This window comes from Taudactylus pleione, unplaced genomic scaffold (assembly GCF_031769625.1).
Source record: "Taudactylus pleione unplaced genomic scaffold, aTauple2 ptg000471l, whole genome shotgun sequence".
In the NCBI taxonomy this organism is placed as follows: Eukaryota; Metazoa; Chordata; class Amphibia; order Anura; family Myobatrachidae; genus Taudactylus; species Taudactylus pleione.
The window spans coordinates 4058383-4202561 of NW_028284873.1; the positions used below are offsets into that span (position 1 = coordinate 4058383).

General features: G+C 41.9%; 1 protein-coding gene and 1 long non-coding RNA gene across 4 annotated transcripts; both read right to left on the bottom strand.

The window, feature by feature from the left end:
* Positions 1-28477: 28477 nt before the first annotated feature.
* Positions 28478-72561, bottom strand: MLLT1 (MLLT1 super elongation complex subunit). 3 transcript variants are annotated; one of them, XM_088448911.1, is made up of 12 exons: positions 72328-72561; positions 59365-59545; positions 56168-56250; positions 55929-56072; positions 55306-55434; positions 54639-55196; positions 54251-54338; positions 53917-54025; positions 46402-46501; positions 41870-41941; positions 41719-41790; positions 28478-30979 (listed from the first exon to the last, which is right to left on the bottom strand). In XM_088448911.1, the coding sequence occupies exons 1-12, from the start codon at positions 72337-72339 to the stop codon at positions 30851-30853; spliced, it is 1677 nt and encodes a 558-aa protein (XP_088305037.1). In that variant the 5' UTR covers positions 72340-72561; the 3' UTR covers positions 28478-30850. The 3 variants fall into 3 exon arrangements, 2 of the variants coding, with proteins under 2 accessions (XP_088305037.1, XP_088305038.1); XR_015869929.1 differs by lacking the exon at positions 28478-30979 and having other exon boundaries at positions 41764-41790; positions 41870-42398; XM_088448912.1 differs by lacking the exons at positions 28478-30979; positions 41719-41790; positions 41870-41941 and adding an exon at positions 43131-43203.
* Positions 72562-136117: 63556 nt separating this feature from the next.
* LOC148504028 (uncharacterized) lies at positions 136118-138393 on the bottom strand. The gene is made up of 3 exons (XR_015869927.1): positions 138315-138393; positions 137759-137840; positions 136118-136211 (listed from the first exon to the last, which is right to left on the bottom strand). It is a non-coding gene; the product is annotated as an uncharacterized LOC148504028 (long non-coding RNA).
* Between the last annotated feature and the right edge of the window lie 5786 nt (positions 138394-144179).

The window sequence follows — 144179 nt, forward strand, 5'->3', positions numbered from 1 at the left end:
GACTTAACACCAACCGTCTGAATTTGCGAACTACAGCAGAAACGAAGCACGGCCTAAACTACGTTTTTGTGGCTGATGAGGCATTTGCTCTTCATGAACACTTGCTAAAGACATATGTGCAAAGAGGCCTGACTAAAGAAAAGCGCATCTTCAACTATTGTCTATCCAGGGCACGGAGGATAGTTGAAAATGCCTTTGGCATTCTCTGCAACCGTTTCCGAATTTTCCATATGGCTATAAATCTCCATGTGAACAAAATAAATTCAGTTATCTTGGCCTGCTGTGTCCTCCACAATTTCCTCTGCAAAACTTCTACTATACAACAGAGGACATTAGACACAGCTATGGCAGATGACCCATCCACAGGAGACATTGCAAATGCCCTCTGTGGCCCCATCTGTAGTTTTGGATTCAACAGGGACTGTGCGGGCTAAACAGGTCAGGGAGCAATACCTGAATATTATGAGCTATTCAATGGCAGCAGCTCTCTTGTATTTATTGGTGTAGTCGGGCCCCTTTATGCACCACAGACATTCGTGGGCGCAATAGCGCTCTGAAAAAAAACCGGTGACAAATTGGCGCTCTCTTGCACTGGTCATTTCTGTGGGAAAACAGAACAAAAATGTAGTTTGAAAATTTGAATGTTTTACCAGTTGAATTATTTTAATTAGTTTATATGTAATTTAATGTGTTCTAAATACATTTTCAAACCTGTGTCAGTGTATTTTCATAGTACATTTAATTTTTTAAACAATTGGGGGACAACTTGCAATGTACTACACTGTCATAACATTGGCTGGGACAGTGTGTACATTGCTGGTGCGGTGGATATTAACCATTGATGGGCTGGTACGTTGGTGACATTGGTGGTGCAGGGGTTAATATACATTGGTGGTGCAGGATGTATATAGTGGAATACAGGCAATACTCACTTTTTTTTACTGCAAACTCCACAAGATACACAATGCTGCTGCTTGCCTTCACTTCTCCCTTCGTCTGTCACAAAATGGAGGAGGGGAGTGGCCAGGGACATCGCAAATCGTACATCAAGCAAAACACAGAACGCGATACACGATAGGTCGAAATCTTACTGCAGGTTCAGTTGATCTGCGATGCCGATACACAATGCCGGGGATGCGCATCGTAATCGTACTGGAAACCACTTTTTACACGATTGGCCGTTCTGAACGATCGAAAACCAAATCATGTAAAAAAATCGCACTGTGTATGGGCACCTTAACATGACATTCTATTCAAAGGGTGGTTTTCTGTCAGTTTGTGATTTGGTAAATCAGTGTATTGAAAAACTGCCGGAAGACCCAAAACCAACACTGCATTACTAGTAAATGGACGCCTGAGACTCTCGTAGATCTATTAGCGCTGCAGAACCCACAGGCTACTGCAAGTACACTACATCACCACCACTATATTAGAGGAGAATAATTGCGAATGTATGCCAGTGTTTTTACAACGCTTATCGTCTGGTGCACTACAATGCCCAGCAGGGGCGTAAGCTCATGCCAGGTGTCCTGGGGCAAAATAGACGGTGGTCCCTATGCCCACTTACTCCAGCACCCCAGTATTTATCTAGCTTCAGTCAGCAGTCAGCCCCCTTCTGTCTCTCCAGCCCAAGTGTCTCTCCAGCCCCCCGAGGTCACTCCAGCCAGCCCTCTTCTGTCTCTCCAGCTCCTGGCCCCACATCCCTCTGGCTTCAGCCCACTGACACTTACCTTCCTGAGTCTTCTGGCTGCATGTGCTCCTCTAACTCTCAGTGGCATGGCGTGCCATGTTGCAAATGTTCAGGCACCACCGGCAGTTGATGCAATAAAGTTTTTTTGTTTAGTGCGACTTGCAATAAACAAAAAAACTTCTTTATTGCACCAGCCAGAAGTCAAGAGACGGTGGCTTCCCTAACACCACTGAAATATACATCTACAACCACCAACTGCACCGCTGCAGTGATCAGTAGGGCGCAGGCAGCAGTTATAGATGGATTAATATGTGTGTGCCCCTTGTACCCTTCCTATCGGTGGGCCGCCCTGACAGCTGGCCAATGACTCCACTGCCACTGAGAGTTCCGCCACTGACGCCCAATAATACCCTAATGCTCCTGGCAGCATGAATACTACTATCTGTACACGTTATATCCCTGTGTCTTAGGTTTATTGAACCAGCTAGAACAACTAACATAAGACCAGCACCAAACAACTGTACAACACATGAATGAATGTGTGAATGTAAGCAGCGCACATACCCATTGAGTGCAGGAAGGAGGGTGGGTGCAGCCCAGCAGCTGCTGGAATGCTGGGTTCACCCCCCCTGCGTGACATGAAAACAGGGTAATGACAAGGAACCATGCCCCTAAATGTCACAAGAGGGGGTGTGGCCTTTTGGGAATGAGACCGCACAGCCTTTTCAGACACATGTGTTTATGACATGCGTAGGGGTCCCATATTTGACAACCTGAAGGTTGGGAGCTATGGGTTCTGGTTCCCTTGCACTGACACTACCAACATCCCCAGAGGCCACCCCCAATGTGGAATGGAGCCATTGGGAGTCTACAGTACTCTGGGGGGCAGTCAGAGCACTTGCATTGCTGTTCAGAATCCAAGGGGGGAGTAAAATGTAGCAACAGGTCAGGGTCACAAGCACAGGTTCAGAATTGAGGAAACATGGTCAGAATGCACAGGCAATCAGTATACTATAAATGTAAGTGCTTGAGCAAGGAAAAAGGACCTAATAATCTGTCAGCTTGCTGCAGTCAGAGTGGGGTTTAAATAGGCAGACCAATCTCTTTTATCCAGCCCAGAGAAGGGGCCTCATTCATTATTGTTGGGGAGTTAATGGCCTTTATTAAATGCATGGATCAGCCTCTGGGTCAGGCAAAGAGTGACTCTGGGACAGAAATAAAACTGCTTCTTCACTTAGTGTGTGAGAGGAAACAGGTCTTGTGTAGTGGTGATGGTCTGTGACAGGGCAGGAATAATACATGCACTACAATACCATGAATAATACCTACTTGTCCCGTGTTCTCGGTGGAACGAGATGAGATTATTTGGATACAAAACAAGCTAATCAAGCTACACAACAAATATCAGTTAAAATTACATTTATTACAAAGTAAAAGAATGAGAATAAAATATAATAAACACTTAACTTGCTTGTCAGATCATCTGCTCAAAACATAAAATGGTTTCATTTACCAGGAGCCTCTTCAACAGTTTGAAGCTGGAATCTCGTACATTGAGCAGTAGGCATAGGCTATAGGCTGCTTGTATACAGTTTATATAGGAGGAAAACTCCTACATCAGCATTTAAACAAGTATAAAGGTCATGTTACGAAATAAACATAAGATTAGTAGACAGTAGGGGGCACTGTTGCCTCAATTATTAATGTTGGAAATCTCAGACTATTTATGGTGTATGTGCTCAGATAAGATGAAGGTAAGACCATGTTGACTCAGGATTAGTATGTCTGGCCACAGAGACCTTTACACCTTATGCAATGTCTGACCATTATCTAATGCCTAATACATTTATAAAATCACACAACAATATGGCTTTCAGCAACCATTTTCTGTACTCCCATTACATCCCGTCTGTTTTGTTGTCTCATAGACACTGTCTAGAGCTCTACTTGCTGCCCATTAATGCAGAACTGCACTTTTGTAACACTTCTGATTTCAAGTTATTAAGAATTGTCTCTACAAAAATACAAATATGACACTACATTATTAGTGCAACCAAAATACCAGCCACTACAGTACGAAACAGTACTACTTTCCTGGAAACGAGAGTATGAAAATATTTACCTAGATGCCAACATATATACTGCTATATTAAGTACAGTATCCTCTTCACAAAGTACAAATTTAAGAACAGTCCTTTGTGATTTTTCATCCATTTGTGGTCATTTCATCTGCAATTTTACTTTATTGGAGACGAAATTGGAAATTTGATGTTGGTGCTTTTCTTGAAGAAATGTTCTACTTAAGGAACATGTTTTTCTAACCAGTTAGAATAAAAGAAAAAAGAACAAACACAGGCAAATATATTGTACTAATCATAATTCCAATATATAGGTATGAACACCCTAGTAGTCCCAATCAGAAAAGGAAAATGCATAGGACATTGATGAAGGAAAGGTCAGCCCCCAAGACTCCTTTGTGCTTATTCTTAAATCTTAATAGAGCTGAATGAATTATAGCTGGTCATGGATGGTTAGCAGTGAAATTGTTCTTTCCCCGTCTGGTGTGAACTGGTGATCTCTTTCCTGAAGCTCCCAAAATAGTTTTCTTGGTTAATATAGGAAAGAGAAAACCTAGTCCAAATTTGGGCCTGATTCATTACTGATCGCAACTGTGATTACGCACGCAATCGGCCGATTGTGTTCTGTGCATGCATCGTAGTCAGTGTGCGTGAATACTGCACTGCGATTGGGACTGTGATCGCAGTAACTACACAGACCCATCGCAGAGTGGAAGTGCCGTTTGTTGGTGGTGACAGGGGGTGGTCGGCAAAACGCAGGAGTGCCAGTTCATTTCAACGCTGTTGCAGGGGCATGCATAACTTAGCCACTGCGATGCCATACACATCCTGAGGTCTCATAGCGTGCAATGAAATTAGCAATTTCTGAGTAAGGTCTGACCTTGTGCAAGTGTGCGTGAGGCTGCGATGGTACTCAATTGTACCGATGGTTTTGCAGTCTTGCTAAGCATTACGGATGTGTGTAAGGTAAGGTGGGCATCCTCATGTAATGTTGCGGTGGCATAGTGATCGCAATGGCTTAGCATACTATCGCAGTTGAACTGCGTGCGTAATCGCAGCTGCGATTGCAGTAGCAATCCATAGTGAATCAGGCCCTTTGTGTGATATGAACAAGTCGATTTATTCTATAACATATACGCCGAACATGAAAATACACAATAACAGGATAAAAACCACCAAAGTACGACAGTCCTTCCCCTCTGTCAGACTGCCTACCTGATAGCAGTGGAAAATAATGCTCATCTTATTAACAAGTTCCAGGACGGGATGTACTAATTTAAAAAATGCGTGCAAACCTGAAAAAACTGCCATTTTCAGAGGTTTGCGGCAATCCTCACATGCATTAGACTGGTCCGCAGTGGATATTGGAGATATCCAATGCAACATCGTAGCCCCATGGAATTCTATGGGGCTGCGATGTGCTGGTATGCACAAAGCTCAGAGAAGGAAAACTTTCTGGAGATTGTGCCTTGTAGACAATGCCATCTATAGATGTATTGTTATTCTGAAGAAGTACAGATAAGTCTTATTTTTAGATTGTTTACATGTACGTGCATTACTTGTTTTAGTTATGGTGAATTAAAAGTACTTTTTATATAGTACACTAACCAGGGACATATCTATAAAGGGTACAGGGTGTGCAGTGCACACAGGCCTTGAGGGGCCCACACCGCACACCCTGTACCCATTTATTAAACAATTCTCCGGAGATCCATGTCAGCGATAGCAATGCTGTACAAATCGCCTGAAAAATGGCCGCCGCAGGTGATATCCCTAATGCGTACAAAAAGAAGAGAGAGGATATGTCTGCACTCTGCATAAATTGTTGTAAGATATTATATAAATGGCCCCAAAATCATATATATCGACAAATATGAGAATAAACAAAAGAGAGAGAACCAAGGGTTGTTATCTCATTGGCGCACAAGAGTAGATATATTAAAATATAACTTTTATTATATTTAATTTAAAAATTATCCCATATTAGGGACTTGAGCAGTGAAATAAAAGGTTAAAGTGATAAAAAAACAACCACCAATAAGTGAAAAGAAATAAATGATATAAAAAAATAATAATAAAAAGCAAGGTCCACTATATGATTTCTGCTAATGCTAAATACTGCCTTAAGAGTATATCCTTTACTGGAATATATGAGGATCCAATAGGTACCTTATCATAAGCCTAATTGGCTGAGGTTATCCACTATGGTCTTAGTATTAAATATTTAAATGTGGTTCCTAGCACCAATTGCCTCCAATCAATATAGGAATGGTTTATCTATTAATAATTTGTGTCCGCACAGACCACAATCATAATATTCTTCTATGATGGAGAGAATATAATTGATTAAATTAATTTAAGAGTATGTATTTACTCCAAATGTAACTACAAGGCAATACTTATTTTAATTTAAGTAGCTGAATATTAGTATTGTCTACTTCATACACTCAGAATATACCCCACATATTAGAGCGACAATTGCATTTATAGAGCAGCACATCCAATTTTACTGTTCTCTATTAGTGATAATCAATTCAAGGCTGCTAATCATAAATCGCAACTGTGTGTCACTAATGATACCTAATATGTGCCAGTTTTATTAAAATACCAGGTGGTAACAGATTGTAACAAATTGTAACAATAAATCAACAGCTAGTCAGATAATGACGCTGTTGCCCAGTATCAGCGCTTTACTTGTTATTGTCCAAGTGGTTCATGCAATAGGATATAGAACTAGTTGTCCATATAATGTGAGATCCACTTAATAAAAATTCCCATTATTAAGGCATAAACTGTGTGATAGTTTGTCTCTCAATAGCTGACACAGCGTTTAATGATTTGTCATAATAGATGAATTATGTAGTATACATTGTTTTCATTTAGTTACATCATTCTCTAATCATCCGCTAGATCAACTGGTGCATAGTCCCATTATTAGGGCATAAACTATATGATGATTTATTCTTCAATAGCCAACACAGCTTTTAATGATTTGTCATAATACATGGGTTATATGCTAGACATTGTTTTCATTTAGTTACATCATTCTCTAGCCGTCCGCTAGATCAACTGGTGCATAGTACCACAATATAATATGTCTTAAGGCAGTAATATATATTAATCTCAAATGAGGATATATTATAGTGGACCCGCTGAAACGCCAACGCGCGCGTTTCACTGCATAAGCAGCTTTGTCAAGGCTTAACCCGATTGCCTCACCCGGCAAGGTATTTAACAGAACGGAAATTTCCAATCACGTTCCAGATTAATGTCACGTGGTATAGTCAACCAATGAGAGCTTTTGTTTATGTCTCGTACGTCAGGGATCATATGATTCATCCCTCACCGTAGTTTGGTAGTGCATTCTTTAGTCCATAAACCTCCGGTCATGTTATTATTTACATCATGTGGCATTGACCATCTAGTAACTGATTCGTAAATTATACGGATCATCCTTCAATGGACTCCACTAACCCAGCAAGATATTGAACTGAATGGAAGTCTTCAGTCTCATTTCAGATTCGTATCACGTGGTATAGTCAACCAATGAAGACTTCTGTTTATATCTTATACGTCAGATGTTTCATCCATCAGCACATTTCTATGGTGTATTCCACAACGCACGAGCCTCATATCAAGTAGCTATCAATATCACGTGATCTAATAATATTTTGTTAATCTCCGTTCTTATCACAAGCCAGAAAGGTAAGTATTGATCGGTCCGTGTGGGAAAACATTATACCAACATATGGACCATCCTCTGATATACTACATTTATATAAAACCCATCAAATACATCTTAGTCACATATCTATATGAATTTTCAAATAAATATTTATTTAATAATATAAAAGGCAAGTACTTATTAATCTATAGAGAAATATATATATATAATCCATCAGTTGATGGTTTTACAATCAACACCTGTGAATTAATAATAAATAAAAGGAGAATAGATATCTATGAACATATTATCATCATCAAAATATATGTGTGTATGAAAATTAAATTAAAATAAAATCATAAGTGAATGTAAGAAATGTGTGAAAAAAGTGAAATGTGAATATACCACAAAAACTTATCTAAAAAGTGAATAAAAAAGTAATGTAAGAACACAGTAAAACCTGTGTAAATAGGTGAGAACACAATATTATTTTTAAATAATGCACATTGAAGTGAATAATTATATAATATAAATGTAAAATTAAGTGAAAGAAAAATGATGAAAATAGTGAAATAGAGTGAAAAGTAAATGGAACACCCAATTATTTTATGAATAAAATTATATAATTCATTACTATATAAACATACTTATTATATTATTAATTTATCCTACTAAGTATAATAATTTACATGCAAAAATTAATATATTAATATATTATTGAAATTAAATAAAATAATATAAATAAACTAAATAATGATATAAATACATACCTAATATATAAAAAAGGAAATATCATATTAAAGATATGAACTAAAACTGTTGGCCTCATTTAGACCTCCTGGATGTTGGCTATTCATCAGAAATATCATCTTCGTCTCCCATTTGAGGAGATCCCGATCCAGGTCTCCACCTCGGATTCCCAAATAAATGTGTCTCATGCCATAGGCTTGAAGTCCTGTGGGATCACTATTATGAAATCTTTGGAAGTGCTTTGTCACAGAAGTTAAGGTTTTTAAATCTGGCCTGATCTTTATTGGCATTCCGGATATTACCTACATGTTCAAGGATCCGGACTTTCAAAGGTGTAGATGTCTTACCAATATATATTTTATGGCAAGGGCATTCTAGAAGATAGATTGTACCAACCGTAGTACATGTAATATAAGAAGATATAAACCATTTATTGTTATATTTGTCAAAAAAGTATTGTTTGGGAACCATAAATTTACATGCTTTGCAATGCCCACAAGAAAAGGAGCCTCGTTTGTTGTATCTAGGCTTATGTGTGCTACACAGATGACTATTTACTATCTGGTCCCGAATATTACGTGATCTCCTCCAGCTTGTCTGGACTTTAACAGGTAGAATTGACCTAAGATCATGATCTGTTTGTAAAATCGGCCAGTGCTTCTGGAGGATATTTTTGATATTCCTCCACTGGGCATTGAAAGTACCTACAAATCTTATGGGTTCTTCTTTATTGCATTTCAATTTAGGTGTAAGGAGAGAATCTCTAGAATAGTTCTTAACTTCTTGAATTGTTTTTCTAATTAGCTTCTTACTATACCCACGATTGATAAATCTCTTCTTCAATTCTTCCTGTCTGATATCAAAAGTATCAGTATCCGAACAATTTCTCTTTGTCCGTAAAAGTTCACCCTTAGGTATTGCCTTAATCGTAGCTGGAAAATGTGAACTGGTCGAGTGAAGAATGCTATTAGTAGCTGTCAACTTCCTAAAAATATCAGTAAAGATATTACCTTCTTCATCAATATGGATTGTCAGATCAAGGAAGTTGATTGAACTTTGGCTTGTCTCATAGGTTAATTTAAGGTTCAAATCATTCCTATTGAGTATCATGATGAATTTATTAATTTCTTTCAAATGGACCTTCACAAAGAAACAGGATATCATCAATATATCGGAAGTATAGAAGAATGTTATCTGTATACATCTCCAATGATTCTTGGAATACTATTTCTTTCTCCCACCACCCCAGGTAGAGGTTAGCATAGGTAGGGGCACATGCTGTCCCCATCGCCGTCCCTCTAACCTGGAGATAGTGGGATTCATTGCATGTAAAATAATTTCGAGTTAGAACAAATTCCAAGAGTTCAATCAAAAAATCATTGTGATCACATCGTGTTCCCATCTCAAGGAAATATCTAATGGCTCCTACACCCTTATCATGGCTGATACTTGTGTATAAATTTTCCACGTCACATGACACTAGCCACACTCCTGGATTAACACTCAGATTTTGCAATTTGGTCAAAATGTCCATAGTATCACGAGTATAAGAGGGAAGTGCAATAACATGTTGTCGTAAATGTTGGTCTATATAGATACTCGCTCTGTCAAACTACCCATTCCCGATACTATGGGTCTGCCAGGAGGTTTGGTTTCATTCTTGTGAATTTTGGGCAAAAGATATAGGGTAGGGGTTTTAGGTTTATCAGTTCTTAAAAATTCCAGGTCTTGCTTATTTATTATACCATTATTGAATGCCCTTTGAATTAACCCATTGTATTCTTTAAGATATTTCTGTGTAGGGTAAATATCAATTTTTTATAACAGCTGATGTCATTAAGTTGTTTTTCAATTTCCTCAAGATACATCTTTCTTGCCCATAGTACCACATTCCCCCCCTTATCTGAGGGTTTCACAATAACATCCTGCCATTTTGAAATCTCCCATAAGGCTTTTCTTTCTCCTTTACTAATATTATCAGGGTACAATTTTTTATGTAGTAAAAGCTGATCCAAATCCTTAGATACTAAGTCTAGGTAGACCTGAACTGATGGACAAATTTTAATGTCCGGAAAAAATGTGGATTTCTTTTTTATTTTGTTTTTGTCAAAAGGTTGGGGTATATGGGTTTGATTGTCTTCCTCCAATTCCAGATCTTCCAATATCTGAAGGGCCCTTAGATCCTCTGAATCCAAAATTGTTCCCTGTGAATCAATATGGCCTTGATTATCCTTTGTAGAAGCTTGATTTAGAAAGAATTTCTTTAGAAGTATCTTTCTTGTGAAAAGATGTAAATCTTTCTCTACTTCGAATCTGTCAAAGTCTTGGATAGGGGAAAAGGAGAGACCTTTACTAAGGATTTGTATTTGATTATCAGTTAGAATCCTATTTGTTAAATTAATAATCCTTAGAGAGTCCCCAGAGGTAGATTCTGCAAGGGGCCCTGTTAATAATGTTTCCTGGATCTCCTTTCCCTTGGTTCTTCCTTCCAGTCTAGGGTCTCTCTCTTTCTTCTTCCTCCCCTGGCTCCTCCTGGTCTTCCTCCATCTATTCCTATATTTTCCCTTATCTCCCTTGGGTTGTGGCCTAAAAAATCCCTCCTAAAAGATCTATTAGGGTTTATGTTGTTGAAACTTTCTCCATCTGATGAATCAATCTTCGATGTGGAGTAATTTGAGGCTTGTGCATTCTTATTCCTCTGTGAAGAAATATTCCATTTAAACACCTTATTTTGGGAGTAATCTGTCCTATCCCTTTGAAATTTACGTCGTTTCCTTTCCATAATGTCATTTTCATAATCTTCTATTTCTTTCTTATATTTGTCATAACGTTGTTGAAATTTATCAAGGGATTCAAAATTTTAAAGTTTGTCTCCCAATTTAGAGATCTCTTGTGTTAATTGTGTCAGAATAATTTCATCATGCTTGACAAGAATTTTAATTAGATCTCTTGAACATTGGGTTAAGACACCTTCCCACTCTTTTCTAAGTTCATCATTGGCCAATTCATATGCAGGAAATAATCTCGGTCTCAAACCTCTAGGAATTAAATTGTTCCTCAAATAGCTATCAAATGTTGATTTATTCCAATAAGTTTTACTCTGTTTCATCAATGCTAATTTGAGTGTAAAGAGATCATCTGTCCAATTGTGGAAAGTACTTTCCTGATGTTCTGCATTGTCATTAAATAAAGTTTCCATATCATTTTTTAATTTATCTCGTCTATTTTCTAGATCCTTAGTGAGACTAAATTGTGACATGGTGTCGGGTGTGCAATATACAGGGTTTAAGGTATGATTTTAAAGAAACTATAATATAATTTGGTAATTACAAATCAATATATATGTATACACAGGTGCTAGACATATGGAAAAGCTGATAAACAGCAATAAATGAATTCGTACAAAAAGAAGAGAGAGGATATGTCTGCACTCTGCATAAATTGTTGTAAGATATTATATAAATGGCCCCAAAATCATATATATCGACAAATTCTTAAACGTGGGGGTGCTGCCCTATTACAACCATACTATATGAGAATAAACAAAAGAGAGAGAACCAAGGGTTGTTATCTCATGGGCGCACAAGAGTAGATATATTAAAATATAACTTTTATTATATTTAATTTAAAAATTATCCCATATTAGGGACTTGAGCAGTGAAATATAATGTTAAAGTGATAAAAAAACAACCACCAATAAGTGAAAAGAAATAAATGATATAAAAAAATAATAATAAAAAGCAAGGTCCACTATATGATTTCTGCTAATGCTAAATACTGCCTTAAGAGTATATCCTTTACTGGAATATATGAGGATCCAATAGGTACCTTATCATAAGCCTAATTGGCTGAGGTTATCCACTATGGTCTTAGTATTAAATATTTAAATGTGGTTCCTAGCACCAATTGCCTCCAATCAATATAGGAATGGTTTATCTATTAATAATTTGTGTCCGCACAGACCACAATCATAATATTCTTCTATGATGGAGAGAATATAATTGATTAAATTAATTTAAGAGTATGTATTTACTCCAAATGTAACTACAAGGCAATACTTATTTTAATTTAAGTAGCTGAATATTAGTATTGTCTACTTCATACACTCAGAATATACCCCACATATTAGAGCGACAATTGCATTTATAGAGCAGCACATCCAATTTTACTGTTCTCTATTAGTGATAATCAATTCAAGGCTGCTAATCATAAATCGCAACTGTGTGTCACTAATGATACCTAATATGTGCCAGTTTATTAAAATACCAGGTCGTAACAGATTGTAACAAATTGTAACAATAAATCAACAGCTAGTCAGATAATGACGCTGTTGCCCAGTATCAGCGCTTTACTTGTTATTGTCCAAGTGGTTCATGCAATAGGATATAGAACTAGTTGTCCATATAATGTGAGATCCACTTAATAAAAATTCCCATTATTAAGGCATAAACTGTGTGATAGTTTGTCTCTCAATAGCTGACACAGCGTTTAATGATTTGTCATAATAGATGAATTATATAGTATACATTGTTTTCATTTAGTTACATCATTCTCTAATCATCCGCTAGATCAACTGGTGCATAGTCCCATTATTAGGGCATAAACTATATGATGATTTATTCTTCAATAGCCAACACAGCTTTTAATGATTTGTCATAATACATGGGTTATATGCTATACATTGTTTTCATTTAGTTACATCATTCTCTAGCCGTCCGCTAGATCAACTGGTGCATAGTACCACAATATAATATGTCTTAAGGCAGTAATATATATTAATCTCAAATGAGGATATATTATAGTGGACCCGCTGAAACGCCAACGCGCGCGTTTCACTGCATAAGCAGCTTTGTCAAGGCTTAACCCGATTGCCTCACCCGGCAAGGTATTTAACAGAACGGAAATTTCCAATCACGTTCCAGATTAATGTCACGTGGTATAGTCAACCAATGAGAGCTTTTGTTTATGTCTCGTACGTCAGGGATCATATGATTCATCCCTCACCGTAGTTTGGTAGTGCATTCTTTAGTCCATAAACCTCCGGTCACGTTATTATTTACATCATGTGGCATTGACCATCTAGTAACTGATTCGTAAATTATACGGATCATCCTTCAATGGACTCCACTAACCCAGCAAGATATTGAACTGAATGGAAGTCTTCAGTCTCATTTCAGATTCGTATCACGTGGTATAGTCAACCAATGAAGACTTCTGTTTATATCTTATACGTCAGATGTTTCATCCATCAGCACATTTCTATGGTGTATTCCACAACGCACGAGCCTCATATCAAGTAGCTATCAATATCACGTGATCTAATAATATTTTGTTAATCTCCGTTCTTATCACAAGCCAGAAAGGTAAGTATTGACCGGTCCGTGTGGGAAAACAATATACCAACATATGGACCATCCTCTGATATACTACATTTATATAAAACCCATCAAATACATCTTAGTCACATATCTATATGAATTTTCAAATAAATATTTATTTAATAATATAAAAGGCAAAATGCTGGGAGTTAAAATATAGTAGCACTCAACATTCCAGAGCCATAACTATACATTCTGGTGTCCTGGGCCAGAAAGAGCACACATTTTTTAAATAGGGAAATTAAGTGCGTGCACAAAAAATGGGTATGGGTGTGGCCTCATGGAGAAGGAGCTTGACCTTGTGACATGTCCCCAATTTCATCACTCTGGGGGCTTTCTATAATCACACAAAGCATTGCATTGTGGTTAGTCCCATCTATAAACTCTCTATGTGAAATAATAATGACAGATTATAACAGGTTAAGCAGAGGACACTATTGTTTCTGTAAATTGGCACACAGGGAATGGGATACTGAAACATTCATTAAAAAGTACTTGGCAGTTGCAATGATAAATCAGATATGGGTTGGTGAACGGCTGATAATGGCTCCTGTATTGTAGGATGTGTCAGGTGGAGGACTACGGCCAGCTTGCAAGGTGCAATGTCCTTTTAGGAGAATAGTACCAGATACTGGTTGACCAATAGTCTTCTGGTTTATGTGATGTGGATCCTGCTCCATATACAGCTAATAATTTCATTATAGGACAATGTGCAGTCCATAGAGGACATTGTGTTACCCAGAGAGGGCTGATCTGGCCTCCTTCTATCTCCCCATTTGTTTCTCATACTCTCAATGTTCTATATTTATCCCCACAGCTGGTCCCGTCTCTGACTTCTCTTCTACCTACTGTCCTTCTCGCTACACACCTGTCCCTAGTTTCCTCCTACTTGTTCTACCTTTAATTACATATATCCTTCTTCACTGTCTCCCTTTATGCCTATGTGCCCCTTTCTTTCCCACTATGCATCATCTCTTCCCAAGTGTCTCTCTTCCTACTGTCCCTCTCTTCTACCTGCAAAAGGTATGATGATTAGCAGTGATGTGCAGTGAGGTCAATGGCTGGGGAGGCACACGTATAAAAACACAGTTTTTATATCAAAACTCTGGAGCATGACAGGGAGTATGATAGGGGAGAGAGTATGACAGGGGAGTCTCTGCCTACCCTGACTGCACGTCCTTGATAATTAGCAATGCAGTGGTCCCACCCATAGGCGAAACTAGAGATCTGGTAATGGGTGGTCCCAGTTCTAGCACCATGTCAGATATTGAAAAAAAAAAAAAAAACACCAGTGGCGTCCATCCCCATGGTGTCACCCGGTGTAGGGAGGTATGTTGTGTGCGGGGCTACGCCGCAATCCACAAAAAGGGGGTGTGGCCTTGTGAACAGGGGGCATGGTCACTTGAGAAGGGGGAATGGCCTCGCAGCCCGAACCCCAGTGGTTTGGTGTGTGTCTAAGAAGTACGGGTGAGCACTGTGCAGTGTCGGCTCCCTCACACTGTGAGGAGCACATTTAATGCTACAGTGCAGCACCCGGCTCCCATCACCTTGGTGTCACCCCTAGGTGGGTTTTTGGGACCCCAGTCAGTTTGAAAGTCTTTCTTACCTATATGGTGGTTTCTCTGCAACGGGGAACCTCTGAGGAATTTGAGCCTCACTGGGCAGAGTCTTCAGCCAGTATTCACTATTCATGTAGGAGATAACGTTGTCTGGAAGATGCCTGTTTACGTAGAAATATAACTCATGTCATCATCATAACCAGATAATATATACTGTAGTAACAGAAGCTTTTGTGCAGGAAAAATTTGAATTTCCCTGATCAAACTTCTGTGTCTCTCCAGGCTCCCCTGTGTTACTCCAGACCCCCCAATGTCTCCATCCCCAGGCCCCTCTGTGGTTCTCCAGGCTCTCTATGTCTCTCTATTTCCAGGCCACCATGTCTCTCTATCTCCAGGCCTCCTGGTCTCTCTCCATCCCCAGGACCTCCTACCTCTCTCCATCCCCAGGACCTCCTGCGTCTCTCCATCCTCAGGCCCACTTATGGCTCTCAGCCTTATTCCAGCAGCCCATGTGCGTCTCTCTGCCCCATTCCCCCGGCCCCAGTGTGCATCTCTCAGCCCCATCCCCCCGGCCTCAGTGTGCGTATCTCTGCCCCTTTCCCCCGACCTCAGTGTGTGCCTCTCAGCCCCAGTGTGCATCACTCTGCCCCAGTGTCTCTCAGCCCATTCCCCCGGCCCCAGTGTGCGTCTCTCAGCCCCAGTGTATGTCCCAGTGTGTCTCTAAGCCCCATTTCCCTGGCCCCAGTGTGCATCAGCGTCATTCCCCCGGCCCCAGTGTGCGTCTCTCTGACCCAGTGTGTCTTAGCCCAATGCCCCCAACCCCAGTGTGTGTCTCTCTGCCCCAGTGTGTCTCTAAGTCCCATTCCCCCTGGCCCCAGTGTGTGTCTGCATCATTCCCCAGCCCTGTGTTAACTCCAACCACCCCCACTAGCCCTTTGCAGTCAGCTCCAACCTCCTCCACCAGCCCCGTGTGCAGTCAGCTCCAATCCCCCACAGCCCTGTGCAGTTAGCTCCAACCTTCCTCCCAAGCCCCCTATGCAGTCAGCTCCCTGCAGTCACTGCCAGCACTTACCTGCTGCTCCTTTGCTTTGCTGCTTGTGGGAAGAGCTGCTGCTGGGCATGCACAGCAGCTCCCCCAGTGGCCATATTTTTAAGCGAACTGGGCTAATGGGTGGTCCTGTGCACCCCCAGGTCACTCCCCAGTTTCGCCTATACTCCCACCTAAGCTCTGGTTGCTAGTGGGAGTGAAAGAGGCATTCTTCCACAGCAACCTGTTGAGAAATATCATGCTAACACCACTTGACTGTAGAAGCCACCACAGCACATTTATTGTAGGCAGTGGTGGATCCAGGAGGGGGTGATCAGGGCGATCGCCCCCCGTAACACACAGCCACTGTACACAGGCAGACAGCCTGAGTGACCTGCTCAGGTTACCTCCATTCATGCTACTTGGAGCCTGGGGAACCGGGGACATGACGCATGCACTATGCTGCAAAAAGCCTGTTTTCCCCCCTAAGGGGGCGTGGCCACACCCCCTTCCTAGTGACCCGCGCCGGCTCTCCATGGACCTGGTTACAGACAGAGACAAGTACAGTAGGTTGCTGGGGGTTATGTGTGTGGGAGGAGGGCTGAGGTAGATGACTAGTGGAGTACGGGTATGCTATCATCATGGACATATATATATATATATATATATATATATATATACACACACACACACACACACACACACACCGCCCCCCTACAGCAAGAGTCTAGATCTGCCCCTGATTGTAGGGGAAGGGATTAGGAAAGATAGGGGTGTCTCTAATGCTGGCAAAGGACATTTTATGGTGACAATATAAAATATCCCATATGCATAAAGAGATATAGAATCTATAAACAGACTCATGAAAGCAAAATCTCCATATAACAACTTAATAGGATGAGAGATAAATACATCACATAAACTGCTCCAAAGAGGGCTCTTACACACTCTGGGCCTGATTTAGGTGTGCACACAAATGCCATCACATCTGACATCTCTCACGGATCCGCAATTGTGAAAATATGCTAATGACTCACTCGCTGTCCAGAGCTTAGAGTCGCCCACTGAAAGCATCTCACATCCGACGCTCACGCTCAAAATCGGAAACATTGAATACAGATCAGGCGGCCATCAGCCTTCTGTTTAAGTCTAAGTAGTCACAGTCACAGAGAGTCAGACACACAGAGGGCTCTCCTGCTGCAAACAAGGACGCAGTGGCTAATTTATGGATGCCAGTTGTCTGACACCCCTGCATTTTTCTAACCATCCCAGTTACCTTCCCCAAACACTACCTGTCACTCACTTTGCAAGTGAATCTTCTGTCTGAGCATAATCGCAATTCAGTTGCTGCACGTGAGCAATGGCTAACAATCGCTCATTCTGTGTAAATATCAACATTTCGTCTACATCTGAATCAGGTCCTCTCAGTGGTGTATGCACCCTATGCTGGCTATCAAACAAGGCCCAGCTGGATCTTGTAGTGCCACTGACTGCAGGAATGGGCTGCCTCATTGTTACTCTTTCCAAGCTATACTGTGGCTCTCACTGCTCTCCGCTGATGCTCACTTGGCTGCACCAGGATGTTCCTCTCACTTGTCAGCAACAATCCCTAAACATTCTGGACTGTTCAGACACAGGAGCTCATTCAGACCTGCTTGCTAGTTGCGGCCGCTTGCTCCCAGCTAATTTAAATTTTGCAAAGTGACGTCAAGGCAGCCGCTCGCTTGACAAGGCATTAGCACGCCCACTATGTATTGGCGAGCGATCACTTTGTGTTTATAGATGCCCACCAGTCTGTCTTTAGCCGCCCACTAGCGTACGTCATCTCCAGGAAGTATATACAACCATCGGTACATCGGGTTCCATCGAATCTAACCGCAGAGCTTGCGGTTGACTGTACCCTACCGCAAGCACTGCGAGCACTTCAGTGTATTATTCAACCAGGTGACGTGTACTTTGACGCTGTCTGTTAATTATGCACGCCCCTGAAATGGCGTGAAAACACTGACACCTGCGTCCGCATCTCCACTCCCCCGTTACTACTGCCCTGCCCGTTACCACCCACAAACGGCCTCTCCTGTCACTCATTCCACTGGGCTGTCTTTGCAGGGCGAGCGAGATAAATCCGATCGCTCATACTAGTTTGCGCACGGGCACTGCGAACTACACGCATGCACACATTAGTGAACATCGTCGGCAATGAGCGGCCGTTTGCTAGCGAGCGGGTCTGAATTAGGTCCACTGTCCCCAACTATAAGTGCTCTCTCCTCTCCAGGGATTTTACATGCAGCCTCTCTCCTATTACTTGCTCCACTCCCAGGTTTTCCTCACAATCCTGCTTCACCCGTAGGTATATGCGGGAGACGTCATGACTCCTCACGCATCACAGGCCCACACAGCGCAGAAGCCGGGTGACCGTGAGTATACGGATATTAAGGAGGCGGTGTGGAGTGCACTGCTAGCGTAACATGCATTGCAGCGGGCGCACTACAATAGGAATTGCAGCGACATGTTCGCATTGTAAGTTCCTCCCTGTGCGATGGCTCTGCCTGTACGCACCACCCTTCTTACGACCCTGCAACATATACTATGTATGTATTTATCTACATTCTTATCTTCTTTTGGAGGTCATCCTCATGTGAAGCTGTGACTACAAAGCATTCCCCCAGTGTACTAGTAACTCCATGTTGACACCAGAATGGTTAAAACATTATCATGAATGTTGACACCTGGAAAATGTAAAAATATGAAATCTCAACTTTATCAAAATGTCGACAGCTGGGTTCGGGGTTATAGTAAAGTTGGTCAGTAAGTCAATGTGATTTTCAGCTATGTCGACATTTCATCAGTGTTGAAAAACTTTAATCATATTTAGATATTTACTGCACTTCCAGTTTGTTTTTTTATTAGCACCCAGTGGAGTTGCCCTTTTCTGTTTGTCACAATCATTTTGTTGTCTGTGCTCATGACCCTAACTAGAGTTGTGCCAGGATGGCAACTGCCCGTGGCGCTGGTCAAACGAGCACCATCCAGGGTATAGGGAAAACTACAGCAGTCCTCCTGGCCTGGCATTCAACACCACCTCCATTAGTGGAGTCACAATGCCAGGACAACTGTGCCCCACCCAGCATTATAAACAATACAGGTGGTGCTGCTGTCTGTTAGCCCACTGCTCCCTCATTCTTTGCTGATCTACATGTCGAGATAATGAGAAGTCACCTGCATAAAGTGACAGGACAGGAGCTGCTGCAGCATTCATAGAAGCTCTGATCAGCAAGTCAGTAAAAACAAAAATATGTTGGGAGAGGGGGGTTTGGGGGTTAGCAATGTGACATTGTGAATAGGAGGAATACACAGTGTGACATAATGTGAACAGGGGGAATACACAGTGTGACAATGTGAACAGGGGGAACATACAGTGTGACATAATGTGAACAGGGGGAACATACAGTGTGACATAATGTGAATAGGAGGAACACAGTGTGACATAATGTGAATAGGAGGAACACACAGTGTGACATAATGTGAACAGGGGGAACATACAGTGTGACATAATGTGAATAGGAGGAACACAGTGTGACATAATGTGAATAGGCGGAACACACAGTGTGACATAATGTGAATAGGCGGAACACACAGTGTGACATAATGTGAATAGGGGGAACACACAGTGTGACATAATGTGAATAGGGGGAACACACAGTGTGACATAATGTGAATAGGGGGAATACACAGCGTTTTATTAAAACTTCACTTTATAGACATTAAAATATGCTTGCATCTATTTTTAGGTACTCCAAATTTGCCAGGACTACTTATTTTCTCCAAAAATACTGCTTTATGCCATTTTTCACCACTGGTTCAAAGAAGCTAATTAGAGGCTATTGAACCAACTTAACCACTTAACTTTCCCAAAAACCGCTCCAAAATTGTCAAGTTTTTTTTACGAGTGAATTAGGTGAGGAACATCCATTTTAACTTATCCAAAATGGTTTCATAAAAATTTTTTTTTTTTATTTTTAAGATTTGTAAAAAAAAAAATCGGGTTTTAAAATAACTGAACATCGGAACCACCATCGGAACATTGGACAACATTGCAACGTTCAATTAGAGACCGGATACAGGAACCAGGTATGTCAGGGGTGTGAGGGGGGAGGTTAACTTACTTTTCCCCAGCTGTTGCTCAGTTCTGCAGTGATCGGCAGCACAGCAGACAGAGGGGGAGAGGGTGCCGACAAGCAGAGGGACCGGAAGGTCCCTCTGAGAGCAGCAACTGCGGGAAGATTTTCTTCCTGCAGCCGCCCTCATGTTTATCTGGACGAAATTTTACATCCAGTACAGATAAAACAGAAAATTACGTCCATGCCAGGAAAGTGGTTAAGTACCCCAAACAGTTTTATTAGGACTATTCGGGCATTACTACATTGATCCCCAATGTTTCTGCATCTTTTTTGGGGGTTCAGGCTGATTTCCCAGATTCTGACATCACTTTCCGCCTGTTTTCGCGTCTTTTGGAATTGAATATGGTGAATAGCAGGGACGCGCACGATAAATTTCCGCGTCCAAAAGATGTGATGTAGGCAAAAAATCGGGCAGGCTGAACTTTATCTCGGATGCAAAACTAATTGAATACCGCCCATAATGTGAATATGGGGAATACACAGTGTTACATATAATGTGAATAAGGGGGAATATACAGTGTGACATAATGTGAATAAGGGGGAATATACAGTGTGACATATAATGTGAATAAGGGGGAATATACAGTGTGACATATAATGTGAATAAGGCGGAATATACAGTGTGACATAATGTGAATAAGGGGGAATATACACTGTGACATATAATGTGAATAAGGGGGAATATACACTGTGACATATAATGTGAATAAGGGGGAATACACAGTGTGACATATAATGTGAATAAGGGGGAATATACACTGTGACATATAATGTGAATAAGGGGGAATATACACTGTGACATATAATGTGAATAAGGGGGAATACACAGTGTGACATATAATGTGAATAAGGGGGAATACACAGTGTGACATATAATGTGAATACGGGGGAATACACAGTGTGACATGTGAATAGGCGGAATACACAGTGTGACATATAATGTGAATACGGGGGAATACACAGTGTGACGTGAATAGGGGGAATACACAGTGGCCCTGATTCAGAGCCGGACGCTCTGACCAGAGCGCTCGCTCTGAATCAGGGCCGTCCTATTTAAATGTGGAGCGGCCTCTTGGACGCTCGCATAGCTGTGGGTTACCACCCACAGCTTATGCGAGCGTCCATGATGATGGTCGCGATGGTCAAGACCATCGCGACCATCGGGCTTGCGACGAGACCCTGCGGTAGGGTCTCGTGGCCGCAAGCCCTGGAGTGATTTTGGCTCTATCAGAGACAAAATCACTCCCACTGACATCACTAGTGATGTCAGTGGGGCCGGACCCAGACGGTAGGCGTTCCCATGGGAACGCCTCCGTCTGGCAGCCACGCCCCCGGCACTCCCACCAAAGGGGGCGTGCTATCAGTCACCATCGACAGCACGCCCCCTTTGGTGCGAGACCCGGAGTGACAGCTTGGCTCCCTCCGTCGTGCGCATGCGCATTGGGGTAACTTCGACCCACTTGCGAGCGTCCTGCGCTCGCGAGCAGGTCTGAATGAGACCCAGTGTGACATATAATGTGAATAGGGGGAATACACAGTGTGACATATAATGTGAATAGGGGGAATACACAGTGTGACATATAATGTGAACAGGAATACACAGTGTGACATATAATGTGAACAGGGGGAATACACAGTGTGACATGTGAATAGGGGGAATACACAGTGTGACATGTGAATAGGGGGAATACACAGTGTGACATATAATGTAAACAGGGAATACACAGTGACACAAATGTGAACAGGGGGAATACACAGTGTGACATATAATGTGAACAGGGGGAATACACAGTGTGACATGTGAATAGGGGGAATACACAGTGTGACATGTGAATAGGGGGAATACACAGTGTGACATGTGAATAGGGGGAATACACAGTGTGACATATAATGTAAACAGGGAATACACAGTGACACAATGTGAACAGGGGGAATATACAGTGTGACATATAATGTGAACAGGGGGAATACACAGTGTGAAATGTGAATAGGGGGAATACACAGTGTGACATATAATGTGAATAGGGGGAATACACAGTGTGACATATAATGTGACCAGGAGGAATACACAGTGTGACATGTGAATAGGGGGAATACACAGTGTGACATAATGTGAACAGGGGGAATACACAGTGTGACATGTAATGTGAACAGGGGGAATACACAGTGTGACATGTGAATAGGGGGAATACACCGTGTGACATATAATGTGAATAGGGGAATACACAGTGACACATAATGTGAACAGGGGGAATACACAGTGTGACATATAATGTGAATAGGGGGAATACACAATGTATCATTACTGCGCTAATTAAAAATATATTTATTTGAGAAATGGCAGAAAATAATCAATCTGAACTAAATGTAAATAAATAAAAATATATATTTAATCACATAAAATATACACAAACAGTACACAGTCTCAATAGTTATCAGATATATGTAATACACTTTATTTCCTGTCAGGCTCATATAATATCCAATATAAACTGTAGCAGCAATATTTGATTTAAACATCACATCCCAATTACATTTATGTCTTTATCAATGTTTAAGAAGATTTGTAATTGAGAGTGTTACTCTCTATGCCCATACTCAATTGCATCCGCATTGATCCATATGGTTATATTGGGCAGTGTATATAGACGCTATTATGTTGTGAAGTATTGTCCACGATATTAACCCCGTTCTGGCTGAATTTATTCAGTCTGGCTAAGAATCCAGCTTATGGTGCATACACATGGTCAGATATTTCTTCAGATCTGAACGATAACGATTTAAAAAAATCGTTCAATCGTTCATATCTGAAAGAAAAATCTGACGTGTGCAACAATGAACGATGAACGTTCCCATTTGTCAGATAACGATATCTGACATCTGATGTGTTTGCAGTCAGTTTTGTACAATTTCCATTCTTTTTAATACAGGCTGAAATCATTCAATCGTTTGCAAATCGTTCATCTGACATATCTGACAGTGTGTATGCACCTTTACAACAAGTGAGCCGCTTTTGTGTATACTCACTACAGATGTTCCGTCTGCACAGCGTATTTTGTCTGACCGCAATCAGTCTCGTGACAACTGTGCTATCCTTTATTAGCACCTACTGTACGCCTCTCAGGTTGTCAGCAGCAAGCCGGTAAGTTTAATCACTATAGGATCTTTGTAATACCAGCGGGGAAGATGACATCCATAGTCTAACAATGGTAGGATCTCCAGTGACTGCAGTTTTACTTGTGTACTGGTCAGCGGTAAGCTGGTGAGTATAATCGCCACAGGACCTCTGTAATGCCAGGGGGAAAATTACATCCAAAGACTTGCAGCGGTAAATGTCCTATAACTGCTATTACACCTGTGGATATCCAGGATGCTATGACCATCAAGGGGGTCAATAATTCGGGATTCGCTGACGCGTTTCCCCTCTTACCACCGGAGGCTCTCTTAAAGAACAGGGGGAATACACTACGTGACATATAATGTGGGGTATTCACAGTATGGCATATAATGTGAATTAACACAAACAATTGAAACTGTGCTAATCAATACAGAATATCCATATGAAAAAATCATTAAATACCAGTATGGCAGAATAAGGAATGGTCACAACACATCAATGCAAAGTAGAATAGAGATTTAATACAAGATACGAATATTAAATATTGTAATCAAATTAAATATTAAAAAATCATTATATTGCACTTGATAGTAAATAATCCAGGTCACATATATGCCCTAGGAATGTTAGTTCACGCTGTAAGAGAACAATATAACATGAACCATTTGTATAGTTAGTCTCAATGATTTAAATGCATATAATGGAAATAGAAAGAGTCTCCTATGGCTAGAAATGTGTTTGTGGAACTACATGTCCCAAGAGTACTGTATATAAACAGTCACAGACCCAATAAATAATGGAAGCTGATTATATTACCAGAAGGTCCGGCTAGAGTAATGCGCTCCCAGGTCCATCATGCAGTGGGGTTAACCACCGGGTTAGCTGATCTTTAAGGTTGGCGCTCACTGCTGCCGACACTTCCAGCTCAGAGGAACGAGTGGTGCAGTCAGCGCCGCTATACAATACAATGAGCTCCCGGCGTACACCGGAGACACCTCTCCCAATGCCAATGCAGTCATGCCATTTTTTAGGTGAATTTCTGTAAAAAGCTCAAAAATGGATTGAATTATGTAGGAAATGTATTTTGAAATTTCTGGAATTCAGGGTGATTTCCCCACTTTTTCATTTAGTTTCCTAAAGTTGTGCACTATAGAATTACCTCACAGGTGCCACATTAAACATTTTCTATTTGAATAGCAAGGGTTGCAGGGGCGTGCATGGGTGTTAAATTGACAATCAGTAAAATCTTAACTTAATGCAGTTAATTGAATTTCCCACTATGGACCGTATTCAATTAGACGTGAAAAGTCCTGTATTTGCATGCCGGGCTTTTCGCCGACAACGCCGGTTTACCTTGCGAAAAAGCAGCATTGCACGCATCCCTGGTTTTCGCCGTATTCAATTCCAAAGACGCGAAAATGGTACCAGGTGAAACGCAAACAGGCGAAAAGTGCTGTCAGTTTTGGGGAAATCAGCCTGACAGATGCCAAAAGATGCACTAACATTGGGGATCATGGTAGATGCTCCCGATTAGCCCTGCTGAAGCTATTTGGGGTACTTAAATTCTCTCATGTGCTGCTAATTCGCATCTTTGCACAAGTGGTGAAGAATAGCATTTAACATGTTTTTTTGGTGAAAATAAGTAGTCCCAGCAAATTTGGGGTACATGAAAATGGGTGCAAGCATGGTTAAAAATTGCAAAAGTGAAGTCTTAAAAAAAGCGTTAAAAATGCACCATCAGCAAGCACCTGCAATCAAAAATACACCTCCCCTATACTTGCAGACCCTCCCCAAAGTCTATTTCGCTAGTTTTTAAGTTTGTACCCCAACTTGAATACGGGGATAAGTTTCTGCTGGAGAAATGACGTCACCGGCGAAACTTTGGCAAAAAACTGCTTTTCGCCGCTAATTAAATATGGCCCTTTGTGTAGGTCTGTTTCACTGTAGGAATGAGATCATATTATCCATGTCATAAATTGCATGTATGTCCTATATGATGTTGCTTTATCACACAGACACTTGAGTTACTTGGCCCTCTCCACAGCATGCAGTTTGCCAGATCTACGAGCCACCCATTCTGTGTCATTACATCAGTTTCAATAATGCTATCTGAAACAGAGTACCACCATATTGTAAACAACTCAGTGTATGTAGAGGTACTGATGTATGTGTTTGGTGGGTCTGGTATGTTTGGTCGACAGTGGTCTTGTCGACATTAATCATGTCTACACGGATGACATGTCGACATGATAGACTGTTCACAAACCGTTCCTGGTGGACTAGCGGTGTCTTACCTGGTCCGGGCTGCAGCGTCGTCTTCTGGGTCCAGGCAGCCACATGAGTAGATATCTCAGGAGCGACGTTCTGGAGTGTATTCCTCCAGCTATCCCTAATCCCTACCGCTCCTTGTAGTACCTAACCCCAACCCTACGTATCATGCTTCGTGAAACTTCTCTGGTTACCTTTCTATACATGGCTTCAAACCTATTACCTATTACCAACTACATGTGATTTTCTTGGGCAACACTAAATTTATCGCAATGTCCCTAAAAATATTGAGAGAGACAAAAGGCTCTAAATTGGAACTGTATATTTTTTTGTAGTGTGGCTTGGTTGTGGGGTAAGACAGGTGTACGCAACCTGTGGAACTACATTATCCCAGCATACCCTGTCAGTTTTGCTGTTAAGTTATGCTATAACTGTGGCAGGGCATGCTGGGATGTGTAGTTCCACAGAAGCTGGAATGCTACAGGATGCCAACCATTGGAATAGGATGAGCATGAACAATTTACCAAACACTGCTTCGCCTACAAAATTATGTGCAACCATTAGACCCATAGCCCATAGGTGTTGGGGAATAATTTACGCTGCGGGCTGCAGTGTTATTTAATTCGGCAATTCAAGCTTCATTAAATGTTGCCTCATCTTTGAATATACTGATTTATACCTACGGCACAGGAAAGCTAATTCTTTAACAACATCTGAATATTTATCTTTTTCTAATAATTAAGTATGCAAACATGGGAGCTCATTCAGACCTGATCGCAAGTCGCAGCCGCTTGCTGGCAAAAAGGGGACAGATATTTAAATGAAGTGCTTGCACTGCGTCACGTAAGGATGCCCTCTATGTTTTAGCGAGCTACGGCAAAGTGCGCACGCAAGTGTATAAAGACGCCCCCTTGCTACTCGCAACACACGCCATCTCCGGGAAATGTAGGATTAATCGGGACATGCGGGCGTCCGCAACACCACTCCCCCGTTTACAAGCACCTTACCCTGTTACCACCCACAAACGTTACTGTCACTCAGACTTGCGACCTGATAGTGGCTTACGAGCAGCCAAACAGATCGCAAACACTGGCTTGCGCACACGCACTGCGAATTATACGCATGCGCAGACGGACGAAAATCTCTCAGAGCGAGCGCATCTTAGCGACCGGGCCTGAATCAGCTCCAGGGTCTCCACTTTTACACAAGTCTTTATCTTCACGTTGTGCTTCAAAAGGTATAAACCCTTTTAACATTTTCTCCACAGCACTGGCAATGAAAAGGTTTATCATCAACCTTTCTATTTTTAACCAGTGTGTTCAGATTTCCAAAACGCATCATCATAGATCGTATACCAGTTTTTCCAACATTTGAAAACTTTAATATTTAATAAGATGCCCATATTAATGCATAACGTGTCGTGTTTAATTTGATCTAATTGTACTGTTCATAAAGTCTCAGCTGAAATGCTATTTGTTATTACAGGTAAAAAATACTGTTTACAGACAATATTTTTTAATGGTGATAAAATTCATATTCACCTGTCCTGATGCAGAACTCATTGTTGCTCTGTGAGTAGTGTTGTCACACTGGCTCCATTATCAGCTGCAACCAGAAAGATCATCTGCATGCAGGAGCGTCCTTCTCCTTCCAGCAGGGCTCTACCAAAGGACTATAGCCACACCAGGATTAGTGCGTCCTCACCAACGCTCACTGTGGTCTTATATTTGTACTACATGAAACGCCTACAGTTTACTCAGGAACAGGGGAATTGGACAGTAAATGATTGGAAGAGAGTCATGTGGTCTGACGCTTACAATGACACCATGCAGATTGTAGGGTGAGGATATGGAGACAGCAGCATGAAAGCAAGTATCCTTCTTGCGTTGTGATGACTCCTCAGGCTGGTGGAGGCAATGTTATGGAGATGTATTTGGACTAATAATCCCCACGAAACATACTGCCAGTTAGTGCAATCCATGCCTAGAGGAAATCAAGTCCTAAGGGCAAAAGGTGGCCCGACAAAGTACTAACCTTCTGGTTAAAATAATTTGGCCACTCAGTACATGTATATACAGTATATATATCTTTACATAGACATATAGTATACAGAAACAGCTTACATACATATATGATTTATATTTCTGCATTGTAACACTGTGGATCACATACTACTGTATTTCATAGGGCCCTACTATTGCATTCTCCAACACAGTGCCCTGCTAGATTTTGTTTTATTTAAACAGTTACCCAGCTAGATGTACTATTATAGCGGGTGCACTACTGACATCTCTCTGGAATGTAAAGGTCTGAAGCACTATTGAGATGGAAAGCAAGATTAACAAGGAGTCATGCTAGAAAATGTACTTGGTTTCCATGGCACTCTAGATTTGTAATAGATGATAAACGTCTACCCTGCCCACATAGGAAATTATTTTACACCCAACCTAGATCTTTTTTTTTTCAACTATGTTCTACCACTGGCAGGCCTGCGTATCCTGTGAATACACAGACTTGGTGTCTGAACACAGGATAATATTTATACTTATAATTACTTTAATGTGTACATTTAAAGAAAAAAAATAATTGTTACATTTCTGGCTGTGAACCCACTTGGCATGGCATAATGAAAGGTTGAAAAACTTGGATTTGATAGAAAAAAAAAAAAAAAGAATGAAACTGCATAAAAGTAAATTTTTTTTATATAAGCTTAAAAAAGGTGGTAGTGTTTTTATTGTACAGAATAAAAGTCCATGCAACAGAAAAGATTTTCTTGATCTTTATTTCATTTTTTCCTATAAAAACTCTTGCAAGATTCCCAATATTAAAATAAAAATAATACAAGACCAAATATCTATGCATCTTTAGCAATAGTTTCCAACCATCAGCTTGGTTCAAAACCAAATTCACTTTGCTCGATACATTAATAAATACTTCTTGGACAATAAAACAGTTTGATTATAGAGGTCTTTAGTCTCATTTAAAAATGTATGTTCAGAACTCGCCAACCAATAAGAATTGCTAAATGTGCATCACGTGAGCCCAATACCATTAAGTCTGCAGCTGGTAGCTGTAGAAATACATATCCAGTCTGGCATGAAAGTGGTTGACACAAAGTTGTCCTATTAATAATGATTTATTTTCCAAACCCTTGATTATTTAACGGTCTTAAAATAATACCTTTAAGGTAACTTTTTCCGAGGAAGAAATACATCCTTATTCCCAGCTCCCAATGCCCAGTGGAAAACTGAAGTCATTTTGCAATCAACAACAAATACTGATATCAAATGGAGGGAATCAAATACTGTGTGGAAGCCCCAAACTCTAAACATCTGTCCTTAAAAATACAGTATATGAGTGCAGTTGTATCCTCCCGGGGCGGGAAGAGAGTGCTTGAGAAAAGAAAAAAAAATGTTTCAACTTTTTTTAGTGTTGCTATTTTAAAAAGGAGAGCTAGTCCTGTTCAACAAAACATGATAGGGGAAAAGGCTAAAATTTGTCTATAATCATCATGAATGACATAAATGATTTGCAGAAGCAGATAATACATTAAAAAAGTGACCAAAAAGTGGGGTCGATCACATTAATTTCTAATTTTGGTCCTAAATGGGACCCAACGTTGGTCCAGAATGGGTACCGTATAAAAAAAGGAGTGTAACAATAAAAGTATAAAAAATAAAATAAACATTAGTGTTTTACATTTCAGGGACAGGCTGTTTAATAAAACGTATAATTATATCCTACCAGCCAAACATTTTCTGTCCAAATTCAGAATGTTCACTGTAGTAGGAAGAAGTATTCCTGAACACAGATGATATCTATTAATAGTCAACACAATGACCCGCACTTTTCTCTTAGAGTGAAGCAGGTTGTAGTGTTGACAAGTGTGTGAGTAGTTAGGATTGGCAGTCCGATTAACTTTTGTGTCTATTTGGAAATAGCACAAAATGACCCTTGAAGTTGTAAATTCTGGAGGTTTCCTGCTGGAACCTATACAGTAAGCAGTGTCCTATATAAATACTCCTCTTCCTTCCTAAAACACTTGTACCTGTACACCCTTCTGCTATTCAGAAAGCCAATACAGTTAGAAGCACGTAAAAGCCCTTCCAATATCAGAATGTAATGATTACAAATTACATTATTAAAAACATACAACCCCCATCATCTCCTTAACCGGTACATTTTGAATCTCTTGTTCAATAAAATAAAAATTGTAAAATTACAAGATGATTCAAAGCAAATCCTTGTTCCATTCTTACCCGTCAAAAAAAAAAAAAAAAAAGAAAAGAAAAAAAAAAAAAAATGAGTAATAGTCTGCCTCTCCAGGCCATCTTATACATAAAATACATACATACATATATATATAATATATATATAATATACAGCTTACAGATTCAATGTTCCGTAATGCTTCTGTAGCAGAGTGAAGCCAGTGCTCTCCTTGCTCATCATAAATACAAGAAACTCTCTGCCTAACATAGAGAGAGAGGGAGAGAAAGAGGAGAGAAAGGGGATCTACTACAGATTATTATTTCAGTGAGGCATCGGAATCACTCCCACCTCATACCTCTACTGTATGGTTTCATGATTTTTGTAAGAAATCCTGTGGGTTTAGCACAAACGTTTTTACACGCTTAGTCTGAAAATACAGAAATAAAAAAATCTTACTGTATGGATACAGCCCAACTGAAAGTTAATTTTCTTAAAACAGGTTGTGTTTGTATGTAAATATATATTACGGTCTGTCCAGATGTCTGCGCTGCCTAAGAATTGTTCATATACTTCTATTTCATGCTTATATTCTTCTAGCCCACAGACTTCTATCACTAAGAATTGCATCATCTGCAGTGTGGAGTTTTATCTGTATTTTGAAAGAAAAAAAACATGATTCCTGCTAAACCTTACACTCTAAGAGGGTAAAAAAAAAAAAAGAAATCACACATAAAATCTTGCACGCTGGAGTGATTTCCCCCCATGTAGGATTAGCCTAGATGGCTCAGTTAGAAAGTTCCTATTTGCTGGGAGCAGCTGGTCAATCCCAAAAGTGATTGCACAGACCAGGAAAAGTTTAAGGAATGAGGGTGTTAACTGCCCCACAACACTCTTCTCTCTCCTTCCTTCCCAGTCTACTTGGGGGTCATGTAGCTCCAGCTTCCAGGTAACTCTGCAGCTTACGGACAGTCGTCTCATCCAATGAAAAGAGGTCAAAGTCAAAAGTTGTGTTGGTGACATTGAAGTGTCCCGTTTCTTCTATGAGGTTGACAATCTTGAAATCAGAGGCACAGACACAATAAGAAGCAGAGAAAATAGTAGCCACTGAATATTGGTCCAGGTAATGATATGTATTAGCACATTTTTACAGTTTTACTAATAAAGGTGAAACTGTATTTCCATAATGGTACTACTAGATGTACGCACCGCAATAAGAGGTTAATAAGCTAGTTCTTCAAAACATAGGCCTACAAAGCATGTCTACATATTGTAACCTGATATAAGAGAGTTTATTTTACCTTTATTGTTATTTATTTATAATACTTGAGGGGTGGGATTCATTGTAAAAGTAGCTGCTAAAGATATAATTCTCTTTGCTAGCCTCTGACATTACTAGTCATCAAATAGAATACATTTTCACTACGGTGGCCATAGTAGGATTCCTCGTCCATGCCAGAGTGAGACTATACTTTACATTTCTTCTTACACTGTAATGAACTATACTTAAATGCTTTCTAACTAATTTCTATCTTTCACCTTCAAATTTATCCCAGTGAATAAAATGAACATTGTGCAATGCCTGCCCCATGAAATAAACTAGTCAGAGACAAATTAACAACATTGATAGATTGAGTGTTGAGTGTCTGCTCTATGTAAAAGCAACTATAAAATCCATGATATATTGGGGCAGATTCAATTAGCTGCAAGGGGGACGATTGGTGTTGCAGCAGCGTGGAAATGCCACCAATGGCAGGACATCTCGACCTCCTCGTGGCTTGATCTCGCCCCGAACCAACGAGTATGGAGCATTAAGCTGCATGGACTTGTGGGCTAAGTTTAATGAAATCGAATAGTAGATACCCAATACCGATACAGATTTCCTTCAGCTCATCAGACATACAGTAATATCCAGCTGCAGCTGACTGGGGCTGGGGGGGGGGGGGGGGGGATTTCTATAATAGTGTGCATGCACAGAATCGCGATCTCATGCATACGTACAAAATAACAAACTGGCTGGCTTCTAAAGACTGCTTCAGCTGCAACCCCTAGAAGGGCGGCAGTGATAGCGGGGGAGTGGCTTACCATGGGAAGCGCTCTATGCTATCGCAGTACGGTCTGGCAGTCCCAAAGTTAACACCTCTACCTGGGATAGCCTATCCATCGTGTGAGAGATAGGGAGCGTTTCCAATGCGAGGTCACTGCCACTGCTAGTCAGTCCCCTGCAGGAATCAGATATTACTGGGAGGCTGCAGCTGGTTATATCCCTTTCCTATGCAGAGCTGTACATAGCTTTGAAGACTGTGTTGTGTGACTTGGTGGCTTTGAAGCAAAACAAAAAGTTTCATCGCCACATTATTGGAACTGGACTTTCACAAGAACTACAACATAGAAAAGAGAGAGAGAGACCAGAGACACCATACAACCATTAATAATTATACATCATAAACATAAAATAGACCCATATGCATTTAGAACTATATAGCAAGTCTATAGCAAGGGGTGAATTTTGGGGCGTGGGGCCCCTTGAACTGCTCTGGCTGGACTTTTTTGGGGCATCACCACTTAACACTTATTTTTAACACTTTATATCACTCTATGTTTGTTTTTTATTTATGCTACAATTTCACACATTTATTTTTCATTTTTCTAACACTTCCAACACTGAGCAGCCACTTTCACTTACCCAACACTTCACTGCTATTTTTTATTTTGTGTGGTGCCCTGGGGTGGTTTGGCTGGGATGGTTTGAGGGTGCCCCACGCCCCAGACATGAACCCCCATAGTGTTAGGGACTTACCCAAACAGGTTACCTTGACGAAGGTGGGTAAGCTCATAACCAAATTTATGCCAAAAACCTCATTTATGATGTATAATTATTAATGGTTTTATGGTACATCTGGTCTCTCTCTGTTGTAGTACTAAGGGGGATATTTAATAAACGTATTTTTCGCCCAACATCGCATTTTTATTTTCTCCATATTTAATAGAAATTTCGTGCTGGGACAGGCGAAGCGCAAACGACCTGTCCCGGCGAAGACATGAGGGCTGTAATGCGATTTTTTTCGTCTTGCATGTGTGTGTTAGCACAGGTGCATTGCGGGGCCAGGAAGAGGCAGATGACGTCAGACGCCGAGGAGGACAGCGAGGGTGCCAGCGGAGAGGAGCAAGGGCGCTGGCGGAGAAGACTGTGAGAGCGTGCGCGGATGTCAGAAGGTAAGGGTTTTTTTTTTTTTACCTCTAGGTGACCTCTGGGCATAGCGGGCAGCGTGGTCAGTGATGGCAGCTGAAGATGGGCATGCGGACATTTGGGGGGGGGGGGGGGGGGTTTGTAGCTTCCGGAGTAGAGGGGTATTTTTTTGTGTGCTGTGCAAGGGGCTGATGGCAGCGGCCACTGTGCAGGGGGTTTGTGTGGGGGCTATTGGCAGGTGTCAGTAGCGTTATTCCCTCCCAAATGTAGTTATTCCCTGCCGCTCCATGGCCCAGCATATCCGGCCGGCAGCAGCATCAGCCTCCCTCCCAATCTTAGCAAGTGCTGGGCTACGGAGGCAGGCTGTTCGCACTGCATGACCTCTTCCAGGGGAGAAGGTAGGAAGAGCCTGCAATGGGGAATAGAGGGCTGGGGGGGGATCAGTTGGCGGCTGCCTGTGCGGGTTGCAGGGGTTGATCTGATGGCCACTGTTGGTGTATGGGGGGTTGGCTGCGGGACGTGTTTGTGCCTGATGGCCACAGTTCGTGTATGCAGAGGAGTGGGCTACAGGGAGGGGAGTGGGTCTGATGGCCACTGTGCAGGGGGATGGGGGTTGTCAGCTGCCCTGTTCTCCTATACATCTCTCTCTCTATATATCTCTCATATATATGTGTGTGCATGTATAATATATAACACACACACACACTGCACCATCCTATATATTATATATACTGTGACCTCATGCTACATATATATATATATACACACATGCACACACCACTATATACATTATACACAGGGGCAGATTTATAATGGGAGCAGGGTACATGGGCAAGGGGAGGTCCGCACGGCACACCCTGTACCCATATTATACTTACCTCTCTGGAGTCCCACGTCGGCGCTGGTGTCTGCCCTGTAAAAACACCTGGAAAAAGGCTGCAGAAGCCATTTTCCCATCCTTTTGTGCAGGCGCAGTACAGGGCAAATAGCCGCCGCAGCCATTTTCCTGGAGAACTGCGCATGCGCTATAGACTCTGGGCACACTCTAGTGCGCAGAGTCTATAAGAGCGGCGCTGGCCGCACTGTGCTCAGTTCGCTGCCCTACGCCGGACTTAGAGGAGGGGGCTCGTGACGGTGACTGCACACGGGCTCCCTCCTGGCTCTCTATCAATATAGATATATTGCCGCAGCGTGACTGCAACTTTATGCTAATGCCCCAACCTATGGGCTTCCTACTGAGCCACCCACCTGCTGCATCGCAAAATCCTGTACGGATGTCAGACACAAGAGGTCCGTGATTCCAGTGTAACTGCGTCTTAGGACGCAGTCACTGGCCACGACACATCTGCATCTGACTAGCCGCCCCCCCCGTTACACCCCAAAAATGCCCCCAAAATTGCCTCTTTCTGCGTCCAAATTTGTTCCGGTCCACCGACGGTAATAATCGGGACGTATGCACAGTGTGACTCAGACACATGTGCAGATGTAAAACGTTGGCCGCTTGCGTCAAAAATTATTGCGGCATTCACCTTTGAACGAGGCCCATTATATGTGTAAGGGAATGTATTGCTGATAGCTCAGGTACTGAAGGGGAAATGCTACTTATCACTATCTGGAGATGGTGATAAGTTTGTTTTAAAAAATTATATATTTATATCCAAACACAGTTATATAAATAAATACAGTCAGGTGTATAAATATTGGGACATTGACAGAATTTTCATATTTTGGCCTCTATTCACCACCGCAATGGCTTTGAAATGAAACAAACAAGATGTGCTTTAACTGCAGACTTTCACATTTAATTTGAGGGTAATTACATCCAAATCAGGTGAACGGTGTAGGAATTACAACGGTTTCTATATGTGCCTCACACTTTTTAAGGGGTCAAAAGTAATGGGACTATCAACTCAAAAGCTATTTCATGGACAGGTGTGGGCTATTCCCTCGTTATTTCATTATCAATTAAGCAGGTAAAAGGTCTGGAGTTGATTCTAGGTGTGACATTTGCATTTGGAATCAGTTGCTGTCGACTCTCAATATGAGATCCAAAGAGCTGTCACTATCAGTGAAGCAAGCCATCATTAAGCTGAAAAATCAAAACAAACCCATCAGAGAGATAGCAAAAACATTAGGTGTGGCCAAATCAACTGTTTGGAACATTCTTAAAAAGAAAGAAAGCACCGGAGAGCTCAGCAACACCAAAAGACCCGGAAGACCATGGAACACAACTGTGGTGGATGACAGAAGAATTATTTCCCTGGTGAAGAAAAACCCCTTCACAACAGTTGGCCAAATCAAGAACACTCTCCAGGAGGTAGGTGTATATGTGTCAAAGTCAACAATCAAGAGAAGACTTCACAAGAGTGAACATAGAGGGTTCACCACAAGATGTAAACCATTGGTGAGCCACAAAAACAGGAAGACCAGATTAGAGTTTGCCAAACAACATCTAAAAAAGCCATTACAGTTCTGGAACAACATCCTATGGACAGATGAGACAAAGATCAACTTGTACTACAGTGATGGGAAGAGAAGAGTATGGAGAAGCAAAGGAACTGCTCATGATCCAAAACATACCACCTCATCAGTGAAGCATGGTGGTGGTAGTGTCATGGCGTGGGCATGTATGGCTGCCAATGGAACTGGTTCCCTTGTATTTATTGATGATGTGACTGCTGACAAAAGCAGCAGAATGAATTCTAATGTGTTTCAGGTAATATTATATGCTCATATTCAGTCAAATGCTTCAGAACTCATTGGACGGCGCTTTACAGTGCAGATGGACAATGACCCGAAGCATACTGCAAAAGCAACCAAAGAGTTTTTTAAGGCTAAAAAGTGGATTGTTATGCGATGGCCAAGTCAATCCCCTGACCTGAATCCGATTGAGCATGCATTTCACTTGATGAAGACAAAACTGAAGGGAAAATGCCCCAAGAACAAGCAGGAACTGAAGACATTTGCAGTAGAGGCCTGGCAGAGCATCACCAGGGATGAAACCCAGCGTCTGGTGATGTCTATGCGTTCCAGACTTCAGGCTGTAATTGTCTGCAAAGGATTTGCAACAAAGTATAAAAAGTGACAGTTAGATTTAGGATTGTTTAGTTTGTCCCATTACTTTTGGCCCCTTAAAAAGTGGGAGGCACATATAGAAACCGTTGTAATTCCTACACCGTTCACCTGATTTGGATGTAACTACCCTCAAATTAAATCTGAAAGTCTGCAGTTAAAGCACATCTTGTTTGTTTCATTTCAAAACCATTGTGGTGGTGAATAGAGGCCAAAATATGAAAATTCTGTCAATGTCCAATATTTATGCACCTGACTGTATGATCTGGAGAAAAGTCACATTGGTGACAATGGCATAAACTATCATTTCAGTAAACTGTGAAAAGTTAGAGAAAATATAGATTTCTCCATACTTTTCACTGCACTCAAATATGGAGAAAACATAAATATCACATTTTCCAGCTTTTATGCTGGAAAAATTAGATAATTCTGTTTATTAAATATCCCCCTAAGTCTCAGCTAGGTAGCACGTCTCATTAGGAAGAGCTAGGGTGTGGAGTCCATGCCCCCTTCCCCTAAAATCTTTCACAAGAACTGAAGGCCCATCCACCATATTCAAGAAATACATTTTTTTTTTACCCAAGCGCTTAAAAAACACACTGTTAGTAATGTGTATGCAGCAGTAAATAAAAAAGGGGAAAATTGCAACCCCACAATAACCAGAGGAAGACAAACCGCGCTAATACACAATAATAACAAATATTTAATAATGAATGATAGTATAAATAAGCACATATAAATATGAAACATATATATCACAAAAATAATACAACATTGAAAAAGCAGTGGTGGATCAATGAGGATGATGAACAATATCAATAATGTCAGGAAAAGAGGGTCATTACATAGTGAGTAAGTCCCAATTGATAGTCTTTACTGGCATTCATGAGACAAGTGAATATCCCAAATCTTGGGTCTGTATTTGGTATAGAAATATTGGCAGTAATACCAAGTAAAAATCGGTTATCTAAAATTCATATAAACTTGAATGCAACAATTGTAAAAATTGTATCCAATAGTTGCAATAATACCTGGATTGGTAATTTGTATCCGTATGTCAATGTCAGCTCCAGAAGATGATACTGTGCCGGGCTCATGCAGTTGTTAATACCGCTCTAGCTGTCTAGCAGCGGATCGCCCCATCTGCTGCTGCTGTAATAATCCCCAGCCGAAAATAGAAGGTAGTAGGTGTCCCCAGCATAAGGTTATTGCCAAGGCTGGCTTGTGGAATCCGGTAGCCGGCTCTAACTCCCTGGTGTGTGAGAGAGCTGCTCGTGGATGGACTGCCTGAGAGAACGCTGGATGTACAAGTCCACGGTGTGGAAGGCGCGGCCGCGTCTTGCAAATAGTACACCACACACACGTGGATGGGAGCAGCAGGTGCACAATGAGAGCGGAGGTAGCTGGTAGCAACGTAACCAATATCCAGGCAAACTTTAGACAGGTAACAGCGACGCGTTTCGTCCCGATCACCGGACTTTTTCAAATTAAGTTCCCACAACATAAGTCTCTCCCTTATATAAGGGGCTTGTGCTAATCTTATTGAGCTATAATTGGAAGCAGGTGTACAGATCCCTTCAATTTCAAACTGCATAATACAACCAATCAGCCACATATTGTGCACCACAGCGAAAAGAAATGAATGGTATATATAAAAAAAAAAAAAAGAATATTTTGATTATAATTGATATAGAAACAGACAGTATAGGTATAAATATAAAAATAGAGATATCAAAATGAATAAATATGAAAAGAAAATAATAAAAAAAAATAATTATATATATATATATATATATATATATATATAGTATTTTGATAAATATATAAATCTGATAATAAGAATATATATGGTAATGATAATGCTGTCAATATAGTATTAACAACATTACCATCAGTAGATCAACGGTAAAATACATGCATATTATATGGAAAAATGAATAAAGACATCTAATAAAAGAATATAAACAACATTGTACATAATACAAGAATAATACCAATAACCCCATACACAAACACATACAGACACATCTGCATAGGAATGTGCGTGTGTGTACATACATGTATAAATTTGGTATATCACAATTCACAAATAAATCTAAAAGGGCCAAAATAGAGCAAAATATGTATAAGAGACATGTATATAGAACACCCACACTGACTATTATCAACATCAGTAAAGATCCAAGATATGACCGGAGTACAGGGCAGACTGGGAATGAAAAAGAATGACCGGAGCATGAGACAAATTGGAGAGAGAGAAATAATAAGAAAATATTGGTGGACCAGCGTGCAGCCGATGAGCGCAGTGTGCCATCTGCTGACTGGACAGTACATGCAGATGACAGACGACGATCACCGGCTGCGCCCTGGATTCAATCAAGAAATTCTAGGGCTTCATTGAGCCCATCTGGGACCAATGTCTGAAGTTTAAATATCCATTCAGATTCTGCTTTGCACAGTTTCCTAAAACGATCACCACCTCTTGTAGTGTGTTTGATGGTCTGTATCCCTACAATAGAGATCTCTTTGGGATTTTTATGATGGCTTTCCGAAAAATGGCGAGAGACACTATGGGCCTGATTCAGAGCCGGACGCTCTGAACGAGCGCTCGCTCTGAATCAGGGCGTGTTTTTTTTTCCCAAAGCGGCCTTTTGGACGCTCGCATGCTTATGCGAGCGTCCATGATGATGGTCGCGATGGTCAAGACCATCGCGACCATCGGCCTTGCGACGAGACCCTGCGGTAGGGTCTCGGTGACCGCAAGCCCTGGAGTGCTTTTGGCTCTATCAGAGCCAAAATCACTCCCAATGACATCACTAGTGATGTCAGTGGGGCCGGACCCAGACGGTAGACGTTCCCATGAGAACGCCTCCGTCTGGCAGCCACGCCCCCGGCACGCCGTCCAAAGGGGGCGTGCTGTCACTCACCATCGACAGCACGCCCCTTTGGTGCGAGACCCATAACGACGGCTACCCCGTAGTTATTCGGGCCTCGCGCATGTGCACGACGGAGCTCCCTCCGTCGTGCGCATGCGCACTAGGACACCATCGACACACTTGCGAGCGCTCAGCACTCGCGAGCGGGTATGAATCAGGCCCCATGTGTCATCAAGCCCTTGAGTAAATTGGTCCGTTGCTCTCTAAATCTCTTTTTCAGTGCTCTTGTGGTACGTCCGATATATTGTTTTGGACATGTACAGCTGAGTACATAAATTGTATATTCTGATTGTCTTTTTATAGTCTTTTTCTAGGTGCCTTACTTGTGGAAACATCCGAAATAAAACTAAAACATTTACTTCGGTAATTAATCATACTGAATATACTATAAAAGACTTTATCAATTGTCAATCAGAATATACAATTTATGTACTCAGCTGTACATGTCCAAAACAATATATCGGACGTACCACAAGAGCACTGAAAGAGAGATTTAGAGAGCATCGTACCAATTTACTCAAGGGCTTGATGACACATAGTGCCTCTCGCCATATTTCGGAATGCCATCATAAAAATCCCAAAGATCTATTGTAGGCATTCAGATCATCAAACCCACTACAAGAGGTGGTGATCGTTTTAGGAAACTGTGCAAAGCATAATCAGGATGGATATTTAAACTTCAGACATTGGTCGCAGATGGGCTCAATGAAGCCCTAGAATTTCTTGATTGAATCCAGGGCGCAGCCGGTGATCGCCGTCTGTCATCTGCATGTACTGTCCAGTCAGCAGATGGCACACTGCGCTCATCGGCTGCACGCTGGTCCACCAATATTTTCTTATTATTTCTCTCTCTCCAATTTGTCTCATGCTCCGGTCATTCTTTTTCATTCCCAGTCTGTCCTATACTCCAGTCATATCTTGGATCTTTACTGATGTTGATAATAGTCAGTGTGGGTGTTCTATATACATGTCTCTTATACATATTTTACTCTATTTTGGCCCTTTTAGATTTATTTGTGATATACCATATTTCTACATGTATGTAAACACGCGCACATTCCTATGCAGATGTGTCTGTATGTGTGCGTGTGAGTGCGTATATGTGTTTGTGTATGGGGTTATTGGTATTATTCTTGTATTATGTAGATTGTTGTTTATATTCTTTTATTAGATGGCTTTATTCATTTTTCATTATAATATGCATGTATTTTACCATTGATCTACTGATGGTAATGTTGTTGTTAATACTATATTGACAGCATTATCATTACCATATATATTCTTATTATCATATTTATGTATTTATCAATATACTAGATTTATTTTCTATTTTTATATATATATATATATATATATATATACATACATACATACATACATACATACACACACACACACACACATATTTTCATATTTATTCATTTTTATTTTGATTTATATCTCTATTTTTAGATTTATACCTATACTGTCTGTTTCTATATCAATTATAATTAAAATATACTTTTTTTTTTATATACCATTCATTTCTTTTCGCTGTGGTGCACAATATGTGGCTGATTGGTTGTATTATGCAGTTTGAAATTGAAGGGATCTGTACACCTGCTTCCAATTATAGCTCAATAAGATTAGCACAAGCCCCTTATATAAGGGAGAGACTTATGTTGTGGGAACTTAATTTGAAAAAGTCCTGCGATCGGGACGAAACGCGTCGCTGTTCCCTGTCTAAACTTTGCCTGGATATTGGTTACTTTGCTACCAGCTACCTCCGCTCTCATTGTGCACCTGCTGCTCCCATCCACGTGTGTGTGGTGTACTATTTGCAAGACGCGGCCGCGCCTTCCACACCGTGGACTTGTACATCCAGCGTTCTCTCAGGCAGTCCATCCACGAGCAGCTCTCTCACACACCAGGGAGTTAGAGCCGGCTACCGGATTCCACACGCCAGCCTGGGGATTATTACAGCAGCAGCAGCAGATGGGGCGATCCGCTGCTAGACAGCTAGAGCGGTATTAACAACTGCATGAGCCCGGCACAGTATCATCTTCTGGAGCTGACATTGACATACAGATACAAATTACCAATCCAGGTATTATTGCAACTAATGGATACAATTTTTACAATTGTTGCATTCAAGTTTATATGAATTTTAGATAACGGATTTTTACTTGGTATTACTGCCAATATTTCTATATCAAATACAGACCCAAGATTTGGGATATTCACTTGTCTCATGAATGCCAGTAAAGACTATCAATTGGGACTATGTGATGACCCTCTTTTCCTGACATTATTGATATTGTTTATCATCCTCATTGATCCACTACTGCCTTTTCAATTTTGTATTATTTTTGTGATATATATGTTTTATATTTATATGTGCTTATTTATATTATCATTCATTATTAAATATTTGTTATTATTGTGTATTAGCGCGGTTTGTCGTCCTCCGTCCACCATATTCACCAGACAACAATATGCCTTCTCCGCCTAAAGCCTGAACACCACTAATGGGGCAGGAAGAAGTCCGAATAAACAGGCAGAGTGGGAGTCTATACTATCATTATATGCAGCAGATGCATATATCTACCATAGACCCACCTGCTGCAGCACATTTCTCTCCCGTAGAGCCATAAGTCTTCTGTGCAAATCAACCAGCTCATCTGTGTATGCCTAAAAGGGAAGAGGGGACTATTAGACTCTCACTGGTAGAAGAAGCCTGTGTAACCCTTAAAGGGGTGTAAGAAGTTACCTTGTCATACACTACTTTCTTCAGCATCTTCTCTGACTTGCTGCACGTCTCAGGACTTCGCCGCCCAGTGTTCTATATCCAGGAAGAGTTGTGGAGACAGCAAAACAAAGCAGAAGATGTGAAGGATTAAGATTTATTTCTAGATCACCAGATTTGTCAGTAATTGGACAGCTGGTCAGAAAACACCACACGGCGACACACAAATACAAATGGTAGAAATTGCCTTGCTCATGAGGTCTTGCAATCTAGAGTGAATTGGACAAGAAACTGAGTTACACTAAAATAAAGAAATGATTCAAAATATATTTGAAATCATAACACATATAGCAGCCACGTTATGGGATTTCCAGTGTGATATTAACAAAGGGTAGGAAGCCAAAAACAGAGTTCCAAAAAGAAAACTATGACTTAACCAAGCTTAGGCAACATGTGGCTGTCCAGAGTGCCATGTTAGCCGGCGAGCTAACAATAGATGGAGAGCCAGAAGATGTCTGCCCCAGGACTGCACTGTTCTCACACACTGTAAAAGCTAAAATGGCAAAAGAAATGCAGTTTAAAGACACTCTGGTGAATGTTCACTATTGCGGCACGTAGTTTGTGCTAAATAACCAGCAGTAGCGAACATTTCAGCTTACTACCTGCTAATGTTCATAGGGGAAAATCTACTTTCTTTCCCCCTTCCACCGTCCCTAGTAGCAGTCAGGGGAGGGACACCCATACTGTTACCTTATTGCACCTTCTACAGCCACCTCATTTATTTGTAATTTACCCATCTCTGGAGAAGTGAAGAAACTAAAAACTGCGTTGAATGGAATAGCGCAATGAGAGAGTCTTCAGGTGCTCCTATCACTATGCAGCACCTTTCAATGGCAATCTGTATCTTTACTTGTATGGTTTATTCACAAAGGAGGGTACTCTGCAAGGGGAGGTTGTCAACATATGGGCATTCCTTTAAACCAATTGTAAAATTCAGCACAAGGAAAGGTGTCAACACTAAGGGGTATATTTACTAAAGTGGGTTTTTAGAAGTGGAGATGTTGCCCATAGTAACCAATCAGATTCTAGATATTATCTTCTAGAAGGTGCTAGTTAAATGTTAAATAGAATCTGATTGGTTGCTATGGGCAACATCTCCTCTGCTAAAAACTCTCACTTTAGTAAATATAACCCTAACATTCTATATGAGTATATATAATTTATTTTTACATCTACAAACATGAGACAAGGCTATTTAAACAGCATTTCAAATAAAAGCAGATTTCTCTTTTGAAGTTGTTGCACTGGCGTTGTAAGTAAATTTGTTAATAATAAACTTCACGTGTATTATTGTGAATCTGCAATAAAAGACATATAAAACATTACATCAGTTCAGAGCAAGAAAAACATATTTCTTTAAATGGTTACATTACTGACATGAAACCTAAATCAAAGTATATTGGATGTGTTTAAAATGTAACCATAACACTTTATGGAAGCAACAAAGGTGTGAGTGACAGACTTGCTCTTTAGAAAATAAAGTATGTGGAATGCTGGATTCATATACACGATAGACCCAGCACTGCCACAGCATCTTAACAGACGTCACCTAGCGTCTTGGATCATACCAATGTAGAACAGTATTAGGTAGTGAATATGTGGGATGTTGTCCCCTCCCATCTGCAATTTTAGATCATTTGACATGGCAAGCACAAAGTACATGTAGCAATAACTGTATGTTGAGTGGTTGGATAGGTGTATTTTGGACAACGACAGACTCCTGATGAACGGATAAGCATTAAAAAGTGTAACAAAGAAATCCTTATATTTTATATATAGTCACTCTCTTTAGCACTTATGGCTACTTTCCCTTAACAATGAAAGTACAGCAGACTTGTTCAACTTCCATCATCAAATTCTGGTCACAGGCCAGGTTTTAAAGACCTCTTGCTTCTGTTCAGTTCTTTATGTATTTTGTAGTTATCGAAGTTGTTGTATACAGATAGATTTTCTATTTTTTTAATGCCTTACATCCTATCTGCTAGAAACACATACAGTACCTACCGAGATAACAGAGGAGTCAATAAAACTTTTACCCACCAGGTAAGTTATAATGTTATTTTTTAAATACTGCTCTGCTCCATTTTCATTGTTTTCTCCTAAAGGGGTGTGCTGCCCATTGCTTCTGACAAAGGGAGTAAAGCTCTGCAATGTTCTGTAGCTTGTATAGTGTCTTTATTTCTGGGTTCATACTTAAGCTGGATACACACTTTCAAAAATCACTTTGTAGATCTCATTAAAACTCCAAGGGCCAAATGTAATAGGGTGAGAGTTTAGAAAATGTGAGAGTTTAACAGTAAAACTCAACCTATGTGAGAGTTTTATTTTCAAAATGGGAAAACATCTGGATGGGAGTTTAAATCATGAGAGTTTTTTTAGTCTAAAAACAGGCAAGTTTGCATGTTCTCGGACTCTATTACATTGGCCGAGTTTAAAACTTGTCAGAGCTTACTGCTAAACGGCACATTTTCTAAACTCTCATCCAATTACATTTGGCCCTAAACATCTGAACATTATTGGATCAGTGCACCTTGTACACACTGAGCTATGCTTTCTTCAAGGGGATCAGGAGATCGGCCATCACAATTTTTAAGCAGGACAAAATATCCTGACTTCCCAATCCAACCGTTGCCGGAGTGTTTGAAGCCTATGCAATTAACATGACAATCGACTGATATCAGTTGATAGCCCTATAATTTCATAGGTATGCTACCCAGCTTAAGGGGGAGATTCAATTAGCTGTGGTAATTTACAGCGGGCTAATTGATCGGCGGGGGCTACTTAATTAGCGCCACTTAGCGGGGGTTTCTTTTCAGGTTTCATGAGACCCGAAAAGAAATCCCGATAAGTGTGCTGTTAATGGGTAATAAGATATTTAACACCTGAATCTGTGAACTTTTTACGGATTCTGGGTGTTAACGCCTGATAACCAGTGTTAATGCCCATTAACAAGTTCATTTAATGGGCATTAACACAGGTATCGAGGGAAAAAGGGAGCCTAATTGAATTCAATTAGCTCCGATAAATTATCTGGGGTGAAAAAGGGAGGTAGCCTCGGTCTTTACTGCCGGAGGCTACCTCCCTTTTTCATGCCGGATAATTTATCGGGCTTATTGAATTCCCCCATAGTCTTTCTGCTGCTGCTAGTAAGAAACCTCTAGATACTGTATAATATTATATGAAAACACTAATATTTAGTCTATTACAGCAGTAGTTGCCAATTCCTGTAAAAATAATGAATAAAATGGATAAGCTTCTTACTACATCAAGGGATCTCGCACCGGCGAGATCATCGCGGCAATGGCCACACTTTACGGCAGCCCGGATTTGCCGAATTTTGCTCGCAGCCCCATAGGGCTCTGAGCAAAGTTCAGCTAATTCAGGCTCAGAGGGTGCGAGTTGCCGGTCCGTTTCCGGCGTTTTACCGCCATTGCAACGGCAACGTGCACCCTTCGCACATAATAGGATTGACCCCCAAAGCTGCTAAAAACTAGTGAAGCAGACATTAAATATAAAAAAAGTTTTATTTTTAAATATATTGGCCACTTCGTGCACAAATAAAGATTATTATTTAGTCAGAAGCTTGGACTATGGGGCTGATTCTGAGTTGGAGGCTGCTACGACCGTGTAAGCATCTTTTGCTGTAACCACGTCTGTGACTTTATGCTAATGTTAGTACCAGTCCTGGTGTGCAGCCATGCGTCTGAATGCAGAAGGTCTGGGGCACCCACTTGTGCATCTGCAGTCACAACCATTGAAAGAACCATGAGGACTGGCACCTGAACCGCGCTAGGTGCAGAATCTCTATCCGACTATGGCTCTGAGGCGTCAGAGTCCAAAATCACAACTGCGACACTCCCATAAGACGCCCATAAAACAAATATGTTTGTGCGGCTGTTTAGCCCCCTCCCAGGAACTCCCAATACATTGCAGAGTCAGTGTGGCTCAACCGGAACTGCGATTCTGTGCGTGGTCAGTATGGAAACAAAGTCCCAGCATCTGTGACTAACATAACACAACTACAATGGAGAAAATATTGACCCTTACAGAGCCTATCATTTCTTAATGATTTGATTTTTATTACTCTTTTTCTGGAAAAAAAACTTTTTCAGCCAAGATTCAAACTTAGATCAGTTGTGAATGTCTGCAAAACTACAATGCTATACTAAGATCAAGCAAGAATGTTTTTACATGGTGTTGGTTTATGTCACGTGCAGGCGTTTTGTAATATGTAAATCATGCATTGTTTGGTTTTGGGATTGTGTATGTTAGCTTTACGGATAAGCATACTGCCAGCGTACTTAACTATTTAGTAAGGATATAAATTCACACAGCAGCTGCAGCCTATTTGTAAGTATATTCAACAATTTCTTATCAACTGTCAAGATAAGACTTGCCTTACCCACTTTCAGGTCACAGCCCTGAGACACAGCAACAATGTGTGCAAAATACAATGCAAGAGTAGAATTGGAATAGAAGAAAAATGTCAGTGATACCTTGTTATTAGCTGGAGGCATTTTCTGTATAGGAGTGGTTCCACGGCTGGGAGCGCATGAGTCATCACTACTGTCACTGTCACTGTCACTCAGGCTCATCCTGTATCAACACAGATCAAACAGAAAATATGATAATGCATCATGTACATACAGACACTTTTTTGTTAGATGTATGTTATTGATTTGCTAGATTATTTATATACACACACCTGCTATCTCTTAAACATATCCACTCACACTTATTATAAGGTATATTACTTGCATTAAAGTTCATTAAAATGTATTAAAGTACGGGTATGGATCCCTCTTTATAAGACTCTAGTCTTGATCGGCACCATGGGCTCTGTTTTAAGCTGTGATTATAAAGCAGGAAAACTTATACAGACAAAAAAAACTTCCGTCAGAGAGTAAAAAAAATATTGAGGAAAAGCAATAAACAAAAATTATATATATTTAGATGTCATTTACAATCTTACCAATGTATTTTGTTAACATTTTCTATACTTAAAACTCTGTATATTATACACATTTAAACAGTTTTGGCAAATAAAATAAATGTCAATGTCAGATGTAGGCAATATCAGTTTTAAACAAAGCACCACCTGTTCGTTGATGCTTAGTGCCTAGGTTCCTGCAATAACATATGGGCATTGACAGAAAATACATGGTAAATAGCCTGTGAGGCACTGTGCAGAGTAAGTGGATATAGTAGGTATCCCTAGTTTTATAGAGTAGGGGAAAAATTAGATTTCATTTTCAAAAGAAAGATTTAAAAGAGATTAATCAATGGAGAGCATCATATTTAGGGGCACTCCTTGTTATGCAGAGGGACCCACATCCATTCCACTCCACAGAAGGACTTCCGTTTTGTAGCAGTTCTTAACTGGCAGACACAGTTGTATTTCAATGCCCAATATAAAAAACCCTATAAAAGACAGATGTAATAAAGGACAGTAAAGATGTCCCTTCATTCGTGATTAAATTAGGGATGTGCAGGCTCGGATAGGTTCGAGTTTGCACGTGGAGTTCGGATTTTTCCCTCCAAAAAAACGGAACTCAGATCGAGGCAAAACGTCATTTTACATGGACGAACATCATCATTCCTGGTCTTTTGTCCAGGAATGATGATGTTCGTCCATGTAAGATGACGTTTTGCCTCGATCTGAGTTCCGTTTTTTTGGAGGGAAAAATCCGAACTCCACGTGCAAACTCGAACCTATCCGAGCCTGCACATCCCTAGATTAAATCAATCCAAAAAGAACAGCACACCATTCAGCATTCTACCAATGGAAACGTTTTATCCAAAGTGTAGGTTGTCAGACTATGCTTTTGCACAGCACACCTCCTCTCTCAGCATGATTGCACAGTGCAGTCAGTGTGTTTAGTAAGTGAGATCCAATGTTTTTCAACATATACAAATATGATGTTTCATTTTCCATTTGTTATAAATGTTATTGTATCAATTGAACCAAGTACTACCTATCCGGGCCAGCAATGGAATAATACCAACAAACAATGATAATTTATACTGTATTCATGCTTGTATCTGTTGCATAAATGGAGCCAAGAGTGACTTTGGGCTCTATTTATTAACATTATTTTTACTAAAATAAAGAGAAAAATGGTGTTTTCACACCCTTTTCACATTATTTTAGTATGACAAACTTACTAAAGGGCAATTGGAGTAGAATCCCTAATTATCACATATTTTTAGTAAGCAGAGCGCATTTCCCATAATTGTAATTAGAAATGTGATCTGGCCAAAGTTACTAAACATAAATTGTGAAAAAATACCAGAGGAAGCCCTGTGATAATAACGCCACATGTAGATGGTGTTATCCAGGTTTTCCACTGGTTCCCCAACTCCTGCTCTGTTCTAACAGGCATGGCAGAGTTGAGAGCCGGGCACCAGTGATCAGCTGTGTGGTCTAAACAGACCACAAACTGATCGCTGGATTTAACAAAAAAAAACAAAAAAAAAAAACTTACCTGTATCCAGGGTGATCGCTGCTCCGGTGATGTCCTCCCCCGGGGTTCGGGTCAGCTGGTCTCCTGGCTCCTACACTGTGACCCTGGTCAGATGCTGCATAAACAATCACAGTGCAGGATGGGAGACCAGTGAACCGGAGCCCTGGGGGAGGACATCACCGGAGCAGCGATCACCAGAGGTAAGTGAAAGGGCGAGTGGGTGTGTGCGGGGGGTGGGGTTATGGGCAGGGAGGTCCCGGTAGTAGGAGGGGGGGTTGGGTTAGGCACCTTCTCAGTGTATTTTTTTCCAAAAAATACAGTGAAAAGATTGCAGAGGGGATTCGCAGGGACTTTATCGCAAGGGATTTTTAATAAATCCTGTGATATTTCCTAAATTCGCAATGAGAATTTAGGCAAAAATATCACACTACAATCTGAATTTTAAATGCGTATTGTAGGAAATAGGGCCCAATGTCATTTCTGTGCAGGCTACATTTTAATCAGATACTGAGACATTGTAACAATTGTTTACATTTCACTTTGATTATATATTTGCTATGACATCTAGTGGCCACTACTGGTATATATGATGGGTAGTGTTCATTTTTGATGCTACTGTTTAAGGTGATTGGCAAGGTACACCTAAAGTGTTTTCAAAATGGAAATAGATGGAAACGACCCCGAACAAAACTATATAAATACAGAATTAACATACATACCTTTCGATAATTCATTTCTTTGAGGTCCACAGGAATTACCCTGGGATATATAGTTTTACAGTGTCCATTGCACCAAACAGCAAAGCTTTGGAGCTCCCAGCATGCACTGGTCCTCATCCCTATATACCCCGCCCCAGCCATTCAGTTCGTGGCTAAGCCTCGCGGCAAGAGACGGGAGAATGGAGAAGGAAGAAACATTTCACAAGAAAACACTCAACAAGCGAAGAGGGAATCTGTGATATAAAGCTTTAAGAACAGCTCCATCTAAGGCCAGGAGCATCATTGTGAGTGCACTGTGGACCCTATGGACCTCGAAAAGAAAATGAATTATCAAAAAGGTATGTTATACCATAATTCTGTCTTTCTTCATCGGGTTCCATAGGGTCCACAGGAATTACCCTGGGACGTCCTAAAGCAGTTCCCTTAGGGATGGGGACACTCCTGAGAAGATAGGAGAATCCGCCGCCCAAAGGAAGTATTCTGGGAGGCATACGTTTCAAAAGCATAAAACATTGTGAACGTACTCACGGAAGACCCGGTGGTTGCCTTGCAGAGCTGTTCAGCAGAGGCGCCCTGTCTTACCGCCCACGATGGTCCAACAGAACGAGTGGAATGGGCTGTCACCTAGTTCCGAACACGGAGATTAGCCTGGGTAGAGACCTAGGAGATGGTCATACGGAGCAAGCCGGACAAAGTTTGTTTGTTTGCTGGCCAACCTCTTTTGTGGAATCCATATTACACAAATAGAGAATCTGTCTTCCTGATCGTCTTGGTCCGATCCACATAGATCCTGAGGGCTCGAACCACATCGAGGGAAGCTTCACCTGTAGACAGGTCTGAAGCCTCAAAGGCCGGGACTACAATTTTGTCATTAATATGGAAATGGGAAATCACCTTTGGAAGGTAGCCCACCTTGGTACGGAGGACCGCTCTATTCTGATGAAATACCAGATATGGAGAAAAACATGACAAAGCTGCTAGGTCAGACACCCTGCGAGCTGAAGAGATAGCTAGGAGAAAAAGTGTCTTCGCCGTCAGCCATCTCAAGTCCACCTTATCCAAGGGTTCAAAGGGATGCGTCTGCAGTGGCCTGAGAACCAAACACAAAACCCACGGTGCTACCGGTGGGAGGAATGGAGGTTGCAGTCGCAGTACCCCCTGCATGAATGTTCTAACATCTTGCAGAGGCGCAATCTTGCGCTGAAAGCAAACCATCAAAGCCGAAACCTGGACTCTCAAGGTAGCCAGACGAAGAAATAAATCTAATCCAGCCTGGAGAAAACCAAGTGCCCTGACCACCTTTAATATTTTAGGGTCATACTTCCTGTTGTGACACCACAGAAAAAATGACCGCCAAATCCTGGGATAGATGCGAACAGATGCAGGCTTCCTTGCTCTAAGCATCGTCTGTATCACTAACGTTGAAAGCCTCCTGGCCTTTAACACGGAAGACTCACCAAGCCGTCAAAGCCAGTCAAGGTAAAACCTGGTAAAGACACGGACCCTGCATTAACAGGTCCTGTCGCAGAGGCAGTGGAAACGGACTGTCTATTGATAGATGTGTCAGATTCGAAAACCAATGCCTCCTGGGCCAGACAGGAACTATTAGAATTATCCTGCCGCCTTCCTGTTTGAATTTCCTGACGACCCTTGCGAGGAGGGGGATTGAAGCCAAGCCGCACTGAGGCCTGCCGAGAACCTCATGGCAAGAAGCAGTCTGGTGTTTCGGCGTTGGCGCAGGTAGATGGAGCCGCAGTAGAGTGTCATTACTAGCGCTAGTACCGCTAAACTCTTTTTCAAACTTAAGGTATACCATAAAATAAAAAAGCTTAGGACTGCCCACTGTAATAACAGGTGCGTCTTGCCGAGCACCAAACAAAAAAACTGAATGCCTGTGGCTGGGGGCGGGGTATATAGGGAGGAGGACCAGTGCATGCTGGGAGCTCCAAAGCTTTGCTGTTTGGTGCAATGGACGCTGTCCAACTATATATCCCAGGGTAATTCCTGTGGACCCTATGGAACCCGAAGAAGAAACTCACCTATACAAGGTGTTTCTCAACATTTATAAATATTTTCAGTTTTCTTCACTGTGTTTATTATCATTAGCCGTATAATCACCTTTTAAAACATATTGGGATCACATATGGGACTAATGCCGTTAAACACAGTAAAGAAAATTAATATTAATCAATCTTGAAACACACCATAGGTGAGTTTACTAAACTTCTTACACCTGTCTAGATTGTTTGGATGATGTGATATCCATGCAGCAATCAAGGTAACCTAAGATCCGCGCAGTATAAAGAGTCATTTACTTGAGTTCTCAATTAACCTATGACACATATATCCATATCTAACATTGTGTACTCTTTCATGAATTATGCCCTCAAACGTGTACCACTGGAGGCAGAGATGTTGGATAGCACATCAAATAATGGTATTCTTGTTTTACAGTGCAACTCCTGCAGATTACATTTTTAGGACTTGTATAAATTGTGCTGATCTGTTTGCTCTATAATGCCAAGCATGTATTAATCTTTCTAATACATAGAATATATTAACTTTTTTTCTATAATATTATTAAAAAGTAACTACTTCTAATTATAGGAAAGGAATATTCTTTTGCATGGCCCAACCTGCACTGCAAGTCCATATGGGGACTAGTTGTATGGCGATAGAAATGCACTCTATTATTACAAAAACAGACCATTGTTGTCAGCACTCGTCCTTACCAATAAAAATCTGAGGGCCTCATTTATCAAGGGGTGATATTTTTGTTATCCTTGTTCTTAAATGGTGCTCCAATCAATCAGCTCCTAACTGTCATGTGTTTGAACCTCCTATTTCTACTGTGCTAGAAATATTTTTCATATTTTAATAATAAACATTTAAGCTGGTAGAGCAACGCAAATGGTCCTCATTGTTTGCTTCATAGTTTCAAAAACTTTTTTGGCTCTGTAAAACATTTATAAAAAGAAACAAAAGTATAGCATAAAAAGTGCTTATCCAAGAAATAGGAACACCACAGTAGTGGAGTCCAGGCTGTCAGCTGCCGTTCTGTGTTGGCATTCAGATGAGGAAAGTCACAGGCAAGTTTCTATGTTTCTATGAGCTGCATCACGAAGTTCAAAGAATCTTGGATTTTCCCAGCAGAAGTCTGTCCTAGAACAGCAGCTGACAGACAATCTGAGGTTGTGCTATCCCTATTGCCAGATACCCTAAAGGACCATTAGGACCCAAACATTGGGTAAGCAGGTGAAAAAGCTGTGACTGCAGAAAGCTTAGCGGGTGTGAACCTACCAATTTACACAACAAATTTGGGCAGTGCCTGCAAGTTACCATCTGGCTGTTTAGCTAGAGAGAGAGCACATTCCTCCTAACATGGAAGCCTGCTGCAGAGGACTGAGAGCAAGGTGGACCTATAATGAATAAATACTCCAGGCATACAGTGTATTATTCCACTCCGTAATACACAGCCCTTGCCATATATTTCTGTCAAATAGTAAAATTACATCCCTGTAAGCACAAAGCAGGGCATCAATTCAGTTAACGCATTTGTCCAACTTTTTGCTTATTTCCTGTATCCACAAAATGGTCCTTTAAATGTACTATCCAGTTTATAAACTAGCTCCGCTATCACATTTCCACACTGGCTTTCCCATCTATCTTCATATATAGATCTTGGCATATATTGGGTGTTTCTGTGACATGTGCAGTCTCTCTCATACAAAGATCAGATCTGGTTTCTCTAGGTACTGTTCCTCAAGGCAATGCTTCCCCATAACTTCCCATGTACATTTTGCTATGCAACAACTCCGAAGCTACACTCTTGTTATGGTGCATACACACGGTCAGATTTTTCTTCAGATCTGAACAATAACGATTTAAAAAATCGTTCAATCGTTCATATCTGAAGGAAAATCTGACATATCTGTCAGATGAACGATTTGAACGATGCGCATTCCCAATGGTCAGATAACGATATCTGACATCTGATTTGATTGCAGTCAGACTTGGATGATTCCATTCATTTTAATGCAGTCAAAAATCGTTCAATCGTTCAAATCTTTGGTAAAATCGTTTAATCGTTCATCTGACAGATCTGACAAATCTGACCGTGTGTATGCTCCATTAGACTGGAGGTTACTAGATTTTTTACATATTTTCTAAACATTTCAAAATAAATAACATAACATATTGGTATAATTTATTCTGCATGAAAAATGCCAATCAATAACTTGAAAGTGGACCTGCAATGTAGAGGATAGTTCGTTTTACAATGTGCCTTGTGCACTATGTGTAAGCTTAACCTCTGTACAGGAGCGAACAGGAGTCTGTCTTTGCAATTGACATTCGCCATTTGAATATAGCGTGTAGACATGCTTTATGCTGTCTCCTGAGCTTAGGGAGCATTTGTTCTTCTTAGGACATACCCAGCACACAAGGTGATCACAAAAGGTCCTCTTTAAACAAGTAATTTATTACCCAAGTCAGTAACCTGTTGTATATCATGCTATAAATGCTCTAAGAAGCACATCAACATTCAGTTTAGTGAGCCTACAATAGGTCTAGTACTCTATAACCACCCTAATAATAAACTACAAACACAACTGGGATAGTTACTCTACTTGTACTAATCATACAAAGTTCGGTATAATTTTATGTGCATGAAAGTCAGCAGAGGTGGCAGGAAGTTTGTAAACTCTACAAATTAAACTTGTCTTTTGGTAAGAGACCTTTTGTCAGTAATTCTTCATATTTGCAATATTCTAGAAAAAGCAAAGTACATAAATTACCGCTGTACTCACTCCATAATAAAACTACTCACCTAGAATCCCGACCTGCTGTCTTATTCTTCAGGGCTGCCTCATCTCCACAAGAGCTGTCGTCATCCGATTCTTCCGATTGGAGATCCTCCACCATGGACCGCAAAGGACCTGGTAAGTGGGATTAATGAGCAGAAAATTCTTCAACAAGCCGATATTTACGGAACAGAAATCCTTAAAGCTAGTTGTGGCTATCAAGACATATTTATTATTATTATTATTATTATTTTTCCTATTTATTTTAACCAAGTTTTTGCTCAAATAAACTTCCCTAAACATTCTGATATGTCTGGAAAGTTGGCTTTATTATTTTACTTAAGGAAATGGTGTGTATACCTTGGCTGTGGTTTTGTGAAGGCTCAAAGTCGGACTCAGAGCTGGAGTCTGAACTGGAGCTGCTGTTCGATGGACTTGATGGAACAGACTAAAAACACAAATGAAATAGATGATAAAGAGGGAAACAAAAATAAGGAGGAACAAACTTAAGTGGTAAAAGAGTGCAACACTGATTGTATATCACATTAGACATTTCACCATTATGAAGACACATGGACATTGTTCATATGGAGCAGAGCAAGGAAATCCTCATCTAGTTTGGCACAGAGATGCGGTTGCGACAATCAATTATTCATATTACCATCAACTATGTTTTCAGAGAACCAAAAAAAAAAAATGTACTCATTGGGAAGGAAGTTTAGAATAAGAATACATTACAAAGCATTACCTCTGATTTTGAAGATGCCTCATCATCAGAATTTGTATCCTCAGCCTCTACAGCTTTTTTTACTTCAGTATCTGCTTTGGGTCTATCTACTTTATTTCCCGGCTTTTCCTTCACTGGCTTTTTGTCTGTGTAAGAGGAGGTGGTAGTGATAGTGGTATTGGTATTCGTATTAGTAGGACCACGAGGGGAGGTTCCAGAAACTACAAGTCCTTTAGAGCTGCCCTTCTTCGGCTTTTTGCTGCTAGATTTGGGAGAGTCTGTGTGTGGAGGCCTCTTACTGGAGGGTTTGGTGTCAGATGGACCCCCTTTTGGAGACGTGTTCTCCAGTTTGGGCTCTTTGAGGGCCAATTTTTGCTCTTTGAAAGCTACTTTAATAGGTGCCTTCTCATCCTTAGGTGGTTTGTTCTCAACTGGTTTTCGTGAGGAAGATGGTTCCTTAACTTGCTTATTCACTTCACTTTCTTTGCTTTTGCTTTCTGAATCTTTCCTTAATCGCTCTCTATGTTCCTTTGTCACTTTGTGGGGTTTTGAGGTTTTGCTGCTGTCCTTGTTGCCATCCTGTAAAAAGGCAGTGTGTCACTATGCTGATTACAGAAGAAACTATTTTTCATATTTATTAAGATAGTGTGAACAGATTTTTTAAAACTTAATGTGGTAAAATACAAACCTTTGACCCATGTGATGACTGTTTAGCCTTTTTCGGGTCTGAGAAAGCAGAGAGGGGGATTGTAGGTAACATGGGGTAGTCTGGGCTTGGCCTTGATACAGTCTCTGCTCCCTCTGGCATGACCATCACCTGAAATATAAACATCACACAAGTATGAAAGATAATATAAAAGGTGCACTTCTAGAAGACTATATTTTACATGTGTGTAATTTTAAGAGGTCCGTATATGTGTATTTTAACAACTGGTTTAGATCTTTTTGTGCCTAGATGGCTGCAAACCTAGAAAACTACAAAATGCACTACCACTATGAAGATGTGAGTGGTAAGATAATTGAGTGTCCATAGTTTTAAATATATTACAATCAATTGAAATTGGAAGCTTCAGTGCAAAGGCAACTTTGACGTCTTTTGTACCCCTAAGAGTTTGTTATATGCATACTAAATATAACTAGGCCATCTACAAGGGGTTCAGTGTAGCATTACTCTAGCACTGGCTAGCTCCTTGCAAGGAAGGTATTGGTGTATTATAGCCTTCTTATCTCTGTGTTTGGATGATACGTTAGTAGAATGAGGTCTGTATGTGCAGCTAATGCTGAATTATACATCTATCTACATGTGCTCACCCCTCCTGCTTTGAGCAATTTCCTGCGGAACTCCTTGGTTGGATTATTGAAGGTCAGCTTCTCACAGCGCAAATGGTTTACTGGCGGATTCCCCTCCAGGTTTAGAAACAAGTCGTATGTGAAACAAACCTTCTTAGGTTCTTCCTGTATAAACAGTTAGAGGCAAGGACATATTTCTATATTGCTGCAAAGTGTATACTGATACTCCAAAAAGTAACCAAAATCTGAACATACTATACCTTATTTTTGAAGTAGACTTCAATAGGTAATATAAAGCCAGCGTATCCAGTTTCTTCAACTTTGTATGGGGGTTCCTTGCACACTGCAAGAGGAAAGGCACAAATAAGGTGTTGAATGTCTGCAATTTCCATAACTAGAGGCTTCAGGAAAAAGTAAAAACTGGGTTTACACAAAGTGTATACTACATTGATGAATTTCAAATCAGCAGTAGCACAATCACACACTTAAATAGGGGGACTAAGGGACAAAGCACGGATGTACAGTAGGGAGACGGAAAGCATGCCAAGCTGAGTGATTAGAATACTAGTGTGGTTAGTAAGATTTATACCAATACGGATTACCAGAATCAAGCTTTTACTTACTGTATCAGGCTTTTACTTAATTAAAATGCCAGGTTCTGCTGGTATCAGGTGCTCTCTAAGATCAGAAGAGTAAACTGTGCCCAACATTATGGAACACGTCTTAATTTTTCTCTACTTATATTCCTATAAATACACTACTCATTCTACACCAGATATTCAGGTCTAACCACATGGAAACCGATTACATACCAAGAGCAAGTAGAACACAAGAATATAAATAATAAACAAATAGCTCAGTATCAATGGATTATTACTGTATCCTCTATTCAGCTTTACATGTCTAGTTTTTGACAAAATTGTATTTTACAATAAAGATTTTAAAGGAAAATTAAATATACAGATTTTGCAGCAAGGTGGTCACAAAGACAAATAAGCTTCACATGATGTCACTATATTTAGCTACATATTTGTATTTATTAAAGCATGTAATAACAGGTTTGTGCCATTAAGCAGTTAAGCCATCTTAGATGGCTCAAGAGTCATGAAAAAACAGACTGTCACTATCAGCATATAACCTTTCAGGATGACAGTAGAATAACACAAATTTTATCTTTTTTGATCTATTAATTTCATACCTAAATGAAAAAGTAAGGACCAGATTGTATGCCACAGTTTTTTCAAAGCCACCGATCATCAGTGGCTTTGACCGGTAACTTTTAAAGGGCAACAGGAATTCACGATAACAAGCCTGGTTTAACATTGATAGTGCCTTTTTTTAAACTATCGATCAAAGCCATCGAAGAGCGCTGGCTTGACTAACCACAGACTAGTAAATCAACCCTTAAATGTCATGTTTAGGTGTTCTGCCACCTTATTCGCATTTCATAGACCCCCCTTGTGAAATTTACATTGTTTTCAGGTTGAGTTACTTTTATGTAATCAAAACAATCCTTAACATTTACTGAATGTTATGGGCATGTTCCTCATAGTATGGGGGCATAATATATCTGTACTTTTTGGTGCCCTGTGCCAAAGAGAGCATTGGCGCCCCCACCATTTTTAAATAGGGACATAAGATAGTGCACCTGAAAAAGGGCCATGGCCTGATGGGGAAGGGCCAGGGAAGAGATAGGAAAGGCCAGGAGATGCTGGGGATAAAAGAATAGGAAGCTACAAGTGAGAATGATAATAAACAGGAAAATTAACAGGCCCAAACAGCGCCCCCTGCCCTGCGGTGCCCTTGTGCCATGGCACTGGTCACACTACCCTAGTTATGGCCCTGCTTTGTGCAAACTCAAACAAGATAGATGGCAGGATGAAAAGAACATACTTTGATTATGATTAAAATATGGTGCAACTTCACCTGGATGTAAAGTATAACTCTTTATGGTGGGATTAAGACAAGAGAAGTGGTGAGCTGACAAACTGAGGTGGAGTGATAGGCCCCTATATTATACGTTTGGCCAGTAATACCACTTATGGATACTGATGTAGAATACCCATATTTCATGGGACACCCAGTTTCATGGTGCTGGGGGTGAACTGGTGGCAGACAAACTTTAAAATGCAATTATTTTAACAATTTTAATTTGTACTTTGTTTATATATGTAAAGTGTTCCCTGCTTCACAGCATTGTAATAGTGATCACACCATAACATCACTGCTACAAGTGATCTCTTACTGCAGGGGTGATTTCTGAAGGAAAACTTTGGGGACATCATAAGGACGTTGTTGGGATTCCTCAGCAAACCCTTTTGGACATCTGAGACACAGTACTGCCATTAAGCACTGTGTTTTACTGACCATGACTTCCAGGAGCAGAATTAGTCACACTATTATCAGTGACAGCCCAGGTGCCAGTCAGATTGGTGAAAGGTAAAAGCTGGTTGGTTCCTATGGGTCACAGCACAATGGTTCATTTATTTACTATTTATTAACAGATATTTATATTACACACACATAATTGCAGCACTTTACAGAGAATATTTCATTTATTCACAATAGTCCCTGCCCCAATTCCCTGCCACATGGACACACATACACAATAAGGCAGGGGCATTCGACATGCGGCCCTCCAGCTGCTGTGGAACTACACATTCCAGGATGCCCTGCCACAGTTTTGCTATTAGGGCAAAAACTAAAACTGTGGCAGGCACAGCAGCTGGAAGGGCGCATGTTATATACCCCTGCAATAGGGTCTTTTTTTTGTCAGGAGCTAATTAACCTCCCAATATGTTTTTAGATTGTGGGAAAAAACTGGAGCACCTGGAGGAAATGCACTCAAAACAAGGAGAACATACAAACTCTACACATATAGTACATTGGACAAGAATAAAACTCATGATGATAACCACTATGCCAATTGTGCTGCCCAAGTATCTAGAGCAGTGGTGTAAACTTGCAACCCTCCAGCTGCAGTGGAACTACGCATCCCAGCATGCACTGCCACAGTTTTGCTATTAGGGCATACTAAAACTGTGGCAGGACATGCTGGAATATGTAGTCCCACAGCAGCTAGATGGCCACGAGTTTGACAACCCTGATCAAGAAGAATCTATTAAATAAATCGTATTGCTGTCATCCTCTGCACCTCAACATTGTCTACCAATGGGCTCCCACCTGCCCAAGGTGACCAGGATATAACAGACTGCTTACAGTTATGATGGTGAGCTGCAGACTTCAAATCAGGTAAATGCTAGGAGATAGGGAGGAAGGGAGTGGATTATATCAGTTCATACTAAAAAAACATTTTCTTAATTTAAGTAGAAATTGGGTAACATTAGTTTCGCTTTAGGAATAGTTTATTTTACAATCTAATTCCTATGATGGGTATGTTGTACATGGGTAAAGAATATCACCATTTGCAAGAAAGTAAGAGTTTGCAGGCACTCACCACGCTTAGGTCTAGGGAAGCTGTCATGCAACCTGAACACCACTTTCTCTACAAAATGTTGTATGTCACACTGCTCAGGACCACGAACAAACACCATCCAGTCGTGGGTGAATCCGTCAGTAGTAGGTTTCTTCCTCAGCTGGGCGCGATGTCCCAGCTCCAGCTTCACCTGAACAGTACACTGCAGAAACACATGGAGTGAAACGTCATTAATCATTTTTAGAGACGGTTGGGCTACAGGTCTGCTAACTTGAGTCACTGGCCTGGCATGTATGACAGCAGCATCCAAGTTGAAACGTGGACCAAAAACCAAGCACCATTCATCCTGTATGCAAGTAAATTATACATTTTCCATCATGACTGACCATTTTCAAATCAATGCTATTGAGCTCTTTTAAGCCCAAAATAATTGTTGACTTAAACAGGTTTCTTCTAAAACATTATTTTAGAAGAAGCAGTGCTTCAGTATAGAGTATTTTATTTTCCTGTCAAAAGGCATAAATAACCTCATGCACTTGTCTTGCCAACAATGTAGATACACAAATTACCACCGTATAACATTAGCCAGTGTCAATTACTTGATTGGGAGAGAGAATCTCAGCTTTAATGCAGCACTGACCGGCAATACGTACATAACTTACAATTTGCTGTGACACAGATTTCTACTGTTTGTGGTGACCAGAATTTATTAAATGTTGAATTACAGATAGCAAAATCATTTTAGAAATAGTTAAGCAGAATTACTATACAGGTTGAATCTCCCATATCCAAATATTCCGAAATACGGAATTATTTTTGCATGACTGAGACAATGAAACCTATGTCTAGGGCACAAATTATTAAAAATATTGTATAAAATGACCTTCAGGCTGTGTGTATAAGGTGTATATGAAACATAAATGAATTTCATTTCTGTACACAAACTTTGCTAGAGCTACAAAATTATTGAAAATATTGTATAAAATTACCTGCAGGCTGTGTGTATAAGGTGTATATAACACATAAATGCAGTCTGTGTGTATATTGGGGTCCCATTCCCAAGATATCTCATTATGATATGCAAATATTCCAAAATACGGAATATTCCGTTATCCAAAATATCCCCGGTCCCAAGCATTTTGGATATGGGAGACTCAACCTGTATTAGTATACATTCTAATTTATTAGCAGTTCCATTTCCCAAGACCACCAGCTGCACATACGTGAACATACAGCTTGCCCTCTCCTGTAAGCATGACCAGCAAATAGAAATCTATTATTAAAGCCTGAAACAAAGGTCTCCAACTTCTTCCCCTTACTGACATGTACAATACAGTACTGACATGGAAACAATGCAGCCACTAATGCATGCTTCACATATATATTAAAGATGAACTTCTCAAAAAGGATTTTGTTTCTGGTTACAGGCAGTACATAGAAACTTATATCCTTAGGTGGAGAAAGAAACGCGTTGGGTGACAGAGCAACACCTTTGTATGACCTCATAGCGACAGCCTTTTCAATCAACAGTTTGTAGATTATGCACAACTTCATATGGGTTGTAACAATCAGATCCCAAAGAAAAAGAAGGGATCTTATACAAGGATTCATCTTTTCTGTGACCTTAATGGACCTTCTTTCAGTAATATTATTGGGTTGGGTACGGGAAGCCGGCAGTCAGGATCCAGACGCCAGCATTCCGATAGGGTTAGGATAGAGACACCTGTTGGTAAGTATCCTAACTCTACCCCTAACCCTGGGCTTGACACATTTTCTACAATCTAAGAGCCAGGATGAAAGTGTTGGAGCCAGACCACCGTTCTAAAAAAACACAGTTATTAATCGCGGCAGTACCGCGACTATTAATACATAGACCCCTAACTTTATATATAGTTACAGGAGTAGAGTGAGGAGCACAGTTCTGTGTGTTATGCAGCAGCAGCAGCTGCAGCTGCTACACATGCTTTAGTCCACAAAATGGGATATAGGGGATGAGTAATAGGAGGATATAGAGATGAGTGAAAGTCCCCTCCTCTCTCTCACCAGCTATGAGTTCACATCACATCACTGAACCGCACTCACCTGGAGCCCTCTCTGCCAACCCTGCTGCTGCCAGTATCGCTTCCGTGCTGAGCAGAACATTCCAAGTTGACTGCCAGGCAGACAGCGTTGATAGGTCAGTGTGCTCACCCCTCTTGATGCTAATTGGCAGACAGGACACTGAACGTGTGATGTCATCAGCGCAGTACTTGTACACGAGCTACACACTTTAATAGTGGTGGGCTAAGGCCCCTTGGGCAAATCACCCCCCCCCCCCATCCCCGGTGGACACATCGATACCCTCCGCAGGCACAATCCCCAGCCATGCATAGAACCTCTTACCAGAGGTCTATGCAGCTGGACAGCCGGGACGGAAGAGAGTAGTGTCACCGCAGGCAGAGGAGTCATTGCAGGAGACACCCTCAGCGCATGCACTCCTGTGAAATGGCAGCCCATGAATCTCTGCTGAGGCACTGCTTCCTCCAATCCTCCCTCACTGAAAAATCTGGTCACCAGGCAACAAAGTATAGTTGCCATGGCGACCTGGCCCCCAGGATTTGTCGAGCCCTGCCCTAACCCTCCTTCCCCGCTGCCTAAACCTAACCCTCCCCCCTAGTGTCTAACCCTGACCTTCCCCTTAGTGCCTAAAGCTGGGTACACACCTAAAAGGTATATCTGCAGATGATGATTGTTCATTCACACTGAAGAACCATCATCAGGCTGCGGGTACTGCTGGCTGGTGGACGCATCGCGCCCCACTCCCTGCTGCAAGTGTAAGGGCATTTGGCTGACCGCTCCCGTACACAAAGCACAAAGGACAGATATCTGCAGATAGATCGGCTGTGCAGCACAGACGACGCGACATGTCTGAATTACATCGTTCACAGATATACGCCGACGTGCACACAATATTTTGGGCAATCAATTGATCGCCATATATATCTGCCCGTGTGCACCCAGCATAACCCTAACCCCACTACTTACCATTTTATATATATATAAAATGAATCCACGAATTCTACTATCAGCTTTAAATGTGAAGGCTTACTATTCCTAACATGTAACATTTGATTATGTTTTATTTATGCCATTTTTCTGCTTAACAGAAGATTATTTACCACCTGTTGAGATGAATCCGGATATTATGATTCCCATTGAGGAAACCAAGGCATGGGTGGAATGAGATCTGTCTGCAAGAATGTGCTAGAGGGGCCTCACATGAAAGCATACAAATGTCTTAATGCCACAAGCGTCTGTGCCACATGATCCATCTATGCCAAACAGAGGCAAATATAATCATCCTTATTCTGATTACTTTACGGACCCTAGACAGACGTGAAATATGGGGATATGTCCTATGGCGCTATTGTGATCACAGTGATTACACACTTTATCAAATATAACTGGATGAAGGTGCACGGATAGCCTGCCCATGTGTTTTTATTTACTGGAATGTTTTGCTGATATTGGGTGCGATTCAATTCAGCTCTGGGAGCTTACTCCCAGAGCATCGCGCTGAATTGAATCGCCCCCAATCTTTGTTTTTTTTGCCCATCAAAATATATGTAGAAAGTCAAAAGAGGAGCGCAGCTGGACGTATCCATAGAGTTTATGTGAGGGCCAGATTAAACTATATACTGTGGTGTGTTAATGTACAGTAAGAAGTGCGGTTCTCAACGCACCTGGGTGTCATTATTATGACAATCTGACAACAGAAATGACTGCTATGGCTAGCTTAACAATAACATTTAGGGCTATTTAATAACTCAACTTCAGTCCTTGTGTGCAGGTGTATAAACAATGTATTGATTTGAAATTATTAATTTATTGCCAGTTATTTATATAGTACACACATATTCTGCAGCGCTCTACAGAGACTATTTAAATATTCACATCAGTCTCTACCCCCAGTGGAGGGTATCTATATTCCCGTCATGTATCTATATTCCCGTCATGAACCAATTAACCTACCAGTATATTTTTGAAGTGTGGGAGGAAACCCATGCAAGCATTTGGAGAATATACAAACTCCACACAGTTAGGGCCATTGTGGGAATCGAACCCACAACCTCAGTGCTGTGTGGCAGTAATAATAACCATTACACCATCCAATATAATTCATTATTAATTGATTGCAAATATGTAAAATTATTTATAGCATTTTTTTTTAAATTGTGCCATAATATACCATGGTTTCTATCATATTTTGTGATCCTCTTTGTATCATAATGTTTATCAATGTACGCATTTTTGCCTGTATATTCCAATTTGTGGTGTCCTGTTGTTTTATATTTGTCCATGCACTTAAAATTTTTCAATAAAATTTACTTTAAAAAAAATAAAAAAAAAATTGTGCCATAATATTCAATTGCACATAAGCCCTAATTTTACGGCTAAAAGCAAAGGGACAGTAATAATAAACATGATGTATGCAAGCCTCTCCACATAAAGCACTTATGTCAGTCACCTATACAGATATAGCCCTTTCACACCAGGTCCCTACCAAAATGGAACAATTTCTCATACACTGCAGCTCAGGAATGCTACCTCTCCACCTTCAATTCACCCCTCCTTAGACTGGGTTGGGGGCAGGCTCATGCTGCATCCCAATCGCACTCAACAAACTTCTGGATGCGACAAGCTCTCACACTGGAACGAGGGAAACGCTTGGTGCACTCATGTTACCTGTTACAGTTTACACCGTGATTTTTTATTTCTGATTAACTTTAACATGGTTTTCATCTTATAATGCTGTCGCTATTCTTTTAAGATGGCCTTTTTATACCTTTGTATTTAGCTTCTTATTCATTATTTTTATTTTCTCTCCGCCTGGATGTGATACTTCACTACTTGCACACCCTGCCAGATGTAACCTACACAGTGCGCCCCAGATGGCTGCCTGGATGGTTATTTCTTGGGCAGGATGAACAAACACGTGGCTCTATTCAGTCTGGGTGTATTATATTACAAATGTTTCAGTCACCCATATACATCATGCCCAAACTGCGTCAGTGTTTGCAGAATTTGCTACTACCTGTTTTGAACCATGTACTTCCGCCCCACTGTATGATATGCCTGCGTGCTACACCTCCAATGTAGTGCATCCTCCATAGGCAGTATGTACTTCACATGGATCTATTCATACTGGGTATATCATACTGCCACACACGTCAGTTCTCCCATATATGCCTTGGGTCCTTGTACGGCTTATCTCCCACATTGTAACCTTCGTAGTGCGCCCAACATGGCTGCCTCACCTGGTACACTCGTAAATGGGATGAAAAATACATGGATCTGACGATTATGGTGGGACTCCAAGCATTAGAATGCTGCAACCACTCATTTTGTGTCATCTCTTCTAGGCATAACCTATTCCACCCAGGGTAATCCTACGTAGTGCGCCCAAGATGGCTACCTCATCTAGTACCTTTTGTTGGTGAAATATATAACCCGTGGAAGTTATTTTGCAAAATGTCTGCACCAACCCTGCAATACATTTATTGTGCTCTTTAGGTTCTGGTTGTTTTTAATTATCTCTGTATGGTTTTCTATTTTCTGCAATACCTAATCCTTGTACAATGTTCCATGTTTTCTGATGTCTGTAAAGCGACTGAGTCCTGCGGGAGAAAAGTGCTATGTAAATACAATTATTATTATTATTATTAGACTCCCCCAGCCTCTAGTATGACTGGATGCTGTGTTCTCTTCCCTACTTCCAGTGTGGTTTTAGCTAATGAAGTATACACCTTTACTCACTTCTACTCTCTCTACAGGCTTTTACTGTCCTATTTAAACAACTTTTCAGATAACTAAGTAGTGGCAAATCCCTTCATATCCAAGACGGTCGCCATGATACCCTGCACTATGTGCAGCTATCTATGTGGAATCCTATCAAGATTAAAATAAAATCTTCTCTAGCTGCTTCACTTTTATTATGGAAAAGGGGAACATATCAGATGAAAGTGATAATATACTGTGTGAGAATTTCTGACATAAATAAAATCAGCCAATAGGAAATAAGGGGTATATTTACTAAAGTGCAGGTGTTTAGTAGAGGAGATGTTGCCCATAGCAACCAATCATGCCAAGACTGAGGACATTGGGCCTGATTCAGACCCACTCGCGAGCGGCTGTCCGCTCGCAAGTGGGTTGATGGTGCGCATGCGCGAGACGCGACGAGCGAAGGACTTTCCTTCGCTCATTGTGTCTGATCAAAGGGGGCGTGCTGTCGATCTTGATTGACAGCACGCCCCCTTTGGTGGGCGTGCCGGGGGTGTGCCTGCCAGACGGAGGCGTTCCCAAGGGAACGCCTACCGTCAGAAGCCGGCCCCACTGACATCACTAGTGATGTCAGTGGGAGTGATTTGGCTCTGATACAGCCAAAATCACTCCTGGCCTTTCGGTTGAGAAACTCAACCGCAGGCTTCTGCTCGCACTGGCGATGGTCGCGATGGTCAAGACCATCGCGACCATCATCCTGCACGCTCGTATAGGCTGTGGGTGGTGACCCACAGCTATACGAGCGTCCAGGAGGACGCTCCATATTTATGGAGGTGGGCCCTGATTCAGAGCGAGCGCTCTGGTCAGAGCGTCCGGCTCTGAATCAGGGCCATTGTCTTGAGTTCAGTTTTGCAATAAACCCAGTCATCTGCTACAATTCCAATCACTGAGGCTTGATCTGTCATTATTCCCTTTGGTGGCAGCTGTAGTGCACTCATCGGCATTGTTATCTCGCACATGGGTGTCATTACGGGAAGCAATCAGGAAGCCGACTGCCTAAATACCGGCAGCCGGCTTCCCGACTGTCTTATCCCGGCATGGGTGAAATGCCGGGCGTCTAGATGTAGACGCCCGCATTTCCCCGACACCGGGAGACCGGCGCCCGGCATCACGATCGTAGTGATGCCGGGCGCCGTGAGCGGACAGCCGCGGGGGGGGGGGGGGGGGGGAGGGTTAGGTTTAGGGCTCCCGGGGGGGACTTAGGGTTAGGCACCCCCCCGGGAGGGTTAGGCTTAGGCTAGGGGGAGGGAGGGTTAGGGTTAAGCACCCTCGGGGGGGACTTAGCGTTAGGCAACGGGGAGGGGGTTGTTAGGGTTAGGCACTTAGAGGGGGGATTAGGGCTAGGCACTTGGGGGGGAAGTTAGGGTTAGGCACCCCTAAGGAGGGTTAGGGTTAGGGGGGTTAGGTTAGTGTATACTTACCTCTCCACGATCGGATTTCCAGCGCTGTCGGGCTTCCGCTGCTTCGCACTCTGCTCCTGACGGGCTGCCGCTGACGGGAATCGAACCGTCAGCGGCAATTGTAATGACCCATTCCGTCATAACAATTGCCCTGTACAGCCTTGGCCAAAAGTTTGGAGAATGACACAAGCATTGTTTTTCACAAAGTTTGCTGCTTCAGTGTTTTCAGACTTTTTTGTCAGATGTTACTATGGTATACTGAAGTAAAATTACAAGCATTTCATAAGTGTCAAAGACTTTTACTGACAATTACATTAAGTTTATGCAAAGAGTCAATATTTGCAGTGTTGACCCTTCTTTTTCAAGACCTCTACAATTCACCCTGCCATGCTGTCAATCAACTTCTGGGCCACATACTGGCTGATGGCCGCCCATTCTTGCCTAATCACTGCTTGGAGTTTGTCAGAATTTGTGGGTTTTTGTTTGCCTCTTGAGGATTGACCACAAGTTCTCAATGGGATTAAGGTCTGGGGAGTTTCCTGGCCTTGGACCAAAAAATTAAATGTTTTGTTCCCCGAGCCACTTAGTTATCACTTTTGCCTTATGGCAAGGTGCCCCATCATGCTGGAAAAGGCATTGTTCATCACCAAACTGTTCTTGGATGGTTGGGAGAAGTTGTTCTTGGAGGATGTTTTGGTGCCATTCTTTATTCATGGCTGTGCCCACTTCCTTGGCTGAGAAGCAACCCCACACATGAATTATCTCAGCAACTTCTCACAACCATCCAAGAACAGTTGGGTGTCAAACAATGCCTTTTCCAGCATGATGGAGCACCTTGCCATAAAGGGTCCATGGCCAGGAAACTCCCCAGACCTTAATCCCATTAAGAACTTGTGGTCAATCCTCAAGAGGCGGGTGGACAAACAAAAACCCACAAATTCTGACAAACTCCAAACATTGATTAGGTAAGAATGGGCGGCCATCAGTCAGTATGTGGCCCAGGATTTGATTGACAGCATGCCAAGGCGAATTACAGAGGTCTTAAAAAAGAAGGGTCAACACTGCAAATAGTGACTCTTTGCATAAACTTAATGTAATTGTCAGTAAAAGCCTTTGACACTTATGACTAGCTTGTAATTTTAATTCAGTATACCATAGTAACATCTGACAAAAAGGTCTATAAACACTGAAGCAGCAAACTTTGTGAAAACCAATACTGTCATTCTCAAAACTTTTGCCCATGGCCGTACATCAATAGTTCATAGGCACAGCACTCCTATATAAGCTTGGTTATATTGCTGCTCCTCATGCCCCAAATCCTTAGCTACCCTCCATTATTACTCATATCCTTAACTACGTTTTCAACAAACCTTGCTAGCAAATGGTAGAATGGTACAGACTTACTAGCTACACACAACTATGATGGGATCACCAAAACACTAAACATTTTGACATAAGTATGAACATAAAATGTACTATTCACTTTTACCTTGACATTATATTATAGCTATGATAAACAGTAACGAATGTTGGTGTAATCCGGCTATTCCAAATAACTGAATTATAGCCTATCACAGTTCCATAGTTAGCACTGCAGGATTCAATAAAGAAAATGCTGTCATATTCAACCTATGGATCATTCACATCTATCTGCATGTAAATACACATCACTGAAGCCCACATTAGTTTTCATTCGTCTTCATTCTTTTTCCCAGCTCATACATGTAAACAACCCCCAATTTGTAGCAGAGCTTATCCAATAAGCAAAACAAAATCCCCAGCGAGGTGCAGGGGACCTAATTAAAGAGTGGGTGCAGGCATCCTGTGATGAGATTGATACAAGTAACACTCTTTGGCCAGGAGTACTTGCTTCCAACATTTGGCTATACTTCACCTTAAAATAGACAGATGAAGAAATATCCATTCTTATTTATGCTCCATAATAAAACATATTTAATAATTTTAATACAAACTGTCTTCAGACCTCAGGTAAGTGTTGTGATCCACATGCTTAATTGAGTGACAGCAACAATACTCTGTGTGCAATGGTCAACATAGGAAAATTACAAACTTGCCGGAATTATTGCATTTTGGAAAGTGCAAGAACAGAAGCTTTGGAATAGTATTATTAAGATCAATAACCCCGAAATAATTTAGTTTTGTGCCTCCATCAATGTGTCTCTATACAATCTCTCTGCAACTCCCTATTGGTAATGTCCCTCTAATTGACTCCTTGCTGTGAGCCATGCCATCTCGTTATGCCCTTGCCAATTGCTTTTTATCACGATGACCCACTCATTCCTAAGGTAGGCCATTGGAAGTTGATGGTCAGGAACCATCAATGTTCCTAGCTCGATGCAATTAGTTTGTCCAGTCGATTCTGAGTTTGCAAAGGTTGCTAATATTCGCAAGCCTTCTTCCAATGACCATCTGATGGTCTTCATCAGTTAAATTCAGCTGCGGCTGCCCGAAATTTCAGCTGCGGCTGCCCGAAAGCAGTGTCTTCAACACAGCTAGGTTGCACAAATACGCAAAATTCTACTGTACGTACGGACAGAACAAACTCTATCCCTCATTCACTGTCTTTCTCGTCTGATGCACGCACTCTGTCTCCTGCCTGTCCCATTCAATTCCTCCCCCAATTACCTGCCTGATCCACTCACTCTCCTATCTTGAGCCACTCTCCCTCTCTTCTGCCTCAGTTACTCTCTCTACCTGCCTGACCCACTGACTCGCTTTATCTCCTGCCTTGCACACTGTCTCCTTCTCACATCTGCCTGACAATTCCCTTCTCTTTCCTGAACCACTCTCTCCCTCTTAACCCTGACCAACTTCCACTCTGTCTCTTTCTCTCTTTTTCTCTCTCATCTCACTCTCTCGCCCATCTCTTACTTGTCCAACTCACTCGCTCTCCCTCTCCTACCTGACCAACTCCCTCTCGCTATCTTCTACCTGACCAATTCACTCACTGTCTAGTCTACCTTACCCACTCACTTTCTCCCTCTGCCAGACTCTAACTCACTCCCTTTTCTGGCAAACTCACTTTCTCTCAGTCTTTTCACCAACTCTATCTCTTACGACTCTCTTCTCACCAACTCACAGGGCCAGAAGAGAGTTTAGAAAATGTGAGAGTTTAGCAGTAAATTCTCACATTGGTCGAGTTATAGCTTCAAAATGGGTAAACATCTGGATGAGAGATTAACTTGTGAGAGTATTTGAATCTGAAAAACATGTGTGTTTGCATGTTCTCGGACTCTTATTACATTGGTCGAGTTTAAAAAGTGTGAGAGTTTACTGCTAAACTCTCACAATTTCTAAACTCTCAACCTATTAAATTTGGCCCAAGGTCTCTTCTACCTGACCAATTCAGTCTATTCTACCTGACCCACTGACTCTCTCCCTCTACTTGACCCACATACTCTTCTGTTTAACTTACTCGTTCTCTCTCTTCAGACTGGCCTCTCTCTTCTCTCTCCCAATCCTGACAGACATACTCCATTTCTTTCCTGCTAGACCCTCTCTCTTCAACTTAAGTAACTCATGCTCCCTCCCTCTCCTACCTGACCAACTCATTCTCTCTCATCTCTTCTTCATTACCCACTCCCTCTCTAAACTGCCTGACCCACTCTCTCTCTCCTGTTTAACCCAAGCCTCTCAATCGCTCCTGCCTGACGTACACTCCACCACTCTTTGTGCAAGACTCTGTTCAACCTAAACAACTCACTCACGCTCCCATTACCGATACTATTCAATTTGCGTTGAATTGAATTGAGCCCATTGTCTCTTCAGCCTGAACAATTCACTCTAATCTCTGATACCTGAACTACTTTCTCTCTTCAGTCTCAGTCACTGTCTCGCCTGCCTATTCCTCTCAGTCACTCTGCAAGACACACTTCTTACCCGATTCTCTCCATCTCCTGGCACACTCACTCTCTCTCTTCTGCCTGACCAACTCACTTTCTCCCTCCTTCCTGACCCATTCACTGTCTCCACCTCTTACCTGAAAAACTCAATCTTTTTTACCTGACCAACTTACTGTCCCTCTCCCTTTTCTACCTGACCAACTCTCTCTACTTCTCCTGACCAATTTCCTCTCTATTTCTTTTGCCCAACCATCTCTCTCTCTATTTCTTCTACCTGATCAACTCACTCTCATCCTCTCTTCTACTTGATCCACTCTCTCTATCTGCCCCTCTTACCTGACCCAGTCACTCTCCCCCTCTCCTACCTGATCAACTCACTCTCTCCCCCTTTTCTTCCTGACCAACTCCCTTTCTCCCTCTCCTACCGGACCAACTCATTCTCTCTCCACGCCTACCTGATTTGCTCTCTGTGCCCTAGGTGATGCTCTCTTTTGCACCTAACAAGCTCACTCTTCTACCTGGCAAACACACACTCTCACTTCTACCTGAGCGACTCACTGTTTTGCTGTGACCCACACACTTCCTGCTTGACCTGCTCAATCTCTCTCTGCCCAAAACACTCTCTCTCTCTCTCTCTCTCCTGCCAGACATATTCTCTCTTCTGTCCAACCAATTCTTTCTCTTCTACCTGAACCACTCACTGTCTCCTGCCTGACCAATTCTATCTCGCCTACTTTCTGCTTGACCCAAACTTTATCTATTACTGACCCAAACTCTCTTTCTACTTGACCCACTCACTCTTACTCTTTCTGCCTAACCCACTCACTTTCTCTCCCTTCTGCCTAACCCACTCTTTCTCTCTCCCTTCTGCCTGACCCACTCTCTTTCTCTGTTTATTATCACCCACTCTATTTCTCTCTCTTCTGCTTGACCCACTCTCGTCTCACCCACTCCCTTTCTCTCTCTTCTGCCTAACTTACTCTCTCTCTATCTGACCCATTTTCTTTCTCCATCAAGAATCACCCACTCTCGCTGTCTTCTGCATGACCCACTCTCTCTATCTAGACTCACCCACTTTCTCTCGTCTCACCCACTCGATTTTTCTCTTTCTGCCTGACCCACTTTCTCTCTCTCTCTTCTGCCTGACCCATTCTTTTTCTCTATCTACTCACACACTCTCTCTCTAGTCTCACCCACTTACTCTTTTGTCTCATCCACTCTCTCTCTCTCTTCTGTCTAACCCACTCTCTCTCTCCTGTCTGACAGATTTTCTTTCTCTATCAAGAATCATCCACTCTCTCTCTCTCTTCTGCATGACCCACTATTTATCTCTCTCTTCTGCCCGACCCACTCTCTCTCTAGTCTCATCCACTCTCTCAAGTCTAACCCACTCTCCTGTCTCACACACTTTCTCTTTCCTGTCTGACCTACCTACTCTCTCTTCTGCCTGACCCTCTCTCTTTCTCTATCTTGTCTCACTCTCTCCTGTCTCTTCCACTCTCTGTCTGACCTACTCTCTCTCTCTAATCTTACCCACTCTCCTTCTCTCTCCTGTCTCATCCACTCTCTCTCTTTTGCCTGACCCACTCTCTTTCCCTCTAGTCTCACTCTCCTGTCTCACCCACTGTCTCTCTCACACTTCTGCCTGACTCACTCTCTCTGTTTCTTTGCATTCCTCAATCTCTGTTTATCTAGACCACAGGGCATTGTCAGTAAGCTATTATTGCCAGCACCAATATCGGTTTCTCAGTGTCTATATTAACTGGGGTTATTTCTTTTCCTCTTAACGTTGCAACTATCTAAATCTCATTTTCAATACGCCTATCAGTGCTGTCTACATGCAATCACTTGCGCCCAGTCCCTATTATCACCACTCGGTACCTGCCTTTCTCTTTCAGTACCTGACTGTCCATGTCTCTGTGTTCAGAACGTCTTTCTTTCCTCCTGAGGTCTTCTCGGCGCCTACGGCCACATCCTCCGCTACTACGGCCTCTCGTTCTATCACCTTGTCCAGTACAAGAAGACAAGGAAAGAACAGATCCAGCAAGGCCCTACAGCCCCAGCTTAGGCCCAAACCCCCTTCTATCGTTAATGGATCACTCCGCTTGCAGATCCCAGAGCCGGGATACCGGAATGTACCACCTCGAATCTGACCAATCCGAGGGTTAGAGTGGGCGGGGCTTCCTGTCAGGAAGGGACGAGAGAGAAAGAGTGGGGAGGACAGACCTACAGGATAGGCGGGGACGCTGTGACTGACATGATGGTTCACTAATCGTCAGCTGTCCTGGAGTTGCCATAGTTATAGCAGGTTCCGGCCCAACATTCCCAGCTCTAGTGCTCCGCCTGCTTTCTCTCATATATTTAAGTCATTTCTTATGCGAGGTTATTGTTATCCAGAAGAGAAGAAGACGTCGTTTTCGTAGCTGGACTTGTGCTGTGAATACATTCGCGTTAGATAGTCTATTGTTGATTATGTTTTATACATTTTGGACACTTGAAATTCATTCTCACTTATAACAAGCTCATGTATGCCACTTCCATTTATTATGAGTAAATCATGTGCATATTTGGGTGCTGAATACATACATAGGAGTACTTACACATTCCAAATTGGAAGTGGCCCTATTCAACTCTGTGGGCCTTATTCAAAGTTGAAAGTAAATGTAGCAGAATGCCCTAGAAAACTGTGGCAATTTTGTATTAGGAAATTTGAGAGGCTGGAATACTGGATAGTGGTGATTATCACCATATACTGTATATGGAAATATGATTAGATTTTTCTATTACAGTAATCTATAAAATGAAATAATATATATTAATATACCAACAGCAATTGTTTCAATCATATTGTAATATTAGAACATCTATTTGTGCATATCGATTTATCTAGACCTGTTCGTTTGGTCTATATATTTCTGTGTAACTCTCTTCCTCTTTTCTCACTGAGGGGCATATGTATCAAAGCTTGATGTGAGATAAAATTGTGAGATATAGATCACCAACCAATCAGCTTCTAACTTACATTTTGTAGGCTGTGTTTAAGAAATGATAGGAGCTGATTGGTTGGTGATATATATTTCACAATTTTATCTCACATCAAGATTTGATACATATGCCCCATGTGTTGTTATATGTTGGAATAATGTTAAGTGATATAACTATTTTCATGGTAATAGTGGATTAGAATGAGCAGCATGCTACATATCACTTTAAACCTGTGAATATGATGTCAACTAATTGGTTAATCACCGACAGATGATTGAGTTCTACCACATGCTACTTAAAGCCACCTGTGTGTACAGACAACTTATTCTGCCTTTTGAGAAAGCCGCTGATCGTGGTGAAACGCGTTAAGGATAAGCTGTTTTATTGACAGTCTCGCATACCTGCATCCCTGGATTTACCACCAGCCACCCTGTGGATATTACGCACATCAGGCGCTATCTGCTTGCCAAGCCGCTTCACCTAGCGTGTCAGCTAAGCGGCTATTACACTGCTGGATTTCCCCTCTGACTTTACTAACTCGGACCGCGGCTTCTAGATAGTGCGGTTTCTTACATTGGAGGCAGACGGATCACGCAGCTCTCCAATAAGGTTACCATCCAGCTGGTAGGAACAGCGATCCCACTGTGCTGTTTATTGCTTACAGCACTCACAGATCCGTTCATCCGATGTGGTGCTATTTCTTGGTATGTGAACTTTATGTGGACATTTTGTTTCAGGCTACAATATAGAAAAGCTTAAAAGTTCTTTATTTACTGCGCATAGTGGTATAAAGTAATCTCATTCAATTATTGGTAGGTATATCAGTTCAGTGTTTGCTTTCTATTTAGACACAGGAGGCTTTTATATATTTATACAAAATACGTTTAATCACATAAACATCTAGACAATATATAAAAATAGTAACTAACAATTAGTATAGCAGTATATTTCCTAGGAAAAAATATATATATATTATCCCTAGTATAATAAAATAACCATATATAATTGGAATTGGATATGGAGCATTGCATACAGGGCTTAAAGATCATCATTTGTGTATAAGAGCAGTCAATGTTCACCACATGTTAAAGACCTAGTTGCTACAAATGAATCTATTGAACATAAAGTTTGGAAGCAAGTGGCTATTTGTTGCAATTCCAATGTTCTCATATATGAACCACAGACAGCTTGGAAAAATGAAATCCACAGCTGTTGGTGGATTTCATTTGGTGATTGAACTGGCGTCCCAGTTAAGCTGGCCATACCTGCACGACCAGCATACATTCCGATTCAGCATCCAACTCCCCGGAGCTCCCTGGCAGTCCCGGCAGCATGTTTGTTGTTTTTCTTAGCACAGGATCTGTCGTAAGATCGATCCAGTGCCTCAAGCGCTCATTAGAGAAACAGTCATTAAAATTACTTGAATTGCTGCACGATGTATCGCATGAACAAAATAAATGGTACGATCTGCACACGATACGATGGAACATATGGGCTGCACATCTGATCATACGATCCGATTATAGGAGCTTCGGGAGCGCGCATCGCATCTTATCTTACTAAAAAAGTACACGATTTTCACAAGATCCATCATATGACTCATCAAAAATAGGGCAATCGGCCCGAAATCGTGCAGGGGTATGGCCAGCATTACAATCCCACTGGTCCTGCAGCTTGACTATTAAGAATTAAATTACCTCTGTCCAAAGGAGCCGATAGTTCCACCTTTTAATGTCCCCAACTCACTGTATTAGCGTGGCCACATAGAAAGGTCCAGGACCAAATACTTTCATCAGTATGTAGTAGTAGATTTCTGAAAGTGGCCAGGGGCGAAAATTGTGTGCGGTTATAGGCGGCTGCTGCTGTTAGCGTTCCTATGGACGGGAAAGTGGTGTCCATGCAGGAGCAGGTATCAGACAGCAGTGGAAGGTAGCGATGAATGCGGCAAGTAAAAACTGCTGATGTTGTTGTTCCCGGCCACTGGCAATCAGACTCTTGAATAGGCAATGGCCACTGGCTTGTCTGGAGCAAAAGGTAGCTGGAGGGTGAAAGGTCAACACGTTTCGTCCTGTAAGGTATCAGGACTTTCTCAATACTTGCCTGTGTCTAAATAGAAAGCAAACACTGATATATCTATCAATAATTGAATGGGATTACTTTATACCACTATGTGCAGTAAATAAAGAACTTTTGAGCTTTTCTATATCCTTTAAGGGTCCTAACTAGACCCTTTTACTTGCAGCTGGTGTTATTTAATTATACTATTTTTTATATACTATTAGCGCTGGGAAGTATAGTGGTTTCACTATAATAAAATAGGCTACAATATAGCCACACTTAGTAGCGAAGTATTACAGGACATTTTTTCCACTTACATTGCCCCTTCCGATTGTTTTTCAATCGTATGGACACATTTCTCTAATGTCATAAGTGATTATATTATTGTATATCATAGTTGTACTTTTTTACCTATTCTAGGTGATGCTGCTATTTAGTACAGTGCTCAGATCTATATAAATGTTTCATTTTGCTTTTTTGCTATGCGAGGTATCACTAGGTTTATGATATGTACTAAGGGGCATTTGTATCAAAGCTTGATGTGAGATAAAATTGTGACATATATATATCACCAACCAATCAGCTCCAAACTATAATTTCTTAAACACAGCCTGCAAAATGTTAGTTATACCCCTTTTACACCAAACAAATAACCCGGGTTATTGCCAGGTCGATCCGGGTTGAGGCTCTGTGTGAACAGCTCCCAAAAAAATAACCCGGGTCGATTTACCAGGCAATCTTATTGGGTTGAGAGCAGGGTTGAAAACGGGTTGTTCCCGGGTCATGAGGCAGTGTAAACGGGTGCTACCCTGCTTATTTGACCCGGCTAGCTCTGAATGATGCTGATTGGAGCTTCTGGGGCACTGGCAGATGATGTAATTTGTCAGTGCCCTGCATAGAGAGACTCACATGAAGCCATCGCTTGCCTGCCTAACCTCCTGCACCACAGCAGCCTGACCAGCAGCTACAAAAGCAGGCAGGCAGGCACACAGCCTGCCACAGCCAGAACTGCAGCCTGCACCACAGCCTGACCAGCAGCCACAAATGCAGGCTGATACACAGCCTGCCACAGCCAGGACAGCAGCCTGTAGCAATGCTGGAAACAGTCCCCACCCCTCTCTTTTGCTGCCTTTTGTGACCATCTTTGTCAGACCTTAAAGCAGACCATAACCCGGGTCGAGTTGCAGTGTAAACGGGGTCTGAAGCCGAGTTCAACCCGGGATTGACCAGTGTTCAAATTCCAGGGTTGGACCCGGGATTTTGGTGTAAAAGGGGTATTAGAAGCTGATTGGTTGGTGATATATATCTCACAATTTTATCTCACATCAAGCTTTGATACATATGCCCCTAAATCCTTTAATATAGACAAATTATCTGGTTAATGTTTGTGTGTGCAGCTCTCTTCCACCTTTTTGTTATCACATTCAAAAAGGACCTGTCCTGGGAGACAGAAGACTGGCCTTCGGTGAGCTTCTTTTGTAGCATACTGTATGTTTGAAGCCCAATGCGCATGCACAGAATAGGTACTGGGGGAGCTAAGAAAGTGCTCTACTCTTGAATAAAGCAGGAATGGTTTCTTCTGACATAAATCTATCCAAAGATGGCATTATGTTTTCAACAAAATCTGTGCGTCTCTCCTTTATATGGGGGGTCTATCACTTGTTCTAGCAGCAGCTATTTCGTTTGGGCGCCCAAAAAACATTTGAATTGACCCCTATAAATGTCATTTTATACAGATCCCCACTGGAACCTATAGGGGCTGAAGGGCTGTGAATGGAGAATCAGAACAGAGGAGAAATCGGTTATTTGTTTCACTGTACAAAAAAAACATGAATAAAACTAACCAAATACTTATTGACCAAACCGTGTTTCTGGAGTAATGACTGCAATCACCACAGGATGATATTTTACTTCATATACCACTTTATATAACCATTTATGTCTAATTAGTTGTTTATACAAATATAAAATACTGCTTATTTAGCATTATACATTATTTCTCTTGTCTATATATTGATACTTATTTATTTATTTTATTTAGGTATTAACATTTATTTATATAGTGCTAACATATTCCATTGTGCTTTACACTACAGTATTAAACTGAGACTGGCATTTATAGACAGATGGCGAGGTCCTTGCTCACGTAAATGTATTAGACATGCCCCGTTGGCAATGGACACATCCCTGCAACAACCAGGAAGTTTCATGCACCTCAGGGCTCTCCTGGCAGTAAATTACATAGCGCAGCCCTCCCCACCCGCAAGAGCTCTGCTGGCGGTGAAGGAGACCTAGTGGGAAGCGCTTGAAGTAGATCACTGGCCACCTACTCACAGTCATCCACCATGCAGGACTGCAGCATCAAAGGCCTCTTCCAGGACATTTGGACCTCATTCAAAACCGGTCGCAAGCGCTGGGTGCTCGCAACCGGGTCGATGGTTAGGCCCTGCACCCGCGCAGCGGCCACACTGCGCGTGCGCAAGCCCCAGAGCGAGAGAGAAACTCTCGCTCCGGAGCTCACTACAAAAGGGCCGGCTGCTGATGTTGATCGAGAACTCGGCCCGTTTTGTAGGCGGGGCGGGGGGGGTGGCTACACAAACCGAGGTGTTCCTGACGGAACGCTTGCTGTTTTGTGGGTGGCCGCACTGACATAAGCAGTGATGTCAGTGGGGAGCTTCCTGCTCGATCAGAGCAGGAAGCTCCCTGGGGCTTGCGGTTGCTGAGACCCAACCTTAGGGTGTCGTCGCAAGCCCCGATGGTCGTGATGGTCTTGTCTCATCACCCTGGTCTCATCACCCTGGTCGGTCACTAAGCTGTGGGTGGTAACCCACAGCTTAGCTAGTGACCAGTAGGCCGCACTAAAAAAAAGAAGCGGCCGCCCTCATTCAGAGAGAGTGATCGCTTCTTGCGCCCACCTCTGAATGAGGGCCATTATCTCATCAACCAGGTTAGGCGGTGAGCTCCCAGACCACCGTTCTATTTATACATAAGTACTTAAAATACCCGGCCAGTTTAAAAAGGCCTATTTATCAAGCTTTTATTAAATAAAATTATGTAGAAACTGCAGTTTCTGCATAATCTTTTAAATTGTTGCTATGTAGGATCACACAAATCTCCTGCAGAAGGCTAATTAGCTCTGTAGATCGCAGTCACCATTGTTATCAATGGGGACAGGGCCAGATTAACAATGGTGCAGATGCAGCTACAGCTCCAGGCCTAAAAATAAAAATAGGCCCATCAGCATGACAGAATGATTACCAGCTGCCTAACTGGCCATACATTTTAAGTATTTAAATAGTTTTTCTAGTCCCCCCCCAAAAAAAACAAAATTATGCAATTTTTCTATTTCTATGTAGTTAGGGAGACATTGTGGTCATAGTTTAGGGGGTGTATACACCAAGGTGACTCTGACCACAGCCACACAGCACCGTTCACAGCTCTTCCCCTTCTCAGTATAGGCCCTTGAACATTTTCTGCTCCAGGCCTATGTGGGCCTTAATCTGGCCCTGAATGAGGAGTACATAGTTCTTATATTTTCATCCAATATGAAAATATTTGCCCCGATACAGATTGTTACTTATCGTGGTAGTGCTGTAATTATTATTACACAGGCCCCTTAAATTTTTTTAAAGGAGCAACAAGTGTGTTTTCCCATAATAACTGGAAGTGCTCTGGGGTTAGCATAGCATATGAAACTGCATATGGACAGGGACTTAACTAGGTAATATAAGGTCCCATAGCAAAAGTTTGTAATGGCCCCTATGTACCACCCAATGGTGAAAAATTTATATAATACATGTAACTTTGAAGAGGAAGATGGGCCCCCTCAGCTCTGGGCCCCGTAGCAGCTGCACCCCTTGCACCTATGGTAGTTATGCCCAGGGCTGGACTAGCCATCGGGCAGTTCTGGCAAATGCCAGAAGGGACGATGGCCACATGGGCCGGTCCAGCCGAGTAGCAGCTGTTTCCTCTTGCAGAAACAGCGTAGAACTCGGGAAGCAGAGAAAATAAACCACACCCCTTCTGTGATGTCAGCGGAACTGTTCTTTAAGCAGTCTGCACTACGCGCTGCCTCAGGGCTCTGGCACACCTTCCAACCAGCCCGATGGTCTCCGCCCCCTTAGTCCACCTCCTGTCACATGGGCTGCCAGTCACGGGGTCCCTGCCGCTCCGCACAGCCCGTCACCAGACAGCGCTGTACTCACCCCACACTCAGCTTCGGTCACCGTTGGAAGATAGGTAAGCTGCATAGCAAAGGTCATCTCCTCCTCTTATCCACCGCAGGGCTCCTAACAGTGTTCCTTCGGTCCTCTTGCATGCGCCGGGTACACTACATCCCATCCTGTCAGAGGCCCGTAGCTTTGCTCTCTCTCCCCTTATGACCCTCCCCCATGCGCAGCACCTCCCGACTCCCCCCCCTTCCCCCACACAGGTTCTCTTCAGCTCTCTCCCCTCACAGATCCATCCCCAGTACCCCCCCCCTTTCCCCACACAGGTTCTCCTCTTCAGCTCTCTCTCCCCTCACAGATCCAACCCCTCTCCCATCCACGGTACCCCCCTGACCCTTCCCCCACACAGGTTCTCTTCAGCTCTCTCTCCCCTCACAGATCCAACTCCTCCCCTATCCGCAGTACCCCCTCTTCCCCCACACAGGTTCTCCTCTTCAGCTCTTTCTACCCTCACAGATCCAACCCCTCCTCCATCCGCGGTACCCCCCCCTTCCCGCACAGATTCTCTTCAGCCGTCTCTCCCCTTATAGATCCAACCCCTTCTCCATCTGCTACTCCCTGCACCAACCCCTTCCATCACAAAGGTTCTCCTCTTCAGCTGTCTCTCCCCTCATAGATCCAACTCCTCCCCCCCATGGTACCCCCCCTTCCCTCACACAGGGTCTCTTCAGATCTCCCACTTCCCTCCCCTCACAGATACAACCCATCCACGACACTCCCCCTTCCCCCACACAGGTTCTCCTCTTATGACCCCTCCCCCATCCGCAACACCTCCTGACTCCCCCCCTTCCCCCACACAGGTTCTCCTCTTCAGCTCTCTCCCCTCACAGATCCAACCCCATCCCCAGTACCCCCCCTTTCCCCACACAGGTTCTCCTCTTCAGCTCTCTCTCCCCTCACAGATCCAACCCCTCTCCCATCCATGGTACCCCCCTGACCCTTCCCCCACACAGGTTCTCTTCAGCTCTCTCTCCCCTCACAGATCCAACCCCTTCCCTATCCGCAGTACCCCCCTCTTCCCCCACACAGGTTCTCCTCTTCAGCTCTTTCTACCCTCACAGATCCAACCCCTCCTCCATCCGCGGTACCCCCCTTACCCCCCCCCTTCCCGCACAGGTTCTCTTCAGTCGTCTCTCCCCTTATAGATCCAACCCCTCCTCCATCTGCGGTACCCCCTGCACCAACCCCTTCCATCACAAAGGTTCTCCTCTTCAGCTGTCTCTCCCCTCATAGATCCAACTCCTCCCCCCCATGGTACCCCCCCCTTCCCTCACACAGGGTCTCTTCAGATCTCCCACTTCCCTCACAGATACAACCCATCCACGCAACCCCCCCTTCCCCCACACAGGTTCTCCTCTTGAGATCTCTCTCTCCTCCACAGATAATCTGCGGCAACCATTCCCCCACACAGCCACTCTTCTCCCCCATCCGTGGCACCCCTGACCCTCTTCCCCCCACACAGGTCCTCTTCATCTCTCTCTCTCTCTCTCTCTCTCTCTCCCCCCTCCCCCTCGGCACCCCTCTCCTTCCCCCACACAGGTTCCTCTCTTCTGCTCTGTTTCCCCTCACAGCTCCAAACTCCTCCTCCTATCTGTGGCACCCACACAAGTTACCCTCTCCTGCTTACTCTCCCCTCACAACTCCAAATCCTCCCCTTCCACAGAATCCCTGCCCCACCCTTTTCACTCACAGGTTCCTCCTAAAGCGCCAACCTCCCAACTCACTCCCCCACGTGAAACACCCCTGATCCTCCTTCCCCACACAGACCCTCTCTTCTGTGCTCTCTCCCCTTACAGCAGAGCCAAGAGTCATTCTGACCTTACAGGCACCGACACAGCCTCATTCTGGATGGGAGCTACAGTACCATTGAAACCTGTTCCTCCACCTTAAAGGTAAGTCATTTACTGTATATGTTACACTTATAATTTATTGATTATATATAGTAACTATGGGCCATATTTATCAACGAGTGATATTCTTGTTATCACTCATTACTAATCTTAAATTGTGCTCCAACCAATCCGCTCCTAACTCATGTTTTTGAAAAATTACAAGAGCTGATTGGTTGGAGCATCATTTAAGATTAGTAACGAGTGATAACAAGAATGTCATTCGTTGATAAATGAGGCCCTTTATATTAGAAATTAAGAGTACTGGAGGTTACATAATCATCATGTTAACGTTTAGGATGTCAACACCATAATGTCGACATTCAGGATGTCAATATTGTCGTCATTGTGAATGTTGACAGCCAGAATGTCAACACATGCATTTAGGATAAGGATAAGGCTGATGTTAGGGTTAGGCTGCAATTATGGTTATCCTGTAGTTAGGGTAGGGTTAGAAATAGAATTAAGCTGTGTACACACTAGACTATTTTTTTTTTTACCGATATCGTTATCGTTCATATCGTCCAGTGTGTATGCAAGACATCGTTGACGATGCGCGCTCCCATCGTATCTTCAATCGGCTGAACTTGCAGGACAATCTGACGATATCGTCAGTTCCTGCAAGTTCGTGGATATAGCCGGTGATCTCACTGAACGATATCATTAACGATATCATTCAGGGTGTATGCTCAATGTTGTTAACGACACTGAGCCAGTGCAGGGGAAAAAAGTTTGTGCCCCGGCATTAGACTGCAGTTAGGGTTAAACTGTAGTTAGGTTAGGATTAGGCTGTGGTTAGGTTTAGGCTGTAGTTAGGGTAGGGTTAGGATTAACTGCGGACCAGTTAGGGTTAGGCTGTAGTTAGGGTTTCGGTTAGGGTTAGGCTGTAGTTAGGGTAGGATTAGGCTGCTGTTAGGGTTGGCTTGCAGTTAGGGTTAGCTTGTAGTTGAGTGGGGTCAGGATTTAGCTGTGGTTAGGGTTAGGCTGCAATTATGGTTATCCTGTAGTTAGGGTACGGTTAGGCTACAGTTAGGGTAGGGTTAGAATTAAGCCGCATACGCTAGATGATTTTTTTGAATGATGTCATTATTGTTCATATCGTTTAGTGTGTATGCAAGACATCGTTGACAATGCACGCTCCCATCGTATCGTTCGTTGGCCGAACTTGGAGGACAATCATCTCCTGCAAGTTCGGGGTTGTCATAGTGGCGTGTTGTGGTAGCAGGTGGGATGGTCAGAGGGGTAAGTTTGTTATTTGGAAGCAGGTGGGGTGATTTGAGTTACATCTGGCTAGGGACACGGGTTTCGGCTTTGCCTACAGTTGATTTGGTGCTGCCCACGTGATGCCACTTCCACAAATTTTCCAGGGCCAATATTCGTTCCGAATCCGCCCCTGGTGACAGTCCAGGTTGCTAGGGGAAATCATTATGCTCCTTGAGGAGCAGAGTAACAAATGGAAAGGGCTAGGGGCACAGTCCAATATATATATATATATATATATATATAATCACCAACGCAAATACAAAGCATGTACCTAACTTTACATTATAGCAGAGCTGAGGTATTCTACCCAAAAGGTACACATAAGTGGTATGCCCAGGACCTGGGGTACCACAAAAGTACACATACTTTAAGAGTGACTGGTGTTAACCCCTTCAATGCCATTCAACTGTGTACACTAGCTAACTGCCTTTATCACAAGGCTGACTCTACCCTTTTTCACCTTTTATTATGTCAGCTGTGGATCAGTCCAAATTGCAATCAGGGACCCTGGTGTGTAGTATAGGCCTGTTTGGTGGGGTAGGTGGACAGTGATATCACCTCATGCTCTGGCATCAGGCCTGCTGTCACTTTGTGAATCCGGGCTTAGGGGTAAATTTACTAAGATTCGAGATTGTCCCGATTTCAAAGTGATTTATCTCTCTGGAATTCACCCAAATTCGGGTGATTTAATCCCTTTTCTTTTACCAAATTTACCAACAGGCGATTTGATGCTAAACGAGTTTGCCGATGGTGAAGCAGAACGAGATATCTCTCCCGAGTAACTCGTTTTGCAGAAGATTAGTCACCCGAGGTTGCAGTGTTTTCTCTCTGCAAATCTCTCCCGAGCTAGCAACCAGCACATATCAGTGAGATATGTGCATGCTGCTTGTGTTTTAACCCTTGTAAAAATTAGAAAAATGTTTTTTAAAAAAATGACGTGAGGTCCCCTCCCCAAAACACTAACCAGCTTCGGGCTTGCCAGCCTCTCCAGGTTCTTAACATTACAGGGAAAAAAATGTGTAGGGATCCCCTGTAATGTAAGAACCAGCACAAGGCTGCAGGGACAGAGTTGGTTTTAAATATATGGAGAAAAAAAAATGACGTGGGTTTCACCGTATATTTAAAACCAGCCCTGGACCCTTTCTAATGAGGGGCTCATGCCACAGCCAGGGATGCCCTTTCACCAGGCCCCCCAGCTGCAGCATCAGCCCTGACCGTTAGTCAGCCCAGGCCAGGGATCCCTGGGGAGTTGGTGACCCCCCCAATAAAGGGGTCACCCTCTCCAGGGCACCCCTGGCCTAGGCTGATAGCCCGGGGCTATCCCTGCCACCCCTTGGTGGTGGGTGGCGGGTTGATTGTGTTAGGTGAAGTGTAAAAAATAGATGTATCATCATTGTCTTTACAGAGGAACTACAGGTCCCAGCAAGCCTCCCCCGCATGCTGGTACTTGGAGAGCCACAAGTACCAGCATGCAGGGCATTAAGGGCCCACTGTTACCTGTACTTCACCTGTAAAGAAATGGTGAAAAAAAACACACAACACACCTGTAAAATAAAAAACTTTATTAAATACATACATACACATACACACTCACCTGTTTCCAGATGTTCACGTCCACTTGTCAACGTAAAGTATCCTATTGGAATTACCTGTAAAAAAAGATCCAATACTCACGTTTCTGTCCCACGATGTTCTCCGCAGAAATCCAAGCCGGGCCCCTGATACAGTGTAACAGCATGTTACTGCATGCTGTTACACTGCGCTACGGTCTGCTCGTGGGAACGAGCAGACTTCAGTCGCGTGCCACCTGCCAATCAGCGGCGGCTAACATTAGCGGCCGCTAATTGGCTGGTACCCACATGGAGGAGCCGCTCATTGGCTAAGCCCACGAGGGTTCCAGCCAATGAGCGGCTGCTAATGTTAGCCGCCGCTGATTGGCCGGCGACACGCGACTGAAGTCTGCTCGTTCCCAGACAGTAGCGCAGTGTAACAGCAGTGTAACAGCATGCAGTAACATGCTGTTACACTGTATCCGGGGCCTGATGGGGCCCGGTGAAAGGGTACCCCTGGCTGTGGCATCAGCCCCCCGTTAGAAAGGGTCCAGGGCTGGTTTTAAATATACAGTGGAACCCACGTCATATTTTTAAAACCATCTCTGTCCCTGCAGCCTTGTGCTAGTTCTTACATTACAGGGGATCCATACACATTTTTTCCCTGTAATGTTAAGAACCTGGACAGGCTGGCAAGCCCGAAGCTGGTTAGTATTTTTGGGGGGGACCTCATGTCATTTTCTTTCACAATTTATCCCTATTTTTTCCAGTTACAGAAAGAAACATACACAAATCACAATGATTTGTGTATGTTTCTGACCATCTCACAGCTCAGGGGGTTGAGCGTTTGAAAAGCGATCTTGCAAGAGAGTTTGCTACTATCTCACCCGAGCTTGTCATCCCGATTTTTGGTAAATTTAAGAGATGTATGTTTTAGGTGAAAAGTACTTCCGATTTGGCCCGATGGTGATTTGATTCGAGGTCGCTATCTCACCCGACTTTGCCTTTAGTAAATTTGCAAGCAGGGAAAAAAAAATCAATAAATCCCCGAGATGGTCTTCTCGACCTATCTCGATTCTTAGTAAATTTACCCCTTAGTGTCACACTCTGCAGACCCCCTCACAAGAGTGCAGGTGTGACCGTGTCATGTCTGTTGCCCGGTTGAGGAGGAGTGTGAGTGCGGTTCCTTCCCACATGTCGCTGAGCAGGTAATACAGTAGTAAATGAGAGATCAACTCTGTATATTATTTTCCATCCATGTTTGTTTCATGTGTTCCCCTTGTGTATCTTTAGAGGTCACACTGGGCCCACATTATGCTGTGGTTTGGGTGTTAATGGCTCATGTTTATATTAATTTAAACATCATGTGTCTCCTTTTCCCTTGTGTGAATGATGTAAAGGGATGAGGGGGGGGGGGGGGCATGCCATGAAATCATGCCCTTCACAGAGAGGCAAGCGTTGGTGTGCCATCCTCAGTGATGACTAATGCCCTAACAAAATCCTACAGTGAACACTACCTAGGACACTAATATGTGTAGTAATGGCTCTGCTTTGGTTCACAGATATGCCATCCCTCTGGGTTCAGCACCCCTGCCATAAAAAAAAAATCCTACAGTGCACACAATCTACAGTAATCCTCTACAGCTGCTAAGCCAGGACTTAGTTATTTAGAAAACACCTTCCCTTTTCTGTGTGTGTGACATACACCAATGCAGTACTAGCTCTACCTAACAGAACCAAATCAAATACCAATGTCTGACTATAGCACATTTTTGAATCCCATACAGAATGAGATTAATGGTGCATACACACGGGACGATCGTCAACGATAACAATATCGTTGAATGATCTCCCGGGTGTGCTGGATGATCTATATCGATCATCCAGCACACCACCAACCCACCAACAATGCCCCTGGGTCCCTATAGTAACCTGGTCGATATCGACCAGGTTGGCCTGCATGGTCGATGGACTATATCTTAATCGTCCATACCTGTCCGCTCATTGCAGGTTGTTGGTGGGTTGGAGACACCGAAAAATGCACGATATGAACGATGGAAATAAGATCGATTTAGTTGTCTTCATATCGTGCATTTTAATCGTATCGTGTGTATGCACCATAATACAGAGAATGATGTATACTTCTATTTTCTAATATTGATAAAATTTTAAGTGCATAGACTGAAGTGGGAGGGGCCAGAAATAGTAAGGGGAGGAGCCAGATCCTGACACGAGGTGGGCCTGAGTGCTTTAAATGCCAGGGCCTATTTTTAGTCCCAGTCCGGCCCTGGTTATGCCCATGCATATGGACATATATCAAATACTTCTCTGAATAAGACATATGAATTTGTTGCAATAGATGAGCTTGATTTTATGTAAAATTGGTAAAAATATTAAATCACTATGAATAAATTAATGAATGATCTTTTTATTCTTATTTTTATATATTTTTTAATTTATCAATTCGAATATAAAGCTGGTGCATACTATAGGTCATTTAAATACTATGGGCCTGATTCAGACCCACTCACGAGCGGCTGTCCGCTCGCAAGTGGGTCGATGGTCTGCACTGCACATGCGCACGACGGAGGGAGCTCCGTCGTGCGCATGCGCGAGACGCGACGAGCGAAGGACTTTCCTTCGCTCGTAGTGTCTGATCAAAGGGGGCGTGCTGTCGATGTTGATTGACAGCACGCCCCCTTTGGTGGGCGTGCCGGGGGCGTGCCTGCCAGACGGAGGCGTTCCCAAGGGAACGCCTACCGTCAGAAGCCGGCCCCACTGATATCACTAGTGATGTCAGTGGGAGTGATTTTGGCTCTGATAGACCCAAAATCACTCCTGGCCTTGCGGTTGAGAAACTCAACCGCAGGCTTCTGCTCGCAGTGGCGATGGTCAAGACCATCGCGACCATCATCCTGCACGCTCGTATATGCTGTGGGTGGTGACCCACAGCTATACGAGCGTCCAGGAGGACGCTCCATATTTATGGAGGTGGGCCCTGATTCAGAGCGAGCACTCTGGTCAGAGCGTCCGTCTCTGAATCAGGGCCTATATGTTTTAATTATTATTTCTTGTGTTAACACATTGTACCTACAGTATATACTGTTTTCCCATACATACTTTCTAAATACCCTTTTATATATTAAAATAAGATGTAAGACATACAGCCTCCACAATTGCATCATTAAATGGTCTATTTAGAATTGTGCCTATAAAAGATCTAGATTTCCCCCTCTTTATAGATTGTAAACTTGTTTGAGCAGGCCCCTCCCCTTACATAATTATAGTAAATGCTCACTTTATGTATCTATATGAATTACTTAGAATTCCTATGTACTTATATTTCTTGTTGCCAATGTTATCCCATTGTACAGCGATACGGAACACTTGTGGCATCTTATAAATGAAAGATAATACTGTAATTCATTTCTCCTAAATCTCTACTGATCATCATCCCACTTCTACTGTAAGATACCATTAGAAATGACCTGGACAAGGTCAGGCACATGAGCTAGTTTCTTATATTATTATCATTAAAAACTTGATCCCATTAAATGTGATGTATATACCATCATGTGCAAACTACTGGGCATATGCAGAAGCTCTGATCTGTCTATTATACTGCATGCTGTGGCTGGAGGGCTAGTAAAATTGTATTATATACTACTGCTGTTGTGGTCATGATTTGAGCCTCTGGCTGGGCAAGGGAGGGGGTTCTGGCAACAGGAAATCCCCAGCAGCATAAGCCGGGGGTGGGGAGGCTGTTTAGGTGGAGCCTTTAAAATTGCGCCAACATAGCTGGCCCCAAAGTGTGACTTTGTATTTGATCATGCCGCTCCCCAGTGAAAGTGCTAAGTCACGTGTGGGCTGTAAATAGAAGCTACAGCTCCCTGCTGCTTGGGATGCGAGACTGATGATAACATCCAACAGAGCAGATGCATCTCTCTTGAGAAGACCTTCTACTGCTGCTTTCTTTAGAAGGTGACACATTCACTTGGAGAACAGCCCTTGAACTGCTGCGCAGCGTAGATGGCTTGCCACCCATGAGAAGAGGAAAGAGGTCTTAAAGTCTGGAGAAAACAGGACAGTCAACAGTGAGAACCTATAAATAAAATTAAGACTTAAATAAATGATAAAATTTATATATAACATTATAAAACACTTTATATTTGAACTGGGCAGAGGATGCTGAGTTGGACTGAATTTATCAACGAGTTTATATAATTCAAAACGAGTGATACAACTCATTGCGCATTATAATGGTGCTCCACCCAATCAGCATCCAACTATCATCTGTTTGAAAAATGACAGTTGGGAGCTGATTGGCTGGAGCACAATTTATCATACACATCGAGTTTTATCACTCATTGGAAATGATAAAACACGTTGATAAATGAGGCCCTGAATCTCAAGTGTAAAATGCATTTTGCACAAAGAGGAAATTAAGGCAGAGCTGAATTACTGATAAGGCGAAATAGGTGAGCACCTAGATCAACTGTTTGTCTTTTATTCCCTTCCAAATAAAAACTGTCTTAAAGTTAAGTGTGGTCCGGATTCTGAGGTTAGTGGGCGGAGGGTTGCATGTTAGCCCAGGTGGCACCTATAGAGTTAATGGCAGCAGGTTACTGGACCAACAGCTATTACAGCGCAGCAAGTGTAGTCCTTCATGTCGCACTGTCTCTCTAGTGAGAGAGGTAAGAAGAGCATGTGTTGAGCCCTGATTTGTAGAGTTCAGCACAAGCTTATTGGAGGAACCCTTAATTGGAGGAGCTCAGCATGTGCTTCTCTGACCCCTGGAATGGTGTAGGTGGATTCCATTCCCTCAACACAACCCCTCTATGTAAGTAATTGTATCCTGCCTGTTTTCTCTATCTCCACAGGACCAGCTCTTTTCTCCTATTTCTCCTCCTTTCAGTGAATTGCTCAGCCTCTCTGCACAGCTCTTACATGTCTCTCCACCCAATCTAGAGATAGCTAGTGAGTGAATGTCTCGAAATATTGACTCAAATCATTTAGATGTTTGAATGATTGTAGTCACTCAAAGTTTGGTGTGTCGAGGCAGACGCCTCTCTAGTCTCTCTCAGTCAACTACAGTCAGTCTCCCCCAGGAAGGTGCACTCCCTGTGCACAGCCACACTGTGATTGGGCGAGAGCGCTCCGAGTGACACCCCTCTGGGAGGGAGCAGTGAAAGATGCTTAGGGCTGCTGCCAGAGTTCTGAGTCAGTCCCTCCCCGAGTCCTGGCACTGCCAGCAGTTTCTGCACTCATGCACTGCAGTGTGCAGACTGCATTCCAAAAGAGACGGTGTCTCGAGACAGTCTCAAGTCAGTTCAGTGTATTGCTTTGCCCATGACTACTCCAATTAGTACATCTCTGGTATGTATCTTTCCCCTTTGCACAGCTCATACCTCTCTATGCCACTCTCAGTACATATGCTGCTTGTCTCTTCTGCCTTTCTGCCCCATCAGTACATCACAGTTTCTGCATCTCTCCCTTTTTCAAACCTACCCTACTCTTCTGCATGTTTATTTCTCTCTCAATATATCCTTTCCAGCTCCTGATTGTCTTCCTCCTCTCTCTGGCCAGCTTCTGCCTCTACCCTCTCTATGCCCAGCTTCTGCCAGTCTGTCTCTGCACAGCTTCTGCATTCTTTCTGTGCACTTCTCTTCCCCCTGCTTTCTTCATTGTTTTGCTGTATGCATTCTGAACCACCATCCATGTGTATGTCTCGATCTTTCTCTAGCCTATCTTTTTCCTGTTTGCCTCCTTGTTTCCAATTTTGTATGTGTACCTCTGTTCCCCACATGTGCTCCTCTGTCCCCTTTGTGTATATGTGCATCTGCCTCTTTGTGTGTGTCTGTCCCTCTCTTTTCCACTCTGTCTCTTAAGTTCTATGGGCACATTTGTATTTATTTAGCCTACCTCCATCTCCACACTGTTTGCCTGTCCTTTCCTTCTCCCCTTTATGTATCTGTGTCCTTTTATGCCTCTTATATGTACCAACCTAATTCTTCCATTTTCCCCCAACACCCAAATTCCCCTGGGCCACGCATAAACAACTTGTCATTTTGCCCTGACTCTTGTCTTGCCTCCCATGTTTTTATTCCTCTTACGCTATCTTCATTCCTTACCTTCTTCCACCTCTATTAAGAGTCTGTTCAGAAGAAATGTGAATAGGTATAACTGTGATTATTGTGATGTAACTGAATCTGAATATGGCAGGTGTAAGCACAATCTTTTTTTGCTGTGTGCAGAAACCTATTGATATATTATGGGTCCCATCCATCAAGCTCAAAGCCTCAATAGCAAATGTGCTAATGGGATTTTGAGACTCTACTGGTCAGGTATTCCTCATTGAAGAGGCAAGAACATTTTATGAAAGAGAAAAAAAGGTCTATTACAAAAAACAACAATGAATCAAGAGAAAGGGCCTCCCAAAACCAGTATCTGTTACAAGTCGCAGTCACGACTTGTCTCCCTCTGTAAATTTACCTGCGCATGACGCGGTTGTTCTGGTCTCTTCAGGAGCTAGACGCTCAGCACGCCTCAGGTCACGTACTGTCCATAAAACAATCTGATTGGATGATCCACCTATTTGAACATGACGGACCTTTGCCGCCTCACTGACTATAACATTCCTGTGGGTTCTCATGGCTCAGTAGCACGAGCAGTATCCTGTCATATCTGTTGGAAGAATCTCCGTCTCCTCTGTTTTGTCTCCCAGCTGCCTCCGGCTCCTGTGGCCTCTCCTTATCCCATCTACAGCTTCCTTACTGCACCCTCCAAGCCGAATCATCATTCTTGGCAGGTCAGTGGACGCAAATTTGTACACAAACTTGTACTTAAACCTATGTACTGTCCGTCAGGACTTTGGATGCTAATTTGTACACAAACTTGTACACTAACTTGTACTCAAACCTACGTACTGTCTGTCAGGACATTGGATGCTAATTGGTACACTAACTTGTACATTAACTCGTACTCAAATCTATGTACTATTTATCAGGACATTGTATCTTGTTCAGTGCTCAAGCCACAACATCAGCTCTCCAAGCCAAATCAATTGTCAAACTCTTCAGTACGGGCTCAAAGCCACAACATTGGTTCTCCAAGCCAAATCAGTTGTCAAACCCTTCAGCATCATCTCCAAGCCGCACCTTCAGCTCTCAAAGCCAACTCAAATATTTTCCTTTCCTCAGCATGGGCACCAAGCCACAACATCGGCTCTCAAAGTAAATCAATTATTTAATTCTTCTGCACTGGCTCCAAGGCTCCTCATCGGATCTCTCGGTCGTATCAACTATTTAACTCTCCTCAGTCTGGGCCTCTAGACGTTTTTTCCTACTTTCATATCCATACCACATTTACTACCAACAGACTCCAGAACCAGTTTCTTGCAGCATCGATAGTATACCACCTCCTGTACTGAATCTATACTCATATCAACTATCCATGATTCAGTCTCCATTCCTACTGTGGCTCTCACCGTTGAATCCTTTTGCTCCTCTATGTGAATTGCTAGTACCTCGAGCTGTAAGTCCAGGCGGCTGCCTAAGTACCGGTGAACGTATCCCAGTTCTAAGGGAACAATGGGCGGTTGTTATTGGCAGGAGATCTCACCAGCCTGGTTCTAGACTTTTCACATAGAGTAGGCATTGGGTATCATAACAGTATCTTGCTTTAAACCCAATGAGGTCTTTACCTGGCTTTTAGTTCATGTAGTAATTAGGTTAATCTCAATACATATATATGTCACCTTCCCGTTTAAAAGATTAAATGGAGATCAGTGCTTTTGAGTCTGTATGCCTAGAATGTGCAGGAAGGAACAGCATAAATTTACAAAGTTCCAATGGCTAACTTAAATGGGCTTGCAAAGCACTCATATGCCAATATCCTCTTAGGGACCAGAATCTCACAGGGTCTTTTGTGTCTCCAGAAGACGTAGCAGCAGCATGGGCTGATATGATTGCTGTAACACCACTGCATATATACAGTATATGGCTAAAAAGCTCAATTTCAAATAAGAAAACGCTTATAGTTGGTGATTACAAAAAAACTTGGGTCATTTGCAGTTCAATAGGCTGCAGTCAGCACAATATTGAGGATCCTCATGCCAGATTCAGGATTTAAGGTCATATACAATTGTGTGTGATAACTAGTTTTCTCTTGTAAAACTGTGATCAAGTGGTACAATTATCGGGAGATTTAATTTTCTCCCTAATCTATTACCTTTTTTTTTCGAAAACACTGCAAATTTATCTTGCAAATTTTTCTCCAAATATACTTTTCACGAGATAACAGTGCACCATAGTAAAACACTGCTCTTTCGCTTAAAAGCTATCCAATTACAAGCAAATGCAAAATTTTTTCGGATTTGGTCCGTAATTTTTGTCAGAGTTTATCCGCCTGCTCTGACGTGGTGAAAATGTGCAATGAAGGTTCAAGAATGTTCATAAACTTACTTTCATGTATTTTTGTGTACCGTTATAATACCTTAGAAATAATGCAACTTAACTCCTAAAATAAAGACACAGACAACAGTTTTGGCATTTTAAATCTATGTCAATTTTATTTTTGACAAGTACTAGATTTTTGACTATAAGTTAATACTAATATTGGTGACTGCACAAAAAGAACGCACATGACAATAACAACAAATAGATCAAACAAACGCACACACAAGCCAAGCATTGGTGATCAACTCTCCTTTTCTAAGCACCCATCCAGGTGGTATAGCCATTTCCCGTCCAGGACAACACCTTACTCCACTTTCAAGGAGAGCGCACCCACTAAGCGTAACTATAAACATAACTAAAAAGTGCCGTTCTTTTCCACCAAGCGAGGCCTAAACCGATGCACCACCACCACAGCTCAATCCTCTAAACAGAAACACCTCAACTAGCAGAAAAATAACATCCAGAAAAATAGCCACACCCGCAGGATGAAAGTGCACACCATCTCTGATACAAATGAATATCGTGAAAAGGTATCAATACACGCTCCAAACACCTGCTCCACTACACCGCCTCCAGCAAAAGCAGTAATGACTATTACCCAACCACATCAAGCCACGCACCAGACCCAGCATTCCTCCACACACGCCTACGGACTATGAAGCACCACACTAACTTACAGGAAGGCAAGGCTTCTGCTATCAAATAAAAGTCCCAAATAGTAACAGGGCGCAAAGCTAGAGCAGTGCGCTGAGGTAAGCCATATGCACACAGATGCAGCACAATCACCTTAGATAGCCCATAAGACCACACAGCAGACAAAAAGAGACCCCCGGCATATCCCTTGAAAACCTTACCATCTAAGTAAATGCGCTTGAGAGAAACCGCTAGTATTAGATGTTAAATATATGAATGCCAAAATGCCCTAACACCCATATCGGCTTGACATCAAATATGCCAGAAAAACATGCGAAAAGTAAAGGTCAACATGGAAAGAAAAAACATACAAAGCAGCCGAATCACATACAGACCAACAAGACATGGAAGCATAACAAAAAATAGGGCAAGGAAAAGGGGAACAATGTAGCCAATCGGACTTGAGGCAAAATAACCTAAAAAAAACCCTGAGTAAACTATTAATCACGCCATATCATATAATTCAGAAGCCAATTGGGCCCCCGGGGGAAAAATAAAAAATTCCTTATAGACTCCTGCAGTATGTCGGCGAGTGGTTAGGCCTCCGGTGAGCTATGTTGGAACACAACAGAGAAACCCGGACGAATATAGTGATGAAACACAGTAGAGCACCACCGAACAAGGGGTTGTATATCCCCGTCGGATAAGTGTCAGTATTGTGTGTTTGTATTTTCTGTTTTGTTTGCTTTTACACCAGTAGGGGTCACCAGATCGGTCAGATATATTCTGCAGTTCTGGTCCTGACCAGAGTGCTGGTCATTGTTTGTTAGCCTTGTATTTAATTTGGTCTGTGGTCCAGTTCTGGCTGTCTTTATCATTGGGATCTTCCTGCCTGCAAAACCAAGGTATACATGCAAGCTCTGTGTTTCCAGCCTATGGAAGTTTATGGACTTTTTTGCATATCTGAGCCATTAGCTAAGTCACAATTTAGAAACCTGTGTTTACTTACTGGTCTGCAGTCAATTATTCATGCTACCTCTGTGTTTTCAGCACAGTTCCTGTGTGCCCTGCGTATTCATTTTCTTCAAATTAATCTGCATTACCCTGCCATCATTTCCAACCTTCAATAAAAACTTTTGTGTTTAATATTTCATGTCCTTGTGATTTTGTATTATTCCAGAGGGGTTTTCATAACAATAATCCAGCAGAAGCCGCGAATGTAGCAGCTCCAATTCTAAACAAGTGAGTACCAAACTCACCCGGACCGAGCCCTAAAGATGCCAAGCAATGCTTCAAGACATGACAAAACTGGTATTTAGTGAGCGGGGACCCATTCTCATGTATCAAACATGCCCCATCCTGTTCGCCATGCACTTATTCGAAGGCGCACAACAGCGCCACTGGACATACTGCAAGAACGGGACATGATTGAAGTGAAAAGGCATCGCCCTCTACCAGCTCGTGCCTATCATATAATGCAGAGAAAATTGACACACCTGCTAAGATCTACCATATCACAGCGAGCGAATGCCCTTGCGAATACAGATCCCAAATACAAGCCAGCATAACTTGCTGCAAGCTGTTACTTGCCTGAGCTACCGAAATGCAGAAAAAAAAATGCTTCCATTCCAGCCAACCCACCTGATAACAACATGAAGTCCTAGGTGCAGTGTCCCTCAAAACTAGTTCCTCAATAGCGGCCTGATGATCCGCCAAACATAAGGAGGACACAGGTCACATGCAGATTGGCCTGAAGGTGTAATCCCTGAAACTGAAGCCAGTCTAACCGCAACAATGCATTCACAATCCCCTCTTAGTATACCAGGCACATTGGAATCAAAAAAAGAAAGGAAAAGAAAACTTTTGGCTGGGGGCACAAACTTAATGTAATCTATTAAAACAAAGTTTATTACATAATCTTCAACTTACGTACATAAAAGACATAACACCATATATAGACAGACAAATTACACAAAGGTTGTATATTTAAGTATCACACTATTAATTAAACTATTGTTGGACAAATGTATCGTGTTCTGGTCACTTAGTAGTCATCTAAAATGCTTATTGTGATCCAGAATATGTCCTCCAAGTATGAACTGCCGTGTTCATATGTCAAGGCAAAAAATATTTCTAAAAAACATATAGGATGAAATATCTGTTGGGAATATCACCAGACTGCCCCCTTATAGTATGGGGTAATATCTGTCAATGATTTGGATTGCCGAAAAGAAAGAAAGAAAGAATAGTGGGTATAAAAGAACTGCACACTTTGAGGAGTGAAATACTGCTGTTAATTCATCTGCATGCATCGAATGATATTAATGAGTGTTAACCTTCTCAGTGTCAGTTATAACAGTCAGAAAATTAAGATGAGTAATAGTCATACTGAAAAGAAAGAATCAAGAATGCCATGCATCTGCTTTCAAATCTCTATGCTTCAGCGGTATCGTGCAGAGGAGATAATGATGAGAGTACATTTATTGACAATAATTGAACCCTTTTAATAGATGCATCTGCTTTCGGTCCTACTGTGCCCGGCTCCTGTGGGCCAGTACCGATGAGAGTGCGAAGAAAGATAGTCAAATTCGGCTAAAGTCTGTAGTATTCCACATACATATTAAATAAAGTAATGTACAAATACATATGTGTACGTTTAGATACTTCAAAAAATATTGTTCCGTTCCGACATGCCAGGTACCCAATAAGTAATTAAAGACATTTGCTAATGATATAATGCTCCATCCTCTATCATAGTATTCTCTCTAGTTTTATATCTAAACTCCTAGCCAATCATATGTGCTGTGAGTGTTTATCCTGCAATCTATCCTGTGACTAGTGTCTTTCACTTTACATAAAGTAGTAGGTGAGAGCTCATGCCTTGTTTTGTACAACTGAGAGTAAATATAGTCACAGCACACCTGAGGATCTAGACAGCATTAGGTATGATAGAAAAACTCTAACACTATCGTTTGCTGTTAGATAGTGGTCTGGTTGATTTAATCGATGTTTCTCCTTTGACAATACCTAGAAAAAATCATCACGATAGACATTCCCCCATTAATTGGGTATTTCAACAATCGATGGTAGTAATGTTGTACTAGGTATCACTCAATATTATACACCTATTATCACTGGCTTGAATATATACGTTTCCCAATGAATTGGAAAGTATCATCACATTAGACATTTCCTTTGTGAAAGGGTGTGGCAACAATTAATGGTAATAACGCTGTCTCAGATATCACTCAATATTAATCAATCAAATACAGGTTTCCTTTGTTAGACAATGTAATAGATTCAATCTATATTTCCTCTTTTATACTCACTACAAAAACATCATGTTGAAGAGATCCTGTATATGGACTGTTAATAACAACTTCCCCACAATATAGACTGCTCCATTCCTAATTTTTCTCACATAGGACACTATATAATCAACAAGGTGTCACTATCATTACCTTTTTATAAAGATTCAGAGTGTACCAACTACTTAATTACCTCCCCTATCTATAATGTGAGGATATATGTGGCATATGATATATATGTACATTACTTTATTTAATATGAATGTGGAATACTACAGACTTTAGCCGAATTTGACTATCTTTCTTCGCACTCTCATCGGTACTGGCCCACAGGAGCCGGGCACAGTAGGACCGAAAGCAGATGCATCTATTAAAAGGAATCAATTATTGTCAATATATGTACTCTCATCATTATCTCCTCTGCACGATACCGCTGAAGCATAGAGATTTGAAAGCAGATGCATGGCATTCTTGATTCTTTCTTTTCAGTATGACTATTACTCATCTTAATTTTCTGAATGTTATAACTGACATTGAGAAGGTTAATACTCACTAATATCATTCGATGCATGCAGATGAATTAACAGCAGTATTTCACTCCTCAAAGTGTGCAGTTCTTTTATACCCACCTTTCTTTCTTTCTTTCTTTCTTTCTTTCTTTCTTTCTTTCTTTCTTTCTTTCTTTCTTTCTTTCTTTCTTTCTTTCTTTCTTTCTTTCTTTCTTTCTTTCTTTCTTTCTTTCTTTCTTTCTTTCTTTCTTTCTTTCTTTCTTTCTTTATCATTGACAGATATTACCCCATACTATAAGGGGGCAGTCTGGTGATATTCCCAACAGATATTTCATCCTATATGTTTTTTAGAAATATTTTTTGCCTTGACATATGAACACGGCAGTTCATACTTGGAGGACATATTCTGGATCACAATAAGCATTTTAGATGACCACTAAGTGACCAGAACATGATACATTTGTCCAACAATAGTTTAATTAACAGTGTGATACTTAAATATACAACCTTTGTGTAATTTGTCTGTCTATATATGGTGTTATGTCTTTTATGTACGTAAGTTGAAGATTATGTAATAAACTTTGTTATAATAGATTAGATTAAGTTTGTGCCCCCAGCCAAAAGAGTTTTCTTTTCCTTTCTTTTTTTGATTCCATTGTATCTTAACTCTAGGGGAGCACCGCCAATCGTGTATATATAGATTGATGGCATTAGAATTAGTGACATTTCCAACTACAATTTGAGATTGATCACTCACTGCCACACAACTGTAAACATTTGGCAATACTAATTTGAATTTCTCAGCCTATGCAGGGACACTCTTCTCGTTTCTTGAATGCAGCTATTTTCTGCTGAGCCTTTCTTCTCTCAGCTTCTTGTAGTCCCAGGCATGGCCAATTATCTCCGAATGATATATATATGACTCTTCAATATATCGTTACATGAAAACTACATCAGACACACTACATTATACTGAGCAACTATATATAACTGATCACGGTAATATGAGTAGCTTTAGCCTTAAGAATGAATTAAGCAGTAGAAGCAAAATAAGGGAAGATCTGAGCAGTATATTTCCCACCACACTTTCTGAAACAATAAATAACACAAATTGGGAGGAAAATCTTAAAAAACTTAAATATCAATTACAAAGACAAGTGAGGACTAATTGGGACATAACCTCATTGGAGAATTATATCAAACAAAAGCTCTCCCCAAGGGGGCTCAAACCAAGAGTTTTCCCATCTTTTGAGTTAGCAACAACTAATCTGAAAAATGAATGGGAGAACTGTCTCAATAAGTGCTCTCTAGATCATATGTCGATTCTAGTCAAACACAACTTGCTTTTATTGGAGGGGATAGACAAGGACATAGAGACCCTATGCAAACAATTGGAAGAATGGGAGACAGATACACATTTCCAAAACTTTCACGGAGATCAAAAACGATCTGACTAAATACGAACAAACCATAGTAGATCATAAGAAAAATAAAGAGAGACTTTGCCACAGGAACAGCTTTTAGGTGGAAACAACATAAGTCGAGATCAGAAAACAAGTATCCCTCTCAACAGTCCAGTTCTTCGGAACTTGACTCATCAGAAACAGAGGAATTCCAGAATACTACGTACAATTCAGGATACACTTCCAGCTCAAACATTCATTTCAACACAGTTCCTTTTTTAGGGGACACCGGAGGAGCGAGAGAGCACTATCGAAATCCAAGAGGAAGACGCAGAGGAGCCACAAAAAACAGAGGAGATCCAGGGTCATGGGATTTTCAGGCTCCTCAACGTCAATCCAAGAGGCTGCAGAAACAACATCGCTAGATAATTCAGATACATTACAGGTGATCAATCTCACCAAGCGAGTTTTGACAACAACGCAACGATCTTTATTGAGTAAGGGCCTTTCCTTTTCTCCGGTATATCACTTTGACAGATTCACATGGGAGAAGGATCTCAACTTATTCTGTAGAAAATTACTACTTATGAAATATCACAGTAAACGAGAAACACAGACTAGTCCCATTAGTCCTTTAGAGACTTCTCCACCTCAAAAGTTAGGAATGACACAAGAAGATACATCCTTAGAAGATTTTGATGAGGAAGACTGGGCCACGGTTGATACTTTAGAGGAACTCCAAAACTTAATGGGAGGCATAGATATGCCATCAATAACACAATCAAGAGTAATATGCTCTAAACGATCAACCTTTTATCCTCAAGAATCCATCTGTCCAGAAGTAGGGGTCTTTAGACAAATGGTATCTAAAGAATTAGATAAACTATATCAGAGTACAACTCAAAACCCCAAATTAGGGGACAATTTAACAAAGATGGAAAGAAAAGCCTTGAAAGAAATAGGTTCATGGGATGACTTAGTGATCAAGCCATCTGACAAAGGGGGTAATGTGGTCCTTTGGCCAAAAGAGATGTATCTGAGAGAAGCTGAGAGACAATTGTCCGATAGCAAATGTTATAAACGGTTACTTCTAAATCCTACAGATAATTGTCTTACCAAATATAGAAGGCTGATTGATCAGGCCTATAACAACGGAATCATCAATAAACAAGAACATGGCTTCCTGGGGATAACTAATCCCAGAATACCAACATTCTATATGGTACCTAAAGTACACAAGAATAGGGACAAACCCCCGGGGAGACCAATAGTCTCTGGTATAGAAGGCCTATCTGAACTGGCCAATTAAGTTCTTGAATCTCCACCTCCGCAAACACGTTACTAGCCTCCCATCTTATTTACAAGATACGGCAGATGTCCTTAGGAAGATTTTGGGGATTAAGGTGAATGAGAATGATCTTCTTATTTCACTAGATGTCGAGTCACTCTACACCAGCATCAACCATGACAGAGGAATTCAAGCGGTCCAATATTTTCTGAAAATGGAAGATACAAGTGAATTTCATACTTTTCTACTTGACTTGTTGGATTTTGTACTCAAAAACAACTACTTTACCTTTGCGGGACAGTTCTATCTACAAACACAGGGCACAGCGATGGGCTCATCCTGTGCTCCCACCTATGCCAATATTTATCTGGGCTGGTGGGAACGAGAACTGGTCTTCAGTGAAGCAAATGATGAACTGACACAGTATGCCAGTCTATGGTTAGGATACATAGATGACATCTTTGTCATATGGACAGGAACTGCTGAACAATTTACGACATTCTTGGACATACTTAACCGTAATGAGTTGAACTTACATCTAACCTCGGAAATCAGCAACCAGCAAATCATGTTTTTAGATCTCAGGATCTCAAAAAATGAGTTTAATGAACTTAGTACTGACTTATACAGAAAGAGGACAGCGACAAATAGTGTTCTCCACAGTAGTAGCTCACATTTTCCACCTACTATTCGCAATATCCCCAAAGGGGAATTCCTCAGTTTAAGACGCAATTGTTCGAACAATGCGGAATTCAAAATCAGATGCCAAGAGTTGTCAAGTAGGTTACGGGAAAGGGGGTACAGTCACAGGAGTGTCAAGAGAGCAATCAACTATACTAAAAACATCAATAGGGAAACCTTGATTTTCCCACAAAATAAAACCAAAGAAAAGGAACTAGGGACAATCAGATTCATAGGCAGGTTCCGCCAGGAATGGAAAACTATTAGCAAGATAATTCAAGATAAGTGGCCAATAGTACTCATGGACGAGGACCTGGAACCAAAATTACAACCGAAGGTGCAGATGGGGTGGAGGAGGTCAATGAACCTTAAGGACATGTTGGTTAGTAGTCACTATGGAGGTAACACCAAACAACAACAATGACTAAAAGGTTCTCATGCCTGTGGTACATGCAAGGCATGCATATATATGTCTAAAAAAGAGACAACAGAAGATTGATATGGAGGAACTGTCAAAATTCAAGACTACATCAACTGCAATATGACAGGAACCATCTACTGCCTAGAATGCAGATATGGTAAACGCTACATTGGAATGACAACTAGACCACTTAAAACACGTATATTAGAGCACATTGGTACCATACGCAATGCGACCAAAGATCTACTAAGGTTGAAAAAATAACATCGGTTGTGAGACACTTCAATATGACCCACAATGAGAAATACTCAGGGGTTAAGGCCTATGGCCTAGAAAGAGTAAAATTAGGTATCCGCGGTGGGGATCTGACTAAGGAACTCCTGAGGAAAGAAAGCCGTTGGATATTTAAATTGGGCACCCTTACACCACATGGCCTCAATGAGCACAATAGTTATGGGGCATTTTTAGTTTAGGTCCTACAGGAACTACCATCACACTTACTGCCACTCCACACTGGACATGCCCAATCTCGTCTGATCTTGGAAGCTGTGCAGTGTTGGGCCTGGTTAGTACTTGGATGGGAGACCACCTGGGAATACCAGGTGCTTATAATATTGAACTGACAGTGAAGAGATCCTGTATATGGACTGTTAATAACAACTTCCCCACAATATAGAATGCTCCATTCTTAATTTTTCTCACATAGGACACTATATAATCAACAAGGTGTCACTATCATTACCTTTTTATAAAGATTCAGAGTGTACCAACTACTTAATTACCTCCCCTATCTATAATGTGAGGATATATGTGGCTAAATATCTGATTTCCAATTTCACATCATGTCTCTATATCTCTATCGAGTGTTCCATGATATGTCCAACCATATATTACCCCTATAGTCAGATAATATATGAGAACTAATCAATTCTTTTAAAGTGCACACCCCTTTTTCTCCCCTCCCTATAATTTTGCTCTTTGTATTTTGCAAAATGCTGCATAACCTACACTACATATAATGTTTTCATTCTAAACTGCACTGTTGCTATAGGATTAATTCACTGTGCGATACAGGGATGATACTATGTAACAGACAGAAAAGCCAGGTGGTTCAGCAGTGAAGGGCACAACAATAATGGACAGGTGCCATTACTAATAAAGGCACATGGCTTTGATGTATACCCTATTTGATATAACCTGCACGCAGCACACAATGGCACATTAATTAAAAACAAACACATGCAGAGTGCTAAGTGAAACACAGAGCTTTGATGCAGACATCACAAGTGAAAGCCCACACTAGCACACATGTTCGTAATCAGCAGAAGAGGCGGGACACCGTTCAAGCAGCCGCTCATTGGTCCGTGGTCTGTTATTAGGAGGATCTAAGGTAGAGACCCTGAATGTACCGTGAACAAACCAGCAGAGGCATAACGATATCGTCGGAGACAGATACAGCACCTCCGTTCCCGCTGTGCGCACAGCGGGTGCTGTTACAGACCAGGTGACGCTTCATCCTACTATTATAGCCGCATAAGGTAACAAATCATTTGCACCTTGTGGCTAACACTTTCAATTGATAAACACATATTTTGTGGTTTGTGATTCTTGCAGGCAAGGGATAATTATTACCCTTGCCATGCAGGATCTAGATTGTCCCACAGTCAGATCATCAAGTGATTATTAACACATCACTGATTACTGACAGGGTACTTCTCACTACACATACACAATTGCAATGCTCAACTTTTCTGCTACTATCAATTCTGTTTACTTATTGACGTTTGTTGTGAGAGTTTCCCTGCCATATTTATATGCTGTTTGACAAGGGAAACCTATATTTGAGCCAGTGACAACTGTTGCCATACAGTCTCTCACCCTTTGGCCATTAGTTGGAAGAATTGAGAATAATGAGGTGACAGAGACAAGGGAAATTTGTATTCAAGCTTGTGATAGCTTTTAGATCAAATACTGAGCGATATCTGTGACATTATCATTACCATCGCTTGACACAGCATCTATTCACAAGGGATATGTAAATCATGATGTTTTTGTAGTGAGTATAAAAGAGGAAATATAGATTGAATCTATTACATTGTCTAACAAAGGAAACCTGTATTTAAGCCAGTGACAACTATTGATTAATATTGAGTGATATCTGAGACAGCGTTATTACCTTAATTGTTGCCACACCCTTTCACTAAGGAAATGTCTAATGTGATGACACTTTCCAATTCATTGGGAAACGTATATTCAAGCCAGTGATAACAGGTGTATAATATTGAGTGATACCTAGTACAACATTACTACCATCGATTGTTGAAATACCCAATTAATGGGGGAATGTCTATCGTGATGATTTTTTCTAGGTATTGTCAAAGGAGAAACATTGATTAAATCAACCAGACCACTATCTACCAGCAAACGATAGTGTTAGAGTTTTTCTATCATACCTAATGCTGTCTAGATCCTCAGGTGTGCTGTGATTATATTTACTCTCAGTTGTACAAGACAAGGCATGAGCTCTCACCTACTACTTTATGTAAAGTGAAAGACACTAGTCACAGGATAGATAGCAGGATAAACACTCACAGCACATATGATTGGCTAGGAGTTTAGACAAAAAACTAGAGAGAATACTATGATAGAGGATGGAGCATTATATCATTAGCAAATGTCTTTAATTACTTATTGGGTACCTGGCATGTCGGAACGGAACAATATTTTTTGAAGTATCTAAACGTACACATATGTATTTGTACATTACTTTATTTAATATGAATGTGGAATACAACATACTTTAGCCGAATTTGACTATCTTTCTTCGCACTCTCATCGGTACTGGCCCACAGGAGCCGGGCACAGTAGGACCGAAAGCAGATGCATCTATTAAAAGGGATCAATTATTGTCAATATATGTACTCTCATCATTATCTCCTCTGCACGATACCGCTGAAGCATAGAGATTTGAAAGCAGATGCATGGCATTCTTGATTCTTTCTTTTCAGTATGACTATTACTCATCTTCATTTTCTGACTGTTATAACTGATATTGAGAAGGTTAATACTCATTAATATCATTCGATGCATGCAGATGAATTAACGGCAGTATTTCACTCCTCAAAGTGTGCAGTTCTTTTATACCCACTATTCATTCTTTCTTTCTTTCTTTCTTTCTTTCTTTCTTTCTTTCTTTCTTTCTTTCTTTCTTTCTTTCTTTCTTTCTTTCTTTCTTTTTCTTTCTTTCCAAATCATTGACAGATATTACCCCATACTATAAGGGGGCAGTCTGGTGATATTCCCAACAGATATTTCATCCTATATGTTTTTTAGAAATATTTTTTGCCTTGACATATGAACACGGCAGTTCATACTTGGAGGACATATTCTGGATCACAATAAGCATTTTAGATGACCACTAAGTGACCAGAACATGATACATTTGTCCAACAATAGTTTAATTAACAGTGTGATACTTAAATATACAACCTTTGTGTAATTTGTCTGTCTATATATGGTGTTATGTCTTTTATGTACGTAAGTTGAAGATTATGTAATAAACTTTGTTATAATAGATTAGATTAAGTTTGTGCCCCCAGCCAAAAGAGTTTTCTTTTCCTTTCTTTTTTTGATTCCATTGTATCTTAACTCTAGGGGAGCACCGCCAATCGTGTATATATAAGTTGATGGCATTAGAATTAGTGACATTTCCAACTACAATTTGAGATTGATCACTCACTGCCACACAACTTTAAACATTTGGCAATACTAATTTGAATTTCTCAGCCTATGCAGGGACACTCTTCTCGTTTCTTGAATGCAGCTATTTTCTGCTGAGCCTTTCTTCTCTCAGCTTCTTGTAGTCCCAGGCATGGCCAATTATCTCCGAATGATATATATATGACTCTTCAATATATCGTTACATGAAAACTACATCAGACACACTACATTATACTGAGCAACTATATATAACTGATCACGGTAATATGAGTAGCTTTAGCCTTAAGAATGAATTAAGCAGTAGAAGCAAAATAAGGGAAGATCTGAGCAGTATATTTCCCACCACACTTTCTGAAACAATAAATAACACAAATTGGGAGGAAAATCTTAAAAAACTTAAATATCAATTACAAAGACAAGTGAGGACTAATTGGGACATAACCTCATTGGAGAATTATATCAAACAAAAGCTCTCCCCAAGGGGGCTCAGACCAAGAGTTTTCCCATCTTTTGAGTTAGCAACAACTAATCTGAAAAATGAATGGGAGAACTGTCTCAATAAGTGCTCTCTAGATCATATGTCGATTCTAGTCAAACACAACTTGCTTTTATTGGAGGGGATAGACAAGGACATAGAGACCCTATGTAAACAATTGGAAGAATGGGAGACAGATACACATTTCCAAAACTTTCACGGAGATCAAAAACGATCTGACTAAATACGAACAAACCATAGTAGATCATAAGAAAAATAAATTCCTAAGAGATAAGAGAGACTTTGCCACAGGAACAGCTTTTAGGTGGAAACAACATAAGTCGAGATCAGAAAACAAGTATCCCTCTCAACAGTCCAGTTCTTCGGAACTTGACTCATCAGAAACAGAGGAATTCCAGAATACTACGTACAATTCAGGATACACTTCCAGCTCAAACATTCATTTCAACGCAGTTCCTTTTTTAGGGGACACCGAAGGAGCGAGAGAGCACTATCGAAATCCAAGAGGAAGACGCAGAGGAGCCACAAAAAACAGAGGAGATCCAGGGTCATGGGATTTTCAGGCTCCTCAATGTCAATCCAAGAGGCTGCAGAAACAACATCGCTAGATAATTCAGATACATTACAGGTGATCAATCTCACCAAGCGAGTTTTGACAACAATGCAACGATCTTTATTGAGTAAGGGCCTTTCCTTTTCTCCGGTATGTCACTTTGACAGATTCACATGGGAGAAGGATCTCAACTTATTCTGTAGAAAATTACTACTTATGAAATATCACAGTAAACGAGAAACACAGACTATTCCCATTAGTCCTTTAGAGACTTCTCCACCTCAAAAGTTAGGAATGACACAAGAAGATACATCCTTAGAAGATTTTGATGAGGAAGACTGGGCCACGGTTGATACTTTAGAGGAACTCCGAAACTCAATGGGAGGCATAGATATGCCATCAATAACACAATCAAGAGTAATATGCTCTAAACGATCAACCTTTTATCCTCAAGAATCCATCTGTCCAGAAGTAGGGGTCTTTAGACAAATGGTATCTAAAGAATTAGATAAACTATATCAGAGTACAACTCAAAACCCCAAATTAGGGGACAATTTAACAAAGATGGAAAGAAAAGCTTTGAAAGAAATAGGTTCATGGGATGACTTAGTGATCAAGCCATCTGACAAAGGGGGTAATGTGGTCCTTTGGCAAAAAGAGATGTATCTGAGAGAAGCTGAGAGACAATTGTCCGATAGCAAATGTTATAAACGGTTACTTCTAAATCCTACAGATAATTGTCTTACCAAATATAGAAGGCTGATTGATCAGGCCTATAACAACGGAATCATCAATAAACAAGAACATGGCTTCCTGGGGATAACTAATCCCAGAATACCAACATTCTATATGGTACCTAAAGTACACAAGAATAGGGACAAACCCCCGGGGAGACCAATAGTCTCTGGTATAGAAGGCCTATCTGAACTGGCCAATTAAGTTCTTGAATCTCCGCAAACATGTTACTAGCCTCCCATCTTATTTACAAGATACGGCAGATGTCCTTAGGAAGATTTTGGGGATTAAGGTGAATGAGAATGATCTTCTTATTTCACTAGATGTCGAGTCACTCTACACCAGCATCAACCATGACAGAGGAATTCAAGCGGTCCAATATTTTCTGAAAATGGAAGATACAAGTGAATTTCATACTTTTCTACTTGACTTGTTGGATTTTGTACTCAAAAACAACTACTTTACCTTTGCGGGACAGTTCTATCTACAAACACAGGGCACAGCGATGGGCTCATCCTGTGCTCCCACCTATGCCAATATTTATCTGGGCTGGTGGGAACAAGAACTGGTCTTCAGTGAAGCAAATGATGAACTGACACAGTATGCCAGTCTATGGTTAGGATACATAGATGGCATCTTTGTCATATGGACAGGAACTGCTGAACAATTTACGACATTCTTGGACATACTTAACCGTAATGAGTTGCACTTACATCTAACCTCGGAAATCAGCAACCAGCAAATCACGTTTTTAGATCTCAGGATCTCAAAAAATGAGTGTAATGAACTTAGTACTGACTTATACAGAAAGTGGACAGCGACAAATAGTGTTCTCAACAGTAGTAGCTCACATTTTCCACCTACTATCCGCAATATCCCCAAAGGGGAATTCCTCCGTTTAACACGCAATTGTTCGAACAATGCGGAATTCAAAATCAGATGCCAAGAGTTGTCAAGTAGGTTACGGGAAAGGGGGTACAGTCACAGGAGTGTCAAGAGAGCAATCAACTATACTAAAAACATCAATAGGGAAACCTTGATTTTCCCACAAAATAAAACCAAAGAAAAGGCACTATCAACAATCAGATTCATAGGCAGGTTCCGCCAGGAATAGAAAACTATTAGCAAGATAATTCAAGATAAGTGGCCAATAGTACTCATGGACGAGGACCTGGGACCAAAATTACAACCGAAGGTGCAGATGGGGTGGAGGAGGTCAATGAACCTTAAGGACATGTTGGTTAGTAGTCACTATGGAGGTAACACCAAACAACAACAATGACTAAAAGGTTCTCATGCCTGTGGTACATGCAAGGCATGCATATATATGTCTAAAAAAGAGACAACAGAAGATTGATATGGAAGAACTGTCAAAATTCAAGACTACATCAAGTGCAATGCGACAGGAACCATCTACTGCCTAGAATGCAGATGTGGTAAACGCTACATTGGAATGACAACTAGACCACTTAAATCACGTATATTAGAGCACATTGGTGCCATACGCAATGCGACCAAAGATCTACTAAGGTTGAAAAAATAACATCGGTTGTGAGACACTTCAATATGACCCACAATGGGGAATACTCAGGGGTTAAGGCCTATGGCCTAGAAAGAGTAAAATTAGGTATCCGCGGTGGGGATCTGACTAAGGAACTCCTGAGGAAAGAAAGCCGTTGGATATTTAAATTGGGCACCCTTACAGCACATGGCCTCAATGAGCACAATAGTTATGGGGCATTTTTAGTTTAGGTCCTACAGGAACTACCATCACACTTACTGCCACTCCACACTGGACATGCCCAATCTCGTCTGATCTTGGAAGCTGTGCAGTGTTGGGCCTGGTTAGTACTTGGATGGGAGACCACCTGGGAATAACAGGTGCTTATAATATAGAATTGACAGTGAAGAGATCCTGTATATGGACTGTTAATAACAACTTCCCCACAATATAGAATGCTCCATTCTCAATTTTTCTCACATAGGACACTATATAATCAACAAGGTGTCACTATCATTACCTTTTTATAAAGATTCAGAGTGTACCAACTACTTAATTACCTCCCCTATCTATAATGTGAGGATATATGTGGCTAAATATCTGATTTCCAATTTCACATCATGTCTCTATATCTCTATCGAGTGTTCCATGATATGTCCAACCATATATTACCCCTATAGTCAGATAATATATGAGAACTAATCAATTCTTTTAAAGTGCACACCCCTTTTTCTCCCCTCCCTATAATTTTGCTCTTTGTATTTTGCAAAATGCTGCATAACCTACACTACATATAATGTTTTCATTCTAAACTGCACTGTTGCTATAGGATTAATTCACTGTGCGATACAGGGATGATACTATGTAACAGACAGAAAAGCCAGGTGGTTCAGCAGTGAAGGGCACAACAATAATGGACAGGTGCCATTTACTAATAAAGGCACATGGCTTTGATGTGTACCCTATTTGATATAACCTGCACGCAGCACACAATGGCACATTAATTAAAAACAAACACATGCAGAGTGCTAAGTGAAACACAGAGCTTTGATGCAGACATCACAAGTGAAAGCCCACACTAGCACACATGTTCGTAATCAGCAGAAGAGGCGGGACACCGTTCAGGCAGCCGCTCATTGGTCCGTGGTCTGTTATTAGGAGGATCTAAGGTAGAGACCCTGAATGTACCATGAACAAACCAGCAGAGGCAAAACGATATCGTCGGAGACAGACGCAGCACCTCCGTTCCCGCTGTGCGCACAGCGGGTGCTGTTACAGACCAGGTGACGCTTCATCCTACTATTATAGCCGCATAAGGTAACAAATCATTTGCACCTTGTGGCTAACACTTTCAATTGATAAACACATATTTTGTGGTTTGTGATTCTTGCAGGCAAGGGATAATTATTACCCTTGCCATGCAGGATCTAGATTGTCCCACAGTCGGATCATCAAGTGATTATTAACACATCACTGATTACTGACAGGGTACTTCTCACTACACATACACAATTGCAATGCTCAACTTTACTGCTACTATCAATTCTGTTTACTTATTGACGTTTGTTGTGAGAGTTTCCCTGCCATATTTATATGCTGTTTGACAAGGGAAACCTATATTTGAGCCAGTGACAACTGTTGCCAAACAGTCTCTCACCCTTTGGCCATTAGTTGGAAGAATTGAGAATAATGAGGTGACAGCGACAAGGGAAATTTGTATTCAAGCTTGTGATAGCTTTTAGATCAAATACTGAGCGATATCTGTGACAGTATCATTACCATTGCTTGTCACAGCATCTATTCACAAGGGATATGTAAATCATGATGTTTTTGTAGTGAGTATAAAAGAGGAAATATAGATTGAATCTATTACATTGTCTAACAAAGGAAACCTGTATTTAAGCCAGTGACAACTATTGATTAATATTGAGTGATATCTGAGACAGCGTTATTACCATTAATTGTTGCCACACCCTTTCACAAAGGAAATGTCTAATGTGATGACACTTTCCAATTCATTGGGAAATGCATATTCAAGCCAGTGATAACAGGTGTATAATATTGAGTGATACCTAGTACAACATTACTACCATCGATTGTTGAAATACCCAATTAATGGGGGAATGTCTATCGTGATGATTTTTTCTAGGTATTGTCAAAGGAGAAACATTGATTAAATCAACCAGACCACTATCTATCAGCAAACGATAGTGTTAGAGTTTTTCTATCATACCTAATGCTGTCTAGATCCTCAGGTGTGCTGTGACTATATTTACTCTCAGTTGTACAAAACAAGGCATGAGCTCTCACCTACTACTTTATGTAAAGTGAAAGACACTAGTCACAGGATCGATAGCAGGATAAACACTCACAGCACATATGATTGGCTAGGAGTTTAGACATATGATAGAGGATGGAGCATTATATAATTAGCAAATGTCTTTAAATACTTATTGGGTACCTGGCATGTCGGAACGGAACAATATTTTTTGAAGTATCTAAACGTACACATATGTATTTGTACATTACTTTATTTAATATGAATGTGGAATACAACATACTTTAGCTGAATTTGACTATCTTTCTTCGCACTCTCATCGGTCCTGGCCCGCAGGAGCCGGGCACAGTAGGACCGAAAGCAGATGCATCTATTAAAAGGGATCAATTATTGTCAATAAATGTACTCTCATCATTATCTCCTCTGCACGATACCGCTGAAGCATAGAGATTTGAAAGCAGATGCATGGCATTCTTGATTCTTTCTTTTCAGTATGACTATTACTCATCTTAATTTTCTGACTGTTATAACTGACACTGAGAAGGTTAACACTCATTAATATCATTCGATGCATGCAGATGAATTAACAGCAGTATTTCACTCCTCAAAGTGTGCAGTTCTTTTATACCCACTATTCTTTCTTTCTTTCTTTCTTTTCGGCAATCCAAATCATTGACAGATATTACCCCATACTATAAGGGGGCAGTCTGGTGATATTCCCAACAGATATTTCATCCTATATGTTTTTTAGAAATATTTTTTGCCTTGACATATGATCACGGCAGTTCATACTTGGAGGACATATTCTGGATCTCAATAAGCATTTTAGATGACTACTAAGTGACCAGAACACGATACATTTGTCCAACAATAGTTTATTTAACAGTGTGATACTTAAATATACAACCTTTGTGTAATTTGTCTGTCTATATATGGTGTTATGTCTTTTATGTACGTAAGTTGAAGATTATGTAATAAACTTTGTTTTAATAGATTACAATAAGTTTGTGCCCCCAGCCAAAAGAGTTTTCTTTTCCTTTCTTTTTTTGATTCCATTGTATCTTAACTCTAGGGGAGCACCGCCAATTGTGTATATATAAGTTGATGGCATTAGAATTAGTGACATTTCCAACTACAATTTCAGATTGATCACTCACTGCCACACAACTGTAAACATTTGCCAATACTAATTTGAATTTCTCAGCCTGTGCGGGGACACTCTTCTCGTTTCTTGAATATACCAGGCACATGTCTAGCAACAAAATGGACATTAAGCAGCAGCAACACGTAACAAGTCTCGAAAAGCAAAGGAACAACCGGAAGAGAAGATGAACTGACGGTTAATCGCATGCACTATGCCATGTTGTCGCTAAAGCGTTCCTCGAGCGTGCCTTCCAGAGTTCAAAAGCAAACACGATGGAGAACAACTCAAGGAACAGCATGTCCTTAGTGAAACCGTTCTGCAGCCCATGGAGATGGCCAAGATGTCGCGCACAACGAACCATTGAGATAAGCTCCAAGCCAAGCGCAACAGCAGCATCAGTAAAAATTGCACTCACTAAATTGAACTGGGAAAGGAACACATTCCAGATAAACTTACAATAATAATGGGGGCGGAGGACGCCTGCAATAGACCTTTACAATCCTCCGGCAGAAGATCCTCCACATGGGAATAACCCTGCAGGCAAAGTGGAAAAAATCCACAGCATGGACTGCACATGACGCAGGATGAGTTCACCCACATCTAACGCAAACCACAAGAGACCTGTGCAACTTATCTAATTTGTCCCGGGGGACGACGACAGCAACCCGCCAAGGTATCGATCTCAATACCTAGGAAGGAGAGCTGCGTCACAGGCCCTTCTGTTTTCTCACTCGCAACAGGGACCCCGAAAAGGCAAACAATGACTGCATTGAAAGTAGAAGGTTACCACAGCGAGGGGGAATGATGCGGTCATGACACCATTGCGAAGGAATAGCGTAAGAGACTGAGGATCCATGCAGGTAAGACAGGTGTTGAATGAAACGGTCATAGGAGGAAAAACCAGGCCCACCAAAGGGGTGGAGGTGGTTGGGAAAGGACCTGCCATCCTTCGCAGCTCCATCTCTTACATGACTTTGCGAGCACATCACCGATTTCAACATTTTTTGGGGGGGAGGGGGAACTGTAAGAAACATGGCCAGAAACCCATTGTGAAAAAAATCCCCAAAGCAAAAATTCAGACATCCCTATGGGGATATGGCCGTAGCCAGCGCTAAATATGACCAAGGTGTATAGGGGATGTTGCCTGACTTAGGCAGGTACTGAAGGGGTGGGGGCTGGCTGAGTCACCTCCAGCCAAACCTCCACATCCTTACAGCCAAAATGATCAAGGGTCCCGACTGTGTGCATTGGAACTCCTATGCATAGGTCCTCCAGGATGAGATACCCACGGAACGGAACATAGAATGCATAAAATGGAGGTATCTAATGAAATTCAAGTGTTACGGAGCATGAGATTCTTGACCACATGTCGCGAATATGAAGAAACCAGCCTGACATTTATGATATGAGCAATATGCCTCCCCTCCCATACCTGCGTGTTGCTTAGCTACTCTAAACTCCTTTTGCTTTGAAAGTCAGGGCAAAAACATAAATGTATTTACCTCTGGGAATCCTGTCACGTACCTTCTGATGTAGCCCTCTAAGCACAGCAGAAATGTCGCAGTGCACCAACCCCCCTTAGATTCCCGGGGGGAAAACCAAATTGTCCTCAGATGAGTGTGGAACCAACATCAAGAATGACATTGGCGGCGACATGACCGCCATTTACCTCTATCCCCCCGAGCTATCAGTATCAGAGCTGGACAAGAGACACACCCGCTTACTACCCCTTTCGAGCAGGTGCAAGGACTTACTAGGAGGACCGGTACCAGCGCCATCAGCCAGCACATTATTGGTTGCAGCAAGCTCATCCGCCATATCCATCGAAAAGGTACCTATGGGAACAGCAGCAACACCGCCAGACATAGGGGCTGTAAAAGACACAATAGGCATAGGTGTAGCAGAAACGGTAGAAGGTGAGAGAATGGGGGTCTGCACAGCGCAGTGAGAAGCTGGGCAGCCAACGAGCCCAGCAGTCGCCCAAACCAAAGTAGGCCAAGGGAATTGGAAGAATGTTTTCAGAACCGAAAACACTTCCATTTCTTGAAGTTTCAGATTGTGTGTGATGCCACCATGAGGTTCAGAATCACATTTATTGGCAAGTATAAACACATATACAAGGAATTTGACTCCGGTAATTGCTGGCCAAGTACTTAGTTGAACACTTCAGTCATACATTCACAATATCCCAAACCATAATAAAAGATTTAGACAGTAAAACATATAAGATGAAACAGTTGCACTATAATGAGCTACATCTAGTTAGGAGTTAAGCAACAAAATTGCCTACGGGAAGAAACTGTTTAAATGTCTAGAAGTCTTAACCAGGCCAGATCTGTATCGCCTGCCTGATGGGAGCAGCCGAAAATAGACCATGACCGGTGTAGGCTTCATCCGCCACAATATTTCCGGACCGTTTCCTAACCCTAGACAGGTATAATTCTTGTATAGGAGAAAGATCAACTTCTATAATCCTTTCTGCGATCCTGCCCACTCTCTGTAGTCTAGCCTTGTCCCGCTCACTAGCTGCACCAAACCACACAATTATTGAGGTATATAGGATGGTATGCAGTCGGGAAGCCGGCGGACCTAATCCCGACAGCCGGCTTCCCGACTGCTTAATTCCGATGAGGGTTAAATGACAGGTGTCTAAAGCTAGACACCTGTCATTTTACTGACACCGGGAGACGGCGCCTGGCATCCCGATAGAAGGGACGCTGAGCGCGGATAGCCGCTTTTAGGTTTAGGGTTCCCAGGGTGGACTTTCGGTCAGACACCCCCTGGGAGGTTAGGTTTAGGCTAGGGGAAGGGGGGTTAGCATTAGGCACCCCCCGGGGGGGATTTGGGTTAGGCACCCCCCCCGGGGGACTTAGGTTTAAGCACTTAGAGGGGGATTAGGGTTAGGCACTGGGGAGGAAGGTTAGGGTTAGGCACTCCTAAGGAAGGGTTAGGGGTAGAATTAGGTTAGACAATACTTACCTTGGACGATCGGGATTTCCTTCTCTGCCGGGATGCCGCTGTCGGGATTCCAACCGAAGGGATGCCGAGCGCGGATAGCCTCTTTTAGGTTTAGGGTTTCCAGGGAGGACTTTGGGTTAGACACCCCCCCGGGAGGTTAGGTTTAGGCTAGGGGAAGGGGGGGTTAGCATTAGGCACCCCCCAGGGGGATTATGGTTAGGCACCCCCCGGGGGATTTAGGTTTAAGCACTTAGCGTGAGATTAGGGTTAGGCACTCCTAAGGGAGGGTTAGGGGTAGAATTTGGTTAGACAATACTTACCTTGGACGATTGGGATTTCCTCCTCTGCCGCGATGCCGCTGTCGGGATTCCAACTGCCGGACATGGATCCGGCGGTAAATGATACCGGTTCCATATAGGACAGACTCAATTATTGCTGAATAGAAGAGAATCATCAATTTTCTTGGGAGGTCAAATTTCCTGAGCTGTCGTAGGAAATACAACCGCTGATCCGCCCTCTTGATGATAGCGTCAACGTTCTTTTTCCATTTTAAGAGCCCATCACTGACACAGCAGCATCGGCTAAGATCAGAGGAGATGCAGTGACAGACTGCTTTCTAAAGTCTGATCATCTCAACTGTCTTAGAAAGATTTAACTCTAAGTTGTGCTGGCTGCGCCACCGATCCAACCGATCCACCTCTCTTCTATAGGCGGACTCATCCCCTTCTTTTATCAATCCGATGACCGTGGTGTTATCCGCAAACTTCAAAAGTTTGGCCGATAGGTCCCCAGAGGTGCAATCATTTGTATACAGACAAAAAAGCAGCGGGGAGAGAACACAACCTTGAGGAGCCCCAATGCTGATCCTCTGTACATTTGAGGCAAATTCTCCCATTTCTACGTACTGTGTCCTGTCTGACAGGAAATCTATAATCCAGCGGCAGGTAGATACAGGAACCCCCAATTTAATCATTTTGGGTAACAGCATTTCAGGGATGATTGTGTTGAATGCAGAACTAAAGTCCATGAACAGGACCCTCACAAAGGTGCTTAGCAAATAAAGGTGCTGCAAAATATAATGCAACCCCATATTTACTGCGTCCTCCACCTATTTACTATGTCCTCCATCTATTTGCTCTGTAGGCAAACTGCAATGGGTCTAGGAGGGAACCCGTCATCCTCTTCAGATGGTTTAACACCAATCGTTCAAAAGTCTTCATCAACACAGACGTAAGAGCAATTGGTCTGTAGTCATTTAAACAAGCGATTAATTACTTTTTAGGGACCAGCACAATTTTTTAACTCTTAAAGCAAGAAGGAACCACACACTCTTCCAGGGATCTGTTAAAGATACCTGTGAAGACTGGAGCCAGTTGTTCCTCACAGATTTTCAGGACAGATGGAGACACTCTGTCTGGACCTGGGGCCTTCCTGGGCCTCAACCCTTTGAACAACTTGACCACCTAATCCTGACTAACCTGCAATCCTGGGAAACTACCTCTGGGTCCAGGTAAGGCAGAAGGAAGAGGTTCCTCAGCGTTAGCAGTAAAGTAAAAATTAACGTTAGAGGCAGAGTCTGTTCTTTCAAACCTGCAGTAAAAGACTTTCAGGTAATTGACCAATTTTTTACTTACGGCAGTGTGAGAAGGAGCTGACTTATAACTGGTAATAGCCTGCATACCCTTCCACACGGACATAGAATCATTTGTCAAAAATGTCTTGATCAATTTTCCCGAAAACCCCTTTTCCGCAGCTCTGATCTCTTTAGTTAACACATTCCTAGCCTGGTTATATCGCATCTTATCCCCACTCCTCTATGTCTACTCTTTTGCATGGCGGAGCTGCCTAAGCCTCGCATTAAACCATGGCTTGTCTTTATTAAATGTGCAAAACGTTTTTGTGGGCACACACAGATCCTCGCAGAAACTAACATATGATGTCACAGTGTCAGTTAATTCATCCAAATTCGAAGCTACAGCTTCAAACATGCCCCAATCGGTACAATAAAAACAGGCCTGAAGATCTGATTTAGATTCACTGGTCCATCTCCTCACAAACCTATCGGCTTGACGGCTTTGAGTGTCTGCCAATAGCTCGGGAAAAACTCAAAACCATCAAGCCGAGGGTTAGGTCACCAATCTTTTTGTGGGTTTTCCTGGGTCAGCCCACAACTCCTTTATCCTGAGTCAGTCGTCTCTTGCTCAAGATTTCGAGAATGGAAAGAACCCAGATGGCTGGCTGTTGGGTACGTTCTAGTCTTATATTTTGTTATATATTTATAGATTTTTTTTAAATTACATATCATTTTTTTGATTGGTTTTTGAAACAGGTGATGCGGGTTATCCAAAAAATTTTGGCTTTTCACTTCATTAGCCAACCCTGAAAGTGATGCTGAAAAAGGGTACCAAGCAGCACACATTGCAACGAGGGGTGTAATAGAAAGGACCTTCGGTGCACTTAAGAGCTGGTTTCACTGTTTAGACAGTTCCAGTGGTGTGCTCTTATATTCGCCAGCAAATGTTTGCGACATTATACATGCGTGTTGCATTTTACACAATATTTGTGTTGACAACCATTTGCCGGTGGATAAAGGGCCTGATTCAGACCCGGACGCAAGTGGCCGTTCGCTCGTCCGCCGTACGAGCAAAAAAATTTAAATTTAAGCGCTCGCTCGTATGTTCGCTCATAACTAACCTTCCGCCCCATATTCTCCCAACCCCTCCTCTAGCTAGCGAGCGTTCAAAATAGCGAGCGTCCATCTCCTCTTTGGTTGCATTGAGCACTCGCACAAGTCAATTCCGGAAGTGGCCCTGTCAGTTTTCGATTGCCTGCTATTTCATTCTGCAAACATACTTGAATCGATTAATGGCAATCACTATATTAATTACCTTAATTGTTATTCACATGTTTGCAATCGTGTTTTTTTTTTCACAGTCAATAAACTTTATTCTTGTTAGTGTGTGTAATTTCTTCCGCAGAATACGTACGGTTTGACCAAGGGGATGGTTTTTCGAACTTAATAGTTTGTTAGAATGCTGGTATTGTTTTGCGTTTTTTTTTTATAGGCATATTTAAATACTTTAATTTTGATATTTAAATTAGCTTACGCATGTCACTGCATCAAGCCTATCATAACTCACATTATATTTGTGAGGGTGTAGGTCACATTACTCATACAATAACCAATAAAATTGTTCCTGTTAATTTACAAAGTACATTAGCCAATCAAATTTTTTCTAGGACCTTTATTAAAACTGTTTTGTGTAAAAAAAATCATTGCCATCATGAGAGCCGCCGCTTTTTGTCGCCATGAACTCCTGGTCCTCACTGAAGTGATGGACCAGAGAATCACAAATTACCCGCGCCCCATCACTAACCTCCGCAAGCGGCTGGCCTACGCAGAGGTGCGGCGCCGCCTGCGTTCGATCGGCTACCGCAGAAATATCGGCCAACTTGAAAGAAGGTGGTCCGATCTGAGGCGCAGATCTCCATGCCTGCTGGCCCGTTTGCGTCTCCAAATATTTCATAGTAAGTGTTTCTGTGTATGGTTATTTTTTTATTTGTGTTTTTGTATTCTCATACCTGCGTGTGCATGTTTACAGTATAGCCCTGTTTGTTTTTGGATTCTCATACTTGCATGTGCATGTTTACAGTATAGCCCTGTTTGTTTTTGTATTCTCATACCTGCGTGTGCATGTTTACAGTATAGCCCTGTTTGTTTTTGGATTCTCATACTTGCGTGTGCATGTTTACAGTATAGCCCTGTTTGTTTTTGGATTCTCATACTTGCGTGTGCATGTTTACAGTATAGCCCTGTTTGTTTTATTTGGACATACTTGCGTGTGCTTGTTTACAGTATAGCCCTGTTTGTGTACAAATTTTTGGGTTCAAATCAAAAGACTAAAAGGCAAATTGTAATTACTCATGTTTTTCTCCATCATTTAGGGGCAGAGCAGAGACTCACACGGCGCAGACGTGTGTCTCGACCCCTATCCCCCACTCCCACCCAAACATCCTCTGCCCACTCTGCCCCAAATTCCCCCTCCACCCCAGACCTTGCCGTCCGTCAGTCCCCTCCCTCTCCTCACATTAACATCCGTCCAACTTCCCACTCCACTCCAACCACTCCTCTATTTTCCTCACCCTCCACTTTATCCCACATTACCCCTCCTCCTTCCCTCAGCCACTGGCTCACCTCTGATGAGGTGGAATTCGGGGCTCCAGGCCCAGTCAGCAATGTTCCCAGTATGTTTACCTTTTAAACTATGGTTTTTGGTTCTGTTTCTGTTATTTTGGTTGATGTTGTCCTTTTGCCTGTGCAGTTCAAAATAGTAAAGTAGTTCCAATGTTTTTTAAATATATCTTTGTGAAACAATGTCAAGGATGTTTTCCCCTTACACATATGACACATGTCCAAACACTCACACTTGTGTATTTCTTGTTTACGCTACCAACAAATGTCTTAGTTTTTTTTTTTTTTTAATGATTTTCTTTAGTCTTTTGGGACCTTTTCTTTTTGCATTCCTTTTGTTTTGGATATGTTTTGGTAACTGTTTTATTTTTTTGGTATAGTCTGAAATTTTGGTTGGTTGTTATAATCTAAATGAAGGTGTAATTTTAGTAATCTGCACATTTTTTTAAACCCACAGAGGAACAGAGGCGTAACGAGGCCATTGCTGCAGGATTAATCGAGATACGGGGGCATGTCATTGCCATGCTGGTGGCAATGGACCATCTTTTGGCCATCCTGCGCCACTAATTTTTTTCACTTTCCCCCCAAAAAACCCCTAAAAATAAAGTTTATTTTGATTTATTTAAGTCTCATTCCTTGTCTGTAAATCTTAGATTGTTGAACCTTACATAAGTCTACTATTTGTCCCTGAGTTTTTAAGTAATGTACATTTGTTTATGGAAAGCTCAAGTAAGTATGTAAGCTTGCACATTAAACACATAACAATACCAATAGGTTTGTAGAATTAACCTTCAAAAGAGATAATTTTTTTGGGGGGGTAATGTAAAAATTAAAGCTACCTGCATAGGCCTAGAATGTACAACATACTGATTCAGCATAATACCTTTGGGGTTTGTTTTGAGCAACAAAGCAGGGTACTAAAGATTACAAATTAAGAAATTACAGTATTAAGCATTAAGCAACTTTGCATTTTTTGAAACAGGTTACACTTGGTTGTAATTGACGATGGAAATGGTTGGGTAACGTAAAAAATAAATTTAATGCACACAAATAATAAACACCAAGTGAATTGACACAATAAATTCAAACATTGAAAACACACACACAAAAGTCCAAAAATCACCAAAACCCACAAAAAAAACTAATCAGGAACTGTTTGAAGAAGTAGCATGCCAACATGAATCCACAAATGAGGAGAAGAAATCAGTGTTCCCGAAGTTATATCCAATGTGTCCACATAAAGTCATATTTGTTGATCAGGTAGTATGCATGGATTTGTATGGTCATTTTAGGGAATAAAACAACAACAACAAAAAAAGAAGTTAAAAGTGTACATTAAAATATTACATGTCTACATTGTGTCAATTAAATAAATTTGTTGAAATAATTACCTAAAAAATCTTGCAACAACTTCATCGCGTATGGCCCCCCCACATACTGACCTCCGACCAACCTCGGGGGGGCCGTCCTCAGGCAAGGCATCCTCTGACTGCATTGGGACACCACTCCTTATGGCGATATTGTGAAAAATCCCACACAGGACCACAATTTTGTAAACCATAGCCGGCAAATACATGAGGTCACCACCAGAGCGGTGGAGGCAGCTGAATCAGCCTTTTAAAAGGCCAATACAGCACTCCACCACCTGCCTGGTGGCTGTAAGTGCGGAATTATACTGACTTTGTGGCCCTGGTGTGGGAACCAAATAAGGAGTGAGCAGCCAGGGCGTGCAAGGGTAACCACTGTCTCCTGTGAAAATATAAAAAACAACATCAGGACCATTGTTAACCAAGCTTTGCATTGCTTTCAACAGAAGGTGTCAACTTACCCAGAAGCCACGCATCACCAGCTTGTAGGTTGTTTAATTTGTGCCAAATCCCTGATTGCCGGATGACGAAGGAATCATGTGCACTGCCTGGGAATTTGGCATTCAGGGACAGGATCTGGAGGGGGGCATCACATACCACCATTACATTCATCGAGTGAAAGTGCTTTTGGTTCCTAAATATAGCCTCCAGCCTTGCTGGAGGCTGAAGTGGTATGTGAGTGCCATCCACAACCCCTATGATGTGTGGGAAGCCAGCAATTTGGTAAAAATTAGCCTTCACCACATTAAGGGAACCCATATCTAATGGCATTTTAATAAAATGATGGAGGTGTTTAAAAAGTGCCTCCATCACTGCCCTCAGGATCCTTGAAAAGGAGGATTGGGATATTCCTGCCATTATTCCAACGGTGGTTTGAAAGGATCCTGAGGCACAAAAATGTAACACCGACATTAATTGCGTAAGTGGTGGTATTGCTGTAGGACTGTCAATTTGCCGTTCAAGATCACTCTCTATTAATGAGAGAGTGTCTATGATGATTTTTGGCGGCAGACGGTAGCACCTTAACACCTCATCATCTGGCATTCCAAAAAGGGTGACACGTGTTCTATATATCTGGGGCCTTGCACGCCTACGAGGCCTACGCCTGGGACGAAATTGAGGTTGGTCGGGTTCTGGAACCATGGCCAATATAATACGACCAACATCAACCAGAAAGGTTAAGCCAGGTAGTTATTTTTTTAGACAAATGTATTAGGAGAAATATACTTATCTTTTCAAAGAAAACCAAATATTCTTACAGGCCTGGGTCTTGTCATGTGAAAAGCAACCTACATTTCAAAAGTAGAAAATATTTTTAAGATTAATTTAAGAAACTAGGAATTAAGCCAAATATATTTTACGAAATTTTAGAGAAGGGAGCACACATTAGTTTGCAAAATAGTACGCTACATTTAGAGTTAAGACATGATTTTACACTGTAAAAAACCATACACATTAGTTCTCAAAATAGTACGCAACATTTAGAGTTAAGACATGATTTTACACTGAAAAAAAGCACACACATTAGTTCGCAAAATAGTACACTACATTTAGAGTTAAGACATGATTTTACACTGAAAAAACACACATTACTTAGCGAAACATATGCTAAGACCAACACATCGAATTTGTTAATTCATAAAACCAAAATAACTTATCAAAAACAGACAAATATCCCAAAGTTCGAAAATGTCACTTGGTCACTGCCAAAATAACTGTTAAAAAAAAAAAAAAAAAATATCAAAAAATGAACACTATTTACTAATAATTTTTTAGGGGAATTTATGAAATACTTACTCAAAAATATAAATAAAAATAGAAAAAAAAATGCAAAAATGCTAACGTAAAGAAACAAAGTACTAAAAAAACCAAACTTAAGAACAATACCAACTACTTCAAAAAACCAGAAACTGCGAACAAACACCGAAAAACCACCAACAATCCAAAAATGCCACCTCGAATGGAGTCACACCAAGCCATAAATAGGCTTTATTTTCCCGCTCAAATTAAGGACGGACAATAGGAGCGCACAAGGAATGATGTGGCCGAATAATGCTGACGCATGTATAAAAACTTCACTGAAGGCCAAAATCGGTCTGCTACATTGAGAAAAGACAATGAGTACAGAGCAGCAAAGTACTAGCCAAGAGGCGCCATGTAATTATTTTCTAAATTATGTGAAAATGCTTATGTTTAACATTAAATTTTGAAACATTTAACTTTTAACATTTTTCAATCATTTAAAAAAAAGGGGTGGAGGATGCCATGGAAGAGGCTGCTGGGCCTAGTAGGCAAACTAGGGCCAAAAATAAAAGACAGCCACAATTCACAAGGAAGGAGATGGAGGTTTGGTGCAAATGTGCAACGACAACCTGGCACAGGCACCAAGGAATATGGGTGCAACCCAGAGATGGAAGCTGTGGGACGACATAGCCAGTGCTGTCAATGGGGTGGGTGAGTTTGATTGTTCAACCCAGGAGGTCAAACGCCAGTATGTTAAAACTACATTTGATTAAAAAATGGTTACAGGGCTAAATACTGCAGTAATAATGCCAACTTTTTAACCAACAGATGGAGCGACTTCAAATATCGGCTTAAACAAAAAATGGCTAATAGGGCTAGGCATGCAGGGGGAACAGGTGGGGGTCCCACCCCTGTGTCACTTGAGCTCACGGATTTGGAGGAGCTGGCCCAGGGGTGTGTGCAGGATGAGGAGGTGTTTGTCATGTCGAACATGGATACCGACATGCCAGACTTTGCGGCTCCTCATGTTGCCCCAGGTAAATGTTGTAATGTTAACAACTCAGAAATGTGTTTTGAACAATATCTCGTTTTGATTTTTAATCTTTTCTCTTTTTTCACACAGAGACACAGGCGGATGAGTCTGCTCCAGAGGAGAGCTTTGGCCGCAGAATTTCTTCTGGCTCTGCAGGGGAGGAAGCAGTAGATCTGGCTGGGGACCCTGTGGCAGGGCATTCCCCCTCGCAGGCAGTGGCCCTCCTCACTGATCTCAATGTTAAAACGGATCAGCACACTGAGATTCTGCTGAGGATGGACGCCAATCTGCTACGGGTGGCGGACGCCCTGGAGCAAAATACTGTGGCCAATGTGAAAATTGCAAATGCCTGGCGGAAAATACTGGGGCAAATGTAAGAATTGCAAATGCCCTGGAGCAGCTCGTTCGCCAGCACATGTTGGAGCCGGCCTCCCTTCCTGCCGGAACATCAGGACCCTCCACCTCTCGCACAACAACACCCATCCCTCCAAATGTGCCTTGCCCTATGCCTAGTCCAGAGGCAACAACATCTGCCTCTGGCCAGGCCAGCCGAAGGAGCTCCCGGGCCCGTTCCGGCTCCATCCAACCCCCGGCCAAAAGGCCTAAAAGGCGATGACAGCACTGGCTAATTACCCCACTATCCATCTCTGTGTTTGCCCCATATTCCTTCATGACAACAACCTCCCTCTCCATTCTTGTGAATTGTGTTGTTTTGTTTTGTTAAAGTTCAAATGCCACTTATTTTTTGTGTGTGTAGGCCAAATCAATTTTAATTTTTTTGTCCTTATAAAAAATATGTTTATGGCAAAAAAATAAATAAAAATTGACACAATCATTTAATAAAAATATGAAAAAAAAACGGCACAAATCTATTGATGATTTATTCCAAAACTGGTTAAAAGGTAATCCCTCAAACAAACTTAGAAACAATACAACGGAAATAGAAAGGGTTAAAAACAATTTATGAGTTTGAATTAACACTTAGCAAAAAACAAAAGGACGATTGGTTTCTTGTCCTCCAAAAAAATAAGCACATAAACAAACATGCGTACAATATTGTTTCCCTAAAAAAGAAACACTTACAAATATTTTAAAAGTACCAAAAACAATAAAAATTGATATCTAATTGATTGTATGACCCCGAAATTAGCAGCTGAGTAGTTCACCTGCGTTCGGATTTTAGCTACTAAAAAAGGTCTATTTCCTAAACACCTTACAAGCAGATTTGCAATTAAAAGATGATTGTTTTTGTGGCCACAATTGATAAATCGAATCACCATCGATGAGCCCAGGGAAGTACGAAGAGACCATCGTCATTGTGGTAGACTATACCAGACCACAAGCTGAGCAAGCAGTTTTAATGGAAATTGGATGAGACCGTGACGTATCACTTGTTCCTTTCACATTTGGCGCTCGCATAAGATAATTTATGTACGCCCAAAAAACGCCTCGACACGCCTGCGTTTTTCCATCTCCACCCCCGTCACCACCCCAAAACGGACAATTCTGTCAATCACATTTGACATGTCACTTCCTGTTCACCGTGTCTACGATCGACTGAAAAATGACCGCTATCAGACGTACGCACATGCGCACTGTTACAACGACGTATGCGTGGTTGTACAACATCGAATGACTACGAACGAGCGGCCGCTTACGAGCGGCTCTGAATCAGGCCCATAGATCCTAGGGTTTGCCAGGATGTGGACCTTTCTCCAGCACCACAGGAGAACATGGATTGAGGAGAACATGTTCGCCGAAGACTTATAGGTGGTTTTTTACATGTGAGGTTTTTTTATATCAATATTGTTTCATGTAATAATATATTGATCAATGCTAATGATTTTTACTTTTTTTAATGCAGAGTTCTTTGTCAAGAATCAATTCTTCTATAATATTTTGAAGCCGTCACATTGACGCCAGTTGCCTTCATGATATGTTTTCAGGCTTTTGTTATAAGGTGATTTTGTCAAGCAAAGACAAATAATAAAGGCATTATAATTGAGAAATATTATTCAAACACATGTATTTGGTACATTCTAATTTTTCTCCTCATTTTACAGTTATACAATTTGTTGATGTTTTCTGGTTCTTGGCCACACTACTTGCAAAAGGACACCTGTTTAATATTTTACATTTGTTCGATAAAGTTTGTTACGCTTCAAAAAGTACTATCATTTGAATCCTTGGAATCATCTTGCGCTACCTTGGTGGGACATCATGCCAGATGTGCAACGCAAGGCTCAAGTTTGGCTGTACATGTGAGTATGTGAAAGGCTCTGTGTGCGGGATGTTGTTTCCTGTACCAAGAGAAACGTGCATTTTCCTTGATCTTCTCATGCCATGCAGCCTACTTACCTGAGGACTCGCATGCTGTGGCCTCACTACTGCTGCAACCCTCCCGGAATTCGGATTATCCAAGGGAAAGCACCTCCTTACTGTGAGTCCCTGTCCGTGATGCAGCTCTTCCTTTAGGAGGGACTTCATGCCAGATGTGCAACGCAAGGGTCAAGTTTGGCTGTACATGTGAGTATTAATTTTTTATAAGCATAACAGTTGCAATTTAATGCACAGATGATTTTTTAAATCAGGTAATATTGTTTTACAGCTCATGAAATAAATGAGAGCTTTAGATGCTTATACTACTCCTGCATACATCCTGGAAAGATGATTATGTTTAATGTACACATCACTGTAGAACTCAAATCCAAATGATGTCCATCTTTGTGCTGAAGATTACAGTATGTTGAACATGGACAAAAGTTACAGGGAACCGGTGAGTATCAATGTAATTAACATTTAAATAATGTCTTTATTCCTCAGTGGAATGCATATTACATAGAAGTACAGATTACAGTGTTCTGCAACATATATATGGTCAATGAACGGTAGCGTATAATGTTCAGTGTGATTTTGTTTTTTAAAAAAGTCAACCATATTTTTTAAATCATAATATCTCCATCCTGATGATATTTGTATTACCCACTCCATATGTTAATAATTTATTTAAATGATAAGGGACTATGGTCCAGCAGTAGACACTACTACAAACATTGGGTAAATTAGTGCCGCAGAATTGCAGATGCTTTCTAAAGGCCACTATATAGATATAACAAAATTGTTTATAAGAATACAAATGTATGTTTTTGTAAAATTTACCTGTGTGTTAATATGTCATATTTTTAACAAGTATATTTAATAAATGAAACATTACTATATAAAAAATGTTTCCTCAATCAACAGTTTTCCAAGACTAAGGAATACATGTGTGTGTAAAGAAGGTGTACATCATCAGGAGGAAAGACTACTCCCTGACGGTATACGTTCGGCATTCTGGCGGTCTGGATGCCGACGCTTCTATTACCGTTGCCAAAATCCCGACGCTGGTCTGAAGCCCTGCGCCGTCATCCCAACCGCTGGGATACCGAAGGTAAGTATCGGGGTGTTAAGGGGGATTAGGGTGTGGGATTAGGGTTAGGCACTAGGGAGAGGGTTAGGGTTAGGCATCAAGAGGGGAAGGTTAGGGTTAGGCAACGCAGAGGGGGAGGTTAGGTTCAGGAACTAGGGAGGGAGGTTAGGGTTAGGCACCAAAGACGCAGGGGCAAACACAGGATTGGTAAGGGGGGGTTTCCAGACATAGATTATTCCCTACCATACCCACTTGGATGGTAGGGAATGACGTTGGACACTGGCTGATCTTTACGCTACTTACGTATCTTCACTAACTAGTGTAGATTAGGGGTGTGCACCGGCCACTTTTCGTGTTTTGTGTTTTGGTTTTGGATCTGGATCTTTCTTCGTGTTTTGGATCTGGATTGGTTTTGCCAAAACCACCCTTCCGTGTTTTGGGTTCTGGGTTTTGTGTTTTGGATCTGTATTTTTTTTTAAAAAAGCATAAAAACAGCTAAAATCACAGAATTTGTTGGTTTCTCTGCTCCTATGCTATTATTAACCTCAATAACCTTAATTTCCACTCATTTCCAGTCTATTCTGAACACCTCACACCTCTCAATAGTGTTTTTATGTCCAAAAGGTTGCACCGAGGTAGCTGGATGACTATGCTAAGCAACACGAGTGGGCGGCACAAACACGTGACCCATCTAGGAGTGACACTGCAGTGGCAGACAGGATGGCAGTTAGAAAAACTAGGCCCCAAACTGTACATAATGCAAAGAAAAAAAAGAAGTGCAAGATGGAATTGTCCTTGGGCCCTCCCACCCACCCTTATGTTGTATAAACAGGACATGCACACTTTAACAAATCAATCATTTCAGCGCCAGGGTCTGCCACACAACTGTGGCTGAAATGATTGGTTCGTTTGGGCCCCCACAAAACAAGCTGGCAATTAATGTGTCCCTGCACAAACTGGCTCTACGGAGGCAAGATGTCATCCTCATCCTCCTCATCCACCGATTCCTCACCCTCTTCAGTGTGTACATCCTCATCCTCACAAAGTATTAACTCGTCCCCACTTGAATCCACCACCACAGGTCCCTCTGTACCTTCTGGAGGCTGGTCTCCCTGGAAGAGCTGATAATTCATTTTGATGAACATCATCTTCTCCACATTCTGTGGAAGCAACCTCCTACGCCTTTCGCTGACAAGGTTCCCGGCTGCACTAAACACTCTTTCGGAGTACACACTGGAGGGGGGGCAACTCAGGTAAAATAGAGCCAGCTTGTACAGGGGCCTCCAAATTGCCTCTTTTTCCTGCCAGTACAGGTATGGACTGTCTGACATGCCTACTTGGATGCTGTCACCGATGTAATCCTCCACCATTCTGTCAATGGTGACAGTATCATATGCAGTGACAGTAGACATGTCAGAAATTGTTGCCAGGTCCTTCAGTCCGGACCAGATGTCCAAACTTGGTCCTGCCTGCCCTGCATCACCGCCAGCGGGTTGCTTAGGATACCTAAGTTTTTTCCTGGCAGCCACAGTTGCGGGAGAAAATGAAGAAGGAGCCGTTGACGTGTCACGTTCCGCTTCAGCTGACAGTGTGTTCACCAGCAGGTCTTTGCACCTCTGCAGGCTTGTGTCGGCCGGAAAGAGAGACACCACATAGGCTTTAAACCTAGGATCGAGCACGGTGGCCAAAATGTAGTGGTCTGATTTCAACAGATTGACCACCCTGGAATCCTGGCAAAGCGAATGAAGGGCTTCATCCACAAGTCCCACATGCCGAGCGGAATCGCTCCGTCTTAGCTCCTCCTTCACTTTCTCCAGCTGCTTCTGCAAAAGCCTGATGAGGGGAATGACCTGACTCAAGCTGGCTGTGTCTGAACTGACTTCACGTGTGGCAAGTTCGAAGGGCTGGAGAACCTTGCACAACACGGAAATCATTCTCCACTGCGCTTGAGTCAGGTGCATACCCCCTCCTTTGCCTATGTCATAGGTGGATGTATAGGCTTGTATGGCCTTTTGCTGCTCCTCCATCCTCTGAAGCATATAGAGGGTTGAGTTCCACCGTGTCACAACCTCTTGCTTCAGGTGATGGCGGGGCAGGTTCAAGAGTGTTTGCTGGCACTCCAGTCTTCGGCACGCAGTCGCTGAATGGCGAAAGTGGCCAGAAATTTTTCGGGCCACCCAAAGCGTCTCCTGCACGCCCCTGTCGCTTTTCAGAAAATTCTGCACCACCAAGTTTATTGTGTGAGCAAAACATGGGACGTGCTGGAATTTGCCCAGATGTAATGCCCGCACAATATTGGTGGCGTTGTCAGATATCACAAATCCCCAGGAGAGTCTAAGTGGGGTAAGCCACTGGGCGATGATTTCCCTCAGTTTCTCTAAGAGGTTGTCGGCGGTGTGCCTCTTACTGAAAGTGAAACCGGTGATACACAGCGTAGCCTGCCTTGTAACGAGCTGGCGTTTCTGAGATGCTGCTAATGGTGACGCTGCTGCTGTTGCTGCGTAAGGTGATACATCTACCCAGTGGGCTGTCACAGTCATATAGTCCTTAGTCTGCCCTGTTCCACTTGTCCACATGTCCGTGGTTAAGTGGACATTGGGTACAACGGCATTTTTCAGGACACTGAGGACACTTTTTCTGACGTTTCTGTACAGTCTCGGTATTGCCTGCCTAGTGAAGTGGAATCTAGACGGGATTTGGAACCGGGGACACACTACCTCCATCAATTGTCTAAATCCCACTGCACTAATGGCGGATACCGGACGCACGTCTAACACCAACATAGCAGTCAAGGCCTCAGTTATACGTTTTGCTTCAGGATGACTGCTGTCGTATTTCATCCTCCTCGCTAAGGACTGTTGGAGGGTCAATTGTTTAGTAAAAGTAGTGGTGTTCCTACTTCCTCTCTGGGATGATGAACGACTCCCAGCAGCAGCAACAGCAGCAGCGGCAGCAGTAGGCGTAGCAATGCAGGATCCTCCAGAGGAATCCCGGATAGGAGAGTCAGTCATGCCAGTGACATGGCCTGCAGGACTACTTCCGATCCTGACTAAGGAGGAAATTGATGAGGAGGGAGTTGACGGTGTGGTTTGCAGGCGCTTGGATACAACAGGACAACGGGATTTAGGTGTCCCTGGACTGCTTACGGTCTTAGCCAAAGTTTCTGAACTTGACAGTAACTTTTTATGAACGCGCTGCAGGTGCCGTATAAGGGAGGATGTTCCTAGGTGGTTGACGTCCCTACCCCTACTTATTTCACCTTTACATATGGTACATATGGCAAGACAGTTGTTGTCCGGATTTGGATAGAAATATTGCCAGACCAAAGAGGTGGAATGTTTGGTCTTCTGCCCAGGCATGACCGTGATGGGCTTTTTCATCCCACGGACAACAACTGTCTCCCCCGGAGCCTGATTTAAACAACCCACATCACCATCAGAATCCTCCTCACCAACTTCCTCCTCAGCGCCAGCTACACCAGTATCCTCATCCTGTTGTACTTCAACAGTGACATCTTCAATTTGCATATCAGCAAGTGGACTGTGGGTGCTCCTTTCAGCACTTGCAGGGGGCGTGCAAATGGTGGAAAGAGCCACCTCTTCCCGTCCAGTGCTGGGAAGGTCAGGCATCGCAACCACCACCACACTTGGACTCTCCTTGGGGATTTGTGATATCTTCTTAGAAAGCACAGTTCTTCGCTGTGCTTTTGCCAGCTTAACTCTTTTGATTTTTTTAGTGGGAGGAGGGCTTCCATCGTCATGTGAAGCTGAACCACTAGTCATGAACATACTAGGGATCGACCTTAGCCGTTCCTTGCCACTCCGTGTCGTAAATGAAATATTGGCAAGTTTACGTTTCTCTTCAGCTGATTTAAATGTCTTTTTCAAGGTCATTTTCCTGAACTTTGCCATTTGGGATTGTATGTGCCCTCCACTATGACATTGGGCATCGGCCTTGGCAGACGACGTTGATGGCATGTTATCGTCTATGTCATGACTAGTGGCAGCAGCTTCAGCACTAGGAGGAAGTGGTTCTTGAACTGTCTCTATTTTATTTTTATCGGAGAAAGTTTGGTCCTCCATTTATGTTATATCGATTTGATATATACGTGCGGCTAAACACAGAAAATAATTATTTTTTTGGTTTGGACTGGAGTGTACTTTCGGGGGTTACAGCACCCTTTAACGGTCAAGCCAGCCGGCCCTTTACTTATGACACAGGCGCACGCTTGGCACTACTTTGTTGATGCACGTGCGGCTACTGCGCACACAATTCACAAACACAGAAAATAATTTTTTTTTTGGTTTGGACTGGAGTGTACTTTCGGGGGTTACAGCACCCTTAACGGTCAAGCCAGCCGGCCCTTTACTTATGACACAGGCGCACGCTTGGCACTACTTTGTTGATGCACGTGCGGCTACTGCGCACACAATTCACAAACACAGAAAATAATTTTTTTTTTGGTTTGGACTGGAGTGTACTTTCGGGGGTTACAGCACCCTTAACGGTCAAGCCAGCCGGCCCTTTACTTATGACACAGGCGCACGCTTGGCACTACTTTGTTGATGCACGTGCGGCTACTGCGCACACAATTCACAAACACAGAAAATAATTTTTTTTTTGGTTTGGACTGGAGTGTACTTTCGGGGGTTACAGCACCCTTTAACGGTCAAGCCAGCCGGCCCTTTACTTATGACACAGGCGCACGCTTGGCACTACTTTGTTGATGCACGTGCGGCTACTGCGCACACAATTCACAAACACAGAAAATAATTTTTTTTTTGGTTTGGACTGGAGTGTACTTTGGGGGTTACAGCACCCTTTAACGGTCAAGCCAGCCGGCCCTTTATTTATGACACAGGCGCACGCTTGGCACTACTTTGTTGATGCACGTGCGACTACTGCGCACACAATTCACAAACACAGAAAATAATTTTTTTTTGGTTTGGTCTGGAGTGTACTTTCGGGGGTTACAGGACCTTTAACGGTCAAGCCAGCCGGCCCTTTACTTATGACACAGGCGCACGCTTGGCACTACTTTGTTGATGCACGTGCGGCTACTGCGCACACAATTCACAAACACAGAAAATAATTTTTTTTTGGTTTGGACTGGAGTGTACTTTCGGGGGTTACAGCACCCTTTAACGGTCAAGCCAGCTGGCCCTTTACTTATGACACAGGCGCACGCTTGGCACTACTTTGTTGATGCACGTGCGGCTACTGCGCACACAATTCACAAACACAGAAAATAATTTTTTTTTTGGTTTGGACTGGAGTGTACTTTCGGGGGTTACAGCACCCTTTAATGGTCAAGCCAGCCGGCCCTTTACTTATGACACAGGCGCACGCTTGGCACTACTTTGTTGATGCACGTGCGGCTACTGCGCACACAATTCACAAACACAGAAAATAATTTTTTTTTTGGTTTGGACTGGAGTGTACTTTGGGGGTTACAGCACCCTTTAACGGTCAAGCCAGCCGGCCCTTTACTTATGACACAGGCGCACGCTTGGCACTACTTTGTTGATGCACGTGCGGCTACTGCGCACACAATTCACAAACACAGAAAATAATTTTTTTTTTGGTTTGGACTGGAGTGTACTTTCGGGGGTTACAGCACCCTTAACGGTCAAGCCAGCCGGCCCTTTACTTATGACACAGGCGCACGCTTGGCACTACTTTGTTGATGCACGTGCGGCTACTGCGCACACAATTCACAAACACAGAAAATAATTTTTTTTTTGGTTTGGACTGGAGTGTACTTTCGGGGGTTACAGCACCCTTTAACGGTCAAGCCAGCCGGCCCTTTACTTATGACACAGGCGCACGCTTGGCACTACTTTGTTGATGCACGTGCGGCTACTGCGCACACAATTCACAAACACAGAAAATAATTTTTTTTTTGGTTTGGACTGGAGTGTACTTTGGGGGTTACAGCACCCTTTAACGGTCAAGCCAGCCGGCCCTTTATTTATGACACAGGCGCACGCTTGGCACTACTTTGTTGATGCACGTGCGACTACTGCGCACACAATTCACAAACACAGAAAGTAATTTTTTTTTGGTTTGGACTGGAGTGTACTTTCGGGGGTTACAGCACCCTTTAACGGTCAAGCCAGCCGGCCCTTTACTTATGACACAGGCGCACGCTTGGCACTACTTTGTTGATGCACGTGCGGCTACTGCGCACACAATTCACAAACACAGAAAATAATTTTTTTTTGGTTTGGACTGGAGTGTACTTTCGGGGGTTACAGCACCCTTTAACGGTCAAGCCAGCTGGCCCTTTACTTATGACACAGGCGCACGCTTGGCACTACTTTGTTGATGCACGTGCGGCTACTGCGCACACAATTCACAAACACAGAAAATAATTTTTTTTTTGGTTTGGACTGGAGTGTACTTTCGGGGGTTACAGCACCCTTTAACGGTCAAGCCAGCCGGCCCTTTACTTATGACACAGGCGCACGCTTGGCACTACTTTGTTGATGCACGTGCGGCTACTGCGCACACAATTCACAAACACAGAAAATAATTTTTTTTTTGGTTTGGACTGGAGTGTACTTTGGGGGTTACAGCACCCTTTAACGGTCAAGCCAGCCGGCCCTTTACTTATGACACAGGCGCACGCTTGGCACTACTTTGTTGATGCACGTGCGGCTACTGCGCACACAATTCACAAACACAGAAAATAATTTTTTTTTGGTTTGGACGGGAGTGTACTTTCGGGGGTTACAGCACCCTTTAACGGTCAAGCCAGCCGGCCCTTTACTTATGACACAGGCGCACGCTTGGCACTACTTTGTTGATGCACGTGCGGCTACTGCGCACACAATTCACAAACACAGAAAATAATTTTTTTTTGGGTTTGGACTGGAGTGTACTTTGGGGGTTACAGCACCCTTTAACGGTCAAGCCAGCCAGCCCTTTACTTATGACACAGGCGCATGCTTGGCACTACTTTTTTGATGCACGTGCGGCTACTGCGCACACAATTCACAAACACAGAAAATAATTTTTTTTTGGGTTTGGACTGGAGTGTACTTTCGGGGGTTACAGCACCCTTAACGGTCAACCCAGCCGGCCCTTTACTTATGACACAGGCACACGCTTGGCACTACTTTGTTGATGCATGTGCGGCTACTGCGCACACAATTCACAAACACAGAAAATTATTTTTTTTTGGTTTGGACTGGAGTGTACTTTCGGGGGTTTCAGCACCCTTAACGGTCAAGCCAGCCGGCCCTTTACTTATGACACATGCGCACGCTTGGCACTACTTTGTTGATGCACGTGCGGCTACTGCGCACACAATTCACAAACACAGAAAATAATTTTTTTTTTGGTTTGGACTGGAGTGTACTTTCGGGGGTTACAGCACCCTTTAACGGTCAAGCCAGCTGGCCCTTTACTTATGACACAGGCGCACGCTTGGCACTACTTTGTTGATGCACGTGCGGCTACTGCGCACACAATTCACAAACACAGAAAATAAATTTTTTTTGGTTTGGATTGGAGTGTACTTTCGGGGGTTACAGCACCCTTTAACGGTCAAGCCAGCCGGCCCTTTACTTATGACACAGGCGCACGCTTGGCACTACTTTGTTGATGCACGTGCGGCTACTGCGCACACAATTCACAAACACAGAAAATATATTATTTTTTTAGCACTTGGGGGGAGCACCCCTGATGGACAGAGCACCCCCTGGACAACACTACAGCACCCCTTTAGGACTGGGACACTGCACAGGACTTTGGAGTGGACACAGCCCCTATGGAGAACTGACTGCACAACACAGTCCAGCCAGCCCCTATGGACTTTGAAGTAGTGGACACAGCCCCTATTAACAACAGCAGCACAGCACAACACAGCCAGCCCCTATGGACTTTGAAGTAGTGGACAACAGCAGCACTACACTACACTACACTACACAGCCCTAACTCCCACCCTCCCTCTTCACTGTCCACAGCCGAGTGAGAAAATGGCACCGACGCGGGTACCTTATATAGGATCCAAAACCCGCGAGACTCGGAAGGCGGGATGATGACGTTTTGCCTCGATTTCAGATTCGAGTCAGGTGGGAAAAGTCGAGCCTGACTCGGATCTGCCTCGGATCGGGGGGGCTCGGGGGGGTTCGGATTTCAGAAATCCGAACCCGCTCACCCCTAGTGTAGATACGTAAGTAGTGTAACCAGCGCCTCCAGCAGGGGACCGCAAAGATGGGGAAGTACCATAGTACCACATATATATATATATATATATATATATACATATATATATATATATATATATACACACTATATATATTTATATAAACATACATACACAATACACACACTTGTATATGTGTACATGTGTGTATATGTACAGTATATAATTACCATATAAATTCAATATATCCCAATAGAACATAGTATACAACCTGTAATATAAATATACCCCACTGCACAAACCCCGATACAGTACTACAACCCACCTAACCCCCCAAAAATATTAGCTTATTAAACCTCCACAATACATTACTGCATCCCCCCAACCTACCTCCCTTACCAAATAATAGGATTACAACCCCCACCCCTTATAATTAACACCTCCTAACCTCCCCCATAGCATGAATGCATTGCCATCCTTTGGTAATTACCTGTGTTTGCAGCACTGTAGTAAGCTCTGTCTGTCTGTCTTCCTTCACACACCGGAAGCTGCCTGCAAGGGAGAAGAACAATCCTTGCAGAGTAGAAAGTGGCGGGGACTCGTGGTGGGAACTGGATGGGGGCACGGAGATGACACTGTTTGCATGGGAGGACACACCAGGCAGAGCAGGGGGGGGGCGGGGACTTACTCGGGGTCCGGGGAGGGATGGGGAGAGGATTCACAGGGACTGACACTGACGGGGCCCGCAGCTGCTGATCCGAACACCAAACTGCTTTGTACTCACAGGCAGGATCATCTGCACTCTACGGGCTCTTCGAAGCCACTGCAGAGCTCAGTGCAGTTGAGTATTCACTGCTGCTGAGTGCCCGCAGTTCCCCTCAAACTAGAGGGAGCTATGATCTGAGTAGAGCTCTCTGAGTGATCCGATCGTGGCTACAACATCACTGTCTCCGTCTCAAGAAAAAAAACACCTCAGCCCATCAGGGGGGGTTTCTGGGTACTCAGAAACCCCCCCTGCGTGCGCTACTGAGACGGGCGGTTAGGGTAGGGTAGGGAGAGGGGAAGGGTTAGCATACCGACCAAAGAGTGTCGGTTTGTTAATCCTTTTGAGATGCCAGCGTCGGGATTCTAACAGCCGGGATCCCGAGCGCCGGCATCTCATACCGATATATGGAATACCTGCTATTACGTCAAACTCTAGTACAGTGGTTCTCAACTCAGTCCTCAGGTCCCCATGCAGGTCACGTTTTGCAGGTCACCCAGCAGGTGCACAGGTGTCCTCATTGCTCACTGACACAGTTTAAAAGATACACAGGTGGAGCTCCAGTAATTATTTTACTTGTAATTCTGTGAGGAGACCTGGAAAACATGCACTGTTTGGGGTCCTGAGGACCGAGTTTGAGAACCTGTGCTCTAGTATAATAAATTGCCAGGTTTCCAATATGATAATAACTCTGTGAAAATAGGTCTCAATATTTACCACTTGATGCATTTGCTGGACTGAATGGATAACACTAATCCCTCACCTAAACATCAACTGGTCGAATTATTTTAAAGGACTACCAAATTTTCTACATTAAACAGCAAATTTGTATATAGCAGCAATGATTATAATTCCCATACTACACTGTATTTGGATATATTAAATAAAGGAAACATATTTAAAACTTTTGTGTTTTTTATTGAATTTCATAGTTTATACAAAATATGAAAAAATATTATATTTATTAAGTTTGGATAATTTGGTAAAACTTTTCTTCATCTGTTCAATAATGTGATGAGGCTTGTTAAAATATTTCATCATCTGCTAATAATTCATAGACAAATAAACCTGTAAGTAAAGGAGAAAAAAATAGTTTTATGATCACAATTTTTTTTTAAGCGCAATGGTTTGCCTCAAAAAGCCATCAACGCAAATCCCTTAACATATGCATTATGATTTCTGAAGAATTGTCCGGTGTAATATTGTCTATTCAGTGCAAACCAGGGCCATTGTATCTGTTGGTGACTTTTTCAAGTATTTAGTTGTTTTTCAATGTTCCTGAAATTTTGTATAGAAAATCAGATACTGGTCATTACGTCTGCACAAATGCAAACACACATGGTACCAATAAAAATACTTTTTCAGTGTATTGGATAGTCCTCTAACATGGTAATATACTACACAGGATAAGACCCTTTTTAACAATTTTTTTTTCTTCAGTTTTTATCATTATATACTTCAATCTTGGAAGGGCTAGTGTAAAGGAATTTATTCGAACCCATCATCCATGTTAGTACGTCTTATACATGTGTAAAAGAAAATAAAGTTTTTTAATAGTGACTATTCTAAACATGTTTAAATGGTCTTTGGCCCTCATTCAGAGCCGCTCGCTAGCGGCAGTACGCTCGTTCCGAGCGACGTTCGCACATCTGCGCATGCGTACGGTTTTTAGTACGCATGCGCGAACCAGTCAGTGCGGCCGAAAATCGTTTGTACGCTATATAGCGAGTGCCTGCTTTTTTGAGTGACAGAATGAGGCGTATGTGGGTGGTAACAGGGGAAGGTGCTTGAAAACGGGGAGTGGAGATCAGAACGCAGGTGTGCTTAAAGGTCAAAACGGGCGTTTTAAGGGAGTGCATAATTAATACATCAGCGTCATTGACCACGTCACTTGGTTTTTTTTAACTCAGAACTGCTCGCAAAATAGCGGTTGAAAACACCAACCACAAGAATAGCGAGCAGTTCATACGCTGTACGATGTACTCGATTAATCTAATAAATAGCGGACATGATGTATGGTGCGTGCGGCCAGGGGGCGTTTTTATCAAATAAACGAGCGTATGTTTTGCTCGCTCATTCAGACTTAGAGGTGTGAACAGACTGCAATTTGCGAACGGATCATTTGAATAGCCACCCCTTGTTTTTGAACGAACGACCGCAAATAGCGAACGGCTCTGAATGAGGGCCTTTGATCTTAAGATATGCATGATTGCCTATAGAGGCAGTTATTTTACATTTGTTAATAATAAACAATATTTAATTAACTAAAGGAAATCTTTTTTTAAATAATGGAAAGGTGATACAAGCAGTGTGTGTGAAAACCTCAGGGATAAGTTGAATGATGTCACAAATGTAATTATAAATATACCAGTCTGCATTGTTACATACACCTGTTGAGGCATCCATTACGGTTTACATCAAAAAGATATCCTTGGTTTACATGTGGTGTATGACCTTTAATAAAACTATAGCAAACAACCTGATGTATTTTAAGTATATAAACAACTCCAGGAATGTCAACGGTGCCTTTAGGAGAGTACATGGCCACCTGTTTGTGTATGATAACAGTTTTGGCAAGCTATTATTACACTGTCACAATTTGTACTACTACTTACCATTCTATGGTCTCCAGTGAGTATTATTTTGTATTTGCATGAATATTTAAATGGAAGAATAAATTCTCAGGCGAACATGAACCTAAAGGAAAGTTAATACACATATATAAATGCTGTAATATACAACCCTAGAAAAAAAAATTGAGTTTATATTTTGATATTAACAAAATCAGGGACAACAGGTAAAGCAGGGGACACACTAGATGATATGTCAAATCAATCTTGCAGTTAAGACGAAGTATTTTTGTCATTGGACAATGTGTCCCCTTGTATAGCTGTCGATGTGTTCACATGTGTGTCTTCTGTGACATCGTTCGTAGGACCTGCATGCATTCATGCAGGTCAAATGAGCTATCGTCAGTGGGGGCCATGCTGCCAAATGCAATATAGCCCCCACTGTTGCAGCGTTGCAAGCCCCATTAGCATGTGTGTATGCACTTACCTATGCAGGCACCCCGCCTAGAGCCACTGCAAAAGTCATTGTGACGGCTAAATATCTATAAGTGTGTAACCAGCATTAGGCCCCTGTAAATAACATCATAATCACATTTTTTACCTGTCCTGTGAACCCTCACCGTTCGTCTGTATTACATTTGTACGATTTAAATAAGGCTGTCACCCTTGTGGTCCTGGTGCTGCAGTGAAAATGAAAAAACTCGTAGCGTGCAGTGATACATTATATGTGACAGGACATGATGGTATGTGAAGTTGAACAGCAGCTGAAGGGTCCCAAGTTCAACACCCTATAGCCAAACCAATAACACTGCTCAATGAATGCTATGTTACACTGTTGGAAATCTGTCTATGTCTGCCATTTGGTTATTGTGCTATGATGAATGTTACCGAACAGGATCATTTTGATAATACATTCTATTTTAGAGAAATAATTGATTTTCTTCCTTGAGTCTGAATTTCTAGGTTTGTGGATATGAATAAAGTAAACTAGACAATATATATTTTTTCAATGTACACATATTGAACTACTGAACCCTAGAGGGGAAAAACATTCAAGTCAATTAGTTGATATACAGTATAATTAAAAAAAAGTGGGTTCAGATTGCTCATTTATGGCCCATGTACCAAAGTAACCAATCCTCACACACTTTAATACACGCTAGCGCATGTAGTTTGCGATGCCCTACTCCCTTTTTGAAATTACAAACCTGGAAGGAAAAATGCAAGTTAACAGAAAACACTTCAAGAAAAATAACAAACTGAGAAAATAAAAAGCAAATAATAGTGTGGAAAAAAAAAACTAAAGGAATAATTTCACCATCTAGTTGAGTCAGTTGGATCCATCCTCTGGTGACTGTTCTTGTGGACCTTCAGGGGGTCTTCTTGGTGGTGGTTTTGGCTCTAGCAGGTTATGCGTTGACACAGGTGGATAATGTGCATATTGATATTGATATCCTCTGTAAGTTTGGGACTCCAGGGTATACCACGGTTCCCGTGTTGCATGGCCATATGGTGTATGTTGTTAGGATCCTTCCAGCTGGAATGTTGTTAGGAGATGTAAAATGTAATGTATGTAAATGTAAAATGTTATCATTCAGTAGTTTGGGGGATGTGGCAATCATGGTGGAATTTTCAGTCCTCTGTCTTTGATTATCCGCCATCTGGGTTTGGCTCAATGCTTGACTTGCCATGCTTTCAAGAATCCTGTTGAACTTGTTGTCGACCATCTTCATAGTTTCTCTCCTATCAATATTGTCGAAGCCGGATGATTGGCTAAGACAGAATCTGTTTAAAATCAAGATCTGCAAGACGCCATTTTGCGAATGGTTGCAAAACGCCATTTTGCTACAACTGGAAAAAAATCCTTACATTGAAAATCCAGTGATGACAAGACAGGTTTTGTGGATTTGTCTGTGACAAGTGATTAGATAAGACAAAAAGATATAGTGAGCATTTGCTCTGTACACAGAACAGTATGCCTATGAAAATTTAAGTATAATGCAGACACTAATATACTCAGAAGGAATGGATTGGGAAACAATTGTTAGACATCTAAGCTATCGTTAGCCATTGTAGGCCTTGTATCTAATGTGATGTGGTTAAGGAGAAATGAATTGTATTCTAAATAAACCATTGTCTTTAAGTCTGAGGTTTAAACAAATTAGCCTTACCTGTGTGATCTCATCAAGCCTCGTTTGATCACATGTGTAAACACATTGCCTGTCATTGTTGTAGCCCAGTAATATCAAAACCAAGTAATGCAGAGATATATATATATGTGTGTGTGTATATATATATATATATATATATATAATTCATGATAAATACATGCATGCACATAGACAATCACATGTGTACCCACAATGCGTGCATATATATATACAGTTGCTATTTCAGATATAAACTTACACACTGCACACTTCCATAAAAGGGTCCCTAGCATTAAAGTGTAATATCCAAGGTTTATGCAGTAATTATTAATGTTGTGTAATAAAGGTTATTTGATATCTAAGGTTTAGTACATGGTAAGCAGACCGTGTTTGGTGTTGTACTGATCCACTGTGTCTCCACAGATTTCCGGTATCATCGGTGAGAAGATCGCAACATACATCTGCAAACTATGGACTATAGAGAGTTAAAACATTAAAATGTACTCTGTAATGTTAGCAGCTTAGATTGGCATGCAGTGGGAAAAAGGACACAAAGGGTTGTTAGAGGCTGTGTGTGTCCATTCGAATTGACCTATGAACTAACCTTTAAGAAGAGCCAATGGAATCGTGTCAAACTTGTCTATTATATTGTCTATCCCTGTGAAGAGTATATATGTGGGCAGCACAGATGGTGTAATGGTAGCATTACTGCCTCACAGCACTGAGGTCATTGGTTCAATTCCCACCACGGCCCTAACTGTGTGGAGTTTGTATATTCTCCCTGTGCTTGCGTGGGTTTCCTCCGGGTACTCCGGTTTTCTCCCACACTCCAAAAATATACTGGTAGGTTAATTGACTCCCAACACAAATTAACCCCAGATTAACCCCAGTGTGTATGTGTGTGCATGTGATAGGGAACATAGATTGTAAGCTCCACTGGGGCAGGGACTGATGTGAATGGCCAACTATTCTCTGTAAAGCGCTGCGGAATATGTGTGCGCTATATAAATAACTTGTAATAAATAAAAATAAATAATATGTGCGCTCTCTGACCTCAGTCTTGAGTCTTCTTGCTGTACTGTTGATGGAGGTTTCTAATGCTGATGCCGGTATCTGGGCCCAGAGCACGTGCATATATAACAACTGTACCTTGGGTCTGTATAATTTATTTGCGCTAATTGTCTTTAAATCACAGCATGTAACCATCTGTTTTTATATTGAATAATAACTTTTTGTGCTTTGGAACCACACTCAAAGTCTGAAAGCATTTATTTACTGTGCGACTCATTACGCTAAATAGCGACAATTTTAGAAGGTATAGGCAGGATTTTAGAAGGTATAGATAGGATTGCATACAAGTTTTATTTAGGTATCCATAATATTTTTTTGTACAGGCTCAACAAGGCATTCCAATGTATGGTCAAGCTTTAATCTTGTGTCCATAGCATCCCTGTGCTCATTTTGGCGTGACTCCATTTCCTGAGCCATGGCCCGGATCCCGTGGACTTTGGATGGTGGCTGTCCTAGCTGCAGCTCCTCTACTACCTCAAACTGTGTACTATCATAGAAAAATTGCAGCAAATTACATTTTAAATTTATACGGTACTATTTTCTAATTCTACAGTAAAAATTAGTTTAATGGCTTATGAATGGGAGGTGATCTGGTTGGTGGCTCGTCATCCAAATCCTCATCCTCGTTGTCTGTGGTCAGGAGATCTGGAAGGAAGTATGGTCCTATTCCTAATGTGGCGCCCCCGCTGGTAGACAGTCCAACTTCTACTGTGAAAAAACGCATCTCTAATTGTGAATTTACTATTTTTGGTTTGTTACAAATATACTGTGTAAAATATAATTTATATTTACTGGGTGCCTCGAGAATATCAGGCAACCCTATGCCCATGTCTTCCTTTGTTGCAATGGGTCCAGTCTCTGTTAAAGGTGCTCCATCGCCACCACAAACTGTTAGCCACACAAGGGTAATTCCCCTGTTTGCAACCCAATGCTTATTTTCCACGGAACTCTGGACCATTATAACGGACACCTTTTATTAATTTACTTTTTCATATGAATGTTGTGCTATCACAGCCTACCATGATTCATTTACATGGCTTCATAGCTAATCGTATGCATATTTGTTTTAAAAATATTATTGGCTTCCCAGCTGATTATCCTAGTATGTTGATGTGATTTTATATTATTGTCCATATTTTCATCTTTACGGATTTATTCTATATCAAACATATTTGCACTATTGGATGCCTTTTTTCTTATTTTTTATTACATGTTCTCTACCGTTATCAAAATTACCACTCCCGGCTAGACAAGTACAGTAATATTTATTTCTTTACGTTATTGAAATGTGGAATCTTATGTACTATATATATATTATATCATATATTGATATATGTCTATGTATCTTATATCTGCAAATATATTATAATAGGCTTACCAATTAGGTCGGCTCATAAGAAAAAGGGCCAATATTAATACCAGTCCAATCACACAACAATGTACATCACATGAACATTCCTATACATATGTATGTGATTGGCTCATGTGGTGTAAGGAACTATGGGCCTGATTCAGACCTGGTCGCTATGAGCATACGCTCGCATGATGTGCATGCAAATATTTGAAAGTGACGCGGCGGGGAGCAATCGCTCGCCAAGGCATAAGTAGGCCCATCGTACCTGTACGAGCATTCACTTTGTGTATGCAGACTCCCCTTAGCGTATGCAGAGACGCCCACTGCCCCACGTCATCTCCTGGAAGTTTATGAAAACATTGGTACATCGACCACTATCGAATGTGAACGCAGTGCTTGTGGTAGCTTTTTTTTACCGCAAGCATTGCGAGGAAAACAGAGGAAATAAATGGCTGGTGATGTGTACTTTGACGCTGCCTGTTAATTATGCATGCCTCTAAAACGACGTTGACCAACTGGGGCACGCCTGCGTTCGCATCTCCAACCTCTCATTTTTACTGGACTGCCCCTGTCACCACCCACAAACGGCCTCTCCTGTCACTCACTCTGCTGGGCTGGTTTTGCTGGGCGAGCGAGGGATCTGTGATTGCACAGTGTAGTTCGTGCATGCGCACTGCGATGCATACGCATACGCAGATTAGCAACCACCGGCAAATGCGAACGGACTGCGGATACCGTCTGGGTCTGAATCAGGCCCAGTATCTCTACTGTCCAAGAAATATGTCCAGGCAAAGTGTAAATATACTTTACAGAGGTATATAATCCTGGCTCATTGACTATGCGGGTATAGATATATCTATTGCAAACAACAACTGTCCAGGCAATACATCTATGCAAGTTGTAACTATACTTTATGCAGGGATGTATTCTCCTGGCTCATTATACATATAAATTCTATGCCTTAGCAGTACAAATATATTGTCCAACCATGCAGAGCCTTATTTAATATATGCAGATTTCATGTATATTTTAGAGATTCCAAAATGAGTTTGAAACATGAAGTTCAAGCTCTGATTAATTGATATTTTATTTACATGCAAATCAAATCTTACAGAATATGATATACACAGTAGTGATATATATACTAGGGATATATATGCTTCCTATGAAATAAAACTTAACAAACAATTTAACACACTTAGACAATTAATAACATGAATTAGGGGTGTGCACTGGCCACTTTTCGTGTTATGGATCTGGATCTTTCTTCGTGTTTTGGATCTGGATTGGTTTTGCCAAAACCACCCTTCCGTATTTTGGGTTCTGGGTTTTGTGTTTTGGATCTGTATTTTTTTGGAAAAAAGCATAAAAACAGCTATAATCACAGAATTTGTTTTTTTTTCTGTTCCTATGCTATTATTAACTTCAATAACATTAATTTCCACTCATTTCCAGTCTATTCTGAACACCTCACACCTCACAATATTGTTTTTAGGCCAAAAGGTTGCACCAAGGTAGCTGGATGACTATGCTAAGCAACACAAGTGGACGGCACAAACACGTGGCCCATCTTGGAGTGACACTGCAGTGGCAGACAGGATGGCAGTTTGAAAAACTAGGCCCCAATCAGTACATAATGCAAAGAAAAAAAAGAGGTACAAGATGAAATTGTCCTTGGGCCCTCCCAGCCACCCTTATGTTGTATAAAAAGGACATGTACACTTTAACAAACCAATCATTTCAGCGCCAGGGTCTGCCACACAACTGTGGCTGAAATGATTGGTTCGTTTGGGCCCCCACAAAACAAGCTGGAAATGAATCTGTCCCTGCACAAACTGGCTCTACGGAGGCAAGATGTCGTCCTCATCCACCGATTCCTCAGCCTCTTCAG

Excerpts from the sequence above, each read along its gene's own strand:
- MLLT1 (XM_088448911.1), bottom strand. Across the intron at positions 55,435-55,928 it reads AATTGCTCAAAGCAGGAGGG|GTGATGGTCATGCCAGAGGG; the intron begins GTGAGCACATGT and ends TTTATATTTCAG. Across the intron at positions 46,502-53,916 it reads ACAGCAGGTCGGGATTCTAG|GATGAGCCTGAGTGACAGTG; the intron begins GTGAGTAGTTTT and ends GTGTTGATACAG.